Genomic DNA, 144,179 nt, shown 5'->3' with positions numbered 1-144,179 from the left:
TTGAGGGTACCAAGTAACATTAACCGTGTAAACCAGCCTGATCGGGTAAGAAATATGACCATCATTAACTGAAGTGCTTGACAAAGTACGTGGCTAAGCACAAGTGGCGTGTTTTAATTGCATTTGCCTTTGACTGTTGGTCCTGCGTGTGTGTCTGAGCCAGCAGGGCTCTGGGCAAACCCAACCTACATCAAGCCTCTACAGTTTGAGTAAGTGATCACTTCTAGTCACGCAAACACAGAATCTAAGGCTCAGGTTGAAAATAGCTGGAATCCTACTTTAATATGGGACTGATTAATTGATGTTAAACTGCTCCACACGGCCCATTAAATACTGTGCTACACCCATTAACACATTCACACAATTCACACGTGTGCACAGTACGGTGAGGATAATTACTGTGTTGTGTATGTTATTCAAATCATCATCCCCCTACACACACTCTCCCCTACTCTTACCACTGTGTTCTCACACACACACATACACACAGCAACATGTTAAATGTGCAGAACACAGTTTAATAAAAGGAAATATATAAAAAATAAGAAAAGATCACACTAACACAAATACAGCACAGCTCAATTCTACAGATGCAGCAGGAAGTGCAGCAGATGTAGGATTTGTTGGTTTGGATGTGTTTTTCTGCCAGGCAATTTACTACATACAAAGATCGACTTCCTGTTTCTTTTTTTTGCTGTGGATGAATATAGCATTTATGACTGAATACATGCATGTTGCTCACAGCATGAAAAACCAAGTGGTGAGTCATACTTACATAGTGTTGTGTTACAGCAGGTGTGTCAGAAAATGAAATGTTCAGCTTCATTATTTTTCTCCAGAAATAATGAATTGAACCATGAATAATGAAATATTATGCTATTATCATTATCTCAAATTGTAACGTTAAAAGAAGGCTGAAGTTCTACTGTTTCATGATGTTTGATTTCACAATGACACAATTTAAGCAGATTACTTGGAATTCAATTTAAAAGCCAGAATATAGTTTATTAACATTCTATAAAAGTAATTGTACAACATACAAACATACCACCAGGTTAACTAAAACCTGAGGGAAATTATGTTCAATGTTAATTTTTGTAAGACTGTTCTGAATTCTACTGGATTGAATGCATGCAGGTTGAAGAATTTGGACATGGTAACACCAGTTTGGCATCTATGTAAGGTTCATCTTTGGAAACTAAGTTGAACTGGAGTAAAAGAAAAGCAAAATAGATACAAAAAAGCAGTGGTGGAAGAAGTATTCAGATCATTTACTGCAGTAAAAGTCCCAATACAGCGACGTAAAAATACTCCATTACAAGTAAAAGTCCTGTATGAAAAATCCTACTACAGTAAAAGTACATAAAATCAGCAGCAAAAAGTAGTAAAGTATTGCAGTAAAGGTAGTGGTTTGGTCCTTCTGATTTTTGATGAAATATTGGATCACCTCAACATTTACTGAAATGAAACCATGTGAGAAGTTTAGAGGGAAAAATCACTATTTGGTGGAGCTGTTAACAACTCATAGACATGTGAAATGTGACCCCGACTACACACTGCTTTTTGTAAGACATCAAAAAGCCAAAAAGGTTGGAAACCACTGGTTTCATCTTTAACAATGTGTTGTATTTTAAAAGCTTGTTATATTTTCCATTGTGTCAAATCTTCATCTGAAAAGTAACTAAAGCTGTCAAATAAATGTAGTGGAGTAGAAAGTACAATATTTCCCTCTGAAATGTAGTGGAATGGAAGTATAAAGTAGCATCACATGGAAATACTCAAGTAAAGTACCTCAAAATTGCAGTTAAGTACAGTACTTGAGTAAATGTACTTAGTTACTTTCCACCTCTGCAAAACAATGTTGCTGTTCTAAAAAGGCTGTGTTTCAGTATGTAGACAGGTGGTAGCTTATCCGTCTAGCTTGATGTTGTTTATATCTCTGAATGCACCGTCAAGGCCAGAGGAAACATAACTCAGGCTGTAATTGGCCATTTAATCAAGAGACAAAACCTGGAGATGGCTCATTAATTTATATGTCTTTATGGACATATAAATTGTTAGTTTGGCATTGTGTGTGCTTTATTACATAACAGTTACATTATACACAGGAAACACAGTCATTCTAAAGCTTATGGTTTCAGACTATTTGACACCATGATGGTTTTTATGTTTATTTAACACAGGTGATAATAAGGATCATTATCATTTATCAAACATGCATTCATACAGATTTCAAAATGAGAATCTTGTGAAAGCATTTTACACTTTTCTTAACTAAGCCAAATCGTGTATATTGTATGTCTGCAACATAGTTAATAAAATAAAAAACAAAGAACTATCCTCACCGTAGAAAATCTTGATGTATATTGAATAAAGTAGAGTATTCTCATTTTCTGTCAGTGCTCGAGTTCAAAAGACTTGATAGTGCACCATAATGGACCCAAAGCAACTGAAGCAGAAAGGTGGAGCATCATCTACACCTGGGAGATGAGCTTTCACCATGTTAGGGAGGGAACAACGGTGTCTAATATCACAGAGCCAAGATAATGAGGTAACTACTGGCTTATATTGAACAGCCTGGAAAAAAAAGATTGATATATCTTGTATTTTTAATACTTGCCAGAGCTCTTTTCTTACAGGCAGTTAATAAGAAACAGGCCATGATGTATTGTTCTTATTCAGTTTCAAGAAACCACAGGCTGTTGAGATAGAATCTGATCAATAGAAATGCACAATTGGAAGTAAACTGCATGTTTTTTTGGCTGCTACAGCATAAACTCACCGGTATCTGCTCTGTAAATGACTTACCTTTGAGAATTCAGCCTGGACCTTACCTTCCACTGAATTTATATATACTGTACACACACATATATATGTAAAACTATAAAATAACACAGATTGAATTATGTAATCGACCAAAAAGTGTTAAACAAACCAAAATCTTTTCTATTTTAGATTGAAAAGATATTGAAGAGTGTGCAAAGCTCATCACGGCTACATTGAGGAATCTGAAATATGTAACGTGTGACATTTGAAATTGGAGCGAGTCAAATGTGTTCATGTAAAGTATTTATATTGATTATTTTCAAAATGAACAGCTTCTGCTCATTTCATACTTCCGGTGCCGCACTGAGCCTGATTTTCTTTTAAACATCCCCTCCAGACATGTATTAAGACATGCTGGATACAAGATGTCATTCTCAGTGTGTGTGTGTGTGTGCTGGAGGCTTCAGGTTTTCCACATCACATTCACACACACCAGGTTTAGCTCTGAACTAGTTGTGATGTCACAAATCATGCTGAGCACAGAGAAAGAGGGGGGTCTTTAAGTGAATCAACTCATAGGTAGGTGTAGGTTTACTGCTGAAAAAACAAACAAAAAAAAAACAACATTTTGGATTTGGTTTCTCTTTAAGCTGTGAATGAGGAGCTTTAGGATTTGGGGATGTTTAGCAGCTCATCCTGTCAGTCTGTGAAGCTTAAGTGCAGAGCTGTAAACAGTAAAGGGTAGTTTGCAGTTTGTCATTAGAACTGTTTTACTCTTATTAATAAATTCAACACCACTTTCATTGTTGTGATGTCAGTATCACTCGTTTGGTATTTTACTAAATGTGGCCTTCATTTGTACATTTGATTGAAAACTACCTGGTCATGTGTCAGCTGACTTTTCTCCAAATACCACTGTTGGCTGCTCCATCCTGGCTTAAACAGCACTACACAGGCACAAATCTGTCTCTGTGTCAGAAGCCAGCATTCATACCACTGATACACCATACTCCAGCCTGGCTCTATTCAATCTGGTGAGTCAAACCAGTCTGGCTCTCTCTAGCGTGGTGTGTATGTGTGTGTGTGCGCTGTTGTCAGGAGCTCTGTGTGCCTTGTCATCCCCTCAGGTGAGTCGTCAGAGTCAGAGTAATTACAGTCATTGCCAACTAATGCTGGTTCAGGGTCGGGACCTTAATCTGATGCAGCTGTCCCTTAACATCAGCTCTCTGGTCCTAAGCCATGTCACAGCAGATGGAGCGTCCAAATGAAAAACAGCAAACTAAAGAAAGTGCACAAAGATGACACATTGCACAGTGAAATACATTTTTTAAAAAAATGCTACACAGCAAAGTTATAGGATCAATTTTATTACTGACACTATGACAGCTTGACAACGAATTGGTGAAGCATACTACAACACTGCATCCCCCATAAAGCATTACACCCACTTATGATGTCCCGTGTCCATATGATCAACCTAAATGAAATTCATTTTGTGGCAGAGACATGGAGAAGTCAATTTTTTAAATTAAATGCAGTGAGAACTTGTCGTACAACATATATTTTAGGAATCGTGGTCAAAAAGGGCCTATTTAAAAGTCACAAAATCAACTGAAACTCCAGTACTTTGTCATTTGCTCAAAGCCATACAAAGCAGCAAGCAAGAACAACTTCTTAAATTTTCCTAAACTGTAAGGAGCTTTGGTTGAATGCTTTTTTAAAGGCACCCTGTAGAGTTTTTGATCACTAAGAGTGCTAAGGAGCAATGCTGTTTTAAAGGTGGATCCCGTTTTATTATGCAGACGGAGGAGGATGGAAGTGGAAGCAGAAGTTGCAGGATAATAGTACACTGAATTTCCTTTAATTTCCCCAAGGTTCTCTTAAATCATTAGACAATTTGACTGAGAGCAAGTGGAAGAAGCCTCCAGGAAGAGTGCTCAGCTTTGAGGTGATTTTTGGTGTAGTGGTCATAGTTGGTACTGCAAGTCAAATGATGTAGACTGGTACAAAAATAATTCTTCCCATATGCAATGTCACAAATCAGAATTAGATCTGTCACTCTAGGTACAGTAAGAAATCCAGTAACAAGTGTCAAACAAGTCATATCAGTAAATTATTTTCTGGCCATTTTTGTGTGCATGGACCCAGCAGGAAGTCAGCCGGCTCAGTCATTGTTGGGGCCTGCACCAAAAAGCAACTAAACATTAGCTGGTTTCACTAACATTAATGATCCACGACAACTTGTATTGTGAAGCTGGTTATCAACTGGCTCTGTGAACTCTGAGTTTACTGATCCAGCTACGAGCGCCTTCATGTGAAAGATACACAGTATCACAAGCAACATCATCAGAATGAATGAAGTACTTCATAAGAATTGAGATGGAACAGTGATACCTGTGGAAAAACGTGGCCACAATGACAGCAAAGAGGTGAAATTCATACAATGTATGAGAAGCTGTAGAAACACTAGAAGTAATTCCCAAATATTAAGCATAGGGCATGTCTTTGCTATAAAGTCAGTATTTTTTGCTTTTTTGTCTGATGGTTAACAAACTATTATGAATATGTGATATGATGCTCATAAGAAAGATCAAATGAATATAGACTGTTTCTGCTGCCAGGAGAAGAAAAGCAGTTCATGTCTGATGAAGCATATCTGACCAATGTTGTTTTTACAATCATGGGAGCTAATTAACCAAGTGTGGATTATTTTTCTAATAAAAGACAACAAGAGGTATAACTTTTATTTGCAATTGTCATCACGCAGTCATCTTGTGTTATACTGAGCTGCAGTGATAGAATTACAGTAAAAGGATCAACACTGACAGAAATGCTTTTGGGAATGAAAGAAACTTTGCACAATTAAAAAGCAGCTATAATCATCATTAATTATGTACTTGTGTAATAAACTATCCCTCTGTTTGTTAAAAGCTGTTTTAAAATCAGAGTGGAACAGCAAACTGATTCTAACAAAATATATGCTTCTTTCTCACTTGTCACTTTGTTATAAACTCAGGACTTTTGTCCCTGTCAGGATCCTGTAGGAATGATGATTCTGTCTTCCCAGGGATCTGACTGGTTAGTAGTCGATTATGGTCTGATCCTCTGAAGTTAACCTGCTTCAGAGCAGGTTAGCCATGTAGCATAGGTTACCATGGTGATTTATCCCAGTTAATATGAGCCAACTTCATGATACCAGCAAACCTGAGTTAAGCCCAAAGTTAGCAGGCTAACTCGCTAATCTCGCGTCATGGTACAGGCGCCCGGTTAGGTACAGTGAGTTTACTTATCTCTTTCTTTTGTGATGAAACCATTGAAATGTTTTATTATGCGCTCAAATGTAGTGCACATGTATGTCTGTTACACAGCAGTATGTATCTAAAGTTTGCTAACATAAGCTAACCAGATCAACCATAACCAAACCAAAAATGGCTGTAGCAATAAACCCGAGAGCGCTGAATAGTTTTACTGCTTAAAAATTCAGCCTCTAATTTGTAAGAAGTTGCTTTACTTCATCTTTCATAAGTTAGTCTGTCAAAATCATAAGCACATGAAGTTGCAGGAACAGTAGACGTAAAGCCATACTCATAGATCCTACAATACCCTTCCATATAAAAGCTGCAAAACCACTGTACACCTAACAAACATTTCACATTTACAAACACAATATTCTCTTTAAGCTTCTGGGAACATCCACAATGAAAATGTTACAACAAAGGTATGTGGCAACTATTGTATGCAGACTGAAAATTACCCCTTTTTTTATGCTTCAGTGCAAATGTATAGTCTCTGAAAACAGAATCCATCTGTATCACTTAAACTCACCAGTGTTATCAGTGAAAGCAGGTGTTGTTTCCAGCCTCCTGTGAACACTGATAAGCTGTATGCTATTGATTAGAAATGAGCTACGGCATTTCAACCTGATTTTTATCTACAGAGACTATTAACATGACATACACCCTTAATTATAGGATTTACCAATCAAAAAAGATTACACTGCATAGCAACAAACATTTTTTACACAGTGGAACTGCTTGTGTGAAAAAAAACCCTCCCAAAGCTCATCTGTTGGAACTTTTTTTTTTCTTTTTTTTTTTTACCAATGTGGCTGACTACACACTCCAGCTCTATCATGTGTTCCTTAGGTATAATGTTTTCCTGTAATTATGCAAAGCATATATGTAAATGTTTGATGGTAATGCGCTGCACTATACAACAGTATTACATGAATACATGATGAAAAAGAACTGATGAGTGATTCACGAATAACATTATACTGGTGTTTTTAACTTCCTTCATGACTTTGAGACATGTATTTACATTGTTGATGCAGTTTTTATTTGATGGTGTTCAATGTCAACTACAAGATTTAATTTAGATTGGAGGATAGAAGATTCTAAACTTGGGAAAGGTAGAGTATCATTTCATTTCCTTCTGTAAAGACATTTACAAACCATGAAAATTCATTGAATCAAAACATAAATCAAAACGTGACGGGAACAGACGCTTAAAGGTTATGCGGCGATTACACACAAAATCTTAAATGTGACAAATATAATTATCTCTTGGACAAACCCTGTGCAGCAAAAATGGATTTATTAATGTTCTCTTTATATGTTCATTAAGGAAAAACAAAAGAGGAACTACCAACTTAGGCTGTTCAGTCATGGTGGCTTTTCATCTTTGAAAACCACCAAAATGCTACAGAAAGTCACCCAAATTATCACAGACCACCAAAAACCATTTTTACCCACCTAATCAAATAGACAGTAGCCCGACTGAGTGGAAAACCACTGGTTCTGGCAACACTGGTTTAGTGCTAATTAAATACCCTTTATATGTGTGTGCTGTATATATAATATACTGTATAAAATGATCCAAGTCACTTAGATTATGTAACATTAAAAGCCAAGTCTTCACTTACATGAACAGAGGTAAACTTTTACAAGGATTTTATTACAGGAAAATGATAAATTGGAAAAAAGAAAAAAAAATAACATTTCAACCTAGGTGTAATAAACTTGAATGTCATTTGGATTCATGTGTCATTTCATTTACTGCTACTCATTGGAGAAGAGGGCCAATTCTAAAATGCATGGAATATACCATGCATTATTCCTCACCAGAAATTGCCCACATGGTACAAAAAGTGGTCCAAATCATCATAAGCTGCCTAAAATACTGCCCATAATCTTTTCAGCAAAAATGCAAGTTACCTACACAACACGGCTGAACATGTCCTGTAAAAGACAGAAGACTGTTCTAAAGGGCTGATTTTTCTACACTGTCTCCAAAAAAAAAAAAGGCTTCGTGCCCACTTCAGCTATTATTTTATTGAAATTGGCCAGGTAAAGCCAGCCATTAGACAATCACTGTTGGCGTGTAATACAGAAGAGAATAGAGCTGAAGTGTTAAATCACCTTAAGGTCACAGTTAAGCACAAGTGAAACAAGATGTTCATTTGTTCATGTTTGTGTGGGTACAACTTGAAACATGGTGAGTATACAATATTTGAATCTTAAATACAATGTCTAATAAATATTGCAATATTTTATATGTTGGTATTTTTCCAACATCAGCTCTGTTTGTTTGAGCTCACAACAAATCAGAAGAGCTTGTACATTATGACTGGTCCTGACCATTTGTGAGTTTTGTTCTAACCTATGAAACTTATGTAAATAAGTGATGATTCCCATAAACGTGCTTTATTTGCACAGACACACACACACACAGAGCTCGGAGCGTTTGGACCATGACAAAACAGTGAGAGATAAGAGCAGAGTGGAGAGAAACAACTGCTCTGTATTCTGTATTCCCTACAGAGACTCACAGTGGGGATACTGCTACTGTGTGTGTGTGTGTGTGTTCGTTCTTTGGAGCATTTATGTACATAAGTGTATTATGTGCATGTTGGTTTCGGTCTTGGTTGACGAACACAAGACTGTCACGCACAAAAGACACACAAATGAGAGACAGCAGCCTTGCAGAAGCCAGCCTAAAGTTGTGTCCCACTTCAGGGGCCAGCTCCTTCACAGGTCTGCATGTGAAGAATGAATACATTACATGAGGGAAGGCTTTCTCATTTTCAGAGCTCATCCTACTGTAGCCAGAAAATATTTCCTACTTGTGGTGAGGAATTTTATTGCTTGATTTCAGTATTTTGAAACTACTACCAAATGTCATTCTTGACTGTGTGGAAAAGGCTTTGAAATAGGGATGCACCATATTATCGGCACGTCATCGGTATCGGCCGATAAAAGCCCTAAAATGAAATATCGGCATCGCCGAATTCTGGCAAATTCTGCCGATTATGAGAGGCCAATATGTCGCCATCTCCTCCGCCGCCTGACTGTACTTCCCTTGATGGACTGTGTCACACTGACGGCCCGGTGCTTCTTCCGCATGCTCCACTTCACTCAAGCTGCCCGTCAGACCCGCTGCTTCTTTCCACTTTAACCCGAATAACAAACCGGGGCTCGGTGCTCCACATAGAGAGCCAGAGCTAACGTTAGCTGGGAGGCTAGCAAAGGCCAGCTGGCTGTGTTTCCCTCCAGTCATGCTGCGGCTAACGCTCCACTAGCCTCCCAGCTAACGTTAGCCCCGGCTCTCCATGTGGATCCAACCGGAACACTGAGCCCCAATTTGTTATTCAGGTTAAAATGGGAAGAACCCACTTGGCAGGTTCATTAAAGTTTTAATGCTGAGCTCCTGAATCCAGTCTTCCTAAATTCTTCCTTCATATATTGTCTTTCTTGATCATACTTAGTGCAATCTATGCTTACATGCATAATAGTCTCCTCAGCCAGCTGGAAAAAAAATTTGTGCATATATCAGTATTGGCAATCGGCCACAATGAGTTGGAAATATCAGCATATCGGATATCAGCAAAAAATCCAATTTCGTGCATCCCTACTTTGAAACAGCATTTACACCTTCATGCAGGTCGACTGTTGATCAGTGAAATAGCTAAAAATAGCAGCAGGAATGTTTATCATGTCATTCAAGTTCTGTGCCCATGCCTGTGCATCCACATACACAAGTACATGATACACTTACAATAAGGACCCTGTCATCTAAACATTGCTCCATAGATGGCTGAAAACTCCACAGGGTACCTTTAATCTGGCAGTAATTTGTAGAGGAAATAGAGACAAAGGTATGACACTGTTATTTTAAGTAGAGTTTAGCTAGTTGAGATTAAAATCAGCTGATTTCTATGGAAATTTCTGAGAGAACTCCATTTACTGTAAATAAAAACTGCAGAACTTATTAAAATAAAAACATGTTGAAGGGGTGGGGGATGGCGGGGGGGACTCATGACTTCAGTATTACTAATATGCTGGCTACAGCCCTGCTACTGATTCATGCCAGACTGCAGTGGACAAAGCAAAATACAGTATGGGAGTTGACTCTGCAAGGTTACAGACACAGGCTTACTGAGAGTGTTTTTGGTTTGTCAAGGCTGCATTAAGAAGAGGAGACATTTTGGACAAATGTTAATATGGTACTACTTTCCTAACTGGATACACAGCTGGTGTCCCTGTTTGTTTTCACTGATTTGTTCCTTCATTAGTGAAAGCTTAAGGTTAGGATGAGTGTTGGGTTATTTTTCAGAGTAAAAGTATGATACTCTCATGTGTTTGTTGTATGCATTCAGTGACACTTCTGTGTTTTTGTCTAGTGTCGTCAGAGAGAGAGAGGAGAGAGAAATGGCAGCTTCTTCTTTTGTCTCTGTTGGTAACTGTATGTGTGTGTGTGTGTGTGTGTGTGTGTGTGTGTGTGTGTGTGTGTGTAAGGTAACGGTAAAAGGCTGACCCTCAGCTTGTGAGGTGAATACCAATTCACTCGTTGCAGACTAACTCCTCTCTCTGTCTGTGTTCACAAAGACAAACATACACGCTGCTGTCAAACGTAGCGATGGATGGAGCACACATTTAGAAAGAGATGGTTTATTCTTCAACGCTGCACTCACAATCAAAATGAACCAAAATGTCTACGCACACGACATGTCTTGACCAAGAACATCATCCGTTCCTCTTTCCCATCAACAAACTGAAAAACAACTAACTCTAGCGGTGCATGTTCACGTTGTGTGGCATACAGCTTTTATTTAATGTGGATATCTGGCAAAATAAATCTCACTGGAAACTATGTTTAAGTATTTCCTGAAAAGCTACAAAGGGGGTTTCAATTGTTTTTCTTTTTCAGCAGTCTGTAATATTATCGCTAAATGTCAGGTTTTTGTGGCAGTCCTTAAGAATCAAAGCAGGCCTCTATCTCAAGCTGCCATTTTGCACTACGAAGAAATCTATCATGGTGAAGGCACATAGACCATTAATCAAATAGATCTGTAGTTTTTCATTGTTACAATATCTACTGTTCTGTAACTATTTGAAAAACCCAGCTGGATGCCAAGCAGTACAAGATTAAAGGCAGAGATCTCAAGCAGATGCGTACATGGACAGCTGTGGACAGCTGTGGACACCATGGACGCATAGTAGATGTTTATACTACTTTCTGGAATTTGCTTGGAGGACGCGTGTGCGCACATGTGCAGTAGATCGGCATCAACACGAAGGCAGCGGTGTGACGGCACGGACTGGTGCGGAGGTACGCGGATGTGTGCAAAGAGCCGACACATACACCCTCCCTCTGATGAGTGTGAGAGTGAGAGTAAACGGCTTTATTATTTTAAAGTATTGTAAGAAAATCAATGAAGTAGTTCTTACTGTTGACAGAATATATTAAAACTAATGAAATTAGCTTTTTAACTAACAGAAGGCTGCAGATCAGAAGGCCTTTACCAAAAATAACTATGCCAAACAATTATAAATAACCGTCAAAAAGTGTTTTTATTCATGGTAATCAAGCTAAAGTACATGTTTTTAAAGGTATTGAAAGAGACAAAGCAGTACACAGTTGTAGGAAGCTTGGGCTGTTGTATGGAAGATTGTGTCAAATTAATCAACAAATTAGTATCTTTTTTTCTCTGTATTTCCTTTAACTGGATGCAAAGGCAAGCTCATGGAACTGATGTATGTGTAACTCTGGTATATGGGGGTGTAGTGTAAGAAAGAGGCTGGATTGGGATCAATACATCTCATCAGCTCCTTTCACCCCATAAAAGCAGCGGACAGTTTCTAAATGAGCTGTCTGAAGTAATGGATGTTATGCTGTTGCAGATTCCTAGTTTTGTTTAAGACTAGTCCTGCTGGCATTTTTACATGCAAAATAATGCCACTATGGTAAGTACTGCAAGAGACACAGCAAGTCTGGCATGCTGTTTCCTTAACTGTATAACCAGCTGGACATAATAATCGTGTTTACAGATGGTGTTTTCCCTTAAAAGTGTTCTCCACCGATTTAGCATTGGATTTTTCTTCTTCTGTTAAAACCTGATGCCTACATTACCCAAAACGCAGCTTGACTACCAACAGTTCGGTAGGAGATTTGGGTAATGTAGGCTGGAGCTGCTGGCCTCCAGCAGAGATGAGGAGCAGGCTACAGAGGTCTGCTAACCTCACTTCTTTCCAACTCCACACCTCCAGCCCCTTTCGCTGGCTTTTTTTCATTTTCTTGTAGTCTTCAGCCCCAAGTGATGATGACTCAAGTGACATCACTTGAGGCAATTTAAAGGCTTTATAGGTGGAGTTCCCCTTTAAGAAATCAACAATATCTAGAGATCTTTGATGGCTAGGATGAATCTTGCCAAGTGCTACACTCCAAATTATTTCACTGTACAAACTTTTGAACTGTGGGTTTATTGATGGACAGATGAATCTAAACCAGTACAAACACTTCAAAGTAAGTGTATCGGTGCTCCAAAGCTCTGAAAATACCACAAACTATTTTCATTTGCAGTAAGACAGGACTACGGCCGTCACAGTTTTAACTGCAAACATAACTTTGGAGTGATAAATCTGGTTAAATCCCAGCATTTGAGCCTCTGTTGACCCTGAATTAGCACACAGAAAATAGCTCTAACTTTGACCATTACACTGCATCCTCTAGCAGGATGAAAAATGTGGACAACATCTGTTTATGTAGTTTGACCTTGCTGCTACATCGTTGTCATTGTTGAGAAAATGCTTACACTATAAAAAGCTATAATAATTGGCTTTTTTTCTTTTTTGGTTCCAATATTTTTGGTCCAGACAAGAGTCTCGGTTCAAGGGCTGCAGACTAAATGCTGATGAAGTGTCTCAAACCAATACTCTTCTGGCGCTGTGCCTGAATGTGGCTGCCAACTTTGCTTCCAGTTAGGAAAACTAATCACAGAAACTCAATAATGTTTGTTTGTTTTTTCTCTTATGACCTGATCTTTGCCCTTTTGTCCATAGGTTACAGCTTGACCTAAAAGAAATGCAATAAGAGAAAAAAGCAAAGGACATTCAGAACAAAAATTGTTGGTAAGCACTCGAACTTCACTACATAACTTTAAGAATGACGCAAAGGGAAATTATGAAGCAAGGTGAAGAGGAGGGATGAATGAAAGGCTGATGTGAAAGCAAAGAGAAAAAGAAAAAGAAGAAACACTTAAATGGTCTCAGTATGTAGGTCTGGTGTCTGGAGTATGCTCTTCATGAATACTTTACTTCTTGTTATGTAATAGTACAGTGTCGCCATACACTCAGCAATTCAATCTGAACAGATGCAGCACAGCACAGAAGGCCTGAGTGACTCCGCTGTCATCTTCTCATTAATACATGAGTGTGTTTGTGTTTGTGTGTGTAATCCGTGTTACGTTCGCTCCACTGATCGCACTGTTCGGCTTCTCTAAACAAAGTTCTTCCATTAAAGCGCTTTGTAGGGGCTGACATTTAGATGGGACGTGTCACCTGAGTCCTCTGATGTTTCTGTCTTTGTCGTCCTCGTCTGCGGCAAGGTTTTTCAGATGACACGACATCGTCCGAGTCCTTCAGGGGGACTCAGCACGCTACACGGCAGCTATGTTGGAGATCCTTGACTGTTTGTTTTTTAAAAGTCTGATTTGTCTGTCAGATCAAGATGTAATGGAGTGATTTCTTGTTTTTCTGTTTTTTTCTTGTCTTGACAGTCTTGACTTCTAGACGTTTAGATTTGTCATTAAAAAAAAGCACCGTTATAACTAATAACATTGATTATGGCTGTACTCTGTTCTAATGAGGCACTCTTCATAATGAGTTATACATTGTAATTAATGGCTTTATTAATGGCTCATGATGGATCCTTTGTTAGCATTTTTAAGAACAACATTTCGGGTTGCCAGATAGTGAGAAATCTCTTTGGCTGGTTGGACCATTTGATCACTTACCTTCTGGAAAAGGGCTGCAGACCAAATGACTAACAGCTTATTAATATTTACAACTGCAGACTTGAAAGATTAAAACCTTAAAGACTCACTTTAAGATTTACATCACAAGATTTACAGTAAAAAACAATGAGCTGTCTATCAAATACTGATATCATGAACTTTCATTCTAGCTAAACATGATGTTATTTCATGTCAGTTAAGTTTTTTTGTAGGCAGAATTCCCTGAGAAGTAGGGAAGTAAGTGGTAGTTGTTTGACTTGGAAAAACAAGAGACCAATCAGAGCTTTGTGGGTGGGGATTTAGAAGTGGGATGTTCATCTTCTGGTGACAGTGCCAGAATAAAAAATGGTCAGAAGTAGCTGAATGTGGTAGGTTTTAATCACGTTACGGTGACTTGTTTGAAATCTGATGGTAAATTTTAATTTTGTATGTCTAATCAAATACCATTACAATTCATAAATATTCCTGTAAACCATTCATTTATGATATTTTTCTGTCACTAAGTGCCGACAACATTACCCCACTTTATCTTTTTTAAACTATGTTCTGTTTTAACTAACAGTACATTTCTGGTATTTTCCTCCAGTGTTTGATTTGTATAGTAACACTCCTGCAGTTTTAGTTTATTTTACCTACTGAGTCTGTGCATCCTGACCAGAGGGGGAACAGATTTGTTTGCCATGTGGCTGTCACAGCTGGTAATGCTGTGTAAACTGTTAAACACTGTTTGTGGAATATCCATAGCACACCCGCATCAGCCACACCAAACCTACAGGGTCCATGTATCCTCCATCCAAAGCTGTGTTTAACTTGTTTTTATAGAAGGATGAACAATACATACATATACTGCATCTCAAAACATTGTCATTGGCTATGATTGCTGTAGCACAGATAGATAGATAGATAGATAGATAGATAGATAGATAGGTATTTTCTGCTGCAGGGGATCGCTGCAGGTATCTAATAAATTCAAGCAGACATCTTTCATCGTTAGTCTTTTTAGTGCCAAATTCCCTCTTTTTGTTTTGATCCTTCCTCTGCAGCTCAACAGGGAAACACTGTACAGGGAAACAAAAAGAGGGAAGCTGCGTAACTTCATAGATTATTTAAATCTCCAGACACGCCGACAGGACCGGTCAGGATCTAAAGTTAATGTTAATTAAGCGTTTCCCTGTTGAGCTACAGTTGAAGGATCATAACAAAAAGAGGGAACTTGGCACTAAAAAGACTGAAACTTTCAAAGATATTTGCTTGAGTTCATTAGATACCTGCAGCGATTCCCCCACTGCAGAAACCATAAATGCGTCTCCCCATTAACAGAGACGCTGTGCGCATTTACGCACAAGGCACAGAAGCATAACTTCATTGATTATGCACATCTCTAGACATGACATCTCTGCTGCAGGAGGATTACTGCAGGTATTTAATAAACTTAGAAAAAGTTCCAGTTATGTTCCAGTGACTATCTATCTATCTTTTGAGATGCAGTATGGGCAAATAATATAGATAGAACAATAAAAGCAAAAAATAAGTTGTTTTCTGGTTCCAACTGCCGATTTGAAGACGAAAATGGGAAAAGCATGTTTTTTTTTAATTCAAGTTGAACATACCTTTGGACTGACGGGTCCAGTGACCCTACAGACCTTCAATGCAAGAAACACCAAACATATCAAAACACTCCAACCAGCTTTAGACAAAAGTTTTGTTTTTGTTTTTTTGTATTCTACTCTTATTCTTTGTCTCCTCTGTGAAGAAAGTTTCAAGTTTACATTCTACAAATACAAACCAACACATGGTGGGTATTTCATAAGTTGATCTCAGTATTTTCAGACTCACTATTTTTAAATCTGACTACGTTTTTTTCCAAAGAACTAAATAAAGGCTTTACCGTTTCTTGAAGAATTGTATTCCTGGCAGTATGGAGAAGGCTTACTACTACAAACTTACTATAGAGAGCACTATTGACCTTATATTAGGCCTAATACGCACATTCTGTTGTCACCTCCAGTGTAATTGATGGTGAAGCTGTAAACAGGTGTGTAAATACACCCTTTAAGGTCTTGAAGAGATATAGAGAACCCTGTATGACTAGCACACAGTGTGGTCTGTATTCTCCGCTGGAGGTCAAAGCACTTACTTTGCTTTTACTCTTCACCTCTTGACAGCATGTAGAGTGAGCTGTCTTCCTTTACAGTTATTTGTCTGACATGGAATACCGCATGTAACCTGCTGTAAGAAATGGAAAATGTCAGATACATGTGGAATAAATATTTGAACATGAAGCCATACAGACGCATCAGTCTTTAACATGTACATACAAGATCTTTTAAATCATATATGGAGCTGAGGGAAGCAGCTCCGGCAGCTCAGAGACTACGATATGATGATGTTGGTCTGAACCCAGCTCCTGACCTTTGCTACATACCCTCACCATGTCTCGTCGCGCACAATATAATTAAGCAGAAATCCTGCGAAGCATTCATCTTATAACTACAGATTTGGTGTAGCACTGTGGTGTGTTACGGAGTTAGATGTCTGCAGCAAAAGCGGCTGGCTAATTACGGTATCTTGTGTCAGTGCTGAGAGTGTGTGTATCTCAACAGCTGCCATGATGTTTTGCCTGTGTGCCATAATAGCCCCTGCTGTTGCTAATGGAGATGAGAGTGTCTACAGGCTTCAGCCCACAGATGCTCATAATTATTGTTCTCTGTCAATGGAGCTGTGTGTGTTGATACAGTTGCTACCAGATACTGAAGTTTGTACACACACACACACATACTTAATATTCACACATGCTGGCATACAGCTACGCGCATATGTAAAGAGCCGTATGCTTGTTTTTAACAAAACTTACAGATATTACAGCAGTGCTGCACTGTCACTGTAGGTACATGTAGTCAAAAATATGTCATACATATAGTGTTCAACTGACTTAAAGATGCCACTGATATAAAACTATGCAACTGTTTACTGTATTTACTTGTTTGTCAACCTATCTGTCTGCTTACTTTGCAGCCGATCAAGCAGCAATAGCCAGGGCTTTAAGCTGAAGCCAATACAAAGTTAGCTTGGGTCCGAGGTAGCAGGGTGTGTTTCCAGACTGTGAGAGTCAACACTTTTGGCTGGAGGGGGGGTGTTGGAGTCAGTGCTCAAATTCAAACCTTTACTGTTCATCCGGTAATGTTAATATCTCCCAGATGTTGACAATGTTGGATGAACACCCCTTTTGAGACAATATTCACCGTTTGATTATTGGTCCCTGACCTCAGGGTGGTTCCCGTTATTATTAATCCATGATAATAACTGCATTGATTTTTAATGATTAATAATTTGATCATTATTGCTTATTGCTAATAACCAAACCTGTTCCTAAGTGAGTCCCAACAACAAGGTCTGGGCCTAACCCTCTCTTGGGTGGTCCCTGCTCTCTTGCCAGTCTGCTCTCTCCCTTCTTAGCAAAAAAATATGTATATCTCTGTATAAAGCAAAATACATTGAAATTGAATGGACTGCACATGATGACCACTGACTATCAAACAAAGGTAGCATAATGTTACATACTTAAATACTGCTAAACGATGCAGCAGATGACATTAGCTAGCTGACTAATTAGCAGATATAAGGCCTTTACACATACACAGCAACGCGAATAAACGACATGAAATTGCGAAATAATCGCCTGTGAATAGGTCGCATCAAAACTATTCACACTGGCAGCAATACGAATTTGCGACAGAAACATAGAAAAACGAATTTGCGAAGGAATTTGCAACAGCTCATTCTGCTGTCAGTCAGCCTGGTGAGGGCAGTTTGTCCAGCAGCTGCTTCTGTGGACAGAGACGCTTAACGCAGGTCGGAGCCGTTGTGGATTGAGCGGATATAACGCTCTCCTCTTCTTTTGTCGAGCGAGGAGAAGGACAAGATCATCATCACTGGAGGATGTTGACATCATCCTCCAGTGATGATGATGATCTCCGACCTGTGTTCAGCGTCTCATGTCCACAGAAGCAGCCGCCTGTCAGCTGCAGCTCCTAAGAAGCTGAGAGGACAAACTGCCTTCACCAGGCTGACTGACAGCAGGGAGTTACTGAACCAAAACAGTTTGCATGTCGGCTCCACGGGAAGAAATCCACAGTGTTTGTATTTATAAATACATGTTGATGATTCATATGATACATGATACATCAATGTATTGATTCATTGGCTTTATTTCTCTGCCCAACGTAGTGAGTGAACCTACCTGTTTGCCTGCAGTGCTCTCAGACAGACTGGGAGCTGATCAATCAATATAGATACAGTAAATATGTTCAAAACACACACAGCAGGATATTCAACACCCCACGTGGGCCTTTGCAAGAAACAGCTGTCTGTGCAGATTACACTTTGTGATTGGTTGATGCTTTTATTCGCTGTGTGAAAAGTCAGAAAAATCAACCTGGGTCCGAAAAAAAATCACGTCGCTTTTTCGCCTCGTAATATTTGAGTTCTGTGTGAAAGTACTCATGACACAAACAACAGTTCGAAAAAATATATTGACATGCGAATTAATTGCATGAAAAAATCGTGTCTAGTGTGTAAAGGCCTATATCCAGGCAGCGCTGTTACCCTACGCTAAATAGCTTATTAACATGTACCAGTAACGTTAGCTTAGCCATGTTCTCCAGTAAAAATGTCAGGTTTGCTTAGCTATGAGTCAAAAAAACAGTGGCAAATCTAGGGGCAGCACGGTTGGTAGTGGGATTTTTGTTTAGACCTCACCTGTTTTGTAGTGTTGTAACTGCTGTGTGAGCCCCACAGCCGACAGACCATATGAAGCAGAAGCAGCATTGCACGCCGTGCATCCATGTCATAGCACAGGTGAGGACATGAGCACACACAAACCACCCAAGAGAAAGAGGGCTGCAGATGGACTGATACTGTATACAAGAGGACATTATCCAGCCTCGCCCACTCCCTCAGTCTCTACTACATCCACACACAGGCAGCAGCAAGGGTTGGGGGTGGTCAGAAATTAAATTAATTACATTTCCTGATGATTATAGATTTTTTTCTCTGTCAGAAAGATTCAGGGCTAGTCAAAAAACATAAAGCCCCAGAAGTCCGATGTTGACAACGCCGACGGTCTGTGATAAAATCAGATCAAAAAGTATTAAAGCATGTATCAAATACATGACTTACACACTCTCATCTATATGTACGACACACAAAATATAGTCTACAAAACTGACATGTTAACACTTGTTATTCTAGTTGCTTCTAATATTTAAACAGTCTAACTTCTATTTACCTTAAGCTGATTACTCAATATATGTCTCAGCTTATAAACAAACAATGAAGAAATTCTCATGAGCAAGCAGCCAGACTTCTTGCAAAAACAACTACTCAATTAAAAACTGGATAAATTCCAAATGAATCAGGTTCTTTCCATGTGAGTCCAGACAGCTCTCTGTAACTCTTCAACAGCTTCACTGTCCAGTGTTCAGGAGATAAATTTACACAACAGCCACAGAGACATTTAACCATCAGAGAAGAAATTACTGACCAAAGAGACAGAAAGGGTGTATCTGACTCAAGTTATCTGATGTCTTCTTCTTTCTTTCATAGAGATGAAGTATCTGTCATAACCAAACAGGTAGCTCCTGGTCTTAAAAGTGAAGCCAATGCAGAGGTGACTTAAACCTGCATTCATTCTAATGGCCAGCAGGGGGCGACCCCACTGGTTGCAAAAAGAAGTCCGATCTCTCTTGATTTATTACCTCAGTAAACACTTTCCTAATGAGTTAGTCTTCTTTAATACAGCATTAGGTTTATTTTGTAAATTATGGCCCCATTTAGAGTAAAATAGACAAAAAAGCAGGGTAAGCTTTAGGGTGTGGCTACCTTGAGATTGACAAGTTGCTACCAAACTGACAAAAACAAACACAAAATTAACAAAAATGTTGACAACGTAACGTAACCATGGCACAACCCCAGATTAACAGAGTATAGGCGTAGTTGATGCTATTTCACAGTGTGTTATCAGTTCATGAAAGTTAAGTGGAACATTTTGGTCACCTAAAAACACAACATGTCTAGTGGAGCTAACAGCTAAGCTAACTGCTAACACCAGAGCTGATGGCTAACCTTCATCCTAGCAAAGCCTCCCCTAAGCCTATGTTGTATGATATTGTACTTTGTAAAGCACCTTGTAACTCTGGTTTGAAAGGTGACACACACACAAATGCTTGTTCACTGAGTGTGTCCTTTTAGTTGTCCTCTTTTGAAAACAGTAACATTATGTGTGTATGTGTTTACATTCAGCGCTATTGGCTACTGTAAATGCTAATCAATATCCACGACAAGTCCCTCCCTAGCTTCATGTTTTTACCCGAAACATGTAAACATGCGGAATCAAATAGCACTCTGACATCCGTTTCATGGGGCCTTTAACAGTCCTTCAGGGCTGCTACAACAAGCTAACGGTTGTGTTGGCTAACGTAAGTAGCTATCTATTCTACTGCTTGATAAAAAAAAAGGGAAACGTAAATCTGAAAACAGGCCATTTCGACTATGTTGAGAGGGCCTAAATAAAATGTAATTTTTTAGTGATGTGTTTAGAAGTAGTTCACAAGTTGCACGTTATCATTTCTTTTCTAATCTGCTCATGTATGAATCTGTCACTGTACTGCAGTGGTAGATAATCAAAGATGTTCTAGTTCCAAAGTGTGGAAACTGTCATTGGACCAATGCAATGTCAATTTTGTATTCTGGTTGTTGATTGGTCAGGGAGGACATCCTCCCTTGCAGCAACATTTTACGTGGTTTGGCCAATCATTGATTAGCATGAATAAAAATGAAGTACATTAAATTGATATAAGAGATCCCGCCCTCCTCTGCTCTCCTCTCACCACCTCACATACACTGTCCTTTCTCCTCTTGCCTGCCCTGCAGGTGTCGCTGTTGAAGCCTTTTAATCAGAAATTCTATGACTGATGAGATTTTGTAATGGTTTATTTCAACTAATTACTCTTTTTTATGTTTTGATTTCCCTCTTGCCTCTCAAAAATAGAGGAGGAGCAACCTCCTCTGCCTCTATAGACAAGCCTCCTCTGGATACAATTCACTGGTGCTGGGTGTTTCTAACCGTGTGCTTGAAACAAACTCTTGTCAAACCACATTTAAAGGCAGAAGTGTTTGTAGCGACATCACTTGAAGGTAAGGCCTGCTGTTAGATGCCATAATTAAGAGGTTTTCAAAGTGGGAGGCGGGCCTCCCCAGGGGGGCTCCAAACAGTTTAAGGGCAAGCACAGTGAATGAAAGTGAAAAAATATTACATTACTTATTATATTAGTTATCAAAAGGAGATCACATAGAATAGCCTAAATGTATGTGATTTGGTTAAAGAGATAGTTCAGAGATACAATAATTTTGGGGAATTTTACTGTTTTTCCCACTTTCCCAGAGTCAGAAACTAATGAATGCATTAGTGTAGTCTGAAGTTATAACCTGCAACAGAAATATCAGACTATCTTGGCTTAGTTGTTGAATGTCTATGGGATCCCTTGCCATAGTTGATTAAAACTGGATGACAGCAGTTATATTTGCAGTTATTAGAATTGGATGGTGCTTTTTAGCATGTGTAAAATCAAGATTTCCATCATTTTCCTGTACTATAAGCTTGAGTAAACATGTGCTTACCTGTGAATAACATCTACCTTCTTACCTACAAAATACTAATACTATTTTTTTCTGAGAATTTGTCATCCTTCACCTTTACCCTAAAGAAATATAAAATAAAATAAACAAGAGAACAGTTGTTTCTGAACTACATCTCAAAGCTATGGAATTGCCACCGTCTTCATTTCCCTCAGCTCCCTCTACAGCAATCCACAGACATTTTATCACCATCAGGCATAATGAGACGTTCAAGTGTGCCCTCTGAGGCTGTGGTAATTCAACAGAGGATAATGGCAGAGTTGCAGATTTGTGGAGCTGTATGGTGCTCTTTACACAAACAGTTTCTTCATGTTTACTGATCTTGGTTCTCCATGTGCACTGAATAAAACATGTTTGGGAGCATGTAAGTGTCTCAATGGGAGTGCGTGTAGGTACAGAGGAGAAAGACAATCATGTTCGCTCCATCTTTAGCGCTTTTTGGACTTTTTTTTTCTGTTTCATCTTGAAGAAAAAAAAAGGAAAAAAGGCAGAGTTCTCACTTCAAGGCTACCTTGAGATACAAAGGGTTAAAAGCTTGTTATCTTTCAAAGACTGTACAGAAGGAACACAAGACTACAATAAATACAAGAAAAGCTTTTGTAGTTATGACAGACTTGTTTTATCTGCTGTTCTATTGTACATTTGCAGGTGTTTCTACATATAATTCCTTAACTTTCAATTTATTTACTTTGTCTGTGCTCTGCCATGTGTGTATTATTTAGTTGAATTCAATATTTCTTTTAATTCAGATGTGCAAGACAACAGGTGTTCATTTGATAAAAGTTTTTCTCGAAAATATCTGTAGAGAATTTTGAAATTGGAGCTATTATGGACATTCTAACCAAAAAGATCATTTTCTCATGAACACAAACTATGACAGATTATGAGCAGCAAATGTTATATTACTCCACCACCAGTGGATTATATTGCAATCACTGCACACAGTTGAAAAAAGGAAGGTCACCACACAAAAAACAGTTCCTACTTAATAGTATTATTGTGCTACTGTAGCCTTGTTCCTGAGCTCTGACCCACAAAATCCAATTTCTATGGCAACTGTAGAAACAATTGACTCATCAGAGCTTTGTAGGCAAGGTTAGATATGAGGAAGACATAGCTGGAGAGCTACCTTGCTTCATCCATGAAAAACAGCAATCGAAATATGTCCGTGAAAAGGGCAACAACTGTGGTTGAGAGTGACTCAGCTATATAGGTTGTTATAAGTGTAGTTACAAAAATAAAAGAGCTCATAAATCTCTATTTTTGTATTTAATAACATAAAACATGAGCTGCTTGCAAGTTGCTTGTTTGATATAATTCCTGCTGCATTTGACCCCTGTGCACACTTGCCTGTTCCAGCCTTCAATCTGATTATCAGGCTAGTGCTAGTGGTTCCTGCTATTAGATCTTTTACATCTCAAACATGATCAATACTATTACTAATCTCTTTAGACTACAGCTGGAATTTTAAAGATCCCCTCTGGACATGTTGTAAGATATATAAGAAAATACTCTGCTTGGAATAATAATATGTGTCTGATATGTTTTTTCTTTTAAAAAAAAGTCCAGTCACCTCATTAAAAAGCTTAAAATTCCATCTCCTCCTTCTTCCTGATTGAAAATCCTGAATCTATAAAAATGCAAATATATTTCATTTCAAAAGTTGAACTACTGGACACAGGATGCTTCCTCCTTCACTATAAAGTTCATTCCCAGCGATGGAGGCTTCAAGTTTCCACATCAAATTTGTGTAAGTTGAATATTGGACTACGATTGGCTCCGAGCAAGTTGTGATGTCACAAATCCTGCTCACAGACCCGCCCCTTAAAACTGGATTTTCAATGAGCTCAGAGAAACTTTCCTCCTTCAGCAGATGAATGTAAAAAAACAAACTCTGCACGTTCATCACTCTGCACAGAGAAAAAAACAACATCCAACTGAAGGAAGAAGAAGAAAAACACATTTTTGAGTGGAAGGGACTCCAATCTACTAAAACTACACAGGTAATTGCTCCACAACAGCAGCCATCTCATACTAAAATACTGAAATATTGCCCCTCACTGAACAGACAACTCACACCTGCTGTATAAAGACAAGTATTATTTTCCTTGAGGTTTTTCTGTTAAATAATGTTTTCTGCTACATTACTGATTCCTTATCTAGCACATCATGGCTTGTAATACCTTTTGTAATTTTATGTTGTCAAGAGTCAGTTTGGATTATTTGTTTTGGTTATGTCACTTTAACCGTCTATGTTGTGTCTCCTTGTCACCTGTACGATGTGTGCCTTGTATTCAGTGTATGAACAGAACATCTGAGCTCTGGAACTGATACTGCTTCTTATCTTGCCACTCTATATACACCTCAGTGCTGCAGGTCACCATGCTTTGTAAGGGTAATTCCATCAAAAATCCTACAGTACCAATCAAAGCTCCTTTCACTAGTGTTATTCTGCAGCGACAAAAAAAGCCTGATGTTTCCGCTGCCTGTTGACTCCAATCATGTGTCATTGTTTTCAGACTACTACAGCAGCTATGATTACCATTAGGCAATTAAACTTGTTTGGATGAAGTCAGGTTTTGTGAAATAAGAAAACCAATCGATATAATAGTATATATAATGTATCTAATAACTTCTTGTTTCCTGCTCTGCTCCCCCCACCTCTATTCTCACAGGATTTCATCCATATTCAGCTTATTTTTATATATTCATGCGCATGTCTTTGATGTCTTTATTCATCTGCATCACTCTGAAATCCGTTCCCTCACTCTAACCAATCCTGTCCTTGTATATCAGAGAGGAAGGACGGAGACAGACAGAGAGGGAGGTTAAAAAAAAAAAAAAAAAAGTGGTGTCAAGCAAAGGTTGCAGCAGTATTACAAGTGAGAGCTAAGACCAAAGGAAAGGCAAAAATAAATGAAAGGAAGAAAGTAGAGAGACAGAGTCACAGGCTCCTGCTCTGAGAGTTCACTGTTACAACCAATTACACCCAGCTAATTGGGCTTATGTTGGAGAAAGAGCACTATTTTTGGCCAATTCAAAGTCAATGATACAGAGATAGAAACAGATACAAGAGAGGCAGAGCTTTGACAATGTGGTCACCAATGTGGTTTTTTGGTTCACCAACTATGGAATAAACTGCCAAGACATGTCTTACATGTAGGATGAATTGTTGTAACTTTGGTGATCTGACTTTTTATTTCTTGCCATAATCAGGTCAAATTTTCTGTTAGGATTAGGGTTAGGGTTGGGGTTGGGGTTGGGGTTAGGGTTAGGTTAGGGGTTAGGGGTGGGGGTTAGGGGTGGGGGTTAGGGTTAGGGTTAGGCAACTTACCTTCTTAACTAATTACATACCCATCAGCCTCAGCTAGATGTTCCGTTTAGTGGGAATTAGCAAACGTGCTACCACTAAACTGAGAAGGTTATACATGCTCAACATTAGCATGCATGTACAGTACCAGTCAAAAGTTTGGACACAACTTCCGATTGAATGAGAAAATGTGTCCACACTTTTGCCTGGTACTGCATTTATACACTTAAATGCCACATCCAGGCTGTGAGAAGCGTCTTAGCCCAGACTAGCAGTGGTCAACGTGGTATCTACGTGTATATACTGTATCTTTGCAGTACTTTACTCAGGTATTTTCAGTTTCTTCTGCTTTATATTTCTACAATTCAGAAGCAAATATTGTACTTTTTACTCTACTACATTAATATGATAGCTGTATATACCAGTTACTGTGCAGATTATGAGTTTGCATACAAAACATACAGTCAGATATAAAAAATTATGCATTGTTAGCTACCCAACAGTATGCAAAGTAGTATTAACTTCACCTCAACCACCTACATTATGGAAATGCTGTTTACATGTTAGTGCAGTCATTATAATATATAGGAATAACAGGCACCATTCTGCTGAGAACTGAGTACTTCTTATACTCTTAAGTACATTTTACTTTTAAACTTTTGAATGCTTGAGTTTCAAAAGTCATTTATTTTTACATCAACTTCAGTAAAAGATGTGAATACTTATTCCACCACTACTCAGCAGTGTGACGTGTTAACTCAGCCAACAACTCAAAGTCACACATATCACACACAAAACTTAACTTTCCATATAATAGATTATTAAAAGTTTTGGTACTATTTTTTAAATATTTATACTTAATTTCCACAGACATGCTGCTCCATCAATATTTTTTTTCTTTCAGGTTTAATTGAGTTTGGGTGAGATTATTAAGCCAAAGCTTAGGGTAAAGTTTGGGTCATTGTCTTCCACACATGCTTGGTTAGTTATGTGACAGAGCAAATGTCACTTTTTCTGCCTGCTGCATTCATTAAATCATCCCTTTAATGATTTTAATATTAGAGATGTATTTTTCAATGTGTCTTACTAGATATGAGAAATTAAATTGACTTCTGCGAGCGACGTCTTAATTGAATAAAAAAGTTCAGAGAAAATAGAAAGTCTTTGACAAATGAGAAAACTTTTACCAAGTCTTTGGAGCTCGATCTTCTGTCCGTGTTGTGGCGGGTGTATACTCAGATAGGTGGTCATACATAGTTGATCTGTTTTGTAGTTTAGTTTAGTTGGAGTTTTAGCTGCAGGTAACAGGTGTAGCTGTTGAACAATACTTGAGATTTTGTGTTCACTAAGGACAGAAATACTTCTCAGTTCCACCAGAATGATGTTGTCATATACAGTACACTGGGTTCTAGAATGATGATGTGATAATGAGCCTCCTCTTTCATTATGCTCTTTATTGACACCACAACATTCTAAAAAAAAAACTCTTGTTGAATGTTACGTGTTGTATGTATGTATGACCACTGTCAAACCTGGGCTCACATACAGTAGTTAGAGAAACACAATGAATCAACACTATAAGGTTTAAAGATTCAAACCAGCATATGGCCCTTCAATGACTTTTCATTGCAGAGATGGTCAGGGATGCACAGTGATCACATTGAACACAAACGTAAATGCAATTGCGTTGTCAATCCACATACAATAACTACGTGGGCAGAAAAATGTAATCACACATGACTGTTCCAAACCAGCGTAGCAGCCATTAACCAGTTAGCGAACTAAGCTACTAGCAGGAAAGCAGCAAGAAAGCTATGGATATTCAAGACACTCATGGATGGAGTCAAGACCAGACCAAAGCTGTGTCTCAAATCACATACTTCTGTTAGTACACTTTCATGTAGTACACTGTGTACTTAATGGCATAGTGCGCGAATTTTGAGAGAGTAGTGTTGTCCCAAATCAAACACAGCCGTTGTGCACTTACTGGAAATGACGATTGCAAATTAGCATTAGCTAGCGTTAGCATTCGCGTTATCGTTCGAGCTACCAAATCATTACAGACTGCTAAATTAACCCAAAAAAAACATACTGCTGGCTTCTGCCAGACAACAGCATAGTGGTGCTTAGTGCTAAAAACACATGTATAACTTACATTTGTATAATGTGGCGATGTTCACCGTAGTTACAACGTACCCGGCTGCCATTTCCAGTTTGAAAAGTGGTCCCTCCCCTTCCACTACATAGCCAAGATGGCGACCATTGAGGGCAAGAAGTGTCTATAGTTCCACACTCAACTTTTTGACCGCTTTGAGTGCACCATCCGGATACTCACGGTGCACTGCATTTTTCCATACTTCTCAGTGTGAACGCACTTATGCACACAAAATGTTAACTGTAAGTACAGAAGTATGTGATTTGAGCATAGACTGTATGAAAATATGGACGTAGTTACCGTGACGTCATCCATTGGTTTCTGAAGAGCGGTTTTGAAGCTCAAAGCGAGCCGCTCCGGCCGTCGCCATCTTGGCAGTGTGTGACTCTGCCTAACTCCCAGCCAATCAAAAATGGGCAAAGAGGCGGGCCGAATGGCTGGGGATTGACTCGCTTTTGGAGCCAGCCTCAAGTGGCCATTCGAGGAACTGCAGTTTTTGGCACTTCCGCATTGGCTTCATTTTTCAACCCCTGAGGTTGCCGCTTGGATTTGAGACACAGCACAAGTGTTTGCTTTCAATTTGGTCCGACGAAAGAATACAAGCAAAATTCATATTGCATCGGAGCCATTTACGCAGCAGTGGCTAAGCAATTGGTGGAGGACAGCTACAACTGGTCCTGGCTGCATCGATCGGATCTCAGTCAGATCTCAATGTGGACACTGGAGACACATATTAATACCATGTGTAAATGTAATCAGGTTAAATCATATCTAGTTACAATCTGGATAAGGGACTATTAGAGTATTTAGATAGGCTTTTTGCACATTCTCACCCACCTCTAGCTGTTTGGGTGGAGAACAAGAGGGAGAGAAGGACAAGAGTTAAATGCAGAGCTGATAGAGTGGAGGAGCAGTGCAGCGGCCTCAGTTAACAGTACTGGCTTGTCAATAAGACTTTACACATGATGCAAAGTGACAGTGAGCTGTGGTTATATTTAGCGCAAAGAACAACTCCACCAGAATTTGGGCTTCAGACAGGACTGAACTTAATCTGAAGCACAGCTGAATTGTTACACTTTATGTGTGTAGTTTTTGGATGTCAACTTACTGGTGTTTTGTCAAATCTCAGGCTTTTGCGGTGCAGCTCTGGGAAGTGACTAAGCTTCTAATTATGATGCACGGTGCAGAGGGAGAGCTGCATTCACTATCTGACAGATTTGAATAGGGCAACAAACTGATGTATATCTGCTTATGACCGAGAGAGGACAGAATAGATCTCAAATAAATTGGAACGTATTAGCATCTCTCGACATCCCAACGCCTGACGCAGAGCAGAGGACACGTAGAGAGAGAAGAAACAGAGTGATTCCTTTCCTCTACTCCATTACAGTGGTAATTAACAGCAGATAAGCAGTCTGATGGAACCCATTCAGTCCGATTACGTATGGTAATGGCCTTCACTCCTGTGGTGCTTAACTTTTTTTTTATTATTATTATTATTATCAGCCTCTCCGAATGATAAAGAAACCTAATTTATGATTTTTACATAGTTTTCTGTGTCTGGGAAATTGATTTATCATTTAGAGAAAAGCCATAAAAATGTAAAGGGATTGTCTCCCACCCACAAAGCATTTCACTGTGGAGAATGGGGATGAATAGTAAGCAAGGAGAGCTGCTGTTCAGGGCTTCATGGACAAAGCAGATGACAACCAACAAAGGACAAACAAAAGCCTTGCTGCTTGTGACTTGAATGGTACACAACTACATAACTGTATTATGTTTCTCAACACATTTGATGTATTCTGAAGTCACTGACAGGAAGCTACAGAGAGGCTTGTCACCCTGTTCTCATGCTTATCTGAAAACATTCAGATATACATACAGGCTATATCATATGATACAGTCTTGTGTTTAGATATTTCCATTCATTTCTATGTAGAAATCCTGCCTAATTTCCATACTTTTCATATAAGAGTTTATTTTTGTACACTGTCAAAACACTCCATCTATTCAAGGTATTTTGTCTATGAGTCCTAATTTCTTAAGAGTCAGTCTAAAAATGTATATATAATAATATCATGCATTTGATAATGGTCAGCAAGTACATATGATTTGTAGTTAAAGAAATAAATTTTATTCTTAGAGATATCTTTCCTCATGCTCCTTGCTTTCCATTGATATCACTTTTTATTCAAAATGTAATATATTTTTCCAATGTGGGAAAAGTTAAATATTTGATTAGTAATGGTTTGTTCAAATTAAAAATTCAGTGTAAGTATGAAACAAGCTGTTGCTCCAGCAGGGTGCATTTTTAAAAACACTAATGCATTCCCTGTTGCTGTTGAGCAAATAATCATGACTCAAAACTATCTGAAAAGTAATCTGTTGAAGCATTTTGGTTTTAGCACCATATCTGGCACAAACCCAAAGGCTGTTTTCTGACTTCAGGCTACATGTGTTTGAACTAATTCAACTGAACTCCATGTTTTCTATTTTCAACTCAAAAAAGTAATCAAAAAAGAAAAGGGACAGCCCTGCTGTCAATTAATTCGCCGACTTGAAATATGTTTGAGTTATGAAATCGATCACAGTGAACATGACAAACATTCTTTTTTGTCAAAGTGTTACTGCTGCATGGTAATAGAACCAATCAAAATGTTTGTTTCCAATAACTTCCTGGTAGAAACCACTGCGTCATGTACGTACAATTTAATGGTGGGGAGCAAAAATAAATGTCAGTTTAAGTAAAGAGGTAAACAAAGAAGGGTATGTAAATATGTATAAGTATAAGCAGTAAGTAGTATAAGTAATTAAAAGTAAGCATTAGTAAGTATAAATGAGTAAATTAGTGGTAAGGTAAGTTCCCAGGAAAAAAAGGAGTAGTGAGGTCCAGAACACACATGTAACCATGTCAGTCAACAGTATGACTGTCTTATAGAAGATCACAGAGAGGGACGACGCACACACATGAACACAATAACACATTGAAGGTCAACACATTGTCAAAGGTCTATTCACAGGTATTTTTCTCTCCGTCACAGCAATCAAGAAAATGGTTATATGTCTGGTACTGTTCTGCTGCTGTCTCTGTACATACACTCACATATTGACACAAAGACGCTGACATGAAGAAATTGACAAATGGATACTCATCCCTTCCAGCAGAGCAAAAAGAATCAGAAAAGAATCAAAGAGCAGGAGACAACGTTAACATAGCTGTCACAGCCCATCGCAGTGTGTCTCGGTCAAGCAGGACAAGAACACCAAATTGGCGATGGCAGAGAATCAGGCTGCCAAACGTTAGCCTGCAGGACATGAACACACAAAGCAGTGGACAGTAAATGGACCTGATTCACTCACTGATTGTGGCAAATTGTGCACGATTTTGCATGGAGGACACTGTCACTGTGAGGCCCTGAAGTCATTTAACTGAGTTTAAATAAATGTGATAGAAGGCAGTGATTGATACTTCAACTGTAATCCATTCTACATACAATATAAAGATATAAAGATCCATGTATAACCGTCTTTTATCATGTGATTGAAGTGCCATCTCCATCCTTGATCTATTGAGGAATCCAGGAGATGTGTTTGAAAGTTCCAGGCTCCAGTCACGCACCTGGTGTAAGATAGGGCCCATAATGTCATTTGTCTACTGGGGACAAATGCATTTCAACATTTGTCTAGAACCACCAACCATGGTTTGGAATTTTAATCAATCTCTAATTCTTTTTGTCTGCTTTTATACTTTATTTTTTTTTTTTATCAGATAAATATTTGATCCGTCCAAAATATAAAAGTTATAACGGTATATTGGCCATCTTTGGATAGACAAGGTTTTTTTTTCCCCCATTCAAGTTCATTCAAGCTGCCAGTTTATTAGGTCCACCTAGCTTAAGGTAATGTAGTTTAATACCTTCATAAAAGTTATAATGCTCCAGTTTTGTTTAAACTGTTCGAGAGGTGTTGTTACACCTTTAAGGTCATTTTGGATGCTGTAGTTTGTAGTGTTGTTGAACTGTTTACACAATACTGAGAGGTGATTTAATATTTTAACCTCCTATTGATATCATTACTAAATTAAAATGTTCAAAGTGAAGAGATCTTTAAAAAAAAACAAACCTCTAGTCTTGGATTCCTATCACCAAAAACTACTCGTTTCTTGGCCCATTTTTCCACCAAATTTCACTGAAATCTGGAATCACATCTTTGAGATACTGTGTCAACTATCAAACTGATGAGACCAAGAATATAACCTCTGTGGCAAAGATAAAAAATATACAATAAAATCCCTGTTGGTACTTTGTAACAAGCTGTAGGCTCACTAGACCACTAGCAGATTTTAACAAGGCTTCACAACTTGGAAAGAAAGTTTCAAAGATCACATCCAGCCTTACTGCAGAGTGCTGCTGCCCAGCCATTTTTATATCCACACACTGCAGGTCACATTTTTATTCCTTTGTTGGTAATTGCACAAGTTGAACCTGCAGAAAAAGATGTTTATCTAGTAGCTCCATGTTAATTTTGAATCTATTGCTGCAAGACACTGCATCACTAGAATTTACTATTCATAATATTTTAAAGGTCTGAAGTTTCAAATGTGAAGGAATATAGTGTTTATGATTCCAATCCTGTTGTTAGGTGGTAGGAAACATCCTCTGGAACACGACGTGATAAGTTTTATGAGAGGAAAAAACTGCGCAATGATGCTGAAAAGAAACAAAACAACGAGAGAAAAAACAAGAATACAACTTATAACACAGAACTCCACAGAAATATGTGTGTGCGTCGTGTTCCAGTCGTGTCACGGCTCTGTTGCTTTTTCAATATCCACTGGAAGCGTTTCAGAAGCGGAGCGTCTTCAAGCAGTCAGCTCCTCAGGAGACACATATCCAGTATAGTTTAGAGTCCTGTTGTCGCCTTCTCTGAGTTTTACCAGCACACTGAAAAAATATTTGCATCTCATTCATGACCGGAGTTATAACAGGCACTCTGTGGCTGAACTGTAATACACTGTGCTGTATTATCTTTATTGTTGCATGGTGTAAATTAACAGAAGGGAAACCATACTTTAGCTATATATGCACATAGGCAGTCGGTGATGTATCATGAAATATTAAGGCATTTATATACATTCACGAGTAAATTACACTCTTCACAGCTGTTCCTCAAAGATAAAAAGAGGGTAAATAAGTATGTGTTGCTCACCCAGATCACTAAAGGATTCTTATGAGGCTGATTCTTTGTGTTGTGTGTTTGCGATGTGTTTTTTTGTCTTTCTGTGTGTAATTATTGTCACACAGTGCCTGGAAAAGACTTTACGGATGTGCAGGTGCCTCCTGATCACTGCCAATATGCTTTCTTTAAGATATTGACATGCAGTGGGCATTACACAGGAAATTGTCAGGATTTTTTTTTTGTTTCATTTAAAACATTTACACAATACATTTCCTTTCACGTGCACGCTGACTCCCGTGCATTAATGCGAGCGGCACGTTGAACCCTCTACGCTGCCAATTAAAGCAGGAAGTAGGATATCGTGAGCGAGACGCAGACGGATAAATTAAGCTCATCTCGTTGTTCATCATGGCTTCATTAATGAAGGTAAAATAAGCATGAAGGCAGGTTTAACAGATGATAGATATATAATGGAGAGAGGGGAGTATATGGTTGCGTATCCGTCTTAATAAGCAAGTCTTAACACATCAATGGACTTCACTCTCTGTGAATTCATTATTAGTATTTAAAACACCAAGCCAGCTAAATGATAACTGTTCTACTAATGCTACTGTGAGATCCTGTCAATCTTGAGACTTCATTGTTATTATGATTATTATTATTATTATAACAGTTAATGTACAGCCTGTGGAAAACTCAACTAAAGGAAATATTTTTCCTCCTCCACTCCTGTTTTGCAACATAATTGTTATAATTATTTACCATGTTCAGCCCTATTAAATGAAGAGGAATGAAAGGTTGTCAGTACTGGGGGCAAAGCGCTTATTTTCAAATTTAGTGGTTTTCATTATCTCTAAAAAGAACGTTAAGCTCAAGAAAATAACATTTCAGAGGTGCGGAGTTTCTTCTCACAGCAGAAAAGTACTTTTAAAGGACTAAACTTCATTTCTTTAACAATATTTCACAGTTGAAGGTCAAAGGAATGTATGTATGTGTGTGATTCCAGTGGGATGCAAGAATATGGAGAATATCTGCACAGACATGCAGATACTTAATGCAGACATTCATTGCCTATTCTTGTAATCCTTTTATTCCTTCACACAGAGCATCTCGTCAGTCATACAGCAGCAGGTCAATAAAGCCCACTTTTGAAATATGTGATGTAACTGTGTGAAACACCCTCTGGTCCAGTCAGCTTCTGCAGTGACCACCTCCAGCTAAAGAGGGCGGGAACCTGTCCGTATCGGTTCAATCTGAGCTGAATGAAACGGGACCACTCGGGGAAGATGAGAGAAAAGAAGTGAGAGAGGAGATGAGAAAGAGACGAGAAAGGCCGGGGAATTGACAAGTACGGTGCGGGCTGCTGTGACGGAGGCCATGATGAAAAAAAGAGCGGAAGAGAGAGAGATGATGGTGAAGAAGAGGAATCTGGGTAATGAAAATGGAAAAAAAAGAGAAATGAGGGATAGAAGAGAGATGGATGCCAAGATCCAGAGCAAGACTCACTTTGTTTTATGCTGCCCTCATGAAATCTGGAATGATCCTATTAATGTTATTATAAATGACTTCATCACTCCATCATCAAAATGTCCATCACTGCTTCCCAAAGCACAAGGAAATATATGATAGATAGATATTCTGTAAGTTCATCACTATGGGCGACGCCTCTCATCCGATACATTGTCATAAATATGTTGGTTTTAGCCGCTTTAAGCTAAATTTGTCTTGGCACCTTTGCACTTTGGTTATGTCAAGTGGCCTGAAGGTCATTTACCAGAAAACATAAAGTAAACATCAGTAAGCAGCTCACCCTTAGCAGCAAATTCAGACAAGTCCTGTTCTCTGTGGAGAAGAATTGGTGTTGTATTGTCATTGGCACAAGAGGAGTAATGTACAACATACTGTAGAGCAAGTAACGGTTGGTAAGTTTGTATATTTTGTACTTGTGAGTCGTTCTACTATGCCTACATTTTTAAATTTCAAACAAGCTACTTTATGTGTCATCCGCACAAAGTGTTTATAGGTTTTTCTGAAATGCTACATTGATGGTTGGACGCCATCTGCCTTCACAGAGAGGCGAGATGTGATGAATCGTACAAATGGGAATAATGGTGCACGCTTTCAAACGGTCTCTTTCCAAAAGCACTAATTTATACACATGAAAAGTCACAGAAGTATATATGTGTCAAGTAACGGAGCTTGAAGGAGAAGAACAAAATCTGAAGGAAAAAAAAAAAACCTGCCTACTTTCACACCTCTGGCCAACCGCCCCCATAAAACCAGTGTGAGAGTCGGATTGTCTGTTTCAGGAAGTAAGAAAAATTGTTTGAAGCAAACTGAGGCTTTAAAACACACACACACACAAAAGAATAATATTCCTTCTGTTGCTAAAAACATGACTGATGCTCAGTTGGCCGTGTTTTTTGTGTGTGTGTTAAAAGAACACTAAATGAATGCTGTCATAGATGATGAAGAATAACGCAGCTTTGTGAGACTGACACATGAAGACATGCATCTCAAACCAGGATATTACTTAAGTCTAATTAATAGTCAGTCTGTTTTTGCAGCACACTCCCGAGATTTAAATTGTCAGAATATGAGCACTAATTCAAATCACTTATGCAAAAATGTATATATGGAAAGGATACAGGATATGAAAAGTCAAACTAGAGGAGAACAGTTAATTGAGGGCAGCAGAGGAGGGAAATTATTCAGTGTGAAAGAACAGAGAGAGAGAAGTGAGGATTTGGATGAGAAGCCCAGGAACGAAATGTGTGAATCTATTTGTAACACGACAGTCTGGCTCTCTCTCCCGTCTGATGTCCTTAGAATGAAATGTGTATACACAAGTGGTCACACATGCAGCGTATATCTGTGGACTGTGCAAAGGAAGATAATGATGACACTTCATGTGGTATTAGTTCTGTCCTCACTGTGACAAGATTTCTTAATATACCTACTTTGTGCTCAGGTTGAATCAAGGTGCATCAGCACTGCATTATTTAATCATCAGCTACAGCGAGACCTGAATAAAACATCATTTTACCTGGAGAAAAAACCATGTATAGATTAGAATTGTGTGTTGAAGCATTTAAACTGGATGCTACCTGAAATCTTTCTAAATTCAGAATGAATGTGAAGCTAATTTTTGCCCCACTTGCTCACAGATGTAGCTAGCTGTCCGTGTGTGTTTTTGTGGATGTGTTTGGGTGACTGTTCAGACTCACTTAGAACTTACTAGCAACTTCATTTTCTTTCTTGAATATTTCTCCAGTTGTCATGGTTGTGGAGTCTTGGGATTAGTGCAAAAATCACATGCATAAGTCTTCTTAGCCTCACTTCAGGCCTGATGGAACAAAGCTGCATCTGTTGACGTCCAGTAGTGTTTCCCTTCACTTTGTTTGCTATTAAAATTTGCTTCAACTTAATGTATTTGTGACTGGCTTCAAATCAAGAGAACACAAATCAGTCTGAAGCTCTGAGCTAAGGTTTAACTTTAAATATATTGAGTATTTAGAGTACTTTGAGTTTCCCAGCATGAAGTGTTTGAAACCATTGCAGTGCTTCGCTAACAGGATATGTGGGCATCGAGAGGTAGTAAATCAGTTTAGGCCTCATCCCAAAATATTAGGTTGTTATAAGGCTGACAACTTGTGAAATCAAGTGTTAACTTAGTGGTAATAGTGTTGATGCTGGATGTGTAATAAGTAAATAAACAAAAATCAATTAAAATTGTATGTATGTTGTATCATGACAGTAGCAGGAATAAGAAATGAACTGGAGACAATGTATTTAAATCAACATGTGAAATGATTTATTAACGCTAACATGCATTAAAAGCAACCAAACTGCAGCAGTGAGTGTCTCCAAAGTACAAGACGTGTTATCAGCAGCAATGGAGTCGAGTATACAGGATTGTAGCGTTAAACAATCTCTGCAGCGAGCAGTTACAGCTACGCTAAAAGCCTTGAGGGGCAAACATGTCCGTCAGTCACCACCTGCACAGTTTAAACATGAACTTTGTCACGCACTACTGAGTGAGAGAATGAGTAACATTATTTAAGGTTGTAACGCTTCTATTTATATGGCTGCCAATTAGTTTGGTAACATATAAAAGCAGAGTAGGTGCGATATGGCAAGAACTTTTTAGTGAGAGCCTATCACTATTTCCTGGAGGCAGTACAGCTACTTATCAACCATGCAATCAAGTATCAGTAGAAAAGGATTGCAGAGGTGTAATTAATCATATTAATATATTAGAAGTTAATATTAATAATACTAAATACATTCAATTTAGATGAACCAGTTCCAGAACCCCAGTATATAATAGGGATGTGCAGAGGGCCCAGTATTTGTATCTGTATTTGTTGAGGCAACAAAATTATTTGTATTTGTATTTGAATAAAAGTGGAAAGAGGCTTAAAAATCCTGTTTTGTTTTTATTACGCTTTTAATTTTAGAAAATTAAAGTGTTACAATAAGTGTTCATGAAGTGTTCCCTTGGCAGCACTTCATTTGCGTCAGTAGCTTTATCTCTGGGGAACACCCCCATCTCTAGGAGTGATGTCCAAATTAGGAAATGTGCGTCATGTAGCAGGTGGATGTGACTCCCCTTGTTGAGACCTGCTGATAGACATGACGGTGGAGCAGAGGAGAGAGACTGAGATAGTGATGTAACCGACCTGTGCACTGGTATTTAACATGTTTTTTTTCTTCCTGAAAACAGATAATTTTTAAAATATTTGTATGAAACAGATATTCATAAAAAACTCACATTTGTGCTTTGCCAAATAATGTATTTGTATTCGGGAACACCCCTAGTATATAAGCCGTTTCACTGAAAGGGTGAAAACTGAGCCATGATCAACAGAATTAGTTCTACCTGCGTCTTTCCCGCCATGACAAAGCAAAATATCTGCTGTGAAACGGTCTATACAATGGAGGTGAATGGAATTGTATTTGTGTTGATCACAGCATTGACATATGTATATGACACTGAGCAGCTTCTCACTGCAGAATCAGTCAAGTCATGTTTTGTGTAGCCCAATATCACAGCTCACAAATGTGCCTCAGTCTCTACAATACAACATCCTCTATCCTTAGACCCTCAATGTTCCTGTTACTTTGACAGATTTCACTGTCAACCCTTTTCTATTTCTTTAGTAGAAAGTAGCTCCAGTGAAAACTGCAAAGGTGCTGGAAGGTTATCAGGAGAAACTGGGGACATTGTCTCTTGGAAGACACATTTCTTTTTTGGTTGAAAGCAACCTTTAAGTCATCCCTGTTTGAAAATGTGAAAATATGAAAAAGGAAATAGCTTCAACTTGGCACTTCTGACAACCTCTTTTTGAGCTAAATGTAATGTCAGAGCTAATTACCCTTGTGTCTGATCTTTGATAAAACATTTGCTGTGACTCATTGTTAGAACAAGAAACCTTTTGTCCACCGCTGAGAGTGTGTCTGTATTGAACCTCTGGCATTAACAGAATCCTTCACCTTCCTCCACTCACCTCTTCTAACGCTCCTTTCCTCACAAGTTATAGGCACCATTAAAATGCAAACACTTTCTCCCTCGCAAACACACTGTAAAGCCAGGAAGGGTATACGTGCCATTAAGTACTATGGACCAGTGCCTTGATCCAAGGACAAGCCTGCTGGCCTTTTTACAGCTCAATATGTACCAGTCGCTCAAGTGTGAGGGTGTATCTTCGCTGCCATCTTTGCAATCATCAAATACACTGATATAAACTGGGTCGCAAGGACTACGGGGTGCAGCCAAGGTTGTTATCATCTGACTTTGATGTACTGAGGGAAAATTGTTACACGGTTGACATTTGGGGCGAGCGAACTGACAGTTTGTGAAAATACACAAGTAATATCAGGTGAGGAGAGTTCATCTTTAAAAGTATGCAGGTAAATACATGTGCTCGATTCAGGTTGGAAATGTACTGTGAAATAAATGAACGTTCTTAATGACAAATAACTAAAGCAACAGATTTATCCACAGGCGACATCAGGTATTTGTCAAGCGCTGAAAAGTTTCCATGAAGCTCTCTCTCCAATTAAGGTCCAGACGTATCCCTCCATCATAGCTAGATACAGCTGGCCACACTTACATGCATGCATACACCCACGTGGCCGCCCGCTCTCTCTCTCTCACATACACATTGTGGCTGGTCTTTCATCAGTCTACATAATTATGTTAGTCTGGGTTAATGCAGATGAATGAAGCCAAACTGTTGTTCTGAAAACAAACAACTGAGTCACTGGCATCCACATTTGTTTGTGCAGTACAAATGTGCTCATTAGAAAAGGTTGATTTTTATAACAATATTAAACGACGATTAAATGGCCTGTATGGCACCTATGAAATGTCATTAAACTTAATGACATGTCATTCATCTTTTTATGGTTTCATAGTATGTATCTAAAATGTTTCCATCATTGTCATTGATGGATAGTTTCACTGGAACCAAATATCACACATGCAGAACAGACACTGTCTTAAGAGCTTACGCCTAAATATTGCAATTGATGCAATTTAAGTCATTGAGTTTTCTAGTTTACTGGTTGGTTACTCAGTGACTATTTCTGATTGGATTGAAATTGCAGCTCTTTCATTTACTGCACTAGCTTTTTCAAAAATCTGTACTTTTTCATTTCAATGCCATGTAAACCCATTCCTAGACAAGTCAGCAAAGCTTTCTCACTGCTGCCTTATTGTTACACAACTGGCAGATTCCAAAGCAAAGTATTAAAGATGACTTCACTGTCAGTGCTGTGCTGGCTAAGAGCAAACTCCTTTCATAAAGGTAAAGAATTAATCAATGGTGTGATTTCTCAGCCTTACACAAGTAAAGACCTTAAGTTAAGTTATTTTCTTAAAAACTATTTTATTTTATGAAAAATAATGGGAAAACCTTAAGTAACTGTAATAAGTACAATATGTTTCACACATAAATCAGTCCTAATGTGGTTTTATATTTTATGCAACAGTGACACAAAAATTATCTTGCAATCCTGACCAAGCCTTAATTCTCAGGTATAATCTTATGCCTCTAACGCCGGCTAATTCCCAAGTAATTACTGCATTTAATGATGTGTCTGGATGGCAGTATCTGATGGTTGGTCCACCACTCTGGTCCAGACTGAACCATCTCAATAAATTATAGATGGACTGGTACAGACTAGGGTTGCAATGTTTATTTGGCCTTATTGGCCTTATTTGGCTTATATTGACCCTTTACACAGTCCCTCAGTTCAGCCTCTGTCTCAAACAGGCCGTTTTAGCTCCTGTCTCTTTAAGGCCCCCCTCCAGATGAACCCATTGTGATCTGATTGGCCATCTTTTGGAGGTGATCATCTTATTGCCAATTTTCAGTTTGTCCAATACTTACTTTTCTTCAAATAGCTGTGGAACTAAAGACAGTCCCATCAGCTTCAGCTGCACTTTGTGTTTAATGCTAATTTGCAAATGTTTGCATGCTAACACGCTAAACTAAGATGGTGACTGTCGTGGCTCACAGGCTGACCACCTGTTTCAACACTCTAAGAAACAAAGGGAGTCCTTAAAAAACTCAATTTCCCAGAGTCCTTGGTTGTTCGCACCAAAGTGTGAATGCTGCCCATGAACCCAGGCTAACAAAGCTAGAGGTTCCCCTCTTCTCTGTCTCTTTTCTCCTCACAGCTCAGCCTGCAGCAGAGTGGTTGCAGCAGGGCTGTAACCCTCCTCTCTCTCTGTCCATGCCCTTACCTGCAGGAGCTACTCCTACAGCCTGTAGTTCTCTACTCCAAGCACACACACACTCAACTCTCCTGAATAAGCAGTGACACGTGAGCATGCTTCAGCAGGATTCAGCAACAAAGGCAAGTTAGCATTGATAAATCAGAAACAAATATAAATACTGGGCCCTCTGCACATCCCTAATGGAAACACATGCGTCTATTTTTGTTGCACAAGTATAAGTTTTGCCAACCTCTGCTCTGCAAAGAGCTCCAAAACCCTTCAACCTTAACTAGCTGTTGATATGATGATTCTGGTTATAGTTATTAAGTTAATTAATAATCACAGTTTCCAAATTGATAGTTTAGTAAATTTTGAGATTTAGCTAATCAATCAATTGGATATCTTTTTCCCTGACTCAAGGGTTGTGCCCCGTTACTATTAATTTTTATTAATAATTTATATTGATTTTAATCATTAACAATTATCTTTGATGATAATTAATTATTGCTGATAGCTAAACCTGCAACCAAGGCCCAACAGTGACCATGGTAATCATTACCTGCTAAACATAAACATGTCATTGTGAAAACTGCTTCACTCACATTGGATACAAGTGGTGCCACCCTTTGACTATAAATGTGAATGAATATTCTGTGATCAGGACCCAAGACAGGTACCAGGTCTTTATTCTGTTCTAATATCTAATTATACGTTAGTTTTGTTCAAAGAGCAAGCACTTACAAAGTTTTGTTCAAAGAACAGAACAAAGTTCTGTACAAAATTATGATTCAGCCCTCAGAGATTTGTAATACATTCTGCTCATGCAATAGTCTGCAGGACAATATGAGACTGTAGGGAACAATACAGAGAGAAAATGATGTATAGTAATGGAAGTATGCTGTGAATATATATTTAATAAGTGGGTAGGTGTGCTCATGATTAATGTAGGTGTGTTTGTGTCTTTTTTTTCCCATTAACTCTCATTTTTTGACCACCCTGTACTGGTGTTCTATGGCTGTTATTATTCAGCTTCCTGTTCAAATATTCAATTATCATTAACCTCCATTTTCAAGGAGCCAACAAGGAGGTTAACTCTTTTCTCAGAGGTCTCAGAGGTCTTCCAGTTGTTGAATAACAATGGAAACATCTCAATTGGTTGCAATTATTCTAATAGCTTCTTTGTGAGTGTGTCACGGAGGGTTAAAACAGTATAAGGAAGTTCATTCAATTGGTGTCAAGTATTTAAATGAAGTTCAGGAGGAGAAACGCACTTGAATGCAATTCTACTGAATAAGCACCTTGTGTGTCTTATTTGCAACTTTATTTAACTTTAGCTAGAAATTGAATGAGGTCCAGAGGGAGGAGCTCTTCCTTGAATGCAACTGTACTCATTTTATTTCTGGACTGTATCCATGAGGAACATTAGCATGAAGAGTGTGAGGCGTGTTGCATGATAATTATGGTCCAATGCTTCAGCCTAAAGGTTCATTTTAAAAATGGACAAAGGTTCATACAGTTTTTTCTGTACAGCTGCACTCATGTAATGATCTTATTAAACTATACATACAAGACCCTTTTAGGCCCTGTTTACACCTGGTATTAACATCTGTCTCGGGTGATCCGATCACAAGTGGATAGCCTTAAGTACATCTGTTTACATCTGGCATTAACATGCGTCCTGAGTGACCACTTGTGATTGGATCTCACTTCCTCGCTCTATATGCAAATAAACACGGACATCATTTCCGTTTGCAAAGACCAAATTCATTCGTTATTAACTGGTGGGAGGACTGGGGGTCCATCTGTCCAAAGCTGTGTTCAACTTGTTTGATAACAGGATAAAGAAATATACAATGCAGTGATCCCACCGCAGCTGCCTCCATTTAGAGATGCTGTGCGCATTTATGCACGAGACACAGCAGCATAACTTCATTGATTATTTAAATCTCCGACAGGATCGATCAGGATCTAATATTAATTAATGTTCTGTGTTCTTCTACACATCAAAAAGGTCAGCTGTTACACACACAGTCCAGGTTCATACTGTTTGGAGTAAAGCAGCCGTCCTCCTGATAAATCCTGAGTTCCGTTATGTCGAGCAACGCAGCAAAACTAAAACCTGTAGTTATCGACTTGACAGCACGGAAGAAACTATCCAGCAATGTTTAGCTTCTGAAATTTTTTTTTTTTTGACAGACAAGCACAAACCAAGTTAGTTTCTGGTTTTGGTTATAATTTCTATTCTAATTGTCGACTTGAAGAGGAAAACCGGTTAGGGGAACGGGAAAAACAGGAAAAAAATGGGAGATGGATTACGTTTCTAATTCACCTGAAAAACTAAAGTAATTTGTCTATCCTGTTATCAAACAGCTTTGGACCAGGAGGCAGCAATGCAATTCCCTGCTTAGTCCGCCTAAAAATAGAGGAGGTCAGTTGAGTAGGCAGTCCTTCAATGTGGTCCAGGATGCATTGCGTTTACACTGCTAAATGAATGTGGCCACATGCAGCCCAGACCACCTCTGAATGTGGTCTGAGTGATCGGATCTCAATCTGTCCTCAATGTGTCTTGGGTGCGTTTACACCTGTACTTAGAGCTGTCTGCTTGTGATCGGATCACCCGAGACGGATGTTAATACCAGGTGTAAACAGGGCCTTAGTTAGAGGTTCTTGCATTCTTGCATCTTAGTCTAAATTAAAGCAGATCTAAAAAATGGCACATCCCGTTTTCCATTTCATATTTGACCATATGTCATCTTGGAAGCCAGTAGGAAAGTATGCTTCATACAACATCTCCAGATGAGCAGTGGTGTGGACTGATGGCAGTTTTTAAGCTGGTAATACTGCTAGCTCCTGGTTTACCACTGTCTTTCTCACTGTCCCCAGTATCTGTCCTCTTTGAACCAAAAAGTTATTTTGGAAACAAGAAAATAACTCAGGGAACAAAGGAAGGGTCTGTCCAAATACCCACACTTGTGTTTGTGAGAAGTCAAAAGGCTTCTTGTGTTATATTACTGTTGAGATGGTAACCATGTTAAGGTTAATCACAGCTCACTGGTTTGATTAAGGCTACCCCAACACATGAATGAATTTAGATGCTTCATTTCAACATAAATTAAGCAAGCACTTAATTAAGCAATTAAGTAGGATCAACCATGTTGTAATTAAAACTAAATGACAGCAAAAACACCTGTACATTACATTGTGGGGCTGAAGGAGTAATAAAGCAATTGTCTAGAAGCACATAGACCTACTGCACATAAATTACACATTGCATGATATTATGAATGTTGTCTGTCTGAAAAAGAAATGATATGGTGTATAAGGAATGCATTTCTCAAGAGCCTTGGTTAAAGGATATTTATTTTTATAGTGTCAGATGATACGAGGAGGATATATTTTCAATATCAGGAGATAACCAACTGCCATGACTGCTTAGTGTTTGGACGTGAGTAATAATATCAAGGCTGAGTAGATCATGAACTTCAACATCTTCATTATTGTTGGTACTAAAGCCAGTTTAAACCACTAAGCTTACCACCAACAACTGTAAAAGTGTTGCACAGTAGACCATAACAAATTATGGGATACATTTAGCTCTGAATCCCCCTTCGTAGTGGTATTTTCATAGTGGCTTTTCAAATGAGGACACTTGCCTGCTACCTGGTGGTGTGTGAACATGTGCTTAATTGTGCAAGACCGCAAATGTGGGTATTGGGGCAGTCCTGATATGTCCTTATAAAGCAGCAATAGTCTGGGTCACTGAAGTCCTCCGAAAGGCATCAAGTGATTGTTGGGTTTCTTGCACATGGCAAATCATAATATGATCAAAGGTTACTGTCTGCCATTATCCATATAGAATGGAAGCGAATGGAATTAAGTTAAGGAATGGATATGCGTCTACCTTGCTTTCGCTCCGGCTGGCATCCTGGAGAATAATCATGACTGTGGACAAGATTATTACCTATTGAAGCTTTTCATTTACAATTGGCATTTGTGTAGTAGACATTGACACTGAAGCTCTGATTTTGGCTCATGTCTCTCTGTGTGATTAAACAATGAGAAGACTCTTTGCACTAATGCAGGACAAAGAGGAAGCAAAGACATTCAGCTGCTATGGTAGCCATGGACCCTTTCTTTAAACATATAGAGCAATTAGTGCAAAGATCGTTTACGTTTTCAGTACACTGCCTCCCTTTTTTCCCTATTGTTCTGCTTGCTTACTGTAAATTCTGTTTGCCAGCTTAGAACTCTGAGTCTTGCCTTTCTTCTCAACTTCAAATGACTACTTTATAGGTTGGAATACATTAAATATTCTTTCTGAACATGCTCACCCACTCACAAGTGTGTCAACATTTACTTTTGCAGCCTTTGAGCGTATAATGAAATTCAAAGTTTAAATTGTATGGAACCACAACGACTATATGTTAAATCATACATGAGTCTGGCTTTACACTCAATACACTTGACTTCATTATTCAGTCTGCAAACTGTCACAGCTGGAGTAAACATTGCACTTAATGACACAAAGAGGCGATGGATCAAGCTGAATCCAGCAGTGACTGAGTCTTGGCTGTTGAACAATAACGTTTTGGCTACTCTGGGCACATAATGTAAGTGGACCACTCATGGAGAGGATGCTGCATGCGCTTCCATTATAATCAATGAAAGTGGCTACACCAGGCATGAAAGCAGTGTGTAAGTCGTGCGTATGCGCCACAGAGTTCAAGCGAACAAGCGTAGAAATAGACCTGTCTTCTCTTTGTTGTACTTACTTGGGCTGCCAGCAGCTGAGATGACCGGCTGGTCTCACCTATCTCTGAAAATGTTGCAGCAGATTTCTAAACAGGTGTTAAACAGGTGTCATTTGGATAAACTGATCACATACTGGGAATCTATATGGTTACTTTCTCACCTGAAAAAATATTAAATCTAAATAAAATGACATATTACATATAAAAGACAATTACATCTGATTGACAAGAGCCGTGACATTGTTTACATAAAAGTTGGTAAACTCTTCAAGTAAAGGCGTGGACTGCCCGTCCACCTCAAGGTGTAATTATCAGTCTTTACAGCTTGAGCACCTGGTGTCCTAAAGTGAAAATTACAACAGTCTGGCTCAAAATCTCCACCATGATGCCATCGCTCTCAGATATCCAATCTTTGTTGCACCACAAGGCACACTGGGTAATGTAGGCCCAGAAAGAATGCTGACAGAAAGTTGAAACTGAAAACCTGTGACACTGAAAAAATACTGACAGTGTAAAGAAAAGTCAGTCACTGAAAAAAAGACAGTCATGAAGAAAAAATCTGAAGACTGACACTAAAAATCACATCATAATGCCAAAAATATCAAAATAAAATAAGATAATAACATTGTTAGATTGCAATTATTTCAATGTCCATGTTTTATTTTTCAGTGGAACTTGTTTCAAAGCCAGTACAACTTTTTTCTAATACAAGTGTTTCAATGCCAATGTTTCCTTTTTCAGTTCAGGTTTTGTTTTCAATGCCAACTTTTATTTTTGATGCCAACATGTAACTGTCACTGTTCTGGCTCCATATCCTTGCCCTTGACAACTAGTAATTGAAAATCTTCCTAGTCTTGGAGAGATTGTGTCCTGGCTGGATCGGGCCTCATCAGGTACCCTTTTAAAGGAAATGCAGCATCCCTCACCATTGTGAATGGCATATCACCATGTTGGCCTGATCCAGGCAGCTGAATTTGCATACACCCCACCATCAATGGTTTGGCCAAAATCCCAAACCTGAATCACTCTGAAGCGGTAATCTGCATCAACAAGTACTAACAAAACAATTGAAAAGGGTTTTTTTATAATTAAAAACTGAGTCCTGAGTGACCTGGTGCTTGTATTGTAATATGTTTGCCATTGATGGCTCAATGCTGCTTTCTCTCTCCATGCCTCCACTGTGGGATGGAAATTCTCTCAAATAGTTATTCCTGCTACCTCATATACAGCCAATAATGTAAGTTCGCAACATCAGGTAAAGTTTGTCTGACCAAGACCTTAATGGTCAAAATGTTGAACAAATACATACTATGGGAACTTAGATTTTCAGTGTTCAGTTCTCCTTTCCGTAAGTTGTGATTTTATCCTGCACCTTCACCAAATATGGGTTGGATGTGCACAGTATTTTACATCTTATTAAAGTTCACAAATACTGAAATTATCCCATGGAACTTCCTGCAGACACCTGGCCAGCTAAGACAGACCACTACAGGCTTTGAGGGACAAGAATGCACCACTACAGCTAGAGTTGGATCCTCCATCCCTTCCACAAGAACTGAACAACAGAAAAGAGATTTAACAGCCTTGGAAGACAGGCTGTGCTAGTCTTGGTCCAGGATCCTCCAGCACCACCACATGTGCCACGGAGAAGAGGATGAAATGTACAACTTTGCCCTCAGACTGGTGCCTGCCCTTAATACATCAAGTGCAAGGGGAAAGTTACGAGCAAGATACGCCTTGCTGGGAGCATTACAGAGTGTTTGAGATTGGGAACAAGCACAGCCCTCTTCAACTACTCAGTGCCAGGATCCATTGATAAGACAGTGGCATCAGCAGCAGCAAAAGCACAACACCCAAGGCCTTCAGCCTATACATCAATCCCCATCCAGTCTAACAACACAAAGGTGTCAGTATATATACAGAGCAAGAAGTGAGGGGCCTTGAGGGGAACATGGTGAGAGCATTCAGTCACTGACCTTTAAAATACTTTGGATTTACTTTGTAAATTTATGTTGTTATTATTTATTGTTGTTTATTTATTTTGTTTATTGTTAACTTATGTTTCAAAATCTGCGCTAGCTGGTGTTTAATGCTGCAATAAAAAAAAGAATTATCCTATGTATATTGTATTTATTTATATTTATGTGTGTATTTTACTGAAACTTACATATATAGGTTGTAGATGTTAACTTACCCATATCACACAAATGCAGCAAAAAAAGATGAAGTTAAACGGTTTTCATGGCGTCCAGGAGCTGAAGACACAATCCCAAAACCAAGGTCCAGCGTCTTGTTTTGACCATGAAGTTACGCAAGCCCACGCTGTACGTCTGCTGCAGGTGTAGCCACCAGAAAGAACCATTATGCAGCGCCTCCGTTCTGCTAATGGTCCGCTTACGTTACATACCCAGAGTAGACCAAGGGTAAGAGGTCCTGTGTTCTTCTGTTGACAGCAGGGTTCTCTGTCAGGCCAACAGCCAGCACAACAATCCCAATAATTGAAAGCTGTTCCTTTTCAAGCAAAATCAACCAGAACCTGCTTTGTGTCTCATCAGTCACTCTGATTGTGGGTTTTTGATGCTTTACACCATGGCTCTGGTTCTCCCACATGGGGACTCTGTGTCTTCCCGCTGTATCTCTGTCTGTCCCATCTCTCTCCAACACATAACTAGTTTGTTCTCTGTTGTACACCTCAGTGACTTTAATCTATAGTCTCTCTCTTCCATGTCCCTTGTTGCTTTTTCATGTTTGCCTCTATCCCCCCCACCTGTCAGCTGTATGTTTTGTCATTACTGGAATGCTAATTAAGTGTAAACAGGTCCAGAACATTCTGTCTGGCTGCTTCTGCTTGGAGTAAAGACTTTGAAGATATGTCTCTTTAAACCTGCAGCCTGTTGTGGAGCTGTGAGATAACCTGGAAAATAAAATGAGCTCATATGAGGAGTGTAATGTAAACCTACAATCTGTACGTTTAACTGTTGATGTCACAAAAATATCTTCAGATTTATAATGAGTATACTCACAGATGAAATGGGTGGGACCTAAAGCAGGCGTTAGAAATCATCTAAAGTCTTTAATTTTCTGTGAAAGATTGTTTTCTAGTGCCATCATACTCCTCATGTATGTATAAGCTTGCCAACACAATATACAAAATAACATATTTTGACTATGCATCTAAATTAATCAAATTATAAAAATTATTGTATTTGGACTGTCCAGGTAGATCAGGGGGTTTAATCAGTGGGGTCAGAACTGCTTGGGCCATATTGCATAATTTTTCATTAAAAACTGGAGGTTGTGTATATAATGAGAGGAGGTCCAGATAAATCTAAAGTTCAATCCAATACCAAGTAATACAGGGCCAAAATCCATATTGATACTAGTACTGATACTTTTGATTTTTAAAAGTGGTGTACGTACTTTCATGTGGGGAAGGGCAGTATGTATAATTTGTGAGGTGAATGTATCATCAAAAGGCTAAATCTGAACACATTTTCATGACCACTAAATGACTAAAGGTTAGCAATCATTGCCACCTGTGAGACCAGGGTTTGATTCCTCTTTTTTTCAATTCCATTAAAATATTTAATTTAGATAACAAGTTTCAATAGGCTGAGTGTATTATTTGAATGTCTAAATATAGTCTATATATAAATCAGTCTGTTAATGCTAACAGCTAATGATGACTAATTACAGTTTGAAAATGTAACACTAACCAATGCTGAAGTATTAATTTCACTAATATATACTAGGGTTGTGCCCGCATACAAATACATTATTCCGCAAGGCACAAATAGTGGGTTATTAATATTTGTTTCATACAAATATTTTAAAAATGATTTGTTTTTGAAAAGAAAAAAAAACACTTCCTTATTCGGACATCACTTCCGGAGGTGGGGGTGTTCCCCAGAGATAAAGCTGAGCTACTGACACACATGAAGTGCTCCCAAGGGACTCACCATAACCTGTTGTTCTCCTTCTCCTTTCCACAAAGTTAGGTTGTAAAAAATAGGCAAAAAATTAAAAGTGTAAAGCAATAATCGTCTTTGAAGTTCCTCCCTACACGTTACACAGTGTGCTGTCTCTGTGTTATGGGTGTATAAATAGGTAGAGGTTTGTCTGTAATGAGGTGATGAGTAAAGTTTTAGCTCAGTAGTCAGCGCAGTTGTCTATGATCAGGGAGACTCCAGTTCGAGACTGGGTGTGGGGACCTCCTTCATGAGGTAGTTTATTCATGAACATTTATTGTAACACTTTAATTTTCTAAAATTAAAAGCGTAATAAAAACAAAAACAGGATTTTTAAGCCTCTCTCCACTTTTTCCAATACAAATACAAATAATTTTGCTACTTCAACAAATAAGGATACAAATACAAATACTGGGCTCTCTGCACATCCCTATTATATACTGTATACCTGGATATTCCTTGCCCCTCTGAAAAGAGTGTCTCTGTGTCGGAGGTCTGTCTGAGGCATTTCCCTCCTCCTCCCTTTTTTCTGTTGTGGCTCAGAGTTCTCTTTCTCGTGGTTTTCCGTGTGTTTAAACAAATTGGTGGTGTTGATAACAGCCTTCCCACATACATCACAGTTTGCAACGTTTTCATTGACAGCTGTAAAATAGCTCCACATGTTGCTACTCTTTCATTCAGCCATCACCGCATTCATGTGTTGGATTGGCACCGGTTGTTAGATTGTGTGCTGCCGTGTGCTGTGTGGCGTGAATGTTCGTTGTTTGAGTGCAAGGCACAAGTGCATTTAGGGTGTGTCCAAATCCACTTTTGTTAGTTTAACGGCGGAAAAAATGGTCACAGCGCCAAGAACATGGTTCAAAAGGGTTGTCCTTAGTCTCTTAATTAATCATGGGTGTGTTTTGGGCGTAACATGCAATAAACCAATCAGAGTGTCATCTCCCATTTCCTTTTAAAGCCAGATTGGCAGATTGCCAAGTAGTAAGAAGGTACGCTTCTCTGCAGAGGAAACAAATCTGAAGTGAAAGTGCACAATCCATTACAAGCACACAGGCCCCTGCTGCTCTTGGACCCTTCCCTGGCCACATCATGGTGCTCCTCACCTGCAAACCCGAGGAGGAAGTAGACCACCAGTTTAAGATCCTGTTCACTAATTTGTTGCAAATTTCTTTTCATTTGTTTTTTTAAAAGGTTTTTTTTTTTTTTAATTACAGCTTTGGTTCTCTTTTAAGTTGCTTTGTTCAGTCATGGAGTGACAGGTAAAACCAGCAGGGTTTTAATTGCTGAAAGTATGGAAACCTGATCACTGTACTCTAAAAATGAGAGAGAATATTTGTTAAATATTCTTCAAAAATTAAATTATTCATTTTAATCATGTAAAAAATCATCATACACAGTTATCAGGACTGTGCTGTGGCGCTCTCCAAGGTGCTGATCCTGCTGCTGGCAGCAGTGAGGAGCTGTCCAGGGTTCCTTCCTTCTTTAGTCCTGAGGTGAGCCTTCACCTCATTTATTTCCCCATGTGTTCCTCATGTACAGATGTATTGATGTAGCCAGAAAGTTGATCCGTGTCTGATCAGTTGTCGATATCCGTTTGCTGGGTCTTGACAGACAACCTCAACCTGACGGGTCTGTTTAAATTCCTTCGTGTATTGCCACGATTTGGTTGAATAATTAGACGATTTCATCCGTCATAACTGTGATTAGCTAATTCTGATAAATATTATGACTAACCATTATGACATGTATTTTTTAAAATATGTCAATGTACACAACAATAATCAAACTTCACTGAATGTCTGCATATTAAACTGAAAACAATCTACAGCTCGTTTGGCTACTAGTAGTTCCTGTTCACACTGCTCAGACAATCACCAGGATTACTTTCACACTGAGAAAACAGTCTGAATCGGATGATCATGAGTCAGGATCTGAAGGAGCAAGATGTTTTTTTAAATGGTTTCTATAATTATCTGCTCTGTACCAGACACACGTTGGCTTTGTTTCCTCACACTGGTTGTATGTGATACATCACATGGCAGCCGTGAATACTAATTAATGCAAACTGAAATAACCCTTAGGGAAACTGCTGTTATCCTACGCATTTATCTACACTATATAAGTCTATATCATGTCAAAATGTTCATGTATAAGAAATGACATTAACTACCTAAATGCCTGATGTTACTCACTCATATTGCCTTCAGGTGTTACTGCCAGTAACCCTGAGAGGTGTGCATCCTTACTGCAAGATAAATCTAAATAGATTTTGAGTGTGCCTTAGTAGATTTACTCACTTTCACAGACTGTTCCATTAGTGGTATAAAAGACTTGCTATCCCCAGGGGAAATTTAGATGTGTGTATGTATGCATTTAAGGCAGAAATGTGTGTATTGTATGTTGTGTGAATAATTTGCCTGCATGAATGTGTGTGTATATCCAAGCATACAGTATATGTGTACATTCCTGGAAGTGAACATGTAAACACATGCAAATATAAACATCTGTGCCTTCTCCACAGGTAGCGTGTGTGCACATGTGCACTTGGACTCATGCTTTATGTACATATGTTTTCAAGTGTGTATGCAGATGTCTGTGCGTATCCCTCCTAATGAGATTCCCCAGCTTTGGAAAACATCTGAGATCCTTCCGGAGGCTCTTGGGATCACACAGAATAGAAATATGAAAATGTCAAACCGTGTCACACTGTTCTGTGCCAACACCTACTCACAGGTAGCAATCAGAGAGCAGCCTTTGAAAATGACACAAGGTACAGGACATAGCTGGCAACCAGACACAACTAGACGTTGCTATGCTACCATACAAGAAGCATGATGAAGTTGAGCTTCAAATGTCTCAGGCTGCCACCTTGTTAGACACTGAGAAATTGGAAAACAGTGAAGGGGAAAAATATTGTTGCACTTTGGCTTGTCAGTTTAAAACCAGCCACAAACCAGATGTTGCCTTTTTTAGAACACAAAGCCGCAGAGGAGGACAGAATGTGATCATGCTGTTGAAATGTCAGTGAGGTGGCTGAAATAGCTCTCATCTCCTTGTCAAAAGGTCATCATTGTAGATTTATATTTTTTCAGTTGACCCACCCGGAAAGGTAAATGTTACGTAAGTAAAATGTAATTTAAAAGAGGGTTCCAAGCCACCAGTAAACACAGACATCACTTCAATTTGTGAAATAAAAGGAAAAAAAAGGACTGGAGCACAGAGCCCATTTAACTGAAATGCAACATGCTGAAGCATAAATTGAACTCACATAACTGCTGGCATTAGTTATAGCACAAGAATAAAAACACTCAATGTCTTCTTTCTGTCTGGCTATAAAGTTCCTGACTGTCTTTTTTGGAACTGACACTAGGGTGTGCACAAGAAAGACATTTTCAAATCACACACACAGGGCTTTAAAGAGCAGGTCGACAATGATTGAATTGAAGTTTGAATGACAGAAATAGACAGATTTGGAAAGGAAATGTATTAACGAAGACCAAAATGATAGATAGGAAATCACCAAGAGAAGAATAAAGAAAAAACAGAAAGGAAAAATATTCCTTACTGAATTTTCACATGACAGAAAACACTTTTGTATTTACAGGAGTTACAAAATAATTACTGTAAAAGCCACTGTTGGTAGAATTTTTTATTTAAAGTTGCAATACATGACATTTAGCCATTAGATGTCACACTATAGCACCAGCATCTCAGACCAAAACAAATGCAGCTGGTGCGGCTACCAAAACAAAGAACAGAGAAGCTCAGATAACAAAACACACAGAGGGAGTGTGACTTCATTCACTGCTCAGGTCGCCATTACTCCACTATATCTTTACATAGCAAATAGTTCTTTACTGACATCCAGTGAGGCTCAATGTCATTTATTGGACTTTTGATTATAGAACATTCTCTCATATTTTTGTTTTCTTTATTTAATTTACAGTCCTAATATCAGTTGCCAAAGATGAACACAAAAACCAAACCATCAACATCATATTACTCCGCTGACTGACACAATTCCAACAAAAATGGTCTTGCAAAGGTGAAGTCGATCCAATCCAGTAAAATATTTAGTCCAAAACCCATTATTACATCAATAAATATCCACGAACGGCTGTTGCATCATTTCAAATTAGTCGGCAGATGTCCTAAACAAATCACCATAATGTGTTTATGCTTCAATTACTCTGAAGCAGGGGTCATTTGGTGTCTCTAAATGGCCTTTTTTTGGAAGACGCCCAGACATACCCTCAGAAAAACGTGTAAGATATTCATTTTCTGTGGTATTGTTATTAAATTTGAACTTGGACTAGGTAAGGCTCCATACTGTGGTCCAATTGTGTTTTCCAGATAATACATCTCAGCTATAGGCTGCAGGCATCTGTTTGCAAAAACATATTCAGGCAGAAATAAAAACTTCATTATTCAGTGGATTCAGACTTCTACTGCTCAATGCCAAGAACACTTACAGTGATTCTGACTGTTTAGAAAAAAAATTCAGATTGTTACCTTTCAAAAGAGACCAAAACCATGCATGCATGCATGTATATATATATATATATACATATACATATACATATATACATACACACACACACACACACACACACACACACGAGGGAGAGAATGGACTGGTTTTGAAGATTGCAAATAAATGGTTGGTTTTTCCAACAGGCCTCCCTGCCAGCATAATGTTTGGCCTTCCTTACACTTCACCATGCTACCTTGCACCTCACCTTACAACACAAATGAATATGTGTAATTTGAAAGGGTCACTGGTAGCGATGATTCCACAAAGAATCATCACCCTCTGCAGATTCCCTGAGCTCGATGGAGCATTTTAGTGTCTTTCAGCTCATTATATTGGTTTGACAGCCTGAAACTTTAATGTTATAGGTCAGTCTCTGCACTCTCACCAACAAAAAAAGCTCTGATAAATGGCCTGGTATACTTCCTGCTCAGCACCAAACAGAAATTAGACACAATTAGTGACTGGCTGGTGAAGACAGTAGAGCATTTAGCAGCTAAAGAGTCACATGTTTTCATGTGGAGTTGGTGGAGACTGAAAAAGAGTCAGAAGGAGAGTGAATATTGGACTTATATTCACCAGGTGATCAGAAACACAGTGCTTATGTTGTTCTGTGTCTAACAGATGAGTAAACAAGCAACTGTTTGCCATTTGCTAATTTGCTAATAATGTCAATGTTGCATTAAAGCATCTTTCAAAATATTCTGACAACATAAGTTTGTGCTTGTATAAAAATTCAACAATCCCCGTGAATATTGGAGTCTACAGTTTTCATGAGGTGAGGCTCATGTTGGGGGTCTTTCTTGGATCTATGATTAGGAACACCCAAGTCAGGAACCTTGTATTTCTTTACCTTCTTTATTTGATCACATTTCAATGTATACACAAAATCTGACCAAATAAACAATAGCATAGACAAGTTTTCTTTTTACAACAACACACCTTTCACATCAGTTTGAATCAGCAAGTGGAGCTGCAGCAAAAGAAAGTGCCCCATCTTCACTTTTCCTGACCCTGTTCATCTCTTGAATCAACTCCCACTGGTGATTAGAGAGGAAAAATCTGTAGAAACCGTCAAATCCAAAATCAAAACCTATCTATTCTCATTGTCACGTTGCTGACACCAGCACTGTCTGGCACGACAGCGGCACAGTCTCTTCTGCTCTCGGAGCTGAGACAGCAGGAACCTGCTGCTGGCAACCCAGTCAGAGCCGCATCCCGAGTGTCCACACCTGTCTGTCTGCTGTCTGTATGAGTGTAAATGTGGCTCAGTGTGTCTGCTCTGAGTCATGAGTAGTGTTGAGCACAGCTGTGTGTGTGCTTGTGTTTCTGTCTACTCAGATCATCTCTCTCACACGCCGAGCTGAAGCAATGTTTCCACCTGCCAGCGGATGCAGCACGCACACTTCAGATGCCATCGCTACCAGGATTCTATCTGTTCACATTTTGCAAGAAGTTTTTCCTTGTGGTTTTACATGGTTTGAGTTTGATGTTGCAGAGTCATCTACTGTCCCAACATGCATTGCAGTTTTGTTCTATTATTGACAGTTCATTGGTTGTTTTCCATCTCTTTTCTGTTGCTGTTTTTTGAAAGGGTGGGAGTGCTTGTGTCTAGCTGAGCCATGAACCTCCATGACTGTTCAACAGTGCTGGCACAGTGTAAATGGATTTCCATAGGACAGCATGGCAAGGTAAAAGTCATTGTTTACCTTGATAATGTGTTGGAGGTGTGCCGGGTTTCACAAATCACAGTAAGAGCCTGTCGCCTGACGAACTGACGTACTGAACAAACAGTGCAAAATGTGTTCATATCTTGTTGTGTGAAGCAACCTTTTGCAACAATAGCACTGCTGAAGACGCTCCGCTGACTGCCCTTCCTGATTACATCCATCCATCCATCCATCCATCCATCCATCCATCCATGTCATCTCTGGAAGCACCGACCAGACCTTTTTCTTGTTTTATGGAAGTTCATTTTTGTAAGAAAATACCAACTTAACATATTATAATGAAAAAAGTTTGTTTTAATGAAATACGTTCATTCTGTGAAATAATGAGAATGTTTTGTGATACAAGATAAAGTGATAAGGTGTTATAACAAGAAAAGTTTTTTTGTAAAAACTGAATAATTTGGAATCTAGCAATAATGAGTAAATATCTCAGAATAACACCAAAAATATTTTTTTATAACATGAAAAGGATCTCGTTAGCAAGAAAATTGTTTTTTGTCATGGTGGCAGTAAGACGCTGCCATATGGCCCTGCTACAACAGCACTGCTATCCTCTGCTGCGAGGACTCAGGAGAAACTCATGTTAACGTTTTGGCATGGCTCGGCATGATTACAGTGGGCTAACCTGGGCCAGTGGAAAAATGTTATAATGCACATCCTACAAAATGCAAAAGCCTAAAAATCTCTTTTGCGCCCGGTCAGCAATGTTCATTAATATCTATAACATTACCATCACCAACTGTCAATGTCATTAGCATGAAACTGTCCACAGGATTGTGTATTGTGTCACCAATGTGCCCATGTATATACATAGTTGTGCATAAGATACTAATTAAACATGGACCTGCTCATGAAAACATTACTCCACAGTGCTATTAGTGGTCATAAACACTACTAAAGGAACTTAAGAGTAACTACACACTACGTTTTGGAAGCAGAAAAAACATCTCCACTGGCCTCTATGGATTTAAACATATAAGTATGTTGAACCTCTGACCTCACCTATGAGTCAAGAATGCAGTGACATTTTTAAATCACGTCTGAAAACTTATTAAACACACAGTTTTATAATGCTGGCCCTATTTTTTATTTCCTTAGGTCTTATCTTTTTCTACCTACTTTGCTTGACTTCTATCTAATGTTATTTTACTTAACTTTACTTAAGTGTTGTATATTTAATTGCCTAAATTCACTTGATGACGGGTTTAAAGGTTATCAAGGGAGGTGCAGAGTTTTCAGGATTTTGGGGTATTTAAGTTCTACTTCCATTACCACTGTAAAAAGTTAGATAGTGCAGCTTTAACTGAAGTATGCATTCAAACAATCATTCTCTGATGACTGCATGTTGGCACCATGTTTTTCACAACCACTAAACTTTTGGAAATAAGCATGAACATAAGGATCATTATAGTGCACAGGATTCAAACTGGCAGACTGCCATGTCGGACATAACAGACTGACACTTCAAGTGACTTGGACACTCTAACTTTGAGTCTTGTGCATCCTCTATGTTGGAAACAGATTTTCCCTCCAACAGTCTAATGACCGAATCTGGCTCTTTTCGCCTTTAATCCACCCCTTGAGACTTGTCTTGCCACATGTCCCTCTATGCAGTGCCTAAATAGAAATGAACCAATTACCAAGAGCTGCTTGTCATCCTGTCTGCGAACAACCACCCCCTTCCCCACAACCACAAGACAACTGCTGCAACACCAGACAAATCAATGAATGCAGGTCACTTTCCACAGGAAGTCCTTGTATGTGACAACGGCTGTCTAGCGGAGTAGATGAATGGATATAGAGAAGCCTGTTGAATTCCTCAATCTCCTAAACTATAATAGAACTTACTGCCCGCTTGCTGAAGCCTTCAATACATTTCTTTTCTTCCATTTTTTTCCCCATTTGCACTTTCCTGGCAAGTGCCTTTCTGCAAGTACTCGTGGAAATAAAGCAGAGAGGGGGAGAAGTTGCAGTCGTGCATTTCTCAGTGAGAGAGAGGCGGCATGTGTGAAGGGATTTGTAGGTCAGAGAGAGAGAGAGAGAGTGCAGGGGTGGGCGGGTCGAGAGAGGAATACAGACAAATATCTAGAGAGAGAATTATTTGTGCACCCTGGGTAGGTGGGTGGGTGGGTGGGGGGAGGGAGGAGGGGGTAAGAGAGGGGTGAGACAGATGGAGGCAGTGTAATCAGTGGAGTAGCGGTGGTGGTTAACAGTTGATCATTCACCCCGCTGCACTCTCCTCGCAGCTGATAGACTCGGCCGTGAACAGCCTGTAATACATACAGATAGACTGCAGCCTTTTAAAATTCTGTTTTTATGAACACTATGTACTTAGCTTCTTTATGAAATGAATCATTGGCAGGCAAAGGGAGAAAGGGAGGCATGAGCTGTAGATCAAGCCTGCAGCAAACTCACTACATCAAAGCCATTTGGCAGCAATAATACACAGTGAATACAGAAGGCCTTTATGTACTAAAACTTTCCAAGCACAGTCAGTTTCACCCAATCAAACTGTGAAGCTAAATCAGGCTGTTTCTCACCTCTACAGGGGTTTGGGTGATGATGGTGGTAGGTTGGCTTTTATGCCAGGGCGGAAAGAGCTGAATTAAGCAGCAACCCACAACAGGTAATTTTTAGAAGATGTATCACAGTATAAGCGCCGATTATGTGGGTGCTCAGGAGCTCAGGTGCCCACTGGATATTGTGAGAACCCACAGGGCAATCGTGTTATTGGGTGGCCATATCAGACGAACAGTAAATGTTGTCCGATGAAGATAAATGAGTGGTTCTCTGGTCAGTCTGGAGTGAGACAAGGTTGCATCCTCTTCTGGATGCACTTCCTCCTCACAATAGATGGAATCATGTCCCAAACCACAGCAGATGAACCAGATGAAATCAGCTGACCTTGTTGTTGCAGATTTAAGGCAGCTTGGACCTTGCTGATGACTAGACATCCATGTCACCCACTACCACAACATACAAGAAAAGACAGACAAGCTGGACATATTTGCCGAGCAAACAGGCCTCAACATCAGCACCAACAAAAACACTACAAAACATCCAGAGGCTGTTGGGTTCTGATCAGCAAGGACAGAAGGACACAGAAGGGCATCAAGGCAAGATAGCCCAGGGTATGTTTCCCCATCACGGCAACACCTGGAAGTCCGAGCAACACAGCCTAAAAACAAAGGTCCATCAATACAACAACAACGTGAAGTCCATCCTAATGTTCAGTCCTGAACGCTGGAAAAAAAAGTCAAAGTTGATATGAAAAGGATTGAGGTATTTCACCATGGATGCCTGAGAAAGCTATGTGGCAATTCTCTGCATTAACAAGATCACACCCTTCTTATTATACAGCAAAACCAAAAGCAAGATCATCATCACTGAAATAAGGTAGAGGCAACTGTGATGGTTGGGTCATGTGCTTCTAATGGAGGCAGATCACATCCCAGATGTTGCACTGAGATGGACCTCCAGGCAACCTGAAAAACCTGACAGACCAAAAATGACCTGGTGCATTTGAGGGACGTTCAACATGTTGCCAAGGAGAAGGAACAACGGAGGGAGCTTGTTGTGGCCCTGTGTCTCACAGGATAAGTAACGGGGATAAATGAAGATCAGCCATCATGTCAAAGCAGAGTTGAAATTCATGTTGAAATCATTCCCGTATTTAACCTTTTTGGTGTTGTCTGACAGTCCTATAGATTTTGACCTGTGTGATTTCATACTCTGATATGTCAACTTGCATCACCTTGAGACCTGGTTGTCTGACTGTCACATAACATATCCTGTCCATTAACAATCAGACTTTTTCAAAAATGTAATTTCAAAGCGTGGGACTCACTGTACCATGGTGTGAGTGTCTGTTTGATCACACCCTCTAATCCAAAATGTTGATTTACCTTTTTCCTCCTCATCCTTAGATATCAACACTGTCACTTTTTTTTTAATTCAAAAATGAATCCATTGCATCTGCAGTTTGTTTGTATTGAATCAAATTAGCTTATTTTAGCTCAAATGCCTCTCCACCCCCAATTAAGTTGCTCCAATTAAAGCTAAGAAGCTGAAATCAAAGGTTAAGTCCTGGTTCACTGAGCACACACAACTAATTACAAGTCAATGAAGGGAAGCATAAAACAATAAACAAGAGAGCTCTCTGGACATTCACAAAAACCTGAAGAAAAACCAAAAATCACTTAATGATGCACAATCACCAAATGCAATCCTACTTCATATTAATTGTCATCGTCTCCCTACAGCTTTAACAAAGATAAATGAGTTGTTTGACTATTCTACTTTAGATGTGTGGTGGATATCAGGCTTTTTCTCCTCCTCTGCTGCTCATGTCTACTGCTAGTCTGTTACTTTGTTGACTATAAAAGAAATGTCGTGTGATGTTTGAAATGAAATCCACCTCTTGCGCTCTCAGTATCACTCCTATCCTATAGGGTGTTTTCCATTCTGCTAATTCATGCAATTCTCCCTCCACCATCATCGAGGATCTTCCCATTCAAGGAGAGGAGGCTCCTGGAGGAGTTTAGAGTGAGGAAACACAGGTGTATCCTCTTTGATCCAATGTGTTTATTGATTGGTCAGCTGATCTGACGGGACAGTAAACAGTCGGGCTTTAATGTGATATTTATATATATATATGATTGTAATATAGCAGATTAGGAAAACTATCTGTGGAACAGGAGTGACGGCACCAAAAGGCAGCTATTCATATTTATTCATAAAATAAATATTACAAGTGTGTAGAATCTGAATGACAAATTAATCATTAAAAAACACTCTTGTAATTCTATTTTTCTATTCTATATGCCAAAAGGCTTCGTCTTCTTTTTGGTTTCAAGTACGTCTTAGCTCATTCTACAGACTTCCACAAACTAAATAAGCCATATTTTATTTAAACATATACTGTAGGCTTCATCAGTTTTTATTGCTCCTTTACATCCGTTCTCTTCTTTCAGTAATTAACTTGTCTTATTCTGTGACGCTCAGATGCTGCTATAGATATATAATCAAACAATAAAGAAATTGTTCTCCTTTTAAACTGTTACTCAACAATTTCTACATTTTGATAGCTGACTAGCTGATAGCATATTTGACAGTGGAGGTGCTGTGCATCATGAGTAGATGTCTCCTCAAAATGATGCTGGAGTGAGTGAGGACGTCCCCTTTGGTGTATTAAAATCCTCCATCCTTGCGTCTCTCTCTCGTATCCTCGCTGAGAGGAGCTTAGACATGAGGAAGGGACGTGAGTGAGGGAAGCAAGGAGCCACGTTAGCATACTGCGAAGCATCCTCAGTTTGCTGTCTAGTAGTAACATGTCTCCACATCCAGCCACAACTTGGAACTTTTTCTTCTTTGTGATTTTAGACCTATATTTAAATGAGTTTTCTTTAAAAGTTTTTATCCAAATTCTCCGAGGTTCAGTCATAGATCATTTATCTTATGTTAGTTGTTCTTAAATCTTAGCTGAAAACAAAGATATGTTGAACCTGAATTACCTTCAATAGTTATGGAAATAAAAGAAACAGGCTTATCTGGATCACTTTGATCCTTTTTTACTTTGAAGATTATTGATTTAGGCTCATGAATGAATACTTCGCCATGAACAGATTTCTATAATGTTTCTCTTGTAAATGATATGTCTAATTTTCTGAGCTGATGTCATTTAAAGCTGAATCTAGGCTGCACTCTGAGGATGGAATTCACCATTAGACAAGGTAAGTAACCACCTGGGACCCTGACTAATAGAATCCCTATTAGCTTTAGATATACTTCATAAAAATTATGTTCACATTCCAACTAAAACTGAGTACAGGGAACAGTCTCCTCTGAGCCTGCAACACATGATGTGACTCTGGTATCATATCAGGCTATTACATCATCTGATCTAATTCATAGATACATACGCCTGGTCTACTCATTTATTTAGGGGCTTTTTATTCATAAAAGGCAGTGGCTTGTTTTTTTATTTTTTTGGGGGGGGGTGATCCCCTGACATTTCCTCTAGTGCCATCATGAGGTGCTTTTGCTTCTGAGTTGAATATCTTGACAGCTGTTGGATGGGTTGCCATGGAATCTGCTGCCTATTGAAGGTCCAAAGAGGATCAAACTTTTGTTTTACATGGTGCCAGAGGCTTTCCCTCCTTATTTTAGCTTTGCTAACATGCTGTTTAGTGCTAATTCACAAATGTCAGCACGTTAACACAATAAATTAAGATGGGGTTCCCAAATCACTAAATCCACCCCTGCTACACTGCAAACACAATAATCTCCAGATGTAAGAGGCATACGACATCATTCTTTGCTTTTATGTTGTAAAGATTTATTGTTTCCTATTTTCTCTTTTCATTTTACAGTTTCATTTTCATTTGTCATTTTGGTTAATTTAATCATTGCTGTTGGTTATTATTTATATTTCCGTTCATTATGATTTTGTCAGTTTTGGTTTTTCTTGTTGTTTTGCCAGTCGGCTGTGCTGTGAAGCAGCAGTTGTTACTGTGTTTCTAAATGTGCTTTGCAAATAAAACTAGAATTAGACGGAACATAATCACTCAGAATGCTGTTGTATTTACTGGCATTTGCACAGCTCTCTGGAGGGGTTCAGTGCATCCAAATCATGCCAGGAAAATGCATCACACACTTAACAGAGCTGCCAGACACCGTCGGCACAGGGACCTCAGGCCTTGTTGTTGTCTTTTAGCATGCAGAACACACATTTCTGTGTGTTTATTGAGAGGAAAGTGAGGGATGATTCAGCCGACTATGTGACCTTTGATTCAGGACTAGTAGACTAAAGCCTGTGGTTTCTCAACCATTTTACAAGCAAATGTGGATTTTAAGTGGGACAATGTATTTCTGCACTCAGATCTGAGTGTAATATCTCACTGTGTTAAACTGTCAAAGCGCTGCTGTTACACAAACAATATGGTTTCTGTCCTGCTTTTGTTTGCAACATTACGGCTGTCTGGAAAAGTCATTTCACAGTTTACTCACTGAGGTCAGGCCAGGACAGAGAAAAAGTAGCAGAGTAAGACATCTCGTTCAATAGATGATTGACAGGTTTACTACATTCTTTACTGGGGCAACAACTCAAACCATTCCCGCCCCTGATTGGACGAGCACAACACTCCCTGGTTTGTCATTGGTCTTTGCTTCTGTGTTCTAGACGTGTCAAAGTTAGTCTTAACCATCCACCAGACTGAGTATGGTATTATATAATCTTAATGTTTATTTATTGGTCTGGCATGGATCTGGAGGAAGCAAAACTTGCCTTGAGCAGCGACTCTGTCAGAAGCGTAACAGAAAAAGAGCAACTGGTGTATCTGTTTACAGCCAGAAAACTGAATGCTGAGAAGTTTGATCCTGTTCACACTGTTTTCACAAGCAAGAAAACTCTATAATTGGCATTTTTTCATCACATCATCAAAGCAATCGCGATTTGATGTCATGCCATTTAACAGCATGGCACAGTATAAAAGGAGTTGTTGATGACGTGTTGGAGATGTGTATGGAAAGTCTAGCAGTTCATAAATATGTGATTTCTGACACGTAAACAACACAGCGACAACGTGTTAATTTTTCACGCGCTGACAACATGTTGACAACACGTTAACCACACGTTAACGTGTCAGTTTCACATAACTCTGAGCCATTTGGCTACTTGTCCAGTTTGAACGGGTGAGTGTCATCAGTTCCTATTGGCTGCTGAGCAACAGGGTTAAACCATTTCTGTAAGCATAGGGGTTGCCTACCACTATTTAACATGCTCAGGATCCTCTTATTTCTTTGTCCTTTTCTTCCTTTTCTGAGTAGTCTATAAAAATAAAATATTTGGATTACAGTTTTATGACTTAAATGATTTTCTTTAAAATAAAATTACCTCCTTTTGCACCACTACTGCCTTTTATGTAAACAAATACATCAGTGGGCATTCTAGCTTTAACACCATTCATCAAACTTTAGTTTTCTATCATTAAAAACATTTGTGTGGGGGATTAAGTACAGACCATAGTAATGAATATCTATATTTGGAAAACAACATGATTTTTTTTTAGCATTTTAATGTAGGGCTTATGAGCAGCAGGGGGAATACTAGACAAATGGTGAGATAATGACAGACAAGTTGACGAGGATTTACAAAGTTTAACTAGGTGCTTAGGGCGGGAAATCCTGTTACCATAATTTAACATCAAATTCCATAGTCTAACAAATAATTTCATCTTTTAATTAAAGCCCCAGCATTTTCTTCAGGTATCCTCTTCCCTACTGCTGTACTTGCCTGATTTGCATTGATTTTGTCATATTCTGTTGCAATAACTGATAGTCGGTATAATTTTAGAGCAACATTTATGTATTCATGATCTACATATTTAGTGGATTTCATCTTACATACATATAACAGATGATCAACTGTTTTACAAAGAATGCAAACCCTGATTTGGGCGAGAAAAACGAGGACAATAGAGGAAGTTACAAAGAGTTTCAATGGCCTCATTTGGGTGACGATTAATAAAAGTTATCACAATAACAACCAAGTATTTGAATGTATTAAAACTTTTTTATGCAGTTAAGAGCAGCTTCATGAATATCAAACAGATGCTGCATTAATGGCCAAGCCTGCAGGCATCAGTAGCTAATACTAATAACAAACTTATAGAAATAAAAACTAATAGTGTATTCTAATATTCTCCAACTGCACTCAGTAAAATAAAGCAAACAAAGGTTTAATCCAACCATCAAAATTCAAAACACTAACTTGGAAGTTACTATTATAATCAAACTGATCAATAAGTGTTTGAGCACAGAGGATAGACAACTAGGCAACCACTAACCTTTGAAACCAACAAGAAAACACAGAGTGGATACTACTGAAGCTGCATAATGCTTCATTAGCTATTTTAAAATGTTTCGATCTGCGTCTGGCTCTACATCAAAATACACACATAGATAGACAATAACGAGACAGTTTGTTAATTTAAGCCACACGACGCGCGTCTCACACGAGGCTGCTGCGTCGTGTCATCTAGAGATTCGAGATCTTGCCTATTTTCTCTGCGTGATGCGTGCGGTTCTCAGCAGAAATAGATAGGGAGACAGTCATATGACATCGTACCAGCAACATTACACCTTTCACTATAGTTTCAATGGCTATATGTAGCCCACTTATCCTGTGTCTAACCAGGGAAGGACTCTGAGTTCTTTAAATCAACTAACTTAATGTATAATAAATACCACTTAAATGTTACTCTGTTTCTCTTTTGTTTATATATATTTTTGTATTTGTCTTGGGTTGCTTTATTCACTGCTAATGAACTGTATTACACTTATTAGGCCCACTTTTAGTTAACCCTTGTATTAAATCTATGCACTGTAATCTACTTGATGAATTAGACTACTGCAATGAAATAGGTGTATCACTCCTTTAAACAAAGCTGTCACTGATATCCACTGTTAAATACCTCTAGTGAAAGAAATAACCAAACATCACACTGGAATCAGTTTTAGAAATAATGAAATGTCCCATATAGCTAAACAATGAAATAATATTTACTCTCTTTCAATAGCTGAGTTATGGCAACAACACTCTCTAAATGTAAACAATATACTCAAAGTGAAATTTAGATTTCCTCTGGTTTAAATTTATATCAAAGTTTGTGCGCCCACATTCACCAAGCACACACACACACAAGCCGGCAGGTATTTAAATAAAATAAAATAAAACCCCCGTTGCAAGCCTGATTCGACGCTTAGGAACGGAGAGACCCAAAACTATTAAACCGCTTCACTCAAAGAGCAACAAAATAAAATGTGGTACCTTGGTCATGAAGCCTGACTCCAATCAGCAGTTTATACCAGCCCTCGGTCTCCGGGAAGGAACAGGATACACGCTGAAGTCCAGAGATGGCGGGTCCGGCCCATGTAGAGAAAAGTCTCTCTGAGCGTTGACTTAGTAGCTCATAGCACTGTCCGATAAATCCTCAGGGTTTCCGCGTCGGAAATGATTAACTAAATCCTTTAGCATAAGCTGGGTTAGCTACACAGTGGCTATAAATCCATTCACTGTGCTAATGAATGCTAATAAATCACTCGTGTGTTAACGTTAGTCATCGTGGCTATGAGTCCATCCACTGTGCTAATGACTGCTAACAAACACACGTTCGGCTAATGAGCTAATAAACAAACAAACTTGAACTACTATGCAACAAACTTCGAGTAGAAGTATCTTCAGCTGCTCGCAAAAAATATGTAACCTGAGTATCCTGGCATAGACTGTCGGGTAGATAAACTCAGACACCAGCTACACATTTGTTTGTAAACACTTCGCATGCATCGTTACTCAGTTCGTCAAGTTCATGAATGTATGAAAGAGCTGGATACCGGACCAAAAATGGCGCCCTTTCAGTCCTCTAGGAATTGCTCGCCTGGCGCATGCGCCATAAAGGTTTCTATCTTCCGGGTTTGCATGCGCGTTGTGCGGCCCACTGAATGTGCGCAGTAGTGTTTCCCCCACTGGCCCCGCCCACGAGTTCCCGCTCGGCCCATAGACGTTACATTGTGATGACATCACGTTTTACAGACGTCTGTTTTACAATGGTGGTCTATGGGGAAAATCCTTTTCGGGCTGCAGGGGGATTTTTCGCTGCAATACAGCGAGTGGCCACTGGGAAAAAATTGGCTGCAAGGCTGAGCGGCGGCGCCCTATCCAGCTCTTATTATACATCCATGGTCAAGTTACATGACTTTTTCTCACACTCTACTTCCTCTCTTTCTCCCTCTCTCTCCACACACCTGTGTGAGCCAACCCACTTCAACCAATGAATGACCAGTATTAAACTTACACTGGAATACTACTTGCTTTTACGACCATGAACTCTTCAAAACAAAATTAATATTTATAACTATACATTGCATATTTTTATTTATTCCACTGAACCTTTTAATCTTTTAGGAAATAGCTATTTTAACCATATTTATGATGTATCTTTTAACCTTAATTATTTAATTTAACGTAACTTTATTACAATATATGGTATTTTTAACCTGACTACATATACCTGAAGAATATGTCACAGACATGAAGTATCACCACTGCGGGTCAGCCTGCGCGGTGCAGGCCAGGGCAGGGAGCCTCTCTGGCGGGGAGCACCAGCACGGAGAGTCGGTGACACACAGAGCTTTAGCAATATTAAAAAAAAAAAAAAAAAAAAAAACCTCGTCCTTTTTGAGGAGCGTATGTGGCTGACAGAAGTATCCCCAACCAAACCCCACCATGCCCATCAGAAAGACGGCCATTTTCACCTCATATATTATTTATTTATTTATAACAATTGAGCACACGTTTCTTAATCGTTGACTAAACTAAATATAAATGAAATTTATAATGAAATGATATGAAACATGCTATTATTAATGGCCATTATCAAAGCCAGACTCTATGTAGAAAGATAGAGCTGGCAGTAGCAGCACAGCAGAGGCGCCGCAGCAGCAACGCTGTCTGTGTGCGAAGACGCAGCAGTTCAGCGACGCACACACACTGCTGAGGTTCACGCAGGATGTGTGTCCCAGGCGTTACCCTTTTGCTGTAAAGCACTTTGAGCTGCATTTCTTTTTTGTATGACAGGTGCTATACAAATAAAGTTATTATTATTAATAAATACTGTACTCGAGTTCCACTTATAAGCCTTTACTAAATAAAGTTTAACCTTGATATTAGCACCAAATAAAATCTGTCAATACTGCCATTAACATAAGTCCATCAACATGAAAATATAGCTAGTTTTATTTCCAAAGTTTCCATTTTGTAGTCACAGGTAGATTATGTACATCTTTACTGTCTGAACATCACATCAACTTGTTTTCTTCTAACTAACTGAATGCAGACCAGAGACATAGTGCCAGTTAAATGAAAAACAAAGTGTGATCTCTAACACCTCATATACGAAACAACAGTTCAGTGTCGCCTTAATGCAGCCCTTCGGTCACAGTGATTTGCCCATGTTGTTTATTCATTGCAGACAGTTTCTTATGCTTTGCAGGAGAAAAGTGACTGTCCAGTGAAGATTTCCGCTTGTGGTCGACCACAATGTTACAAAAGTACAAAACAGTTTCCCTCCACTGTCATGCATTTGGGAATTGTTTTGTATTGTCTATGGCACCTGTGCACCTGAATGCTTGCTGAATGTGCTGCAATGAAGTTACCACAACATGAAATGTAATAATTGGTCCAAATTACAATGGAATCAATGGACAGAAAATTACTGGTCCAAAATGTCAATTAGACTTTGGAGTGTATCTATGGCCAGACCAATAGGTCCTGCCAGAATGTCCACATCCTGGAGCTGTTGCATCTGTGCATGGCTTGGACTGAATTGGTTAGCAGGAACTGTTACTACTTCTCGCCAATTCAGAGCAGGAATTGCAACAGCTGCACCTTGCTGAAGAGTGTTGGGTCCAAAAATCTCTGCCATGGCAGTGAGTGGTTGTGTTTGCCCCTGAAGACATCCTTGGCAAATATCTGACATGGTGTGTGGTGGTGGCCAACATTGTTCCCTGAAAACATCCAGGTCCCAGTTTATATGTGGCAGGTAAACATAATGTCATGGCCGTATGTGTAGCTCATTGGTACAGTCAATGATTCCATCATTTGCAAAACAGGAGAAAAGCTGGTGGTACACATTAGTCAAACCCTGCCAAAGATCTCCCCAAAGCCTCTCTATCCGCTGGTTATGGACACTTCTGCCCTGGATGGCACTTCCTCTTTCTGATACGTGGTAAATATTCATGAACAAGCAAACACCATTGTTTTGTCCTCCATGGTCACATCTTACTTGAGATGGTACCCAATATTTAGCAGTGGCTTGAACAAACATTGTACAACTTCTGTTGTCGTCTTAAGCCTGCAAAAACACAGCGAGTTTGCTGAAGCCACAGATTCCACCATGGATCACTATTCTCCACCTAAAAATGACACAAAAAGCTGTTTGTCTTCTGTGTTAGGATTATATTAATAAATTCGGGGTTCTCTGTTTACACCAGCCAAAAGTGTAGGGGCACACTCAAAGTGCAATTTTCTATGTACTGTAATGTCAATGCATCACTATTATAATACAAAACAGACACACAGAAACTTCTTATAATTACAAATGACATAACAGAGGATATTAGACACCTCAATTTATAAAACCTGTTTACAGTTCAATAGACCGGGAAAAACACTGAATATTAACTTGTGTCCTAATAACACATGTGTCTGTGCAGGATCTGTGCTTGTTTATTCTGATGTCATCATAGTTAATCAGATCCACAAGTCACCTCCACTGGTGTGCCAAAACATTTTTTCACATTTGCATGCAGGATTTTGTGAGTGAAATGCTTGCACTGTAGAGCCCTGTAAATTCCAGTTAGTTGAGTGTTTAGTGTCACTGGAATTCATTTGTCATCCTCATCTACCTGATCAGCTTGTGTGTGCCACAGTGAGTTGGGACCTGCAACACTGTAGGTTCTCCGGTGCAGCTGGTAGGACAATGCTGTGTGTGCAGCTCCAGCTGGATTCACTCAATCAAACTCTCTCTCACTCTCCTTCTCTGCACTCGAACACCCGTAGCAGCGAGTCTGACCTGAACAGCATTTGCTCCCATCTCTTCATTTTCTCTAACCAACTGCCGAAGCACTTCATCAAGTTCTGCTTCAGAAAGACGTGCATATCTCATCAAATAGGATAAGTGAACTGTATGAGAGAGTATTTGCATTTCATTCAACATGACCATGTTACAAAAACACAACTTCTGATACAAATAACAACAACAGAAAAATAGTAATTGCAGTTTCAGTAATAACTACACCTTGCAAAAAAAACAACCAGTATGAATATTAAAATACTTATATATCATACACACTTCTGTCCCATGGTGTGTGATTTGAAAGACCATACTGGAAATATATGTTTAATATGTGTTATCCTCAAGAAAGACACCATTTAATCTTGTGTTTCTTTCCTTAATAATAAACTGAGCCAAACTATTGGTTTTTAATATAAAGAATATGGCCATTGGTTTTCATGCTCAACTGTATCACCTAAATGGAACATCTGACCTTTATGCATTACATTACATTATGTCATTTAGAGAACACATTTGTGATTTAGAATAAGTTAATTTGTTAACAGTAGTCAAATCAACCATATATCACATTATATAACATGATAGTTCATTTAGCTCCTGCTTTACTCAAAGTAAGTTAATTGACAGCTGGCGAACCCACAGTGTATATATAGACTAAAAAAACTCATACTTCTTCTGTTACATGAATAGACATTGTGAATCATCTATCAGACAGACTGTCTCATAGCAAGTGACATGTCCTCTTTCTAGTCTCCTTGGAGAACAGACTTGGCAAAAGATGAAAATCTAATGATGTCATTAGCCACACTTTTTGCTTAATCTGCTTATTCCAGTTTGTTTGGACCTATAGACAGCCACTGCCAGCTTGAAATGAGTGGGGGCTACCTATTTCACTGAACATGTGGTTGACTCAAATCATTTAAAACATTAACCTTGCAGTCTGAGGAAAAGATATTGTGTGTGTATGCTTTACAACTGGACCAACGGGGCTTGATACCCAGAGGTACCTAATGTGGCTAAAAGAGATTTAATGACATGATATGATTTAATATGCATACATGTCAGCCACTATCATGAAGATCAAATTGAGACAGTCCATGTCTCTTTAAGGCTAATTTAAACCGACACAGTGGAGGTGCAGGGATATCTCATTTTTACATAGAGATGTCGATGATTAGGTATATGACTTGGTGTGTTTAGCCTTTTTAATACAATGCATTGTAGTAAAAAGCTAGACTATGTAATGTAAAGCTACACTATGTAATTATATATTCAATATCTTTATGTTATATTAAGAATATTTAGCTTGAATACTGATATATCCTATATCATTTGAATGAATACCGATATCTCCTAAGTATAGTCTGGCTCCAGAGATATCACCTGTATACTGCACCAAACTGCATTCAAGTGCCATCAGAACACATACAACATAACCTACTGTGAATTGAGCATGTTGAAAACAAGTCCAACTTTAAGTGTATCCAAAGTCTTGACATAATGCATGATGTAATCTCCAGCAGGCATGACAAGTGTCCTGTTCACCCCAACCTCAAAAGAGACTTTTTAGAAGTCAATGTAACTCCAATTCAAAGAAAGCACTTTGAATTGCATTTAACTTCTACATAAAGCAGGGATTAAAGCAAGAAAAGATTTGGGAGCCTGAATAGTTGTCCAGTGTACAATGTATTGAATTAAGTATAATATGAATTTAAAACTGCTCTATGCCTGAATTCAGACATGGTGGCTGAGAACCTAACCCCTGCATAAAGTTTGACTGACTGACAAAAGAGATGGAATCATATGAATCATAGTCAATATCTTATTGAGTTGACATGACAAAGCTGTTTGCACTAGTTGAATAAAACAGGTCACTAATGGAAGAAGTTCATCTGCAACCTCCAATGGAAGAATCCTCCCTCTTGCCCACCTGATGCTCCTCTCAAGGGTCTCAAGTCTAAAGAATTAAACACAACAAAATTGGACATTTCTGAAAAACTAATCTGTATGATGTTAAATGTTGCATTCCCATCAAACTAAAAAACATATGAAATTTTACAATCTCTGTATCCACCTGAGCACAATTGAGTGAAGCATGACTGAGTGTAACTTCAAACTCCAGTGTTACAAGCACCTAGTTTGTATGAGAGCCTCATATGGCTACATGGCTGGTTTGCACATTTATCACCGATTTATGTCAGCTGTAAAGTGACTGAGATTGGGTACTAGTGTTACAAGTACCAGGCTGCAGCACCCATAAGCAGCTCTATGTATCCAGGAAAGAACGATGAGACAGGGAGATGTGGCTTGCCTTTGCTGCATTCTCCACAGTTATTTATTCACATCTTATTCACTCTATACTGTTTGCATCGTCCCTTTTCCCATTTAACCAGTATTTACTATTACTGCACATTTATAGTCTCTGTAGACACATTTTCCATGTTCATAAAACACGTACAAAATAAAATGTCAAACCCAGAACAAACACATTCTGTCTCCGTGTCATTTTCATATCTCTACATTCATCTTTCCAAATAAGTTTAGGCTGTAATTGCATCTAATTTAATTAATCGTGAAATGATTAATAAATGCACAGACACACAGATATTACTATCAAGTGTTACTCAGACTTGCACATAACAGTAACATTAAGGCCCAAACACACTGAGAGCAATAACTGACGCACCTCATTTGACGCAGGTCATTTGATGCTCCTATGGTGCACTGCAGGCATCAGATTTGAAATGCCACCACAGAACAACCCAGATTTATCCTGTTGTTCTTTGTATTAACTACTGCTTTACTTGCACAGTTGAGTGTTTGATGGTTATTTATTTATGCTTTAGAATGTAACCACTATGAAACAATCAGAAAATAACTTCTTATTTCTCTTATTCTCTACCGCCGCTCCCTCTCCTCTCTCGACCATCGCCACGCTGTCTCTCCCTTGTGCTCTCAGCTCACTCGCGCTCTCTCTCTCTTTTTCAGCTGCAGAAAAAACAGCTTGGGTCATTGGGCCCTCATTTGATGCTCCACAATCGAAATAAGGTCAGCATAGGGACATCAGGGCAGTTTGATGCGCCTCATAACACTTTTGGTGCGCCTTTGGCCACTTAAAACAATACTAACCTGAAATTCAGGACAGAATGATGAGACAGGGAGACGTGGTGTACCTTTGCTGAATTCTCTCATAGAATGTAAAAAATAATGGACGTAGCCACCGTGACGTCACCCATTGGTTTATGGACTCCTGATCTGAAGTCTTGAGTTTGCATTTGACCGTCACCATCTTGGATTTTTGGAGCCAGAAGTGACCATATTTGGATGAGAGGGTGGAGTTGACCCTAACACTAACTGATAGCTGCTAGCTTTGTTAGCATGGTGCATTTACAGTCTCTGGTTAACTGTGATAATGCTAATACCTCCCTGTACTCAAATCCCACAACATCACCACCACAGCTATTGACCAATCAGAAAACCCCCAAATCACAACAGATGTGCTGCAAATCCTCATTTACAACATAATCAGTACATTGCCTAAAAAATCCTTGTGATTAATAGTAGTAATAATAATGATGATCCATGATCAGTATTGAGTAGGAGCATCTAGCATGTAGGAGAGAGACAAATTGTCTTTTTAATGAAGGAGAAAGAAAGAAACATGCAACAGGTTCTAATTATTTTCCATTCATTCATTTAATTGCATTTGGGTGTTCCATGTCCCAAAACAGTTGCAGTTTTATCCTTTCAAAGAACTGAGAATAAAAGTAGCAGTGAGGAAGTTCAAACAGCCATTATGAAATTAACTGTCAGTGACTTTAAGCTAGACCAAAAGCCGGAGCTTGAATAATGCCCTCACACATAAACTTGGTGAATTGAACATTAGTGTCATGGATAGGAAGTTTCAAATTTACAAGACAGGTGTTGGCTTCAGGGTACTTCAGCCTTGTCTTGTGAATGAAATTTAGCATTGCCAGAGTGGAAAAAAACGAGCACTGGTACTCAGTCAGCTCCAGAGGCAAACACAAAAAAATATGTTGTGCTCTCAAACACACCATCAGTAAAATAGCAAGGTAATAAAATCATTAAACATCTGTGATGATATACAGGATTGTCAGCAAAAGTCAGAGTAGCTCAAAATACTCTGCACAACTGTTACAGAGTGAATCATTCATTTACCTTCAGTAGTCTCTCAGTACTCTTCCATTCTCTTTTCCAGTCACCTCTGGTTGCTTCCTGGAGGGGACAGCTCTGCTTGGAACAGGGAGATCAAGTCTGTAGCCTTTCAAGGCCTCTACGATGAAGAAAACACTTTCCTTGAAGATGCTCGGGTGAATTTTCATCAGGTCCAGGAGGCCAAGTGTGTTCAGTCCCTCAGGGCGTATGCTATTCTGCAAGGGACCATGTATACATTTAGAGAACAAAATAAGTGATGTATAAGAAAGCATGTTCAGAGAATAGCATGTTAACCTAACACACCCAAGTGATGAGAACTAAGCAACTGCCATAGGTTAAGTGAATCAGGAGTGCCACACTCAATTGACCATCATTACCCAGTTAAGCAATCCTTTGACACAGACAGGCCCAACACATTGTGAACAATCAACCTCTGGCCCCAATCAAACAGGAGCAAGTGCACTATATTAGATAACAGCATGTGGCACCAGGTAGCTTTGTTTTTCCAGCTAGAAATACTGATTTTCCGGCTCACCTGAGCATTTTCCTTTAAAAATTAGAAAATCTCATCCAACCACTGTCATGAACAAAATTAAGGCAAGTTAAAATGCAATTTACCATTTGTATTGATGAACTGTGGGACTAATGGCAGCTTTAGCTGCTGCAATATCATCCGCCTCACTGATCTTTATGACAGTTTATTAGTAGAAGCAGGTCTTTGTAGTACTTTCATCATTGGCTTAAAAAAAATTAAGAACGTGAGTAAGGAACTTGTTGACAAAATTGACATACCTTTTTGAGTTTCCACTGCAAATCCTGATCTGCTACTTCTTGGAGAGTGGGTGGTGATGTAAGTGTGGAGCACAGGTTTTAGCAGAGCCTCTCAGAGAAAAAGAAGGTAACACTCCTCCATGCACCAGTGCCACAGCTATCATCACTCCATATGTCCTGTAGAGACCTCTGTATATTGCTGCGAAAGTTGAAATGTTGAAAAACTGAGAGATATTTTTCCAGTGGACAGCAGTTCCGCAAATATCTGCAGAATAAAGTGTTTATTACCAACTCAAAATCAAATTTGAACAAAGGCAGAAATACAATTTCAATATGTTAGAAGAGTGAGTTAGATAAGTGCCATGTGTGGGTAGTAATCATGGCTGTCCAGGGACAGGATCTTACTGCTCCGTGGGCCTGTAAATAGCGTGCTGTCCTTGAGAGCTATCATAAGCAGTCAGGAAAACTCTCATGCACCCTCTGCTTGCATGAAGTCACTCATAAATATGACACTTAATTTGGCCTTTGGATTGAAACCCCTCCTTGCAAAGGCTGGCATGGCACCATCCATTATGTTTTGTCTGCATACATTTATCATATTACTGCTGGGCATCTCTCCAATCCAGATTTTTGATGCTAGAGTGGTCAGTAAGGTTTTCAGATCTGATCATGAACAATAACACATAACAGTAAATTATACCATTAAACCATTAAATGACCGGTTGTTATGCTCATGAGCAGTGGCAGCTGATGAAACATTTTGCTGGCGGGGCTTTGCAACATCCAAAACAGTTGGGTTACCATATTATTATCCTGATTCTGTTTGTAGTACTCTCTATTGGCCTGCTGACCCTGGCCATGAGTCATTTAACACAGTAGATGATCCATTATTAATAAAGTAGGAAACTACCACTTACTCATTAACATGACTGAAACCAGCATTTGTAGAATCAGCATTTGGATCTGAGGAACCAGATGAGTTGTTTTGAGGAGTATTCTCTCCTTCAGGAACCAGAGTGTCCTGACAAAGAACAAAAAATAAAACACAGTGCAGGATTTGTTGATGTGATCAATTATTCTGCCCGTTGTTGTACTTCTTATCGGTGATGCCCTGGCTCTCTGAACACCTCTGTAGCCATGTCATCTGAGCTGACAATGTCAAACAGGTGCTTTAAAAAAGAAATATCCAAGGTATTAAATGTGGAAGCACTGCCCAGACAACACGTCCTTGTTAAAGTTTTTATACAATTTAAAAAAGTCAAATAATCCAAATTAATTGTGCATTGACAGTGTTGGCATATAATTTTAAATCCATAACTTTAAGGTTTGGGATTTTTTGTAAATTAGCAATAATGCACCATGAGGTGTCCCGATATCTGAACCCAATTTCCAAGTACTATATTGGCTGTGTGAGGTGAAATCTACTCTGTACAACATGGCCATCTGGATATTTCCGTTGCAGTGGGATGCCGTCCTGCAGCTCAGCCTGATTGTTTAAATTAAGCCTTCTTTCCAAAGCCTGTCAAAAGAGCACAGGAAATAAAATAAATAACTCTATTCTTAGTTCAATTAAACAACAAATGAGTCACACTATCCCTCTTTGCGTCTGTTGTAAATATCTGCTTCTCTGAGCTGTGCCTGGTCCAGTGTAGGAAGACAGAAAAAAAAAACAAACCCTTAAATATGACACCCATCTTCCTGTTCTCTGACCTGCTCTCCCAGACTCTCCTTTAAAAAGTAGGGAGTAAATGTTAGTATAGTTCAGTTATATGCAGTGCAGTAATAGTCCAGATGAACAGGACAACCCAATACAGTGACAAATAGCCTTAATTTGTAATGTGTATTTATTGTATTCCTGTATTTCAAATTAAAAGCCCTCATTTCAAATTAAAAGCCCTCTAGCGTTTCATACATGGTCCAGCCATCTACTAGTATTTGACCTAGTCTTGTTTGTCATTTTGTGACTTAATTTAATGAAGTACAATGTAAGTATTTGCGGTCAGTTTATAGGCTAGTATTACAACATTAGACACCGGTATCTCAAGTTCCAAATGTTTAAGTTACTGCTTTTAGGTAATTAAAAAATACTTGGAATATACCTGATTTATTATGTTATAAATGTCCTGATGCACACTTAGATCTATGTAATAAATAATTATAAATTGTGTAATTTATAAATTGTCAAATATAAATATGTGGATTTACTGAGAATTCAATGTAATCAGAACTGAGTTGAAGCAGCCAGATATGAGCAGTTCCAATGGAGGCAGTGAATGAGCCTCTGATAGGCCACAGCTTAACAACCTTTATCATGCTGCCTGTAACAGTTGGCTCCACTTCATTATCAAATTTCAATTACATTTTGTAGAGAATTGTAGTTTACCTCGGTATAACTTTGTAGTGATTTATGGTTGTTATGGATGTTTTTTGATGAATAAAATCAGTGCACCTGACAATGTGTGTACCAGTTGTTTCACTCATTTAAGAGCAATGAATCAAAAGGGGAAAACAACCCTCTTGTAGATTCACAGCACTCAGAAATAGGATGGTGAAGTTGTTCCAAATATATTAGTTAAATATTCTTTGAACATATTTTCTATCAGAATTAATGTTTATTATTATTATTATTATCTCTCTCTCTCTCTCTCTCTAGTAGCAGCTACTTCTCAGTCCTTGAACAGGTTTTTTCATGTTTGTTTTCTTGTTAAAAAAATGAAAGGTTAGAAAAGGAAATTCAAGTCCTTCATAAATGTTGTACCTGCTGTTTTTGACTGGGGAAAGGACAAATGCCTCATTTGTACCAGTTTCATTTGTGGATTTTGAAATGAAAATCAAATCACTATTCATTTTTTATTTCGGTCTCTGAGAAGAAAATAGAATGACTAAAAAATACATAAACTCAAAAGACGTGGATGAATTAATTAAAGCGATTTGAATATTTATTTTGTATTGATGTACAAAATACCCATTTTCTCTATTTTGTTTTGGAGTAAGTGACATGAACTCTGAAACGAGTCGTTGACAGGGGTTTAGTTAATATTCAACTTGTTTGTGAGTCATGAGGGGGTTTACAGGAGTGGAATTGGAGTATATAGCATACAGATTTGATGGCTCTTGTCAAGGTTTTCAAGCTTTAAGACGCTTCAAGATGGACTTACTTTAAACATGCTTAATCCGCAGTGTAGTTTCTGTAGATATGAATGTGTGGAAGTGCATGCAACTGTACAGGTGCATATAAGCTATCAAAAAATAAGACTTGATGCGTGCATCTAAAGGCTAACATGGATTTCAAAACATTCAGTAAAAAGCGACTTTAATCCAAACCAAAATATTAAAGCAAAAAACAATATCTGCCTGGCGTCTCAACCTCTTAGACACACCTGTGTTAATTATTACACAGCAGATGCAAAGTGGCTCACATGTCATCTCAACGCTCTTAACTAGGCTTTGTACTTATTTTATAATACATATATAAAAGCTTCCTGCAGCTATTCTTGACTTATTTTCATTTTAATCACAGATGTTTAAATCTATAATGGCAGCGGCCATTTACAGCACGTTAACAAACTTAACATTAATAAGTTAATTTGAAGTTAACAGCTTGATATCCAGACCCATGATTTTATTCTCAGATAATGAGAGAAGTCTGCTACTATTATCAAGGAGCCATCAGACCGTTTGCATGACCTTGAGTAAGGGTGCAATTAAAACTGTTCAACCACATTAATACATTTTAATACAACGTGCTTTAGCCTATCTGTGCATAAAATACAAAGTAGGCCTAATGAATGAAAATGTCTGTCCTGCATAATCTGCATAGCCAAGTCTATAATTATCCAGAACCAGCCCCTCAACTAAGCCTTATACCAGATATGTTATATTACCAGTCAGTAAGCCATTTCAAGTCACCAAACCAGCATATAAACTGTCACAAAAGCAGTTATAAAATGAATTCTGGCCGTTGTAAAGTGTATAATAGGCTAGTCAGTAACAATCCAGGTCACTTGTTGGTGTGATCACTGTGGAGCATCTGCAATGCACAGTTGAAAGTGTTCATATCCCTTATTTTTCATGACTACTTCCAGGTATTGCAGATATAAACTATGTGTGTGGTTCTAGAAACAAACAATAATAAGCTATTTTTCTTTGTATCTTTGTGTTTACTTGAATGCTGTGAAGTGTTTTAACTTATTGGCTGAACACTTTTCAGGTAAATGGCTTTAATAAGGATTTTCAGGATGGCCCAGGACTTTGGCACAGAAACGTATATCTGCTGTCAGGAAAGCCAAATCATATTAATATCTGACCTCATTACAAGCTCTCATTATAATCCTAAAGGTCTTTGGAAGGCTGTCAATTCCATCAAAATGGGTAATATCACCTGTGTTTATGTAGTTTTCTAAATACAGATATTCATTACGATGGTCTGTATCCTAAACCAGCAGAGCGAGTACCACTGCTGTGACTTTTTCCCCACACTACTATGATGTTTTAACAATAGGAAACTAAAATTTGATGAATGGTATAAATAAATAAGAGGATAGAGAGCATGTTAAATATCATAATAGTGGTAGGCAACCCCTCGGCTTATAGATATGGTTTAACCCTATTGCTCAACAGCCAGTGGCAAGAGGCCAAATGGCTCAGAATTATGTGAAATTGACAATGTTAACGTGTGGAAAATTAACATGTTAGTAATGTGTTGTTAATGTGTTGTCACCATGTTTATGTGTTAAAAATCACATATTTATGAACTGCTTGACTTGCCATAAGATGTGTTTCTCACAAATCGCAGTGTCGCCTGCAGCTCCTCATCTCTACTGTAACAGCTCAGTGTGGCTGTTTCTGCTTTTTCCATCACTCCATGCAATATCGAAAACTACTCCACTGACAAAAGCCAAAGAAAGTGACCATGCTTTGTTTGTGAGCACGAACCTCGGTGACAAATAAATTGCATTTCCTCTGCCCGCTTGCTTTTATAAGCCACCAAGACGTCTGCAACATGGAATGCTTTAAATGTGAAGCTGCCGCAGAAGGAATTCAGTAACTTAACAAAGCTCTATTACACAGTGTTATATTCATGCCTCATTCTCAATGACACATTTTGCATGCAGAAAATGTTTTTTCCTAGCACATAAATGATATTTCATAGAGAAATTGTGACACAAAGACATAGCAAAAATTTAATTTGTCATCCCATACCACTCGACTCAACTCAATAGTTGCAAGTTGCAGCTTCCTTCCATGGTAATAAAGTTAAAAAAAAAAAGATCATCGTCACCTGAATACATCAGAGAGTTAGAGAGTTCACTTGTCGACCAGTACAAAGTGTTCTGCTCTGTCCATCTGTTATTCTGACCTGCTCCAGCAGAGTGATCTGACTGTCAACAGGCCCACTTGGCATCCTTCATCATCATCTGACTCCGCACAGCATCACTGCATTGAAACTCTCTATGCTCCAACACCACAGTCACACAGGTAAGCTTCCATAATCTGCTAAACTGCTGCTAAATCTAAACTATCTCTTCCTGGTTTCTAAATACTCTGCCACTCCAAATTGGCTCTCAAAAGATTAGACCTATTCCAAATTACCCCAAAATATCAGCTGCTTTCAGGTGATGGCCTTTATATTGCTGTAACTATCTGGTCATAATTCTCATTGTTCATCAGTTGTTGCATTGTTTGTGTAGGTCTTCATTTGTTCGTGTGTTTTATTGTTTATGTTGTGGGTTTTTTTGTATTAGTTGTATTGTAGCTGTAGTTTGTAGAAATGAATGCATGCACATAAAGTCAATTGTTTTGTTTTCTTGCTCACTTATTGGTCCCTAAATCATATAGATCATCTTCTACCTCGCTATTCACTCTAAATTCTACGCCAGAAAATTATCTATTCAGTCCAGAAACTCTCCTTGACCGGCCTTTTAGAACTATTACAACGACCTTATAAAACTATATGAGTGGAGGAGAGGTTCAACTGAGTCAAGTGCAATAATTCTTTGCTATAACCCCTTTATACAAACATGAGCTTATTTCCCTACAGCACAAATATAACTCCATACTAATGCTATTGTAGAGAGATATCCGTAAACAGGGAGGCTTGTAATAATGAGATAAAAGAACAAACTGAAGTACATATATGCATCATTTCCTGTGAATGCTTTGTGTGTGTGTGTAGGTAACTTGAATGGCAAACTCTGCCACTAACAATGAAATCTATGACACAGAAGCAATTACTGAACATAAATACACTGAATGGCTGCTGCAGGGAAAATGCAGAGCATAAGTAGCATCAAAATAGGGTTTGAAATAATTAAACTCTTAAGGATGATAACCTTTACCCTATTCAACAAAGCAAAACAGAGATATCTGCAGTCTTATTTTTATGTCTTGCTGTGTTCTAGAGCTGGTCTGGTTTTTCAAATACGATCTATCTATACAAGATCAAAAAAACAGTATAAAAATAAAGAAGCAATCTTGCCAACAACAACAGTTATCAGACGAGATGGTGAAACATTTCTGTCCTTATGGGAGTGAATTCTCAAAGGATGGAGAGGCTCACATCCTCAGGGCATGAATGTTAACTCAAGAGCTTGATTAGTATAAAAGCTAATGTCTCATTCTTGTGGCACGACCGTCAACACATTATAACGACTAAGCGAGTACTGCTGATTCTGTTGAGCCATTGGAGTCAATATATTTTACAATCATCACCAAATCCTCAAACAGATCAACACATGGTTGGAGAATCAGGTTGTATCCATCAAACACAATCTAGGCACTGTGTGCCAACTGTGGACTGGAGTGGTTTTGGGGGCCTTTGGTGGTTGATGTTGGTGTTTTCAGACCGTTCCTGATGTTCTTTTATGCAGTTGTATCAAAACAAGACACAAAAAAAATGGAGGCTTTTATAACTAGGAGTTAATTCATCCAACAGGGTCCTTGTGCGACTATTCATCCTTGACATAAACAAAGAAAACAAAGCAGATGGATTGAACGAGTGAGGGCTGATGGTAAATGAAAGATGGATGATTATTGTTGTGTACGTCGCTTTAGAGCAGCGGGCCGATAAGAGCAACAAAACAACTCAGACAGAGTTCATAGTGTTGTTTTGATTGGATGATAATTCCCACTGGCTGTTCTCCATCCTGCTGATGTAACTCCTTGTGTGTGGCCACTGCACATGTACACATTATGTTGCATTTCATTTCTTTGAATTGCATTATGTTAAGTGAAAGTGCTGCACATAGAGACGGTTCCCACGTTTGTCAGCATACACGAGGGTGCTTTCTAATGTGTAGCACTCCAAGATCAATAAATCATAAGCACATTAATTTCTAGACATTAGTGCAATTACCATAAACAAGTAAGACCATTATGGAGAATATTGGCAGCCTCCATCCAGCATCTGCTGCTTTTTTACATCGAGTGCTGCCGGGTGGAGAAGAAGTGTGGCGATGGTCTGTGGCACAGACGGAACTGAAGATTTCAGAGATTTAGAGGTGTTTTGTTAAGAGGTGGAAGGAGTGAAAAGCTGAAAAATCACTTCCAAAACAGTGATTGTGCTGTCAAAATACATCACCATGATCACAGGCTCAGAGCCCAACACACAATGACTGGAGTTCAGTGCATAAAACGGAGGAAAATGGGCTTGAAGTGTAAAAATACGCCTCGGGTCATGTGTAGTGCCAGCCATCATGTGGCCCTTGTAGACAGCTGTGTTGATTAAAATAGAAGCGTATCTGTTCCATCAGAGGTGCTTGAGACAGATGTCTGAAAAACCTGGCTGAATCACTTTCTGTGTGGACACGATGTTAGAAGTTCCTCTCAGAGCAGACGTCTCAGAACCACATCTTTTTCTGGCCCAAAGCCACCTCACAGGCATTTTGGTGATTGTGTTAAAAAAAAATACTTGGAAGAAATGTTCAGTAATTATGGTACAATCATTAAATTGTAAAAAACTGTTTCATCTAAACACTCTTTGAACAGTAGATTTCTTTAAATTGTCTTTAAATACTGTCTCTATACATTAAGCAACAATGACACAATAATGTTGGCTTGATGCTGTCATAAGAACAGCTTCGACAAATGATTATTGTTCCTGTTATTTATTTCTAATGTCATTATGCTAATTCACTGAAAGAAAAACAGTATCTGCCTCTGGCTGCAGACTGCTGGTGCTGTGCGTGACACGTTGCACCTTCCAGTCATTAATATCATTTCCCGGAGATGTATTTTTCCATTTGTTGAGCTGTTGTTTGTTTTCATGCTTCACTGTGTTTGGCTCAGCTGTTTCAGGGCGATGAAACTGGTGATGTGACTGGTTGAGACACAACCAAAACTTTTTAAACTTTCTAGCTGCTATTTTGGTTCATATATGTGCAGCAGTGCAAACACCCACAACCTACTGTTTTGCACTTGCTGATGCGCTTGAACCATTGAAATCATGCTTCCAATATTAGATATATATCTAAGAGACAGTGGGGACATGGGATGAACAGACAGATCACAGGTCTGGCTCTGGTTCCTTATGTGCACTGTTGATTTGTTGGAGTCTTTTTCCAATTTGGTGATGACGTGACTAATCCTGTTGCAGCACCAGCAATTTTTTTTTAACTGTCAAAATGACAAATGGCATATGAGATATCTGTTAAGTGTTTTAAAATTCAGAAAATGACAAATGTCAACACAAACTCTGTTTCCTGAGTCTTTGCCTTACCTAGATAAATAACATCAAAATCCAACTAGAAACACTGGCATTTTGAAGGTGAAATTAGCTGCTATGTGTAGAATTTTAAAATGTTAGATTTTGGTGTAACTCAGTGCTCGTATCTAAGACTGTTTATAATGGTATATAATTGTATATAATTTGGATTTATAATTCTTCACACTCCTCCATCATGATGGGACCCTTGAAAACTGGAAGATAGTGTTTGTAGACGGAGGCCTGTCATTAGCTTGTACACTAATCCTGTATGTTGTGGTTCAGGGTAAACTCTGCCAACCCGCAGATATACACCTCAGTACGGGGAGAGACAGCCAACACCAGAGAGGAAGGCATGGCATGTCAGGGAGTGATGAGGTAAATGCAGCACAGACTAATTACCTATGATATCATATGAAGTTATATAATTATTGTTCAGCTTTTTGTGCCAAGTCATATGGTTTCCTCATGGCCTGGTACAGTAGCAAATGTTCCGAGGTCCAGAGGATGGGAAGCCCTGATTTAGAGGATAGTTGGCCTCCACCCTAACCTCTCCTCTCCTCTCCTCAGTGTTGTTAGACCAGGAGACGCAAAGTGAGGGAGAAATGAATACATCAAACCTCAACCACAGTCAGTAGAAATGTAAAAAAAAATAGCTTTTTCCACCTCATGTCTTAAACACACACCTCTTCCTGTGACATTTCTCTGCCAGTTACTACGATCCACAAGCTAACAGTCAAGTGCAGGTTTATGTGATGAGTGGGGTTAGTGAGAAGTCCAAAATCACATTTGATTGGGTACATTTCTACAGCCCAGGTTCAAGATGAGTCAAGAATGATTTGTTTGGCATTTATTTGCCATATACCAAGAGATAACAGGTCAGTTATTACAGTGACACAGGATTAGAACTTAGATATTTTTTCTTCTCTTTTTACATCTTGTTCTTTTGGAGGTTGAATGCACGTATTGTACATTTCTTTGGACGAAGGCATCTGCCAAATTAATTTCAAGTAAAAGGTTAATTGTAGCTCTTAAAATGAATTGGTGTGGATATTAATTTGTGGTAATTATAGCAAGCTGTCACAATTAGACTGACAGTGACATGAGGCAGGCTGGCCATACTCAAAAACACTTCATTAATTACCCATCTATGGCAAATTGTTATTATGGTGTTTTATTGTGTGGCTAGCCTGTTAGCTCATACAAACCATATAACATGTTATACTGTTACAGCCATGGCCGTGCCTCCAGTTTATCCCTTCTCCAGTGTCTCCTCTGTTCCCCTGTCTGTCTCTCTCTATGTGTGTGTATGTGTGTGTGTGTGCGTGATGTGGGTGTGGCGCTCCTCCTCTCACTCTCCCGGCTCTTGGATCCCTACACACCTGCCATCCATCAGGTCAGCTCCTCTTCAGTATATCAACCCCCGGCTCTTCACCCTCTCTCCGCTGGATTGTTGTTTCAGCTATAGTGGTAGTAAACGCTTCAGGCTTCTCTTATGTTCTAGTGTTCTTAGCGTTTGTTTCCTCATGTTGAATTCCTTGCTAATTGCCGTCTCTTTTCCCTGTGCTCCAGGATCATTACTGGCCCTGCGTGCATGCCCGCCTCTCTCCAAACCACTAACCACCTGCTACCTCCCGCCAGCCTACACCATCCTCCCTCATTCATCCACCCTGCCCAGCCGGTCCTGCCATACCTAACCGCCCTCCAGCCCTCTGCCTCAGCCAGCTACCTCCCCGCTCATTCCACCTCCATTCCCCACTCCCCCTTTCAATAAATCCTCTTCATTCATCTTACTCCTAGTCTGTGTCTGGGTCCAAACTGCAAAACTCTAACACCTGCAATTTTCCAACAAAACAAAACTTTATTTGTGCAGACGTACTGACCCACCAGTAATATATGATATATTTCCAAAATGCTACACATGGCGCTTGATAAAATAAGGTAGAATCACCCACACAACAGGCAGTGGAACATCTACAGATAGAAATAATAAGTAACTATTAAACTGATAAAAACATTAACACACACTCATACACACAGGTGGAACAGTGGTATCTATCCTCTTTATGGAGTGGCAGTGGCTCTTTTTTCCATTTGTCATTGGAACAAATACAGCAGTTATTAATAACTTTTAATAACCTCTAGACTTGATAAGTACTACAGATGAATAAACCACCTGTGTGTATGTGGACGTCTGTGTGCATAGTATTTCACGAATCTGTTTATGTGACGGCGTGATTTGTCATTGGAATAAATACAGACCTATTTGCATATTAAGAGATTTGTCATTGAGGTCTGGCTGAGTGATAAAGTAAGTATTAGAATCCTGTTGGCTCTCATATTCATCGGGATTTGTCATTGTTTCCTCTTCTTCTCCACCTCGTTATCAATTTTTCCTTTCTCTTCTGCAGCGTGTTCATTTTTAGAGCCACATTCTCCTCTTTTCCCTCTGCTCCTTGTCATCCCTGGCATTTCTCTGCTTTCTCTCTCACAAAACTTGATTTCATTTTCAAGGACCGTCTCTCTCTTCCTCAAGACAATTCCATTTTCCTTCGCCAGACAGACTTTCGTAGTTTCTCACCGCTGTAAACTTTTCTTTTTACCAGTTTCATTGGCAGCTCTCCCTGCTCTTCATCACCTTTGTTAAGCCATAGCCATGCATTATTTAATTTCTATGTATATTTTGAAACATTTTGTATATATTTCGTATGATAAATATTTTCCAACTTAAGTCCTGCTTTTGCTTCTCTGCAGTGATCCCTGTGAGCTAAAACTTTAAACTATGTAGTTTTGCTTCTCAATCACTTGATGATGATGATGGTGATGGAGAGCCAATCACTTCTGGGCCTGCCGCTGTTTCACAAGCTTCTGTGATGCAATCTGTCATTATAGGTTTCTTTCATTGGTCTGTTTGTAAGTGAAATGTGTTATTTGGGCGTACTATTCACATTCTAGTGATTATTCACTACGGCAGCTGCTGTTAGAGTTTGAAATAAAGTTAGATAAAGAGTAATATGTTGGCATATATAAAACTACAGTCCCTATTAAGTGTTTCTAGCATGGAAACACAATAATTGTATGTTACTGTATCCATATCCATACATATATCAATGAAATCCAGCATCTTTCTCTTGTTAACTCATCAGGTTTTTGGCTTTGACCTCTGCTGTAATAAAAAATAAAAGGAGAAGTCTAGACTATTCAACCTTCCCTCCCAGTCTGAGTCCTTGAAAGTCAACTGGCCTCAGTCTGGCTGAGTGACACCGAACCCACTATGGACTTATGGTGGGTTAAAAAGGCACAAAGAGGAGAAATATTAAAGCACTATTGATTTATGTGTTTATTGGGCATATTATGTAAGTTGTTACGACTAACTAAACATTAGCATTCATTCGGAGTCATGTTTGTTTCCATCTGATGAATCTAAGCCAAATATTCAATCTCTTTTAAGAAAAATGTCTGTTTCTTTAGCTCCTAGATGTTCTTTCTTCACTTGCTAGTCACTGGCTCAGTGTTTTTTGGTGCTGCATAGATGCATAGATAGTGTACAGTGGGAGTATTTTTGCTGAAAACAGCTGTCTGCTGCAACTGGAAATGAGTGTATTGAAAGCCGTGAGACTGAACCAAAACACTGAGAGCTGATAAAATGCTCCGCAGTGCTGAGAAGAACTGTGGAGTTGGTTGATATACTGTTTCTCCATATATCAATATATGTGGGTTAGATTTTTTGTAATTTGCTTTATTACAAATGTCATTGTGATGATGAGTTAGGTTTTATTACTTCTGGAACAGAACCAAGATCTTTCCTTTCAGCTCTCTATACCTTGCCAGTGAAAATCTGGCATCTTTCAGTTACAGTCTGTCAGTGCTGCTCTTTTCTTGGATTAGCCATGCTGGCTAGCACTGCTTATGCTAGAATCATGTCAGGCATGGATCACATGCTCAGACATGTTGGTGAAAAAGGTGAAGAAACGCTTTTACCACCTCAGACAGCTTAGGAAATTCATAGTCTCTCTGGGGGTCCTAAAGACCTTCTATTCTGGTGCTGTGGAAAGCGTCCTTACAGAGGGCATGACCAGGTGGTCTGTGAGCTGCTCTGCTCTGCTCAGGACAGTAGAGTCCTACACTGAGAGGTGCGCTCAACCGACTGCACCAATGGATCTGTGCAATACTTACACCACAAGTCACACAGAAGCTCAAAAAAGCTTTTAAAAATGTAAGCTACATAAAAATATAGCAGTTACCATGCCAACAAGCTGACGTCAGAGGCGTCGTGCCATGCCCCCTCAAATAGATGAGATTGGGTGGCTTAAGAAATTGTTAAAGTCTTCTTTCATATTAAGTGTTTTAATTAGCCTTAATAAAGTTTATAAACAAAAGTTGCTTTTCTGTATGTTTTTATCTGAGTATACATAACTCTGCCTGCTATACACAGACTCCCCCTCTTGGTTTAGGCTACTTGGCTTCGTCGTGTAGAAACATTGTTAACTGCAGTAGGAATAACCATTCTCAGCTTACTTGACTTGAATAAATTTGGTGTTATCAACTCAAGATTTAGCTAGCTTCAAAAAACAAATCACTTGACAAAGACCACTAATGTTACATGTCAGTGACATTAAGTGCTTTAGTAACATTTTGGGTTGCATTTTGGTGTAGTAAGTGTTAGCTAACACATTAATGTTGATTCATATGCTATCATATAGGAAAAAAAACTTAACAGATTGTGCATCTCACGAGTATTAGGTTAAAGGAAATTGTATGTTGAACTTGAATTTCGAAATTGGTTTTTCCTTACAGTTCCAAATCCTGTGGATGACACTTTACAGTAGAGTGGTAACTGCTTATAGTGATCACAGTTACAGTGATCAACCACTTATATGGATCAAAAAGCTCCAGACAGAATCATTCCTATACAAAAGCTGATTGAATAATTCACTTATAGTAATCAATTAGTCTGCTTACAGTGTTCATTTTGGGTCTTTTCATATATGACAAAATATGGAAAAACATTTTAAAACTATGGTAAAACTATTTTTTTTTTTACCTTACTCCCATGATACACCTATGATATTTAATTAGCGGTTGGGGCACCATTATCAGGTGTTGCAGGTTTGTGTGGAGGTGCAGGATGTTGGTGTGTTTATTTGTAACCAAAGTGAAACAGACAAGTATAACTTTTTATTTCTCTCATTCATTGGCTTTCTTGCTACCACTGCTCCCTCTCCTCATCCACTCTCTAGCTTGCCCGACCACTGCTTCTCTCTCTCTCCCTCTCTCTCTCTCTCTCTCTCTCGTCTTTTTTAAGATGAGTCAGGAAGCCAACAGCAACGCCTAACTTTACTTTTAATGTTCTTAAACGAAGAGAAATGTCATCCCCTCTTTCTAGTAATGTTTTTGTCCTCCCTCATGGCAGGGTTGTACATCTCTAATCTGTCTGAATGCCGGCTGTAATATGCAAATGTCAATTAGATGGTAATCTCCATGAGAAATAAAGAAAAATTAAAAAATCGGTTAGAATAATCATCTGCTTATAGTGATCAATTTGACCCGGACAGACGTGATCACTATAAACGATTTTCACTAGATATTAAACTGATTAACCAATTTCAGTAGTATTCATTACACACTGGGTGAGACAGCAGACATTTATATATATTTAGTTGTTCATTGAACATAACGTTACAGGTTTAAAATGTTTTCCATTAAATATAATCCTTCATATTGATGAGAGTGTTGGATCACAGCTTTTACCTGGATTCATGCTGCTCATTCTCATGGACAGAGAAATTGTCTTTAATATTTTGTACACACAGTGAATGTTGTAGGGTTGTATTACAGCTGTTGATAATAAAACAGTAAAGCATATGCAAATGATGAAAACACAGGGGGTTGGATGCTACTAGATAAAAGAAATAAGAACCAGATAACGTAGTATTTACAGCCTAACTCATCAAATATACACTAAAACTACTCATTTAGTTAAACTAGTTGATTAAATTAATTAAATAGTAGGCTACAATGATCACATGTGGATCTATATATGAACATGTTATACTTGACTAATATAGTTTGTTATTTTTCATAAAAAGATCATTGCATATGAAAACATAAATATATGAGTTGCATAAAGTGATGTATGTTATGATGTATTATACCATCATTTATTTTCTAACTGTCACCAGAAAACATGCCAGAGGTGGTAGTGATGGGGCATCATCTTCCTTTTTAAGACAAGCCTGCTGATCTTATCAGAGTGTTGTTGCCAGGGGACAGCTGGGGCCACAGCTCAACCAGAGTGGCTACATTATGTCAGGGGTCCATTTCAAGCGGGACTGGAGTGCATCCCATGTTACTTCACATTTAAGAGATGTTTTTGGGGACCAAGATACCAGAAAACACACAGTACATTCCTACTACTCCCTCTCACATACAAGCTACGCCATACCCAGCATTCATCCCACAAACACTGTCAACCCCAGCCCCCTACAGAGTAGACATAACTAGCTCAAAATTAGTAACCATAACGTTACGCCCAAAAGACTAATTATTACATCCATTAGCATCAGTACCATATTAAGTAATCATTCCACTAGATTTGCAACAATCATTGTAACCACCATTAATATCCAGCAACATTCCCACTGTGACCACCTCAGGCTCAGTATCTGCCCCATTGACAACACGTGCTAAACATTTCCTTGCTAGAGCTTCCCCAAGTGCTTTGACTATCTAATGTAGTAATTCACCCACTGTAGTTACCCCACTTACACCAACTACCCCAGCACTAATTAAACCACTGTAGCTACTGTAGTCGTTCATAACTCAGTACAAAGTACATAACTTTTCCCACTGTAAGTTTTCCTCTCTACTTAATTGGGGTATGCCCAAATACAAATACATTCTTTGGCAAGGCACAAATAGTGGTTTTTTTTTTTTTAGAAATATTTGTTTCATACAAATACTTAAAAAATTATTTGTTTTTGGAAAGGAAAAAAAAAACATGTCAAATACCAGCATGCAGGTCAGTTACATCGCTATCTCAGTCTCTCTCCTCTGCTCCACTGATACATCTATCAGCAGGTCTCAATGAGGGGAGTCACATCCACCTGCTACATGATGCACGTTTCCTTATTCGGACATCACTCCTGGAGTTGAGGGTGTTCCCCTGAGATAAAGCTGAGCTACTGACACACACAAAGTGCTCCCAAGAGACTCTTCATAATCTGTTGTTCCTCTTCTCCTTTCTACAAAGTTAGGTTGTGAAAAATAGGCAATAAATGAAAAGTGAAAAGCAATAATCACCTCTGAAGTTCTTGCCTACACGTTTCACACTGTGCTGTCTCTGTGTTATGGGTGTATAAATAGGTAGAGGTGTGTCTGCAATGAGGTGATGAGTAGTTCAGTAGTCGGCACAGTCGTCTATGATCTAGGAGACTCCAGTTCGACATCCGGTGTGGGGACCTCCTTCATAAGGTAGTTTATTCATGACCACTTATTGTAACACTTTAATTTTCTAAAATTAAAAGTGTAATAAAAACAAAAACAGGATTTTTAAGCCTCTTTCCACTTTTATTTATATACAAATATAAATAATTTTGCTTCGAACTGGAGTCTCCCAGATCATAGACGACTGTGCTGACTACTGACGTAAAACTTTTACTCAGCCAGACAGACTCTGTAATGTTTTCTGAAGAACCCTGCATTGGCTCCCTCCCCTAAATGTCAATGCAGTGGTCTCAATCAAAATAATTAGCATGGCTGTGTTTTTTTCATGTACTGCTAATGTCAGTTTGAATACTGCCTAAGACTGCTGTGTGACTTCAAATAGTTTTAAATATTTATTACAATTACTTATGCAGGAGCAATGTCTTCGATGCCATCTGGCTGAAGGATTTTCTCCCATTTATCCCTTTCCAATTTATCCTCCTCACAACATCACCATGGAACATGCAGGCAAGGATGTTCAATGTGACATGTTTTGTGTCATGGCCGCTGATGGTTGCCAGGGAGGAAATCTAAAATGGAACAAAAACTAGAAATACCACCTCATGGCCTCCGCCAACCAATCAAATTGCAGTTTACATCCATGTCTGTCCAGACTCATGAAGTATTTGTAGTGAAGACTTTGATGGAATTTAATAAAAGGTATTGAGTGTATTTTCCTTCACATGTTTGGCCAATAAAGCTGATTCTGATAGAACACAAAGTTGTAGCCATGACAGCGGACAATACTTCATATATGGATGTTGTTGCAAAGAAGCTACAACCCTAAAACATCGATGCTTCACACACATCTTCAAGCCGACAGCACAGAAGATCTGTACAATCACCACAGTTTCATCCTATTAGATATTTGGGTAAAACTTTGTCATAATTAGCGTATGAATTCTTGACGTACAGTCAAAAATGTGTTTTGTGTGGTCACAGTGCCTTGACCTTTGAACACCAAATTCTAATCAGATCATCCTTGAGTCCAAGTGGACATTTGTGCCAAATTTGAAGAAATTCCCCTGAGGTGTTCCTGAGTTATTGCATTCACGAGAATGGGACGGAAAGACGGATGGACAGTGTTGTGGAAATTTTTGCATGGCTCCCTCAAGATCCCTCAAAGACACAAGAGAGCATTAAACATTATTACTTGTTGAAGCAATTGTAGACACTGTACAATCCGTCAAATGATCAGCAACAATCATTCAAATGTCCAAATACAAAAACAAAAACAAAAATACAATTATCTTTATTTTACAATTACTTTTGAAGAGAAAGCATGTTGTTCAGCCGGCCTGTTCTCTAAAGATTGCAAACACAAACCAGACAGCTTTATACCTCCACGGAAGCAAAGTTATTAACAGTCAGGTCCCTAAATGGACACTTCCACAAACTGTTACACCTTTTTATAAACTAGTATGGTCATAGGATGATCTGACAGAGACCTAATGGTCAATGACTTCAAACAAGAGCATCCTTCAAATTTAGCTCATCTAGGTACCTCATGATCCACACAGTTTCTAAGACAATAGGCTTAAGGCAAAGATATCTATAGCTAACCCCAGAGGTCAGCAAACAACCCTCAGATAGTAAAAAGTTCAGGAGTTCAACTAGCCTTGGAGAAGGATTTCTTATACTACAGTGTCACAGTGACATTACTATCACAATGAATTAAGAACAAAAATTCACCCCTTAGTTTGAAAAATACATTGTAACATATACTATAATATATACAAGAAATGCATCAAATGATAACCACTATTTAAATGTCTCACACAACAGACGGACAACCCGAAATCATAATGCCTCCAGTCACAGCTGTTGCCGGCACAGAGGCATAAAAATCCTGTCTATATAATTTACAGAACGTTTTTTAACATATCTTTTTATCAGACAGAGTATAAATATCCAGTGTTAATTACATTTTTTCCTCTAAAAGACCTTGATAACCAATTTTCATTTGGTTCACATAGCACCAATTAATCCTATATGCGCACAACATTTTCAGCCTAATTGTAGTAAATTAGGCCTTTTTTCATGCTTTTCCAAGTGAGACATCTAACCTCATTACCTAATGCACTCTCAGGATGTGTGTGTGTGTATGTAACAGAGATTTTAATGTAAACAGGACTTTGTCTGGAAGACCCCCTTTCCATTATAGTCAATCTTCAAAGCTTTCTTTTGTTCCAGATCTATGTTATAAAACCAAGATCTGCCAAAAGTTTCAGAAAACCTATACAGTAGATGAAAAGTATTTTAATGTAATTTAATGTATTGGAATAGACTTCTGAATTGCTGACATTTATTACAGATTTAATAACAACTGTTCAACAACATCTGTTTCCTCAGTGCTAGAGATTTAATCTTTAGTGTAGATAATAGCATAGATCATGACTACACTCAAAATTATATCTAGTAATTAATACAAGATATGGCCTAATTTATTAATAAGACCATCTGGTAATAGAGTGTAACCCCGGGCTTTGTGCCAAAACAAGGGCCTGCTCCCCTCATCCCTCCTACTTTAAATCCAAACTCATGACTAGGTGAACATCATTTGTTCCTTCTGTAACAGCTCTGTTGCGGAACAGAAGAGTCAGGTGATAATTATCTGTGAGTTTGTCATTACAAACAACCCTTTTCACATTACACAAAGCCATTTGACCCATTGATCATAAAATCAATAAAACTATTGATTAATGGAGCTTTGATATTCTAGACAAAACACTTAAGATGTGAAACCAAGATTTCAGGGGCTTTAATATGGCACAAAATCTCAGACTTTACTCTAGAATTTAATGTAAAACTGTAATGAGATGAAAAACAAAAAACACAAAAAAACTCACCACGCTCTGTTTCAGTTGAGAAATGATGGGATATTTAAGCCATTGATCCCAATGGAAAATGTACAGTGTCAGGCATTTCCATTTGTTGGCCAGCTGGGTTCAGCTTGCTAGTCAGATATTTCACTTTGGCAATTAACTGCTCTTGCTGGTGTTTTATATACTCCAGTAGCTCATAATATGGACTTCTGCAGCTGTTATAAAAAGAACATAGAATATATAAATAAATTCCAGTCTGCTTTGGACAACTTATTAAGGCAGATTTCACTGAGCAGATGGGAACAGCAAGTTTATTTATTCATTTTTTTTTACCTTTAGGCCTCGAAGAAGCCTCGATTTAGTAAAGGTAAAACTAATGTCTTACATGTTATTTACATTTACTGTACTACAGCCCACACACCTGCAGTAATGTTTTCTAATTGTTACTAGGATTAGTTGGTACTTGGTCTTGAGAATTTTTAAGAGTGTGAAAGAATCAAAGTATCTCTTCATTTATGTCTTATGTGCTCAAACTACATGCCAGGAATAGGAACATGAAATACTACTTATATTCACTTGAATGTGGCAGGGTGTGTGTGGCTTGTTGTATATGAGTTATATAATAAACAATTGTTAATATTTTAAAAAGTGAAATGATTGAAAGGTTCAATTTGAATCTCATAGCCATTTGAAGTATTGATCACCAGAGCAGGCAATGGTGTGTGACCCACACCTTCCCCCTCCCCAGGTAGGTCTATAGACCTGGCTTACAGAAGGGGTTTGCTCTTCTGCTGATCTCCTACATTCCATCTGCTGACAGTGAGGTGGTGGAGTGGGTGAAAGAGGGGCAACTGTGCTGCTACTTTGCACACAGCAAGATAGTGGTGGAAAAATAGGAGCTGGTGGTTATGGTGAGGGTTTGGCTTGACACCTAGCTCTCTTTTTTAGATGACCTTCCTCCTCACTGTCATCATCTGAGCCCCCCCCCCCCCCCCCCCAAAAAAGACTATGATGTGAGTTAAAAAAATAACCATATTCAGCTGTCAACATAATGTTATCTTGATTTGCATCTTGACTCCCTTATTAATAATACCATAAATGTTTTCACTGGCCAAAGAAGTCAAGTTGTAAACTAGTGTAATTGGTCAAGAGTGCCGTGGTGATCCTGTGGTTGTTGTGTTAAGAATATTCTGCATTCTGAGTTCTACCTTTACTAGTGCATTACCATCATCTGGAGAGCATCTGACAGAACAGACTGTCTCCGTGACATTATGCTGGTATACTGTATATGATATGAGAAAAAAATCACTATTGAGTAGCTGCAAAAGAATGTATGTCATTATATATTATAAGAAATAATTATAACCCAATTAATTAAGTAATTTCTTTGTCTGGAGACTGAGAATCACCATTTAATCGTCCACTGTGTCAGACTCAGATTTTGCAAACCTAGGTAAAGGATGGGTATAGTGTTATTCTGTGTTTTATTTTGTCAACAAATCCAATCAAAAGACCACAACCAACAATGTGTTGGGCTGTCAATACTGTCTGTCAATACTTTCTGAGTAAAAGCAGTCTCCAATTACCCACATAACCTGATTTCTCTGAGAAACCAGGTAACTGACTGACCTTTTCACTCAGTTACAGCTGGCTTTGCCTGTGTGGTTGCTGTCAGGTTTGTCATACCATCACACTGAATGACGCTGATGTGAAACTAAAGGTCAAAAAGTACATACGCACAGTAGAATATAAAGAAAAATACACCTATATACTAACATCGGCTTTGGCTTTCTCTCTCTTTTCTCTTTCTCTTGAATTTCCTTCTCTTCCTCTTCAGACTGTCAATCTGATGTGTTGCATGTCACAGATTTCTTCAACAGTTGTTGTGCTTCAAAGTACGGATCTAAAAATGAAATGTGTCAAACTTCACTTGACTTTCAAATTAATTAATTGACATAAGTTAAATATATTTTGATATTTACTTACAAAAGCCATTTCTTATTAGAATTTTTTTTGAGAATTAGCATACCACATGATTTAATAACTCTGACATCATATGTTTTCCAGTCAGGTCCAAGCTCCTCTGCATTTTTACTGCCCTGTCCACTCTCTCATCACTATTTGGCCAGTAGGTGGCACCAGTTTTTTGGCACCACTGCTACAGTTTTGTTGATCAGGAACTCAATTGAGTGGAACATCCTTAACTGAGAAGAACTTCTGTTCCAAGATGTTCTGAAACAATTAAGTGACAAGTCAAATACCTAGTATAGCCATCATTATTAATCAATAATTGCTGTGTCAGCTAGAGTACCAACAAAATGGCTTCATACTTGGTCTTTTAATTGGCAATTAGAAAAAAAAGCTGATAAGCCTCAATGGCTAGTGGAACTGTACACCACCCTGACACTTCTTTTAGTTTTAGCTGACTGAGCCCATGGTTGTGTGTGTGTGTGAGTGCATATTTGCTTTAGTGTACATCATTTAAATATTTGATTTTCCTGAAATAGATTGTTTAAAATCTAATGAAACACATTTCAAAGATCAAGAGCTGTGGAGTTACTACCCTAAAACAGGACAAATGAAAGACCTGTGGAGTTTTTGTTGTTTCTTACCCAAAATGCATGAGACATCTCCAGACTAATTTGCAAATGCGTATTAGCCTGGAACCTCTTAGTCCATTTCTGATTTCCAAAGGGTGTTATCAACAGACGCAGACCAAAATGCCTCTGGACACAATTTGATAGACCTACAACCAATCAGAACAACGAAACGTGTGACATTGCGCTGAGCAACACATGCAATTTGGGCTTCGTCTGTTTTTAAGGAAGAAAAAATGATGGCCTACTCACAAACTTCCTCATATTACAGCTAAACAGTACACTAAGATATGTTTCTGAAAACATTTGAGGTGGGAAATAAGCAATGCAGTAACAGAATCTTGATTCATATTTCATCAGCACTGACTAGTTTGACAGTTTCATCTGAGTTTCATGAGCCTGGTGCATTGCGCTGAATGGATCTATGCAAACTGTCAGTCATGTGTCCTGCACTAACCAATCGGGTGCTCCGATGGAGTTTAGTGATGTCAACCAATCACAGCTTGGCATCTCCATGTGGGCATGCCCTGTAAGTCCCCACGCATGTAGATAAACAGTTGTTATTGGCCAGGATGGGTGAAAATCTCTCTCAATCATCCCTATGAGGCAAAACAGTACATTTTTGAACAAGCTCTGAAACTTTAAAACACTTGAGTATATCTGATGTTTGTGACAGCTTTTTCAGCTTGTGCAGGTAACTTTCATGGGGAAATGCAAAAGCATGTACATGTTCAGTATAAACAACAAGCATATATATGTACATTATAAACAATTTGATCCTTGCCATATATTTCACCAAAGCGACTAACAAAAGATCTAAGATATGAGCATACTGTGTGTGGTGGGGTAATTTAGGACTTACTAAATAGCAACACCAGAGAAGAGTAGCATGAAATTGCTGCACATATTTCTGTCCAGAGAGGTACCTAGATTTACAGGTCCCGTGTGCAGCAGAAACTGCCTTTATTCAGTGGCATTCCAACAACCTAATTCCCTCAGTGATCTGGGCTTTTGGACAAACTCCACAGGAATATTGGAACATACTTCTATCAGTTTTGCCGACATTCTTTCTAATATTTTTGCCGGTACTCAGATATTCAGAGGACCCCTGAGCCAGATGAGTAGCATTCGCCTAACAAAGCCTAAACAGTCCACATGCATAGCCTAGAGGGTATTGTGAAACCATGCCAACACTGCTGCCATGAAATGGATGTAGCCCCTCATGATGATGACTCTTATCAACGATGTTTTCAAATGATTCATCTGTCCTTAGAGCATAGTCTGTACATTGGTATGTGGAGTCTATTACTGTATTTTGTCACAACCATGGTAGGCATTGTGGTTCTTTGTGTTTTGAACAAAGGGTCTGGCCGGTGTGTCACAAATGACTATGTCCAGCTTGAGCTTCAATTTCCTACCCTCTAAATCAAAACCTTTTTCAAGCTCTTGTAACTCAGTAACACAATCTCCAAGGAACTCTTTTGCTGAGTTGGGTTTCTTTGGTCCACAGAACAGACCTATCACTACTGGTTCTTCCATGGGAACACTCATTAGCACATCAAGGATGGGCCACAGTTGCAGACTAGAGCTCTTGAACGAAGGACGTTCATCTATGTTTATTTGAAACTTCAAAGTGAAACTGTCTGCCAGTGTCTATACATACTTATACAGTGTATTTCTAAGCAACAGCACTGGTAGTGGTACTGTACCCCAGTCCTTTCCAGAATTGAGTATTTTGTCTTAGTCGTAAGTAGGGTCCTAGCATCCTTTGGAAGATCAGGATGGCAAATGTGAAGTATGCCCAATAGTGCTGTCAAAGCGACCAAAGAAATGTCAACGTGTATGGCCCTGTTGGAAATGCTGTCAGAGCATGAAAATATCTCAGAGGTCATCATCAGAATGCTCTGAATCAGATATTTGAATCTAGCCATCATAGCCGCAAACTACAAAACCCTCAGGTATGTCTGCATCTACTTCCATGCCCCCTTCCTCCTCACTAAACAGTGCTCCATTTGCAATGTCGGAACAAGTTGGATTGTCTGTGCAATTTAGACTTTCTTCAAAAAACTCTCCACTGACATCTCCAAGGTCCCTCTCTGTTGTCATTTGAAAGTCAGTCAAATTTGTTCAGTCATCCCTAATTTGTTTAAGGTGTTTATCTACGTCTACACAGGTCCTCTATCTTAAGGTGAAGCTAGAGTCTTTCTGTTCATTTTATCTAAAAGAAATTTTTCACACAAAAGACAGATTGCAACCAGCGAGGTGTGGAAAAAAGACTATGATGTGTAATGTGTTACAAATGTGTTAAAAATATATATACGAGTGAATAGGCAATATGCTAATATGACATCACTTATCACTTATAATATTTTGTCATGGTTTATAATATCATCAAGATGTATTATAACAAGCACAAAATCTGCCCAGGATCTTTGAATAGCCCTACATACCAATCTCATAGACTGTCCATCACATCACCTTCCTTAAGTTAGTGAGTGAGTGATCAGTTCGCAAGTGTCTGGCCACAGCTCCTGAGTGAGATGTGAGAAAAGAAAACTACATTTTAACAAACAGGTTAAAGATCATCAAATCATCCTTAATTCCTGACATACCTTCTGCATTTTTTCTAAAATATCTCCACACCTCTACTTTCAACCTCTTTGATGATGGAAATGAGTTAGAAAGCTTATGCTTCTAATAGAGTAGCACCAACTGGAAGTGGAAGAGAGTGCTTGTAAATAAATAAAAAGGAGAAGGAGTTGGTGTTCTCCCCCCAAAATATTACCATAAGCTAACAATGAGAAAATAAATAAAAAATAAGAAGAAACATAATTTAATTTCTTTACATTGCTTGTGAGTATATTACATTTCTCAAGACATTTCCAGAGGTGATATAATAAACCAATAAAACACAGCATGAATAGGGCTGGATATATTGGCACTGGTCTCAAGATTGGATTTAATTATGATGCAGAAAACCCAGAATGGATTAATTTCAATTAATTTTGTTTCAATTCAATTCTTGATTCAGTTACATAAGATAAATATTAATATTGCATAAAGTGCTTCTCAATTCATCCTGGGAACTTAAATTTCTTCTACCTTCAACAAGTGAGCAACACTGTTGTTTCCTTGAATATAAAATTGTGTAAAGTGCAAATAAAGGCTGAATTATAAACTCATTTCCCAGTTAAAATAAAGATCAAGGATCTTTTTTAAGGCTTAAAAAAATGACATATCTATGTTTTTAGACCTCCACATGCAAAATAGTTGAGCAAGAATAATAAAAGACCCGCAACACTTGCAAAGACATCATAATTATGCATATTTTAAAAAAATAAATGCTATCCTATTCAGCTGTACATGAATTTTCAGTACCAGCTGCTTCAACTAAGTACATCACACTTAAATGATCAATGTGAGCACAAACAGCAGAAAATGAAAGTCCACTCACTAATTCATCTGCACTGTTTGTCTTTGCATTTTTTGTTTACAAGACATCATTTCACTACTGCATCAAAGATCAACTGCTCCTGCTTTCTTTTTTAAATATCACTCTATATATCAAAACCAAACACATATTTTGTGTTACACAGCTGGGAATACGCAACAGTTTAAAACAAGCAGACATGAGCCAAAGGTCCTGAACTGATAGTTCTTTGGTACATTTTATTTGGATCAGGGCTTTATGCTTACATTTGTTGTTAGAAAATGTGGGACCACAGTTATTTTTTTTAATAACGTTAATACATCTGTTTTCCTAACAAACATTTAACATTAAATATACAGTACATATAAGACACAGGGCAAAACTGACTTAACTGGAAGATTACTTAAGAATATTTAGACATGCACCAATTCACACCGGTGCACACAAATAAGTTTTCACATTGTTACGCTATAATTTTTATGCGAGTGAAATGCTCGCACTGTAAAGCCCTGCAGTTATATCCTTTCTTTACAAAAAGAAAAATATGTACATTTATTAGAATTTAAAAGCTGATGCGTGTGTGGACCGTTGTCAGTATTTGACAAAATAATCAGCTAAATCAAGTTTGATACTGTATTTCATCTCACTTTACTCAGGCGGCAGGAAAAGATGACGGACAGTCAGACCCCAAATCAGATTGGTGCTACTTGTGAATAAGCTGTAAGCTGCAATAGAACACAGATGTCTGATGTATAACATAAATGTATCTATGATTTAATTATCTCAAAGAAATGGACATTTGGTCATTCACCTATCTTCAGCCCCGTTTGGATCAACATTACAGGAGGAGAATATATTCAAGGTGCTTCTTGGTTATTTAACTTAATTGTCCAGATGGGATTTTAACCATCAGGAAATTACAGGATCTGGTCTGTAATAGACACGAACATTTAGCAGGACGAAGCCAAAAGCCTCCACAGTGGAGTGTAGAAGAGTTGAAGGTGAGGCAACGATAATGAGGGAGGTGAATATGAGTCAAAAGTTCTCCTCATTCTCAGAGTCATAACTCAATCAAATTTTATTACACAAACATGAAACACAGTGTATCTTTCAGTGTGATTAAACTTCCCGAGGATGACATCTCCGATGTAAATTGGCAATTTACGTCCCTGAATCTGCTTAGAAGTCAGAGAAAAAAAAGCTTCAGAACTTGCCTGAGAATCATCACATTTTGAAGTTTTATTCAGCATCAAAGTCATCCAGTGATAGTTGTCTGTACATCCATGGCTACACTGCAAACAAGAACTGCAAATAGCTTATTTGGCATCCTTTTGGCTACTTTTTAGATATTTGCCAAAACATAAGTAAATATCATCTAAAACCAGGCTCAAACTAGTATGCCAGAAACTGCTGACATTACAACCCAATTTGATGAGCTTTTATTAGGGTCTTGTTCTCCTGATGGCTTTATTTATTATTTTGTCCTGTCATCATATTGGTTCCCAAATAGGTCTATATGTGGTGTAAGTATGTTTCCATCTATCAGATTAGCAAAAACACTTTTTAATTGAAAGGCAGATCTTCCTGCGGAAAAAAAACTCAGAGATCCACTTTAAATCAATGGACGGGAAATTAATCTAAGTAGTTCTCTTCCAAACAGAGCAGTTCTGTTGATTTAATGATAGGTTTACCAATCCTTTTTCAGGAGAATATTCTGAGAGTATACACCAGGCTTTCCGTTTCAGAAAAGTAACATTATCTTAGTTTTTCAAAGCCGTTCATGATTGACCGCTGTTGTGGCTGAGTGGGAGCCTGCAGCACATTGATATCAGGATCAATACTGAAGCGGCTGGTGAAATGATGCTCTCTACATCTGAGGATGCTGCCAGTCAATCTGTAAATAGCAAACTTTAATAGGTTCTGAAACCGCTTAGTGCAGGTTTAAAAGAGCAAATGTGTTCATAGTGATGCATTAACAGCATTGGGTAATGTGATTAAAAAAAATCATTTTGTTTACAGATTGCTGATGCTGGGACCTTTGAGGATGTTCATAAAGAAACAACTGAACTACAAGACTACCTAGCTAATGCAGGTTGCTTGCGTCCCGTTAGGAAGGTTGAAGACAGGCACATGATGATTAAGGACATCTTGAAGTTCCAGGTCATTAACGGAGTCCAACATCCATCTCCTAAAATGTCAATATTATAAGTGCACAGAAATTTGATTCCTAATTTTTTTTACTTGCTTCCCAGATTGATTGATGGCTTGAAAAGTCTTGATGTATTAGAAGAGATCCAGGAATATCAGGAGGCATTCCACCCTCTGCTGTGCCACAGCCCTACAAAGCTGACAGCATATATTTTGGACAGTCTGTTCCATGTAAGATTTTCCAGTACAGGGAGCAACAACCAAACAGCTGAAAACTGGGTGGTGGGATTATTTCCAGGACACAGAAAGTAGGTAATACGGTACTCGAACCATGGAGTGTGTAGACTTTTGTTCACTTCTTTGCATGGACAACCCTGTCCAAGTACCGAATTAAACAGTAGCTCCTAACGTTACTTTATTTCATTTTAAAATATCATCCATGTTGCTTGCCTTACACTTACAAACAAAGCCTATTTTAAATTGTGTATTTTTATACATGAGTTTGGTATGAGGATTGTTGACTCAGAGGCTGTTCAGTTGGGCCGTGCTTTCAGCACCTTCAGTGGACATGCCCCTTGCCTTTCAGAGCAGAGAATACTGCTTATTTTTCCATGATTTTGATACCTAATTTTATACTTGGCGATCTTTTTAATCATTCAAATCTGGCTGGGTGATTAATTACACATTTTTCTGTGGTGTGACAAATCCAGAACACACATTTATTATTGCTTTACTTTAAAAATGTGTTTCTTTCCCCAAACTGCTTGTTTTGATTATTACTTTTGCATCTCTTGTACAGGTTTGTGGCTTATTGATAAATGTTTACTATTCCACAGTTTTACTCACAAACTCAAGACATTATCAACCAGATTTCACTTCTTCATTCAGGACATATAAATATTATATACTTCATTCAAGACAACATCTGTCAGACACCAAAAATGACATTATCTGGAACCCACATCTGGCCACATTAATCTGTGGTGATTCCACTGTCTAATACATTCCTTGCTGGAACACTGAATTCTCCTAATATAGACATAATTTAATGCCCATACATGCACTTCGTTATTTGAGTCAAGAGTGAACACATATTCCATATACTGAAATAATTGTTGATATTAGTCAGAAACAACTCTGATAACTCTAGAGTCACTCAATTCTTTGATTGTGTACACTTCTTCCAGCTATAAAACACCCTCAATGGACACCTCTGTTCTCAATCCTAAATCTTGCTACATCTACATTTTCTCCTCCTCTGTCTCCTCTGACTCTATGGGGTAAACTGAACTGGGAAACCCCTCTTTGAAAAAAAGACACTACAGTTGATGTATGATTATTGGTGCAGCATTCCAGGCAAATAACAGTCTGACTATAACCATCAATGTATTCATGAAAAACAAATCTCCAGGCAATCAATGTATGATTGGAGTCCATATGCCTGTAATGAAAACTTTAAACAATGTTACAGTGACTACAGAACATCTGTCATACATGATAGACATGATAGATGTAAAAATTATTAAAAGGCTGACATGACAAGATGGGTTAAAAGTCCACATGGCAGAACCCTATCATGTTTCCCTTGTTTTCCACCAAGTACAGACATTTTCTTTTACAAGTACAACATTATAAATAACACACCATGGATGGTTGGGGCTTCTGACATTATAAACCCTTTTCCTAATAGCATGCCTCCGCTGCAACATTGTACCAATGGGGTCGACTGCATTAAGACTTTCCCTCACCTTCTATCTTTGGATTGAAAAACGTCTTGTAATTATACTTACTTGACAATTGGTTAAAAAAACATATGTTAATCTTTGAAATTCAAGATTGTTCAGTGATTTCACATGCTTCTCATGGTCCTCTAAATACAATTCAAATTAATAATGTAAGTATACACAAAATCTAAGATTACTCTTTATGATACATTGGCCTTTACTGTACTATAGTTTTGGTAAATTTGGACTCAAGAAAAGAACTGGGCAAAACATTGAACTATACAGTCAGTTTTACCTTGCACAAGCCTGGCTCCAGCATTTGGAGTACTGGTGATTACTTCCTGAATCATGGCATCAATCAGCTCATTGTTGGAGATGGGATGGAAATTCTGTACAATGCCTAGTTCTTGTTGTTTTCGGAACAGGGATGCAACACTGATGCGGAGACAATCAGCAATGGAGGCCCATGTCATTCCACTCTCTCTGAACTTGGATATTTGTTCATCTGATAGCTGATACCTGGAAACCAAATGCTGAACAATGGCACTGAAAATTTTAGCCAAAGGATACACATATCCCAAAACATAAATGGTGCACCACGACAAGAAAGCCCCTCTCCTCTTATCTTTCAAGAGGAGTTGTTGCTGGGTGCTATCTGCTACAAACTGTTACACTATCAATTAGGCACCATACCTTGGACATCCACCTGTTTATTGCAAAGTAAACTGAAAGAGGTTGCTCAGTAATGATATGTGCCAGATTGTTGCCCTGTACATATTACAAACATTATGAGATAATCAGCACAATAGCTGTACATATCATCACATATATAATGTTAACGTTACCTGGGAGGTCAAAATGGTGGACATTGTCATTAGAAAACATGTGCTCCTCCAGGACACGGTAGCTATGTTACAAGGCATTGATGTTGTTAGTATGAAAAGCAACTTCTGTGTCCACTAAACATTGATGAGGTTCCTCTAAATAATGTATCATGTCAATTGGTAGTACGGTATCACAGTATTAGGTTTTCCATCCTCTGATTCACGTCCCTCCTCTACTACTACTTAGGACAAAGTCTTCTGAATTTTTTGGTTTGCCGTACAACACTACTTCCATTTCAAGGTGTGCCGAAGTTCCTTTTTTTCTACAAAGAGGTCAGTACCAGTGGCTGCACACTATTAGTTTGTGCTGCCCAGTTGGGTCACCTGTTACATCCAACCAAACAGTGCTGTGCTGCCCAGTTGGATCCCTCGCAATTTTGAGTTGGGGGCCTCAGCAGCATTCGTTATCTGTGTCGGCCTATCCAGCTGGATATGTGGTGTCTTGTTAGGTTAGGCTTTTATATTGTTTGGCCTCCCATACCTGAGCACCAGCATGGGTCCATCACAATAAGCCCACGTTGCATGAAGTGCTCTGTCTAGGCCAAACTTTAGCGGCAAATGTTGCCTCTGTGAGTCATTGCAGAAGCTGTTTTGGGAAGCAGTGCAGATTCACAAACACATTACAGAATAAAGTGAATTCCAGTTGCTCTGGTGCGGCCAATCAAAATGTCCAGTGGCACTGGGCAGATCTTCACTCACATACTGGGGCGATGACTCCTCTCTTAATTTAGCTGTAGAAGCCAGACACACGTAAGCCAGCGATTCTGTCTCATCCTTAACCAATCAAGCTTGTCGTCTCTTTTTACAAACACTATTGACAGTGTACTCTTTGGAAGCGTTTGTGTAGATATTGTCCTGCACATACACTCTCACACACACTCACCCTCAGTCTCTCTCACACATACATACACCCAATGGAGGCAGATAAAAGCAGACATTTGGGCTTTGCATCAAAGCCCTTCTCTTTTGGGATGAGTGTGAACAGCTTGCCCGAGGTGTGGCTCTTTTCTTTGTGGGAATTTTCACGGCGTCCGTGTGTGTGTGTGTGTGTGTGTGTTTATGTGAGCTATAACTGGCTTGTGAGCATACAGATTGCAGAACCAAGGCCTGAAGTACATGTGTCTGGCTCAGACTCTCTCTCCCTGTCTGCTTTTGTTTTCTGTCTCTTTCCGGCCCGTTCTCACATTTCCTGCAGTCTTTCTTGTGTTTCCTTTTGTTTTCCTCTTCATTCTTGTATTTTTTGCATGCAGGTTCTTTCTTTAGCCCCATTCAGACTGGAATGATATCTCCAGGGGAGATGACGTAATTTCTAATTAGTGATAATTATGGTCGCAATTACCTGATGTTTTTCTTCAAACTTGCTTTCATTGCTCTTCCTGTAATCTAAGTCACATCCGGAGTGAGTTCCTTGAATTTTAAAGTGGATCTTAGAGTTTTTTCCACGTGAGGAGCTACTTGTCTTCCTATTTTTTCTTTCTTTATCAGCTCAGATCAGAAAACAGAGTAAATCAAAAATGTTTTTGCTAATCTAATACATGGAAACATCAACATAGAGGCCTGATGTAACGTTGGCCACAGGTACGCATATTCTTTTTTTAACCCTTCTTTTAGCTTTTATTTGTTCACATTGAATGATATCAATATGTGTGTCATGTCTGTGTGGTCAGATTTCACCGAGTTGTGACTCTGACAAGGAGGATGATTTTTGACTCACATTCAACTCTCTGGCTTCACCCTGGAGAGGCTTTTGTCTTTGTTCAGCTGAATGTCCATGTCATTTCCTGATAATTCAGCTATTTTAACTCATTGTTCAGGACAGCATTTTAACCAAGGAGTAAATAATAATCCATTAGTCATCTCCCCCTATAATGCTTGTCCCATCCAAATGAGTTTTTTGGTGTTAAAGGAGAAGACTAAGAGAAGACTTTAAATGGCCAGTTAACCCAAAATTACAAAATACATATTTGTGCAGTTCCCTTCAGTGATATGTAATTATGCAGTTTTGATTGTATTCATTCAGGTTTTGAGATATTCATCTCTGAGGCTTCTGTTTCCATCCCAACAACACTGAAAAATCCAAACCCTTTCATTATTTTCAATTAAGCTACTGTTGTAAAATGATGTAATAATAATAATAATAATAATAATAATAATAATAATAATAATAATAATCTCTGTCTAGCAAGAGATTAACTTAATTTAATCAGCTTGCTTCAATAATTTTCTCACTCAAGTCCTCTGCCTTTTTATTCCGGGTTTTCACATTTGGTCTCCAGAACAATACAGCATAATGAGTCAAGTAAAAGGCTGCGGCACATGGAACCCTTAGAGCGATAGTGCTCCCTCCTCACAACCAAGTCAACCGTACGTGAATGTGAATCTCCGTCCTGAAACAAAGTGCCATTCTTGGATCATTCTTGACATTTGATGGCATTTTTCTCTCATCAACAAGCCATTAAAGTCATGACAGCATGACGGACACGCTTCAATACCCAATCTGTAATATTAACACGGCTGACAGCGTTACAATGTCATTTCAACAAGTTTAATGCTTCCTAGCTGCAATATGTGCTGCTAGGAAGACGCTGTGTGTGTGTATGTGTGTGTGCGTGCATTCAACAACAATCTATTGTAAATGGTGAATGTAGGAGACTCAATGTGTGTGTGTTCTCATGTCAGAGCATACATTAGTGTTTTTGAACATGGCTGAAGTTCCTGTGTGTGTGTAGTAATTGTTTGGGTGGATGGTGCCCTATTGAAATGATCCCATTGAATACTGCTGTTCAAAAACACACACATATATGAAAAAATGTACAAAAATACACAAAGACAAACACACGAAACACACATAATCAAGCATGGCAGGGTATGTGGGGTGTTGACATACATCATGTTCTAAATGATGAGTTAAAGCAACACTTTCACACAAACTAATGTCCATTTTGACTGTGATTTGTAACGCAGTAGTTATTCAGCACTTTGACTGTGAGGTCACAAACACAAGAGTGCAGTTTACAGGAACCTCATCAGCAGAAATGACCTGGAAGAAGAAGTCAGAATACTACACACACACAGATTAACGGTCACACGGCAGCGCAAAAAACGACACAACTATGTGAGCCGAACTGAACGTCACAGAAAGATTCAGCAGCAGTGACAATTTTTACCGGCAGGGATGGATATAAAAACAGCACTGACAGCCTGGAGCCAAAGATTTAAAGAAAAATGTCAAATGTTGTCAGATTAAGACTTACACTGATCATAGGAACCTGGGCTGTATTTTCTGTCAAAATGTCTTCAGTTTAGTCTGACACCTAAGAAAATATGCGATCCCTTAAGTATCCAGACGTAAAGAGAAGTACCGTGTAAGCAGTATTTGCTTTATAAAATCCCAGATAAATGACCAACACTGTGTTGCATTTTCCCTTTAAGGCAGGTGACACTTTGACAGTCTCTTTTAACAATAAATACAACATCAGAAGAGGCTAGAAATCATCAGTTTGGGTGTTTGTTGGCGCTTGTGGCAGCTATTCACTGTTTTTTGCCATTAATTCAATACAAATCTCAGACACTAGAAGTTCTGACTCTCTTTTTCATTTATTTTGCACAAGTTTATAGTCTAAGGCTGTATTTCTGAGATAATTCTGTACTCCAATTATCATAAATGTAACTACAGTATCTGCAATGCTATCATGTCACCAATCACAGCAGATGTAACATAACAGCACATGAGATACTGTGGGGCTGCAGGGTCTGACCCACTGGCCCCTCACTCTGCTGCTGACTTCTCTTTGGATCAGTTGACATAATTTGCCCTCGATGGCTTATTTAAAGGGGAACTCCACCAATTTTACACTTTTTTTTTTTTTTACAGGCCTTGGGACGTACCACTGCATTTATGGGATGTTGGATGACATCTCCAGAGGAAGCTGTGCAAAGTCTGAGAAATTCAGTCAGCGTCAGTCTGGGCTGAAGACTACAAGTTTGAAAATGAAAGCAATCTGTGTGTCTGGAGTTAGAAATAAATGAGGTTAGCAGATCTCTGTAGCCTGCTGCTCATCTCTGCTGGAGGCTAGCAGCTCCAGGCTACATTAGCCACTGCTAGCATAACACACCACAATCTGTACACTCGAATTAATCAAGTGTACTGTGGGTAATGTAGGTTTTGACAAGGAAGAAGAATGCATGGAATAAAAAAAAAGACAGTGTCTCTTGTTGTGCTGCATCGATTCTGATCCTTTTATTTTAAACTATCCATCCAGTCTGACAATGTTACAGGAGGCCAACGCAGCTAAATCTCATATTTGAGCACCTAACACCAAATATTTGTTATTGGAATCAAATATATGGATGCAGATATGCCCGTAATCATCTGTTTGCATATCGATATTTGTGCCTGCATTAGTCTTAAGACCTATCAAAGAAACAAACCTCACAGAAGAGCAGCCAGCAGATGTAATGACACACAGCTCTGGCTATTTATAGCGCCCACATGACTGCCCTCTGTACCAGTGATATTTCAATCACCATCTTCGAATGTCCAAAGGTTAATCATGATTTTCTTTTCACAGCGCTCACATGAAAACAGATGTTCCAAAGAGCTTCACAATAAAAGATAACGACACAGGAAAAAAGAGTTGATCACAAAGAGTAATTAAGCCAAATAAAGTGTATAAATGTGCTTTTGATGGGCAGCAGCAGAGAGTTTGACAGCAACAAGGTGATTGGCTCACAGAGGTCATGGTCAAATCTGATGGATTGATTTGAAAGCAGAGAAGACAAAAAAAATCTAAATAAACAGAGTAAGCATGAAGATAGTCTGTGACTGAACTTTTGCCAAACCTAATTTCCCATCTAGTTTACAGTTGTTTTGCCAACATTTTCTGTTTTACAAGCATATTAAATACATGTTTGCGGTTCATTTATGATCAGCGTGGCAACAGATACTCTGTGGGTGTACTTTGCTTGTTTAATCAGTGCACACAGCACGGCCTCTTGTCTTTCATTTGTATCTGTAAGTCTTGATTAGCGTGTTTTTGGCATTTCAAAGACTTAAGAGAGAGATGAAAAACATGTTTGACAAAGTCAATAAGAAATGGAATGCATCATAAAATATTAATCTTATTTCAATTGACAATAAACATAGGCGTGTGTATACTGTACATTGTCAGGTGAATAGCATGCCTTTGAAATGCAAACTGCTTCAGCAAAAAATACACCCACCCATGAGTGGTGGACTTACAATCTTTTTCTTTCTTTTCCGTTAGCTAAAGAAGGAAAACAAAGACAAAGCTTTGCCAGGATGTGAGAAGACATAATGGTACATGAGGCTATCAAACAAGGTGGTGTTTTGTACTTCCAGAGAACTAACATACTATATGACTTAAATATTACTCTGCCAGCATAGATGACTTTGGTCCTTTTTTTACAATTTGCTCCATGCTTTAATAACCATAGCAGGGATATGAACATGGTCGCTCATGTTCAGATTTATGTCTGGTGTTGCAGGTGCATAGTGTAGTTACAACAAGACTGAGCTGGTACAGCAGTGTCCTCTGAGGAGTTCAGTAAGTTCTATGCTTTTGTGCCACACATACAATAATTCAACCCAGTATTCTAGGAATTATGTTCATATTTTATGTCAGTAGAAGTGCCAATGCAGGTACCTGAGATGTAGCAATTTGGAAAGGAAAGGTGGGGAGGCGTTTGCAGTGGATGGGCATGTAGGAGACCAGAGCTCATGTCCTGTCACAGAACTGCAATTGCCATTCACCTTTCTATTAAAGGCTGGTGATTTTCTGTATTTTTCTTATTGCCAACAAATCTCAGAGCCAAACCAACAATGAATTGATGTACTAACTGTGAAGGATTTTTGCATATAGCCAGCTGTCTGCCCTTCTCTGGGTCAGGCCCACTTCTCAGATTTTGGGTAGCATCTCACAGTGTCAACTCTGTATCCAAATGTCTCCTTAATCGATCAAGTGGCAATAAATTCTTTTGCTTAAGACATCCACATTTTTCCGGTAGTTTCTGAAATACAGCTCCAGATTTCCATCACACTAACAAGAATTGTGTGTGTAACCAAAGCCTTATCCCTCCGTGCTGTAGATCTCCATTGTTGTCTAAATACTATTATAGAACATGTCAATGAGCCACACCTCCATGAAGAGTTTGGGCACATTAGTTTGTTTAGAAACGGCTAAAAAGACTAATAACAGCATTCACGTTTTCACACTCCGGAATACTTCCATGTAAAGTACACTCCACTGAGCATGTGCTTGTTGTGCTACATATCACAACCTCTTGACTTTGTATACAGTTCTTTGAGAAATGTATAATGTAGAATAAAGTCAAGAGGTTGTGATATGTAACACAAGAGGCTAGCAAGACTCTGTAACCGTGTTCTGACGCACGTGCAGTGGTGCCTGCCATCTGGAATAAGATATATCAGGCTTTGGATACACACACAATACTTGTAAGTAGATCGGTTCATTGTTGGGTTGGCTCTGCATAACATTTAGAAAAGACAATAAGAAAAATATAGAAAATCACCATCCCAGGGCCGGCTCTGACTACGTTGGTGCCCTAGGCGAGATTTTAAATTGAAGCCCCAAAAGATTTAGATTGGAGCCCCCAAAAAAGTGCAAGATATGAATTTGCACTAAAAATCAATTGCCACAATGGTTCCTCCAGCTCAGACAAAGTCCTCCCAGTCCTCCAGACAAAAAAGGCAAGTGGGGGTCAAGGTGCCATTCAATGAGTGTTTGGTGGCATTGCCTGAGGTAGTACATGAAGTTTGGTGGCTTTTGTGTGAAAACTGACAATAAAGCTTTAGAAAATTAAATCAGATGAAAATCCATGCAAGTTAATGCGGCAAAAGGCAGGAAAAACATTAAGAAGGGAGAACTTGTAGACTATGTATTTCCAAAAAACCCACTTCCCACTCATTTGCCGCCCCCTCCCTCATTTGGTGCCCTAGGCAACTGCCTATGTGGCCTATGCCATGGGCCGGCCCTGCACCATCCTTATCCTTTAACAGTAACCACAATCTTTCCCCAAACCCTCAACTAAGTGTTATAGTTTCCTAACCTTAACCATACTTTAACTATAGTTTACTTGCTATAGGCACAAGCTTTTCACAACTTTAACCATACCGTTGGGTGGCGCAGATATTGAGAAACAAGAACTTTGAAAATGTTAGATTTTGGATGTTGGACATTGGATATAAAAAGACAACATTGAAAGTAATCCAGGCTTTTGCAGAATGTTTTGGTGATAGGATTTCACTTTAGACAACCCTAACCCTAACCCTGTGTGGATGGTGACAACTACAAATCTTGTATTTGTCCATGTGTGCTTTGGATTAGGCTAAAAATACTTTGGTTAAAATGAGGGTTAAGGTTTTTGTTAAATACTGAAAAAGTATCAGGGTTGCCAATAGTAATGACTGGCACACAGTGTTAGGAGCCTTGAATGATACTCAAGTTCACAGGAAGACTATTTGCATCACTGTAGAAAGAACTAGCCTTTCTCTATCACCATGCTGAGAAGAATAATAGAAAGCCAACTAAATCACAAACATGAACGAAGACAGTTGCTTACTGTGATAAATGACTCACAGTAAGCAAACGCTCTTTGTTCATGTTTGTGATTTAGTGTGTTTCAAGAGGTGAAAACTGTCGTTTCATCATCTGTATTATTTTAACTTAAAAGCACAACACACATTCAGATGCTCAACACATTATTCTCAGTTCCAGTCACCAAACAACAAAGCACAATGCAGCCGTCTCAGCGTGACACCATGACACTTCCTAAACATGAGAGCCGCATATGATGGAGTTGCTCCTGTATCATCATAGTGATCATTCATCCGTATAATCCTCCTTACACTGACTGCTCTCAGCAACCAAAGCTGTTTCGTTTATTTTCTTTGCTTCCAAAGCAGAAATTGGCGCTGCTTTCTTTTGCTGAGTAGCACATCTTTTGTGGTATTTAATAGTCTGCGTGATCCATTATCTGCAAAATAACCCTTACTGGCTGCTCAGGACCTCACTTCAGGAAGCAATCTTTTCAAGCACTCATTTCTAGCATACAATTGCCACTCTGAGTTTTGTCAAATTATGAAATATACACAGAAGCCAGGGGTTTTCCACAAAGAACTCTGCTGTAATGTGGCGATTCAGTGAAATTTATGTTATGGCGCATTTAAAATGTTCTTCACCACCTGAGTCTGCTTCACTAGATTACATTGAAGCTGTAAACAGCTATGGATATTAGGTATCCAGCTGGGACCAAAGGAGAAAAAACTGCAAACCTGGAAGTCTTTCTTCTGTAAGAAAAGCTTTCTGCTTACCAAAAACTCTCACGGTGATTTGACATATTTCGCTAAGACTGAATTTGTTCTATTTAATTCCAGATTGAAAGCCCATCTACTTAAAATTCAACCTGGAACTTTTTCAAAGTGATACTATAGGAATGGACTTGACCCCACTTAATATAGATCCACTAAGATGTTGGCATTGCTTCCCAGGCAGAAGTTAACAGCCTTGAACTCTGGCGATGGCCTCGCAAACATCATGTTTACATATGAATGGCAGCAGCGATTGAAGGAAATTACAGTCTTAACGTCAGCGTTATTTTTCTTTTCCCACTCTGAGCAGAGGGAAAGGCCACAACTGGAGCTGTGCTTTCAATGCTGTGATGGGATTTCTTGTCCCTCTCTCAGATAAACTGACATGTGCTGCAGAATACACAAGGCACACACATTCACAGCAGGCTGTCACTCATATATACAGTTACTACACATGCACACACATATACACATAACCTCTACATACAAGCACACACAACATCCATCTCACTGCAATAGACTCATAATGATTTAGATATTTTTAACCCTTTGAATTGAGCGGTAACTATCACAGCTTGAGGCTGAAGCCAATGTGGAAGTTAAAGTGCAAAGCCACCAACAGCCGCTAGACGCTCCAAGTGACTCCCATTCAAAAAGTGTCAACTTCTCTCTAGAAATACTGAGCCAATCTTTTTTTTTATCTCAATGAGTCATTATGGTCTCAATCTCTAAATTCGGGCCCTCTAATTAGTGTGCTGGCGGTCATTTTTGAAATTATTTCTCCATTAATAAGATTTGAAGACTTATAATAGCTTTGGTGTCTGCTGTGTGGGTGATGATTGACAGCTGTGATTGACAGTTGGCTCAACTGCTGTTCTCCCCGGCTCAGGGACTCACACTGAGTCGGACTATTGTTGCAATATTTCATTAAGTTAATTGTGACTTGATTATGATACCTGCCTGGTTAGCTAGCAAAGGACATAGAGACTGTGTGTGTGGAATGTGTGTGTGTATGTGTTTGTTTGTTCAGCTCAGCCTCTGACTGTTCTTTCTGTTATTTCCCTTCAGTATTTTTCCTTTTGTCTCTGTATGTTAATGTAGCAGATTCATAAAGCCTCGGGATGAACACAAATTTTTCGCTTGAGTTGATACATTTTAAACTAGTGCTGACATGTCTTTGTGTCAATTCGAGGCACACCGGGCAAATTAGTGTTTAATTGTATCTTTTCATTGACTTTATTTGTACTCCGGCTCTAAAATTAGCTTCTGTCTGAACACAGTGTTCCAGGAACATGAAAACCCATTTTGACAGGACATGCTATGCTAACATTTGTGTCAAATACTGTATTGATGATAAAACAAAAATGCTTTTTTAAATTTTTTTCTTCATTGTGTTTGGCACCCCTCTTAATTTCCACTTTCTTATTCCCATTTCAGCATGATGAGAATCCTGTCAGCAGAGTTCTTATCTCCGCCAAGCCTGAGCCTAGACGGACATGATGCATTTGATTGTGTGTGTTTGTGTCTGTCAGCAGCTAATCTCACATACTTCTGGACCCACCAGACTAATATTGTTTGTGCACATTTATGGCTATATGTTCAATGACCTCTCATGGTTGCAGTGATTCACAATAGCTGAAAAAACTATTTAATAACATGTTTTATATTGCTATTGACTGCTGACTCCTCACTCCTCTTACCCGGCCAGTTGGGGCCGCAAGTGATCAACAACTGCAGGAAAAGACATTTCTGACGATCGTCTCGGCTAAAAACAAGTCTGTTGCAGGCCACATTATGGCCTTTGTTGTGGCTCAAATACAGACATCCATGGAAAAGTTTGTTCCCACTGGAGCATCTGCAGATTAATTCCTTAACCTATATGTTATGATCCACTAAAGTTAGGCACGATATGATGTGAATATATTCCTGTTTTTGTTAGTTTCACTGCTACCTTGACTGTAAGGGAGCCGAGAGGGACAACTGAGTGAGATCCAACTCTACTTTGTTTAGGAGGGGAGGAGGTAGGGAGGGGTTTTATTTTGTGTGGTGTGTTACAACAAAATGTTCTAATAAATAACGATGTTTAAATCTAGAAGTTTGGACTTATTGTCCCGTTTATTGGATACTCCGTCACATTACACTATTATCTTAAAGCAAAGTGAGACTATACACACCCACAGATACACCTGGCGGAGTTCTGCACTCTTATGAATGCACTCTTCTAGTTTTTACATATTAAATTATTAACTCATTTGACTGTATTTCTTTACATTTTGCTAAATCTTCATTGTGGAAAGTCATGCTACATTAGCTAACAGTTACTGTTTACTTTTGATGCTGAGGAAAAAACTAAATCTGATCATTTTGGGATGAGATCTGAAGGTAAAAGTATTGAAGGCTGTTGTTTAATGTGATTCTACATGGATTTATGGAGATGGATAATTGGGCATCAGAGCTACTGCTGCTGGAAAGAAGTCATGCTGAGTCATGCTGAGCATGTGTGTGAGATTTGTGCAGCACCTGATCTGCACAGTAATGGTGTACATTGTATCGTGGACCTTTAGACTGACTGCAGAGACTGGGCCTCATCTTATCTATCCCATGTGTTGAGGTTTAGGTGACTAAAACAATCAGGTTATGGATGGGAGAAGATTGTGTTTTGGGTTAAATATTAAAAAAGTAAATGCTTCAAAGTCAGCATTTTGCAACTTTGCTCTCATTATTATCAACACATTATGTTACTATTGCGTGGTAAAAATCTGAGTATGATTGCCAAAAACAAAACAGATGATGACACAAGTTTTTAGTAGTTCTGTGGCTTCAGCAGCTTACGCTTAGTGGCAAATTTTAAGGCTAAAAAACTTGACAGAAAAAGAACGAAGAAGAAAAACAATGAAAACTGAAGGAACACAGAGGAAGAGGATGATAGCTGCTGGTCAGAGCCAGTGAGTGAGATAAATGAGAAGAGGGAGCTTAAAAAGATGGATAGCAGCACTGGAGTGGTAGACTGCACACACACACACACTGGTAGTCTCCCATCTGCTGTTAAAACATGCACACACACACACACACACAAATGTCTGTCATACTATACTTGCAGAGGTTTGCTGCTGGATATGTTCATTCTCTCTTCATCCCAACTAAGATTTATTCTCTAAAAACCCACATCTCATCCTTGACTTAAAGCTGTAGAATATACCAGCACATATCAAATACTGAAACTCACTTTTTAATGTTAATGGTGGCATGATGCCTTTACTACATGGATCATGCGTCTATGACGGCCTCTTCTGTTCCCATGGTGATGGGACATCTACAATTATAGCCTCTCTTTCTCTCTCTCTCTCTCTCTCTCTCTTTCTGTCTTCTGAGTGAAACCCTGATAATGAGGCTCATTTAAAGCATGGTGTGTCATTGTTTAAAATGCATGCTTCAATTTGAAATAATAATAAAAAAAAAAAAAATTGCTATCTGCTGCCTTTTCTGACGGTCAGAGCTGTCGTCTCTCTGAAACGTATTAATTGCATGAAATTGCTGATGCTGCAAGAAAAACGTCAGATCCGGAAATAAGAAAAAAAAACACTTGAAAGCAGTTTGACAGCACATTATCAATTATTAATTAAAGTCCCTCATTCCAAAATGTGTTTTGCTTATTATTACTGCACTTGACTGTTTGACAATGTGCAGAATAACATATGTGCAGAGTTTGACACTAGAATTCAGAAAGTGGAAAGTTTCTCCATGGTCACTGAAAATCTAAGTTAAAGCCGTGACATGACTGTGACATCATGACTAGTTTGGAAGCCAATCGTGGTCCAGTATGCAACTCACACAAGTGTGATGTGGACTTTACAGTGAAGTAGTAGATATCTTGTGTCCAGCAGTTGAAAAATATTTATAAATTCATAGATTCTGGATTTTTAATTAGGTAGACGGAGTAGATAGCAAGAGTCATTTTAAGAATTTCTAACCAGGTAATTGAACTTTTTTTTTTTTTTAATGGAAAAACCACATCAGACACATTTCAAAGCAGAAAAATGTTTGTATGTCCTAAACATGCCTGTAGGAGCTTTTTAAAGACAGGAGGCAGCAGTTAATTCTCATCCATAATTTGGAGCGCAAGATGTTTGGTTCACAGTAGGTATGAAGCACATTCACAGGATGAAACTCAAACATATCTTTATCAAGGAACATTTTGCTGAATCTACTCACAGCTAAATGTGCAACCCCACAGCATCCAAATATATGAATCACTGTAAATATCTCCCTCTACCATCACTCCCTCTATGAATACATGTCTCGCCCTGCACGGCTATATTCTCGTTCACACTCCCACTCCATCTGTGTATTTATGTATCTATCTATTTATCCACCTATCTCTCTACTTCTAATCAAATCTGCTCATTTCCCCTTATCAGGTTTCCATGGGAGGATTTGAGAGTCGAGCTTATTCCCTCAGTCTCCAGGAGCTCTGTTTCTCTAATGCACTTATAGCAAAACCTGACTTCCAGTAAATCTATGGAGGTATTATTATGCGCAGCTACTTTATATAGCAGACTTCAACTTTATCAAGTAGATGTGCCTGACAGTAGGTAATGCACTTCTGCTGGTTAGCATAGCCTGGCCTTGGCGAGCAAAGTCACATCAGTCAGGCTGAAAATGTCAACTGTGCGGCTAAGTTGGCAAAAATATGTTATTTCATCAGCTGTGTTTTTTTTAATATATTTTCAATTATCTTTAAATAGGCACAAGTTGTACATACTGTTCCTGCGGTCCACAGGTGTAGCACGTAGCCTTAAACAACTTGAAGGGGAATGTATATTACAGCACTGCTTTGTGTAGAGCACAGGAAAAGCTATTTTGAGTAAATGCATAGGCTGAGACTGTATGTCTAAATTCTAAAACGCTGTTTTCAAGCAAAAACGATATGCAGCAGCACCTTGTTCCTGCAAATACCTCTGTAAAAATAGACAATAAAGAGAACAACACTCGCATGAAGCCGTCTGCCATTGTTGTTATTGTCGTTGTGTTTCTTCTTCTTCCTCCTCTTTCAGTGAAGAGCTGTGCTGCTGCAACCATGTGTTTTGTCACCAATATCACAGCGTTTCTACAAAGCTCCATTTTCCCCATATACACTATAATACCACACAGTGTTTTCTGATTTACACACTCTGGAGACCGTTTTGGAAAAGTTTAGTTTAGTAGAAAAACATAGTTTTAATCTGGGCGGAGTGCCAAAACAGAAAGAGAAAAAGTTGCGTTTAAAAATGTAGCCAGCTTAGTGTAGACATGGACTAAAACAATGAGAATTAGATTTATTTGCCAGGTATGTTAACACACACAAGGAATTTGGTTCCGGCTGTAGGTGTCTCTCAAGCAATGCAGACAATACATAATATACAGATGGTCTAAGTGAGTGTGTGTATTGTGGGATCATGGAAATTGTTGTCTTTATTGTTAATCAACCAGCTTCTTTGGGTTAGGATTAGTGTTCATTGACAGTGTTCATTGTTCAGGATGTTTTTACCAGGACTCCTCCTCTCTAGAACAAAGGTACACTGGGATTAAAACTGGTAAAAACACTGAATAAAGCAGTTTCATGTAAAAATCAGTGTTTCTCTGACACTGTTCAGTGGGCACAGGACGTCCGAGAGGGGCTGTTAGCCGAGCTGCTGCTGACATTTGCTCAGCTTGTTTCTCTGATAACTTAAGATCCAGACATCCGATGACTAAAATCCTTTGCTGATGTATTATCTTGTAGGCGTAAAGTCTTTGGTAGAGGAGGTATGACGCCATTGACAGGTGACCAAATGAAACGGACTGTTACCTTGATAAAATTACTGATTTCTCTGGGTTTGAAAATTGTTGGAAACGTTTGGGATAATGTAAGTACACAACTAAACAAAATATAGAACATAAGTCTGGTTGTTTTCAGACATTTTAATGCAGAATAGTTACATATTATAGCTTTAAACTAGGTTTATTTTATTTAGTTTTGACCAATCAGTGACAACTAAAGTTGCTGTTCTACTGATGTCATTTTCAGTAAACACAAAGGTTGCAGTAGAAGTCACAAGGACTTGTTAGAATTTTTTGTGACTTTTTAAAAAATAAAGTCAACTTACAATAAACTGTACAGCTGCGTCAATCTGATGCATGGTTGTCACTGATTTTGTGGCCAATTTTCTGTCCAATTATTGTAGTTGAATCACAGAAAGAAGTCAGAATGTGGACAAACATTTAGCTGGAAGCAGGCTAGTCTTTAATAACTTAACATAGATAGATAGATAGATAGATAGATAGATAACATGTTGAGGGAAGTAGAAGACAGCTGAACTAGTATTAACTATGTAGAGAAACAGTATTTTAAATGCCAGATAAAGTCACAGGAGATGTAAAAAAGAGAAGAGAGACAACACTGTTTCCAAACCAGTGTGTGGGCTCAGAGAGGTTGCAGACTCAGTGGGCTTTGTGCACACAGGAAGCAAAGCACTGTGGGAGTTTTTCATCCATCAATAGGTGCCTTTCCCTCAGGGTCTCTGGGAATTGAGCCAGCAACCCTCTGAGTGCTGGCAGCCCTGCCTCTGAAGGCATACAAGTCACTGCCTTTATACACACACGCTGACACAGATTTAAAACACACACACACACACACACACACACACAATGTATTCCCATACATTCAAATACGTGACTGCATGCGGTCCCTTGCTTCCATTCCATCTTCCTCAACACTGACACACACATACATAAACACTCTCTCTCCCTTTCTATCTGCCATCACCAGTTTCCTGGGTGACACTTTATGAATAATGATTTATTACATGGGGCGGAAAAAGAAAATGAGGGGAATAGGCCTGGATAAAGAATACATTTCTTGCCCTCGAAGGAATACATTTACCCAAGGCAGCACTCGCAGTCATCTGAGAAACAGTTGGAGAATTGAGCTCTCTCAGAGAGGATGGTAGAATTGGAACACACTTTCTATCCCTGATGTGAAAATGGAGTCTTTTTTTTTTTTTTTTTTCCTTAATCAAGGAGCAGAGAAGCAGTGGGAGACCCGGAGCACGTACAAGGAGAGAGGCTAGACTGAATTTAAGTAAGAGTAAGGGACACAGACTGAGACCTCGGTTGAAACAGAGGGAGCTCCAGAAAGAGATGGATTCACAGAAGGGGAGAAATGAAGAGGAAATAAGAATGATAAAGTGTCCTTTAAGACAAAGTTTGGCCTCATCGTACATTCAAGTTAATACTTGATGCAAATTTACGTGCTTAAACCTGCAGTAGACCTTTTTAATGGCTACATGCAGCAACAAGTGACATTGACAGATACATGTTAGTTTCAGTAACAAGAAACTTTCAGACTTTTACAGACTGTCTCTGAACACAGCACATGCTAGCAGAATACTCCATTACAACTAAAAGTCCTGCATGAAAAATCCTACTACAGTAAAAGTACATAAGTATTTTGAGCTTGATGTAGTTAAAGTATTGCAGTAAAAGTACATAAGTATTATGAGCTTGATGTAGTTGAAGTATTGCAGTAAAAGTACATAAGTATTATGAGCTTGATGTAGTTGAAGTATTGCAGTAAAAGTACATAAGTATTATGAGCTTGATGTAGTTAAAGTATTGCAGTAAAAGTACATAAGTATTATGAGCTTGATGTAGTTAAAGTATTGCAGTAAAAGTAGTGTTTTGGTCCCTCTGACTGATATATTATTATATATGACATCATTAGATTATTAATAGTGAAGCATCAGTGTTAGAGCAGCATGTTACTGTTGTAGCTGCTGGAGGTAGAGCTAGTTTACACTACTTTATATACAGTTAGCTAGTTTAGTCCAGTGGTTCCCAACATAGGGGTGGGGCCCCTCCAAAGGGTCAGCAGATAAATCTGAGGGGTCGTGAGCTGATTAATGGGAGAGGAAAGAAGAAAAAACAAAGTTCTGATACACAAATCTGTTTTCAGTTTTTGGACTTTTTCTCTAATCTTTGATTTTTGCTGAAATATTGGATCGTTTGAACATTTATTGAAATGAAAGCATGTGAGAAGTTTAGAGGGAAAAAATCACTATTTGGTGGAGCTGTTAACAACTCATAGACATGTGAAATGTGACCCTGACTACACACTGCTTTTTGTAAGACGTCAAAAGCTAAAAAGGCTGAAAACCACTGGTTTCATCTTTAACAATGTGTTGTATTTTAAAAGCTTGTTATATTATCCATTATGTCAAATTATCATCTGAAAAGTAACTAAAGCTGTCAAACAAATGTAGTGGAGAAGAGAGTACAATATTTCCCTCTGAAATGTAGTGGAGTGGAAGTATAAAGTAGCATCACATGGAAATACTCAAGTAAAGTACAACTACCTCAAAATTGTACTTAAGTACATTACTTAAGTAAATGTACTTTACTTTCCACCACAGGCTAATTTAGAAGGTTATTTCTAATTTTCCCATTCAGGTTACTTGGGTCAAGACAGTAAAAAGGCCTCCTTTTTCCCATAAATCCCATAAAAAGACCCAAACCAACAATGAACTGATCTACTTACAAGTACTGTGTGTGTTTCCAAAGCCTGATATAGCTTATTCCTCTGTGCTGTAGAGCTCCATTGTTGTGCAAAAACTGTCAGCATAACTCACCCTCTTTCTGGAGTAGCAATTCCAGGCCTATCTCTGCCTGATTTTGCATTGCCTATTTAATGTTAAACAGACTCCTGTAAACATCATAAAACCATGGTTAATGGCTTCAATGGAAGAGAACACAATATTTTATTGCAACTAGAAACTACAGTCCCCAACCTTCTGAAGAAATTACACGGCCTTAATTTCATTTCATTTTAATAATGAAACTATATATGTATGATTTTGGACTTGAACCTAGCTTTATGGCACTTACACATGTTGTTCTCTCCTGACTAGATCCCTGCTTGTGTTGTATCAACTCTCAGATGTATGTCTCTTTGGATAAAAGTGTCTGCTAAATGAAATTGTAAGAAATTGTAATGATTTGTTTTCATTTGTAGCAATGCTTTCTATAATTCTGTTTAAAGGCCCAATATGTAACTTTTCCACATTAAAATGTCTATATACGAGTATACCTATGTTATATAAACATAGCACAAAAAGTAAGGAAATTTGTGTTTGGTAGATTATTTCTTTGTTGTAACAATGCTTCTTGACAATAAATCGTATACTGTTGGATAGCCTGTTTATTTCCCTTTTAAATGGTGCCACATTTGTAAGGAACATGCATTTGTGGGATGAGCAGCAGAGCTGAGTATGTGGGTTGTGCCCGTGAAAAATTTGCCAAATCTTCTCTGCCAATGCCAAACAGCTTATTCTGCCATTGACGTTGTTTGGTGTTTTGTGGATTGGATGATTGAAGTTTGAAGAAACAAGACATATTGGCAATTTAACAATTTATTCATTTAACAAACAGGAGCCTCAGTAGCGTGTGGAAGAACCATACACAGCCACAACAGCCTGGCACCTCCTCCTCATGTTGGTGACCAACACAACCCGATGGCTGACTTGCGACAAATGCTGGTTGAAGAATAGGATGCCATCCCACAGCATTGTGTGACCAGGCTGGTCACCAACCTGTTTGTTAAATGAAAAAATTGTTAAATTGCCAATATGTCTTATTTCTTCAAAATTCAATCATCCAATCCACCAAACACCAAACAAGAGTCAATGGCAGAATAAGCTGTTTGGCATTGGCAGAGAAGATTTGGCAAATTTTTCATGGGCACAACCCACATACTCAGCTCTGCTGCTCATCCCACAAATGCATGTTCCTTACAAATGTGGCACCATTTAAAAGAGAAATAAACAGGCTTTCCAACAGTATAAGATTTATTGCCAAGAAGCATTGTTACAACAAAGAAATAATCTACCAAACACACATTTCCTTACTTTTTGTGCTATGTTTATTTTGTTGAGTTGTGTACTTACATTATCCCAAATGTTTCCAACATTGGGCACAAGAAGCACTCGTGCGAACAGTTTCGTTCTTAAAATGCATGTATGAATGATTTGAGAACATTTGCTACATTCATCAATTTTTTCTTACTTAGAATTTTCTGTCAGGTATGAACTAAGTTTACGAGTGGTCCAGACCTGTCGTATGACTCATGAATAGATCATCTCTGCCTTTCTTCACTGGGGAGAAACACTTGTTTGACTTACAATTATAATGTCCTAATCTGAATTCATTTGGAGTTTAAATATGATACAAAAATTAACAAAAAAATCATTTATAAGTAAAACAAACTCAATGCAAAATTTATATTCTGTTTACCACATTTTCATCATCATGGCTGCCAATTCATTTAAAGATTTTTTTTATATTTTATGATTTTTATGTCCATATTTTGGCACAGCAACTTCTTCATTTCAGTAATTGTTGGAAACTTCTCTCACTCAGCTGCCTCTGTGTCTCTGCAGCTCTCTGTCCAGTATCATCTTCTGTTGCAGCTGACAGTGTAACATCACCTGTAGACTATAATATTCTCCTCTAATATCTCTGTGACTGTCACATGACCGCCTCCCTTCACAAAGCGCTTTGATTTAGAAAGATGTTTTTTAGCGTCTAACTTCACATCAAATCATTCCCTCTTTACTTCTGTCAAAGTGCAGAGCTGCTCTGATGACATGTTAGCTGGATTCATATTTCTAATTGTTTCGTCACTCCTAAATTTCCTGTGTTTGTCTTCTGATTTCTGAAAGCAGGACTTGAAGCTGCCCAGTATTTTTACTCTTCAGGAACTTTTTTGTGAATGAAACTTGCTCACAAACGGAGTGGAACATGGAGCCTTACATGGCAATTTTAGGAGCCTGATTATGCTAATGATCACATTTCACAAATGTGCACCTCATTCATCAGGCTGAAACAAGTAATTTACAACAAGTTCAGGCAGTTAAGAGAGTTTGTTGAATTTCTTATTTTCCTCTAATTGCTTTGTGCAAGAACAAATGTCATAAATTGACTTTTTAATCCAGTTTTAAGCCACACTTTCCCAATACACTTTTTAGATCTTGGTAGTTTTTAACTATATGTTTTAACCAGATGAAGGATTTTAGTCAGACATCTGGGTCTTAAGTTATCAGAGAAACAAGCTGAGCAAACGTTAGCGGCAGCTTGGCTCGCATCCCCTCCAGACATCCTGTGTACACCGAGCAGCGCCAGAGCTTTTTAACATGTAACTGCTTTATTCAGTGTTTTTACCGGTTTTAATCACTATGTCTGTTTATTTTGGAGAGGTGGAGACCTCTGTGGATAATTTGACTCCCGGCAAAACCCTCCTGAAAGATGAACACTGAAGGAATCCTAACCGGGTGAAGCCGACTGTAATGATGGTGACGGTGGTTGTTTAACAATGAAGACAACAACTCCCATGATGCCATGCTATTTCACAACATCATAAAACTCCATCATTTGTTATTGTTTTTATTGAGAGACTCCTAGCTGCAGAAATTACATATTGTGCGTTTAATTCTTGGTTTCCTGAAGGAATAACTGTTTCCTTGCTCTTTTTCAAGTATTTTTTGGGCATTTAGCAGAGATGACAGGAAATGAGGGAGAGGGAGCTGCAACAAAGATCCCTGGCATTCCTCCAATGGCAGAAGTTGTGGTTAATGGCCCCTCAACCACTGGGGTGGCCCAGTGACTTGTCTTTAAAGGTTTTCGTCTTCCATAGGAAATGAATGGACTTTGGTAGGGAAGGGAGAAATTATTGAGAGACAAATTAATGTATCGTTGGTTTTGGTTTCTTCGTGGGTTTTGTTGGCATTAAGAAATATATTTAATGTTGCACTCCTTTCAGCTTTCGCACACTTACTTATGCTTTTTTAATTTAGCTTAGATTTACATTTGTGCATCCAATATGTCATAAATTATAAATATACATAGTAATCAATATCTCCTCAAAATTTCCTGTCCTCCTGTCCTCTGCTTGTGTTCATTTTGCATTCAGATGTTGTGGAATCCATTGATTAAATGGTTAATTAAAATCAAACAATCTAGGCTTGCCTAAAGCATCAAATGCATGAGGACTGACCACAGCCTGGAGCACTTAGCTGCAGATCACACTGATTAGTACTTTTAGTTTAAAACATCTCCAAATTCTCAAGAGTTTAGAGAAAAAAATATCTTCAGAAAATCCATATCCTCGTTATGCAGAGAATGTCAAAAATCTGTGTTTACTACATGTTGATTATTGCACTCAGTTCTACTGCTGATTATTTCACCAGAATTAGTAACCTAATCATTTTGCTTCACGCTTCTGAAGTGATCATCATGTGTCACGTTCCTTGGCATCTGTAGACTCGCTTTGGCACATTGTTCATTTTTACAGTCATACCAATGAAGCATCTTTCAACAGGATTCAACTGAAATGAATTAAAAGCGATTGAAAAGAGAGAAACTGATATGTAATGAAAGCTGTCCAAGTTCAAGGACCTAACACAGAGGCCTACGAAATTCATTTCAGTACAGATTAAAAAATCAGTCTGACATCTTCCACCCATTATAGACAGCAGTATAAGAGTGAGCTAAACCAGACAATGCCAACATCTTCACAGAGACACATATTGTACATACTGTACAGATATATGAGCGCTATTTACTCAACCTACTCCATTGTACCATCAAGGCTGCATGGTTAAGTTAATGTGAACTGCTGCTAAATATAACCTGATACTTAACTGATGTTAAAAATGCATGCATGCGTGGAAAGCAGTTGAACAAAAGAGAACTGCTTTGCTATGGATCAGAATGTAAGAAACTATTGTGAAACTGCTCTCACACACACTTCCTGAAAGAAGGAAAGATCCAACAGGCCTACCTAACAAGCACAGTCACAATGCCATGGAGCTGGAGCTGCACTGGTCCAGCAGACCAGGCTGTCCTTGGACTGGGATAAGAAACCTAGATAGCCTAAATATTACATTCAGACAAACATGCAGTATTTAGTTTTTCTCTCACTTTGTGGTGGCAAAACCTCAGAGAAGCTCCATAGTAAATATGGTCAGTGGTGCTACTTTATTCTTTAGGGCCTATAAAAAGGCTGCTAACCCTTAGCACAGCTGGGACAAAGATAGGCCATGATATCCAGTCAACTCCGAAGTCAAGAATAAAGTCCAAAACTTTGTGTTCTGTGTTATTTAACAATTCACTATGCACCTTTCAGTTTTTTATTGCCTTTTTGTTATCTGACAGCTGAAAGTGCAGAGAGTGGAAACATGATTAGAGAAAGGGGTATGAGTGTGTTTGTATTGTGTGTTGTTCCTTACTCCTGTGAAGCAGTAGTTGCAAGTCTTTTTTTATTATTTTGTTAAGTGTAGTCATAAGATTCACAACTCAAGTCTGACGCCAAGTCCAAGCCACATGACTGGAGTCCACATTCCTGATCCTCAGTAACTACCAAATGACATTCATGTTTTAATTAACAGCCATTCATCAGGCTAGAGGCTGCAACTAACAATGATCCTCATTACTGATTTATGTGCTTATTATTTTATTTATTATCAAAAAAAACAACAAAATATTGAGTTTACAAGGATATAAAACTGACAAAAGCAGAACAATACTGACATTTGAGAGGCTGGTACCAGCATATGTTGGGCATTTTTGCCTTAAAAGTGACTCAAATGATAAATCAGTCATCAAAATATTATAGTGCAGAGAGTCATTCTTTTCCCATTGTATCCAGAGGTCACTAACCAAATTGTCTGACCCTTTTGGCCTGCCAATCCATAGAGAGAGTCCCTACCAGACCAGCTGAACCTGCAGTAAGTGTTTCATCATTGAGATTACAAAACAAAACACAGTGAAAGACATGATGAGGCAGGAGGATTGGAAATTGGCAGCTGGGGCAGGTTTCCACTGCCAGGTAAAGTCACTGTGCGAGACTGGTCCATGAAACTGAGTAAAGGCCAACAACCAGACCAATCACACAAACACACACACACACACACACACATTTTCAGCCATGCAGAAACTCACACATACTGCCTAAATCACAACAGTGATACTCTACTAGAAAAGCTAAGGTGAATGAAACAACATCTAAATTGATTTTGAATTGCGGTTTTGATTTGAAAGCTTCAAGTAGTTTCCTTGATTGAAACAGAGAAGTCTTTCCACTGATGGGAGACTTGATAGGAAAACACTTATAATTTTCGGGAGAGTAAAATGAGCAGCATCCTGGCCGCAGAGGGCACAGAGGGACACATAAGAGATGATGAGGCCGGATAGATATGATGTTGCAAGTCCATGTAATGATTTATACATGAGCAGAAGCACTCAAATCCAGTGTGGCTTGTATTGAGGGCACATAAGGGGAGGTCAAGCTGGGTGTAATTTCTTAGTTTGCATGAATATTCTACCAATGGCATTTTGTAAAAGTTGAGAGTTTTATGACTGGAGTTTGGTGGGCCAGATAACAGGGCAGTGCAATCATCTTTCTTTTAAGACAAAATAAACAGTCAGAGCTCAACCTCTGCCTTATTATTATTATACTTTTATTTATGAAAAACCCTGACAGAGACAGTCACTGACTGGAACAAACTTTTGAGGTGATGGGATCAAGATATTCTAATATTTGTTTTATATTTGAAAGCTACATAGAAGGTAACTGGAGAGGAGAAATTTGAGGCGATAAGGTTTATTTTGTGTAGATACACTAGAGGCTACTGTTTCTCAATTCAAGTATTGTTCCATGAGATTACAGCCATCCATTGATGTAGCAGTAGAGAGGATATTCATGGTCCCTAAAGGATGATTCTACTGACTGTGAGGACCCCAAGAGCTCTCCTCTCAGCCCTAAAGTCAAATTTTGGTCAAATGTTTGGCCTGAAGGGATGGCTCCAGGGATGACATTGTCAGTCAGCTGGTCCATCATTTTGGTCCAGACAAAAACATCTCAGCAACTGTTGTATGGATTGCCGTGATACATATGACCCCAGAGGATGAATCCTACTGACTTTGGTGATCCCAACTATTCATATTAACCAGCAGGTCAAACAAATAGGAAAATATAATACACATAATACATATAATACACCTGCAAAACTAATGATGTTCCCATCATCCACAGCTGTACTTTGCGTTTTGTACTAATTAGCTCATAACAGCATATAAGCATTGTCACAGTGAGCATGTTAGCATGCGGATATTAGCATTTAGCTCAAAGCACCAGCTGTGCTTTAAGTTATACTATGCAGGATTTGTCGTTGGTGTCTGTAAACACAGCATTCAAAGTTGGCCCCTCCTCCCGGGCTCAACGAGCGAGAGAGAGACAGAGAGAGAGAGAGAGAGAGAGAGAGAGAGAGCAGCGGTGGTCGAGCGAGCTAGAGAGTGAATGAAGAGAGCGAGTGGCACAGGCGAGAATAAAGCCATGAATCAGATAAATAAAACATTATTTTCTCATTGTTTCATTGTTACGTTCTAAAGCACAAATAAACACACCCACACCTTCACATACGTCCACATAACCCTGCAGGAAGGCCATATAGCCGGCTTTTGTGTGAATGCAAATCTCGATCCTCTCCTCTGTGCCCTCTCTGCTCTGCGTGTGTGTAGCTCAGCCTCAAGCAAACACACAGATCTGCAGCTCTTTATACATCCATGACACAGAGACAGAGAGCAGAGCAGAGCAGAGGAGAGATGTAACCTGGTTGCTACGCTACGAGTCCTGACCTCACACTGTTATTGGCTGGAGGCTACACACCCACTGCCCAAAGGGTGACACTCAGAAGCTTCCTGAACGCTTAAATAATAAGAAAATACAGGCAGAGGGCAGAGTCTCTGCAGATACATACATCGCCATACATTTCTAGCGGGTGACAAGTGATGATTAAGAGGGATTACTTTTGTACGAGTCTGTACATTGTTTTTCCTGCATAGTATACCTTTAAGTACAACCTCACACTACCACTAGCATGGCTCTGCTAGCAAGCAAATGTTAGCATCACACACTAACACACTAAATGAAGACGGTGAACATGTCATACCTGTTGATATCAGCATGTTAGCGTTGTCATAGTGAACAGGTTAGCATGCTGACGGCAGCATTTAGCTAAATGCACTGAACTGAAGTATCTAAATCTGCAAACTACTATGAAAACTACTGATGAAATTCATTCTTTCTGGAGGATGAACCCTTTCCATTTTAAACTATGAGCCTTCCACCTAGAGACATCCTCTGGCCAAAATGTCAACTTTAGGTCGAGATCTCTCATAATTTGGATTGCCCTGAAATTTGCTCAGCGTAATTTCAGCACCTAAGACCTTTTCTCTGGAACCACTCTCAGAACAAAGTTTACCTTTTCAGCCTCTCTAATGGCAAGGGTCTAAGAATAGCGTGACTTTAAACTTTGAGTCATGTTCCTGGATGCTTTCTGGTCTCCAAATAAAAAGACTCAAATTCCACATCTAAAGAGAAGCTTTGAATGTTGTTCAGTTGATAGATATTTTATCATACCTTCTGATTCCATCCCGTCTCCAGACCTTACATGACATTTTTGTGTACGCATACTGCATAAAAATACAGTACATGTGTCTTATTATGTGCCCATTAATGAAGTTTCATTTGGTTTGTGTTTTGTATTTCTAAATAGTAAACTAATGATAATTGCTAATTTAAACCCCCCACACAGAATCAAAAAGAGAGAGAGAATGAGTGAAGAGAGAAAAAAAAAGAGTGATTACAGCTCACCACGCTATCAGCATGTTTGGGCAAAGAAATGCAGATTGCCCTACTTGTGTTCAGCAGACATCCACACCAGAGACAATTGGAAATAATTTAACTATGGAACTGCATTTAGCCCGGGGCGAGAGAAGAAAGGGGAGAAGTCCAATAAACAACACCTACCTTGGTTTATTAGCAGAATAATAGAGCTCAGTTTCAACCGGGAGATAAGGGCTAGAAGACATATGTTGCCACAGGGTGTGTGTGTGTGTGTGTGTGTGGGTGTCTGGGCTGTGCATAAGAGTGTTTGTGTGCAGCTAATTAGGATCTGTCATTCAGCAGGCTAGTCACCTGACTTTAACTTTAAATATAGTTCTATTCCAAGTCTTCACCCCTGTGTCATGCACGCACACACACTCACACACACACACATAGAGGTTGTTAATGCTTTGCTGCGAGGTGCATTTCTTGACATTACTTGCCTCAAGCTTGAGATGTTCTATAACCACTTAATGATGAATCCTAATCTAACCTTAGTTTCAACACAACCTGATCATCTAAATCCATCTAGCTACTGGGCTCTGCTTTATGCACCTGCCAAACCAGTTTACAGTTTGGAGAAAGCATGATAGACATTCATCAAATATACATCTTGTTAACATATCATTATCTAACAATGATGTGTTAGGCAACGGTGTGCTTTCAATTTTGTGGCCACAGTTTAGTGAAGGTCCTTTTGCTCAAAGGCCAGGCCAGGCCAGTTCTTCTACACCAAACTGGCCTGGCCTGCAGAGCCCTGACCTCAACCCCATCCAACACTGTAGGAATTTATTTCACAAGAATACCTACAACCTAAAACCAAGAAATTAATTGTGAGCTGAAATATGATAAGTGGACACATTTTTCAAACAGCATATTATAACATTTGAACCTCATTTGTATCTCACTTTGGAGAAATGTGTCCTCCAAATTTATTAACGTAAATGTAAACTTGCAATAATTGATTTTTTGGCCATTTGGGGGCACTGGAAACAAGTTGTGAACAGTTACAAATCATCACCGTTTAAGTTAATAACTTGTTAGCAAACAGTTGCTCTTTCATTCATTTGGACATTATCATTCATTTGGAGTCGTGTTTCTGTCCAACTGGTGAATGTAAGTCCAATATTCACTCTCTTTTAGCTCTGTTTTTGCTCTCTATCAACTCCTGAGGGAAATATCTGACTCTTTTAGTTGCTAAATGCTCCACTATGTTCACCAGCTAGTCTGGGTGGTATACAGAGCTTTCTCTCTAAAAAAAAGCTGCCTTCTGTGGCCGAAAATGACGCCACGAGAGTGCTGAGAGTGAACCAAAAAAGTAAAGTTGCAGCCAAGCGATGAGCTGAAACTCACTATAAAGCTTTGTAAAGCCGAGGTGAGCTGCAGAGTCACTGATAATTCTCTGTAGGTTCATCACTGTGAGCCACGCCGCTGCCATTACACACTGTCATTTCACACAAATATCGTCATTAATAATTTATCATTTTAAGATTGAATTTGGGGAAATAATTCAGTAGCACATTTATTTAACTTTTTAGTTTAAGTTAATCATAACTTTTTAAAGCTAAATCTCAAATCTCAAGGCCTAAGACTTCAGGATTTGAGCTTTTCAACCCTGCCAGAATCACTGATGTGTACATCATCATAAATACATGTCGTGACCAAGCACTGTTCTAACCTTCATCCTTTCCAAAAACACCATATATGTCAAGCTTCATTTGGGGGGAAATATGTCTAAAATAATTCACATGACATCTACACACCCATTTGCATTTGATGTAGCCATAAAAATGTAGCAACTGCAGTTTGAAAATTCCTCTCAACATAATCATCACATCACTTTAATAAAGCGTCAGAACAAGCAGACACTGAGTATCAACATGATGTGTGATTTACTAATGCTGTGTGAAAATTACGGTACAAATAATAATCACTGACAGGCTGACAGCAAACATCAGCTTCCAGATGTTTTGCCATATGTGTGTATATCTCATCAGTAGTATAGTACAAGAAAATGTGTTCGTAAAAATAGCCGTTCTATTCTACTGAAACATGACCTCTTTTAAGAGAATCTTTCTACTGAAGGAGATAAAGGCTGATATGCTCAGATGGGAGATTCTCCCCTTATCAGTTGAAACTGTATAAATGAATGTTTTGCCCACACTGCTTTTTCTATCTCAGTGTTTGCTGGTAGGAGTCCCTATGGTGGCATTCAACACTCTTTACAAATTGATATCAAGATTCGTATGGCAAAACAAAAAACCTAGAGTTAGACTCAAGACTTTGTTAATACCAAAGCAAAAAGGGGGGCTTAATTTGCCCAACATTAACTACTGCTATTGGACACAGCTGAGCACCCTGATAGCATGGATAACAAATGATATGGAAACGGTTGGGTGAGTATAGAGTCATGCCCCAGTATTTCCCTGGAAGGCTTACCTTTCAAGTCAAGCAAATTAGAAGAAAATAAAACTAGATAATGAATGGATTAAATTCACAATGGAAAACTTGGTTGGTTATTAGAAAACAACCAAACATTTTTAATTCTATATCCAGAGCATTAAATGTAACAGCTTCAGAAAATAGGCAGATGAAGGCCAACTATTGAGGATCAGCTTTTGTGTGGTGAAACTTTGAAATCATATGAACATCTTTGGAAAGAATTTGCTCTGTCAGGGCTGGATTTTTTTTTTTAGATTTCTTCAAGTGCAACACTACTTACGGACTCATAGAGATTGGGAGCAAATATGTAGACTACCATCTAATTAAGAATAGATTTTCATGTTGACAATGTAGGGAGTGATTAAAAAAAGAACATGATAGCCCACTTCTACAGATGGCTTCAAGATAACGTAACAGGAAACACCATGGAAACGAGACAGAAAAAAGACATGCCTTGATGGTCACAAGTAAACAAGCAGTCCTACCTGGATGGAGTTTGAATGGAAAACTAGAATGAGAGTATTTAAGACAAATCAGACATATTTACTTGAGGTGTTGCTGCTGATTGCAAAGATGATGATTACAGTGTTAGGGAGAAATATAAAGCAAGTGCACAGTATATTTGATGAAAGCCAAACCCCAACTAAGGATGTTTTCAACATTAAGAAGACACCTGTAATACTACAGCTACCAAGACTGATTAAGGACACAACTTACAGTCTTATAACTGTCTATTTTGTCTAATCTTAGTGGAGGGGAGGAGCTGGTGCAGTCTATGTGTAATTGGAGCCATGTATATAGATGTGACTGTGATTGTATATACATGCATGTATAGTAATTGTACAGTGACAAACTAAATGAGATTTCTTCTGACCCTCTCTTCTTTAAGTGCCAGAGTTTCCCAATGGGCGTATGAAGAGGTGTAGGGTTAAACATGTGGGTGATAGAATGAGGTTAATTGGGTGTCTATGTCTGTGATGCTTCTATGAACAGAGCCCGAATAAGATAGGTCAATGTGATCTATGTATGATGTTTGTATGGGTTAGGGTTAAAAGTAGAAAATAAAGCTTTACAAACTGTTAAAATGTTACAGCTGTAAAAATTCAGACAGATTTCCTGAGAGTGTGATCAATAATTGTAGATAGTAGTAGCGTCCATATTCCTTGGTCAGTATTAAATAATATATAAATACTATTTATGTTGTTTCTGAGAAATTCTGTTTTTTTTTTCTGTCAGTTTGTAATGGAGTCTCAGTAGTTGTCATTATGGTGATGACGATCAGGGGCACAAATTTAGAGCTGCAGTAAATTTGGAACACTTCTTAGCTGCAAATAGGAACAAATAAATCCCTCACTATTGTTGCAGAACTGATCCAAAATTGACCCAGAATCCAGAAATAAAATTATTTAACTGTAGAGGGTTTTCTCAACCTATCATCTCCACCATTAGTGGATACATACAACTGAATTTTAAACTCTCTGATTGGATGTTTCTATCTGCAGTGCTCCTTTAGATTTGGACCTTTTATTGTTCCAGAACCAGATTTTTTCTAACAAGATATTTACTGTGAGGGAAACTATTGTATGAATATGTATAAATGCTTGTGTGAACTTGTGAAAGATTAAAACTGTCATAGAAACCATGTTTGTGTGTCTGAACAGTATGTTCCTGTGTAAAAGATAAACAAAGAACATCTGTTTATACTGAAGCATATCCTGCCATGTCTGTATGAGTATAACCATGCATAGAGTCATCACAACAACTCCTAGAGGTTGATGTGAAAGAGATGAAGGAGTATTCACCCCACTGGTAGGTGCTCACTCCTCTGCAGCAGCTTGTATGTCTGTATCGAGTGTGAGTATAGCGTGCTCTGAGCGTTAAAGAAAGTGTGACAATACTTTATTTAGTTGTTGTTTGTTTCTTCATTGAAGTGAAAGAGGTGAATTGTCACGACACTGCTCAACTTTTGTATTAATTATGCCCATCCAAACTTTGAAAATCCTTAAACTGACAGTCACCCAAAATGTTCTATGCAGAAAATGAGTGTGACATACTTCCAAAGTCCTGGACAACTTAAATAATTCACTACTGTATTAAAGTGAATCATCATTATTAGTGGTAGTAGTATTTGCTGGTCGTGAACTGTTCCATACCATAGTCTTTTTAGAAATTACAGTATCAAAAGGTACCAACAAGGAGCCTGGAAATACAACAGAGACATGAGAAACATCAGCACATCCAGATGTTTGCCCTTCAGCCTCAAAACCAGTTGTGAATCAGGAGGGAGCAACAGGACCTACATCTGTTTCTTCATCTCTCATTTCTGTTGATATCACATCATGTTTAGTCTGTTAGGAGCAACAAGACATTAGAAAAATTGAAGTCATGGTCTTACTGTAGAAGATAGCTGACTTCTTTGAGCCTCTGCATATATTAGTTTCCTTTCTCCACGTCTCCCTCTTCCTCCCTACCATTCTCCTGACATCCCATAATTTCCCTGTGGGCTAGTGGCTGAGCATGGGAGTGGATAGGAGGGAGAGGACGTGAGAGACAGAGGAAAAGAGAGACAAGATGGGAGAAAGATGGAAAAAAAGTGAGATTTAGTAGGAAACATTGCTGATGTCATGCTGAGCATGCTCATTACACAGGTTTAGAGCTTTTTGCCAGCCTTCTCTCTCTCTCCCTTTCATCCTGCTTGTTTTAGCTTGCTCTTTTCACTTCTGTTATATCTTCCATACACAGCATGTTGAGTGATGGTTCCAAAATGTTGTCAAAATCTATACAAGATACAGCAGATAGACACTGAATCTGACATTGACTGTTAAGGCTGAACAATATGCTGGAAATTTGAAGAAATATTTTACAATACCAATATTAAAACATGGCAACTGTAAGCAAAATCACATAAAATAATTAAATTAATGCTCAGTGCAATGAACTGTGTTTCACTATTATTTGTTACATTATCAAACGTTGTAATACATGTAAAAGAAAAACCTCAACTGATACTGTGACAGACAATTGCTTAGAACCAGATTTAGACAAAGGGATTATCATATATATTAAGCTTTTTAGATGTTACAATTTCACAGAGTGTTAACATTTTTGTACTGTTGATCACATACATCTGCAAGTAGAATCATATATAAAGGTACACTATAAAGCTGCACAGAGCAGATGGAGCCAGGCAGGAAGTCAGACATAGGAACAGCATAGAGCATCCAGTCAATTTTCAGAATAAAGCAGCCTGTGCCAGTGAGTGACAGAAGTTCATCTGCTCTGCACCCATTCAAAAATATTGATGATGGTGTTAGCTGTCAAATCTCAGATATACATATTTGTCAGTTGTGTCTAAACAGAGATCAAGAGAGACGAGCACACACACACACACACACACAAGCAGACAGCGAGCGAGCGAGCGAGCGAGCGAGAGAGGTGGGATGGGGTGGCTATAGGCTAGCCTAAGACAATCAAATGTCAAATTGATGAGGTTATTACTTTGCCTGCAGCTTTGTTTCCAAATGCTGAGCACAGCCTGTAAATTTGTAACAAGAATAAGTTATGCTTTTGTGTGCCTAATGTCTTTGTCATTTTTTTTTATTGAATTAAATGCTAAAATCTTTTTTTAGTTTGCTGTTAGCATAGTGGCGCTAGCATTAGCGCGTTAGCCTGCTAGTGTTAGCATGTTAGCCCGTTAGCTAGCTAGCGCTAGCTTGGCCTGTCCATTTGCACTGATTACAGGTGGACTGATTTGGTTATTAAGACTGTGTAATTTAAGTGAATATTTATTTTATTGAGTAAAGATAAGCTCTGCATGTGAGTAGAAAAGAGCAGAGGGACAGAATCGCTTGTTAACGGCACAGATACATGTGCTTCTGGTGTGAACAGGTGGGCTCCTACTCACACCAGAACTGATGCACACACACAGGCAGCATTTCCTTCAGGGCTGTATTATACTGGATTGGATAGAATTATACAGGCGTTGTGTCCACATGCCATGTTTAAATCAGCCAAGTAGGAAGGAATTACCTCAAATTACCCCAATTTGCATCAGCGTTCAGTGCCCATTCAGTGTGAGCTTTCTGTATCAAGGCAGAGAGTAAGTGCGTGGTGGAGGGGCATATAGCACATCTGACATGCAGATATGTGTTTAACCATAACCATGATCTTTCCCTGACCTTATTCATCGCAGGTGCCATGCACAGATATTGTAGACAGCAAGAATTTAAAAGAGGCTGGCATTGTCCAATATCAATGTTCTTGTCAGGTGAAAGGGGTCGATTTGAATTTCATATCCACAGAGCAAAGTAACAAGGACTGCTCCTCTATTATGTAGGTACCACTGGAACTCCACAGAATTCATTCATTTGTGTGATTTAAACTGAACTTTGCCCATCATAGAACTCAATTTCCCAGAGTTGTCAGGTTTTTACACCTAGACCTGAACTCCACCCTATGGACCCTCCCTTTATCATCACTGGTCAATGTGACTCATGATGTCAAAACCAGAGCTCCACCTCTGCTTTATTTCCTCCTCACTGCTGCTGCAGGAGCAGCCCTGCTGCTCAGCTCTCTGCTCTCTCGTGTCTTTCTCACAGCAGACACACACAGAACTCTTCTCTCTACAGCAGAAGATGCGAGAGCCTGCCTGTGCCAGCGGCTACTACATAAGTCTGCTGGCGGATTTTACAAGCACAGGAACCATGAAGCAGAGTTAACTCACCGTTAACTCTGTAAGTACTGAACAAAGGAGCGACCTGGGCCCTCCGGCCTGCACGGTTGGATCACTGACAGCCCAGCAAAGCCTGCACCATTCAGCCTCAGAGCCACAGCTCGTCTCAGCCTGACTCACCCACAGATCACCAGCTCAACAAAGCAGCACCTCACTCACTCAAAAGACGAGTAACAACTGGGCCTAGCCTAAACTAAATCTTACTACCCAATGTAATTATTAATTATTTCTGATAGCCAAATTTAATCTCAATGCCCTACATTAAAATGGTGCATGATCCCAACAATTATAATATATAGAATATACGTATAATGTGAGAGTAAGCCAGATCATGAATGACAGTCAGGGATGGAAATGGTGGCTCGTGAAGTTGCTCAACCTACCAGCCATAGTGGCTGACATGCTGTGATGTTCAGATATATCAGATATATGAGACTGATAGGAGCTGGTAACTGATCTTGGCTGATCAGCTGGAAACCAGCCATCCTCGATTGGTGGCTGTTCAGTTGGTACATCTCTGCAGACGACAGACACACAGACAGACTTTTACCACTTTGACTGTGTACACAAGATGGTCCTGAAATCAAACGTTTGCTCTGCAGATTCTATTATATTAGCTGAAACTTCAGCTGTCTTGACTGTAATCTCACGTTCATTCTGAAACAGTTTTTCAGCCTGGTGAGTTGATCAGTGCAGAGTTATTTCACAGTTTAGTTTTTCATTACCATAAAGTAAAGAGGTGCATCTGTATTTGTATGAATTTATGCATAGAGAATAAAGGAAACTTTTTAATTAGCTTACAAAATATTTCTAAACATGTATTCCACCAGCAGCGATCACAACACTAACCTTGAACTGAATAGTACTAGTACTGAACCTGAGATTCTAGGAAATGAAAAGCATTTCTTCAAACTAATGAATGATGAATGAACGGGTGACACAAAACCATCGCTGAATGAAACTACTGAAATTAATAACATTATTCTGAGAAAATGTTACATTCTTCTAAGAAAGATCAATTTTCAAGTTCAGTTTCACTGCACTTTGACATAATTGTTGCGTTGTTAATCAAGAAGCCTTTTTAATCAGTAAAGCATATAATCTCCATAGAGGGTCAGCGCAGTAAAAAATGAATGTTGTGTCACGTCATGTCATGCACAGCAGCTTAAATGTAATTACAATCAATGGAGGAATGTGGATTATTTTCACTGTTCTACACTGCTGGATACTCTTCACTTCAGGATTAGTCAGGCTTCTTTCTGCTCTGAACACAACCGTCATGTTCTTGTGAGAGAAAATTGAATAACAGGTTATCATTTGATGTGTCTATTCTAAACTTAGTTCTTTGCCGTGTAAAATGAGACAGTTGAGTGTTTAACAGTTAGTTTATTCTGTTGTATTTTTGTCTGAGCCGGCGGTAAGACAACCCATAGTTATGCAGATTTCTATGTGTTAATCTGATAAGCCTTTAGAGGATAGTGTTGTTTGTTCTTAATTTAATATGGTAGCAATGTTATTGTGTGATGCTACTCGGTGCATGCTTGTGTGCTGTCATATATGGTTGTGAAGACAGATTGTTCCTTGGTTAGTTGAACTCTAGACTTTTGTTTCTATCTGAGGGTTGTTTAATAGCCTTGCAGGTTAGTGAACAGATGTTTCAAATTCTGCACAGTAGTTTTAGATTCGACATCATTTCATAACCTGACGATGCTCTCTTTGTGTGTTAATTGAGTGATCAAGCAATTTTCCACATTTTACGGTTACACTATGAGTGAGATCTGAACATTTCTTTTGTGTTTTGTTTGTTGTGAATTGACTGTGAGCAGAGTGTTTTTATATGCTGTAAAACATGTTTGGAGGGGATCTTTAAAGACCTGGAATATGTGAAGACAAATCAGAACTCATCCATGCAGTCTAGGTAAATGGTTTTACTTTTCTTTTTTAGTTCCACATTAGTTTTAACTTCCAAAACCAGGTGCTGTGAAGTCTGAGTCAGTATGGCTTCAACAATATGGAGTCAAAACCAAAATGAGTTCTTTACAAAACCAGATGCTAAATAGGCAAAAAAACCAGTGCAGCATGTAATTTTTCAGGGATCAAAGATGATGATGAAAAGGCTATAACTAATCTTACTGATCAGTAATTAGAAGTTAGTTTCTTCTATACAAATACAATCCATGCACACAAGCTAGAGAATTCTTTTTTAAGGTGGGCAAAAAGCCAACATTCAATCGCAGTCAAGACTCAGACTAAAGCCAAGTCAAACCCAGAAGTCACAGAAAAGTGGTCTTAAGGCCATAGTCAAGACTAAGAATGGTACTCAGGTACAGCCCTGACTATGTAATAAAATTCTCACTAACACCGCTTGCCTCAGGATGATAAATCCACCACAGGAGCTCTCTCTCTCTCATATTGAGTGAATTCTTCAGACACAGGCAGAAGGAATGGGAAAGCCCTGGCTGAGCTCAGTGTCGCAGCCTGTGGCTAATAAGAAGCACAGATGTGGCAACTGGGTGCAACAGTGACCGTGTCTTTGACTGTCCCTGAGCTGATGCACACTAATCCTGCTTCAGATGCAGTGGGCTGGAATGTGTAATGGTGGTGTCCTTGTGCATGTAATTGAGTGAGACACCTGCAGCCTGCACTGCCTGCTAACTAGGTGCCTCTTGTGACAGTTAGCCAAACAGCCATAATGTTCAGGTGTACGTCCCATCATGATGTTGCTCTGTCAAACTCCAAGATGTGAACACAATCATGGTCAATCACAGAAACCACCCAGACCAAATCTGTGTGTGTTTTTTCTTACACTAGTTATGTCATGTTTCTGCAAGGGTGACACCTACTGTTTGTTTTTTATGGTTTCCAGAAACTTATGTATTATGTACTCAACTTAGACAAGTGAGTGAGTGTGTCATCCAAATGTGTTTTGAAAAGCTATGTGACTTTGTGTACACTCATCCAGTAAATTCTATTAGATCCTTCAGAATCTCCTCTATACAAGATTGTACCAGACTATTTCATTGAACTGCATTTGGACAGTCAGCTTTCTCTGTGAAAGCCACAACTCAGTGGAATGTCCTACCTGATGATATAAAGAGCTGCAGTTCAATCAGTGCATTCAGAACCAGGTTGAAGAATCTGCTGAAGGCTGCTCAGCTCTGTGGCCAATCAGTCTGGATTTGATCTCATGGTCTTCTCAAATAATCTTGCTCTTGGTTTGAAATGCTTGCATTGTTGATTTCTGGTTGACATTGTGGGTGTATGTGATGTGCTGTTATGTGTGGCTTTGTATTTTGTGGAGTGTGTCCTATGTGTTTTTTGCTTTGTACTGTTTGTTATTGTGCTGTTATATGTTTTAATTGTAAGGAACTGCAGATGAAAATTAGCTTTAAAGCTAACTCTGGTGCAGTGCATCAAATGTTAACATTTATGTTTAAAACTGCACATTGTCCCAATAAATACAATAAAATCAATATAACATATCACATGGTCATACTGATTTCTTTTATTCAGATAAACAAGACTATAAGTCTATACCCCAGCATGCTGATAATGCTCATTACACACCAGAAACTCAAACAGGAGGATGGACGGAGAATGGGAAACTGACTGCTTTTCTTACATTCATACTGCTAATAGTGCTAAAATGTACACATTATCCTGAATATTGGGCCACATGAAAAGCCTTTTTGTTGCCTGAAGCCAAAGGTTTCTTTACAAGTTCAGGACAGGTTCAGCCTCACATTGCGAGAGTTGGCTTAGCTCATTATGTTTTAATCATAAACTGCACTTTGTCTCTCTTAAATGTACTACATCAGGACTAGGTGTAGCAGAATGCAAACTTTAGCATGTAATGACAGCATTTTGTCACGCTAGCTGTTATGCTTATTGTAGCTTATTCACTCTTAGCATCTAAGTGCTACTGATTTATTTTCACGCCTGCCAACAACCTCATGTACATCACAACATTATGTAACTGAGAAAACTGCTGGTTGTTATTAACTCTAAGCACAGAATAGCACATTAGCATGCTAAATTTGCATGTTAACATACACTCAGTTACAGTTACAATAAAACTTTTAGCTTTTACAGTTAGCATAGTGTAACCATACCACATTAGCAGTATCCTAACATGAACTGAGTAAGTAAAAGTGAGAATTCTGACCTGTGTGCTAATTGAAGTGCTAACTGAAAACTCAATGTGTCACTAAAGCCATAAGCCTATAACTTTTGGGAATATGAATGTCTGTTGTCAGTTTCACTCTGGACTGAAGTGTAGACAGTGTGGCAACACAATCGAACAACTATCACTGCTGTTGCTGCTGGTTCTGCTTTTCTCATTCTATCCTCGTCTACCAATCCAGTCTCCTCTCAGTTACTATGCTTGGTAATGGCATCTCCTTCCTTGTACATCTTGTATCTCCTATATCTCTGTGAAATGTACCTGTTGGGTTCTGTACTGTTTAGCCCTGGGGTTTATTGAGCTCCCCGCTGAATTTGGCACTGCAGCCCGGATTCACCAGGGAGCACCTCAGGAGCACAGCCTATTCCACCAAATACAAAGTGTATTATACGCTCTGACCTAAGTGTCTCTGACAGAACACAGTATGAGCAACAGCCCAGATTATGTTGGAATTAGGTTCTCACCTCCACTGAAACACTGCAGACACAGGAGGACAAAGCTGTATTTATTATTTATTGCATTATTACTGCATGGTGAAAGACAGACTCAGAAAAGAGGTTGTTCAGATTAACAATAACTTGTTTCATCTGTTTTAATGTATGGGAATATCAATATCTGAGATATAGAGAGCAACAGGGCGTCCTTGAAAGTCACCTGTAACGGGTGGAAGGTTAACAGATGTAAAACAGTAGATGCAATCAATTACAACATGCAGATCTACCTGCTGTAAAACAGAGTATGCCACAGGAATCCAATTGTTTCAGAGTTCATTAACGCTGTAAATCCTTTGGGTGCGCTGCAGTGAATTCTAAATGCACTGACTGTTAATTAATCTCGATTATAAGTGTTGTAGCAGTGAGTATGCTGCATTGCGCGTCAGGTTGTAAAATTGATGTATAATAGATTGATACATTATTAATCATGTCCAATATCAAGTGTCAAGTGCCACTGAGAAATAGTTGATACCCCATTTAATAGGCTTTTGTTGCATACTCAAAGTTGAAGAGAGTCTGGATTTGATACTTGACATGACTGCTTTGTTAAGTGTCAGCATGAAGAGGTTGTTGGCACCTTCTGTTGGAGCACAGCGGTGTCTCATTTCCAAGGTGGAAAAGCCTTGCTCCTCCACTTGAGATGAATCTTTTTCAATGGATCCTAAAACATGTTTTTTTAAAATTCTGCTTGTAAGAGCACATCTAATTTTTACTTTTACAAAAACACTTCAAATGTACCTTGTATCCAAAGCCAGATTTTGTGGCTTGGTGGAGTATTTCTCCTGTTTGAATGAATTCCTTGTTTACAGGATAAGCCCCGAAATGATTCATGTCTTTTCCAGGAGGGCCCCTACAAGCAAGGACGCTTGTTTTTAACTATGAAAAAAATCTAATGTTAATAATCCATAATAGGTTATCAATTTAATATGTAGCAGTAATTTATTCCAATCAGAAGTCTTAAAAACCCTGTTTCATGTGGGTTTGTATTCAGTTTTGTGTTAAGATACTAAAAGATTCACAAAGGTTTTTGCATCATTTGCGAAAATGATTCTCACAAGGTGCGTCTCCTCATGCATATGTATTCACGGGAGGATAACACACATATGAGGAGACATGTTAACAGAGGTTGATTAGTATTAGTAGTATTCTGCTGGATTTACCAACATCACTCTTTTTGCAACAGTCAGTTTTGCAGGAAAAATGATCTGCCTCGTAACGCAGATGGGATTTACATGAATCACAAGGAAGGTTGTAGTGGGCAAAATACATAGCAATGTAATAGTATAAGTATAATACAGGCTTATACAGTATCTGAAAACCAATTATTAGAAAGAAAAGTTGAGATTTTAATTAAAGAAATTAATGTCTGATTACTGTAATGCAAATGAATAGTGGACGGAGAGTTTTGGCTTGTGTTCATCAAACTCGAATATGAACTTGACCATCTGTTAAATTCCTCTAGACTGCAACTAAACTTTTCATTCTTTTGTCAAGACATTTAAGCGTACACTTAAATGTATTTACGTCTGTATTATAATCCACATCAGCTCCATCTCCTTATTATAGCCCTCCTCTCCTTCTCGTTTCCTGTGAATGTGTTCATTGCTTCCTAACGTATTAATTATTAGATATATGCTAAACACTATAATATGACAATTTTACGAGAAATATTTTGTTTAACAGTTCATCTCATGTGGAGTTGAACTTCAGTAAATGTTTTGTTATCAAGATTACTACATTATTATTTATTTTCTGAGCTCAGTGACCTGGAGGTCAGTACCGGGTTCAGTCAGCTGATGTAATGAGCTGCTGTCTGTAAATCAGGCACTGATTTACTCAGCGCCTGATTTACAGACTTTCATTTTCTTAGAAAATCTAGCCCTTCAATCAAAAAGAAAGACTTTCTGTCTAGAGTAGCCAATTAGCATAAATACAGTCATACAAGGTGAGATTTATCATCCAAGAGGCAAGGAATCTACAGGAGAATATAAAGCAGAAGGTAATGTAGCCACACAATAAATGTTACGTTTGTGCATAAACAGCATGCTACTCAATTCTTCTAGTGCTGCTCCTCTCTTTATCTACACATAAAACAGATGACCAGTCAGCTTGATACAGCATACTATGTAGCTATTGAACATGTCCATCCACCACCCTGACCTCCACGTGCTTACGTTCTGTCAAACTACTACTTCCTGCATTTGAAACTGAACGTTGGAATTGGACGTATATCATGAGGTTCAAAATTGTTCAACATGGATGTGATTCCTGGGGATACTGGACTGTGTAAAGCAGACACATAAATCCATCTTGACCAATGCATGCATGATTAATTCCACCATTTTCAAAGTCAGCTACAGCTACAGGGTCAGTACTTATGCAGCTTTCTGATAACAGGTACCAGTTATTGACTTATGTTATCATACAGCATCTGTATCACCTTCTGCAGATGTTCAGCTGGTGAGGTGATAGCAGGTAGCGGAATACACATACAGTCTTTAATATTACTCCTAGTATGTAAGTACATTATCATTTTGAGATCTGATGTCACAAATTGGGATTTGTGACATCAGACATTATGTAACATTGACATGAAAATTGAATTTGAATTAATATTAGAATTGATTTAACTAACTGTATTTTCTATTCTTGCCTTTTTATCCTCATCTTTTTGTATTATGTGCCAATCTTGTGAACAATTCTCAAGTTTGAAATTACAATTTAAAGGGGCATTCCAGCTATTGTCCTTGTCAAAATCAGTTTACTAGTCATGGGGATTATTATTACTAGGCCTGTGAAAAGAGTTGTATAGTTGTATTTAGATGACAATAATATCTTCATATCTCTGAAGGAGCTTTGTCAAATCTGAAAACAGAACCCTGATGATGTCATTAGGGTTATCTCAGCTTGGGTTACACATGTGTTAAGGAAACCATGCTTTATAAGTTGCGGTTTTGGTGTTCCAAAGACATAATTGGGTCTAATGAAAAGACGCCAATGAGTTGCATTATGGGAAGTGTGGGATATAGTGTTTTCTCAGCTTAACCCATACTAGGGACTAAAAATCACGGGATCTCAACTTTTGCTGAAACTAATTTCTTTTCCAATATGTCCCTCACAAGTCCTCCAGTTTTATACAAGTGCAATACTGAACTACTGGAATTCCTCTTAACAGTATCATTTTTGTATACGGTGCTAAAACAAGTCACAGAGGAGATAAACAGTTTCTCTACATTCTGCACTGATAGTATAACATTTATTTCCATTAGCTTAAGAAGAATAAATGGTAGACCTTGAATTCAAAGACAAGTTTTTACTTGCAGTTCACTTGGTTGATGTGACCAGTAAAATAAAAACAGTATGGTTTGGTCAGTTAGATCTGACCTTTTGTTTTCTGCTATCTAATGAGGGATGAGCTATAGATGCAATTATGCTTTAGTTGGATGTTTCCCCTCAACAAAACTCACAATTTAGCTTGCACTTAAAAAGCAAGTACACTGTTAGGAAAGACGAAAAAACAACATCTGGTCCTCCAGAGGGAAAGATGCAGATGTAGTGCTTCATTACTTCCCTTTTTCCTTCAGTGACCAACTGTTTGTTGTACTTTCTTTTTGCCTTTAGGGTAACTTTACTCTCCTCAGCTCCTGCTGGTGAGGTCGGGTCAGGTGAGGTCAGGCCAAGTGAGGCTGCTTCATGCTTTTCATTTTATTTATCAACCAGAGTGGAAATGATGAAATATGCAGAGAATGAACATTGCAGGGATGC

At 38.7% G+C, this 144,179-nt stretch overlaps 1 long non-coding RNA gene across 1 annotated transcript; it reads right to left on the bottom strand.

The window, feature by feature from the left end:
- Positions 1–70,124: 70,124 nt before the first annotated feature.
- LOC121901996 lies at positions 70,125–135,361 on the bottom strand. The gene is made up of 7 exons (XR_006097431.1): positions 135,035–135,361; positions 133,401–133,516; positions 74,602–74,705; positions 73,706–73,883; positions 73,449–73,490; positions 72,917–73,128; positions 70,125–70,694 (listed from the first exon to the last, which is right to left on the bottom strand). It is a non-coding gene; the product is annotated as an uncharacterized LOC121901996 (long non-coding RNA).
- Between the last annotated feature and the right edge of the window lie 8,818 nt (positions 135,362–144,179).

This window comes from Thunnus maccoyii, chromosome 8 (assembly GCF_910596095.1).
Source record: "Thunnus maccoyii chromosome 8, fThuMac1.1, whole genome shotgun sequence".
NCBI lineage: Eukaryota > Metazoa > Chordata > Actinopteri > Scombriformes > Scombridae > Thunnus > Thunnus maccoyii.
The sequence above is the reverse complement of the archived record's forward strand: the minus strand, read 5'-3'. Positions and strand labels throughout refer to the sequence as shown.